This window comes from Diceros bicornis, unplaced genomic scaffold (genome assembly GCF_020826845.1).
Source record: "Diceros bicornis minor isolate mBicDic1 unplaced genomic scaffold, mDicBic1.mat.cur scaffold_122_ctg1, whole genome shotgun sequence".
NCBI classification, from domain to species: domain Eukaryota; kingdom Metazoa; phylum Chordata; class Mammalia; order Perissodactyla; family Rhinocerotidae; genus Diceros; species Diceros bicornis.
This window is the reverse complement of record NW_026691042.1, coordinates 988695-1109832: the sequence shown is the minus strand read 5'-3', so window position 1 is coordinate 1109832 and position 121138 is coordinate 988695. Positions and strand designations below refer to the sequence as shown.

General features: G+C 49.3%; 2 long non-coding RNA genes across 3 annotated transcripts; one reads left to right on the top strand and one right to left on the bottom strand.

Annotated features, from left to right (window-relative positions):
- Window positions 1-3023: 3023 nt before the first annotated feature.
- On the bottom strand, window positions 3024-80336 carry LOC131402517 (uncharacterized). 2 transcript variants are annotated; one of them, XR_009218737.1, is made up of 4 exons: window positions 80289-80336; window positions 15060-15174; window positions 14391-14564; window positions 3024-3682 (listed from the first exon to the last, which is right to left on the bottom strand). It is a non-coding gene; the product is annotated as an uncharacterized LOC131402517 (long non-coding RNA). The 2 variants fall into 2 exon arrangements; XR_009218736.1 differs by lacking the exon at window positions 80289-80336 and adding an exon at window positions 18049-18114.
- Window positions 80337-117066: 36730 nt separating this feature from the next.
- On the top strand, window positions 117067-118118 carry LOC131402521 (uncharacterized). Its single transcript, XR_009218742.1, has 3 exons — window positions 117067-117197; window positions 117471-117540; window positions 117962-118118. It is a non-coding gene; the product is annotated as an uncharacterized LOC131402521 (long non-coding RNA).
- Window positions 118119-121138: the final 3020 nt, after the last annotated feature.

The window sequence follows — 121138 nt, the reverse complement described above, 5'->3', positions numbered from 1 at the left end:
GGCCCCGCCCCTACCACACCTGACTGGGCTTTGGCCTTGCCCATGCCCCTCCTGCTCCCTAACTCACCTGAGCTGAGCAGCCCGGCCTGCCATCCAGGACAGATGATGATGAGGGTCTGGACACTCCTGCCTGCTCCCTCTCCCTCCAAGCACAGAGCCCCATCCTCAGTAGGGAAAGCACATCTAGGGCAGTGCAGTGAGTCACAGGGACCTCCTTGAACATGCTCCCTCCAGAAGGAGTTCTCAGTTGCAACAGCAGGACCCACTTGAGCTTGTGTGAGCAGAAGTGACTTTGACAAGACACAGTGGAGGTGTCATAGAAGGTGCCAGAAGGTCAGAGCACGGGGCTGGAGGCTTTGGAGAAGGTCATTGTGCACAAAGCACACCTCAGGGTCTTCCAGGAGTGATGGCTGCCTCAGGCACTGTGCCAGCCCCAGCCCACATATCCAGCACATTCAGCCTCTGCGATGGAGGGGCCCTGCTCAGTGGAGACGAGGGAGAGAGCCCTGGTGACCTCGGAGAGGCACTGCCATTGGATCCTCGGTTTCCTCACCTGTGAAGTGGGGTGGCAGCCGACCTTTCATGGTGGTGTCAGACAAGTTCGCTCAGGCTGCACCTGGAGTGCCCTGCACCTTCTCAGAGATCAACAGCTACTAGCTCTAATGAAGAGGAATCACGGGAGGAGAGATGGGGCTGGGTCCTGGATCCCCAACTGGCTGGCTGAATGCCGTGGGACAAGATGGAGGGGAGAAAGGCATTCCAGAGGAACAGTGGAGTCAGAGCGAGTAGGGCATGCCTGGTAGGAGATCAGAGTGGGCAGAGGCGAAGGGCCCCAGGGGGCTCTCAGTGGGGTGACATCAGCAGGAACAGCTCACTGTGATGAGCACTTACCGGGCCTCTGTTCTCCTCTTGAGCTATCTCCTTGAATCCTCCCCACAACTCCTTGGGGGAGGCGCAATTATTGTCTTCGTTTCACTGATGAGGAAACTGAGGCTCAAAGAGACTTGCCCCCTCTGTGCCCTGCAGAGTGGCAGAGCCGGGATTTGAACCCAGTGCCTCTTAGACCCCATGGGGCCTGCCTGAGAAGGGCTCCCCCATGCTGAGGGAGGGACCTCTTTTCCCTAAAGTTCTGAGAACTTTTGTTCCTGATGCCCAGAGAGACCTCACTCTGCGGGGGGTAGGCTGGTCCTTGGTACTGGGAGAGCCCACAGCGCCCACGGCTGGCCATTCCCCGGCCACCCTACCCAGCCCCAGGCAGACGGAGTGGCCCTGTCCCTTTAGTTCAGTGATGGCTGGAGGCCAGAAGGGTTCAGGCCCCCGGGAGGCCAGGACCCCTGAGCCCGAGGAGGCCGCAGTGCAGGACAGTGGTTTGGAATGATCCCAAGTCAGAGAAACAGGGGTCCTAGTCCCTACTCAGCCTCTTTCTAGCTGGTGACGCAGGTGAGGCTCTCAGCCTCAGTTTCCCCATCTGTACAATGAGGAAATAACTTGGCCTCCTGATGGGCTGTTGGGAGACTTCCCTGAGGAATGGATTGTGCATCTCTAGCCTGGTGCCTGGAGCGTGTTAAGAGCCCCCTGCCAGGCTGTCACAGTGGTCCTCCAGGGCGCAGGGTCTGGGAAGTCCCTCCTCAAGTTCCCTTCTTGCTGCCCTGCTCCCGGGAACATTCAGCATTGTTTGAGGAGGAGCTGAAGAAGATCCAGGACCACACTGTGTTGCAGGTGACGGAGGCTCAGTGCTGGAAGCAGAGCTGAACATGCTCCATGCCACCGTGCAGGGCTGTGCTGTGACCCCCTGTGAGCCCGCCACACTAAAGGCTCCTCCTGTGTGGATCAAGCTTGTGTGGTTTATTCACTTTTTCCTTCATTCACCCAGTCATTCCTTCACTCATTCCCTCACTCACTCACTCCTGCACTCATGTACTCATTCATGCATTCGTTCATTGTTTCACTCACTCATTCAGCCAATACACTCTGGTCCCTGCCATGGGCCGAGCACTGTAACCACACCAGTGAGTATGACACGACGTGGTCCCTGCCCACCTGGAGCTCACATCCACTGTGTGACCTGAAAGAGGGCTGTCCCTCATGTTAGCAGGGTTGATGAGCACCAGGAATCCACTTCTGAAAGTAGAGGCCACCCATGCAAAGAGAAGAGCGGAGAAAACCCATGCTTGGCACTTCATGGACAAAAAAATAATTAAAAGTTAAGAAAAATAAAGATATCCTATATTTAACAAAATGTGGGTTCTAATGACAATTGTGCACTCATTCCTACAACCAATGTGAAGTAATCCAGAGAGGACTGGGTATTTGTAACACATTTTTCTGGCCAATAATAGCATTTCAGTAAACATGTTCCAGGGCCTCACGATTTTTCTAAGGCCTCTGTGATCCTCCAACACTTAAATCTTTCTCCTTGGGAGCCTCTGTCCTGTCACCTTCCTTGTCAATGGCTCTTCCACTGTGCGGGGGCCTACCCTGCACGGCCACACTCGTCAATGAGTCTCCACGTTGTTTGGACAGGCTGCCCGCGTTCCTCCCTCAGCCTCAAGAGCTCCTGTTTCTTTGGCAAGGTTGGTGTTTTCACTGGGTGATCACCTGGCATCCTTCTTTGCAGTGGTTTGCATCTTCCCACGCTGTGTCTCCTCTGACATCTCCGGGAGGCAGGCCTTTTGTCCCCATCTTACAGGTGAGGAAGCTCAAGTCCAGAAGGCTGGACGACCTGCTCCAAGTCACAGCCAGCGTGGAGCCTCGGCAGGGTTTGGGCCAAAAGCAGACAAGGATGTAGGGCAAGTGGTTTGTTTGCAGGTGAGGGAGGAGGCCCGAGGAGGCCAAGGGGAAGGAAGCCTGGAGGAGGAGAGCCAGTGCGGGGCCTGAGGAGGGAGCACTGAGGTGAGCATCCCTCCTAGTCCTGTTGGGAGACGAGATCCCAACTGGACTGGCTCTGTCCCCGTGCGTGGAGGGTATACCCCGGGTCATGAAGGCTTCTGTGCTACAGGCTGGCACAGGCTTGCAGGAGAGGAAGCTCCCGGTGCAGGAGAGAGCCCTCAGGCAGAGAGTGGATGCAGGTGCTCCAGGGGGACACTGTGGGCCTGCTGGGGACTGGCTCCCAGGGACTGCGGGGACTCAAGTGGGCTGAGGGAACTGAAGGGCAGCAGCAGCAATGTCTGCAGCGGGGGTCTGCACACATGTCCCACACTTATGCCCCCAGAAAGGCTGCTCTGCATGGCATTTCTCCTCCCAGATGCGTAGTTGGCCCAAACCGCACCTCCACTCCACACGCCCAATTCCTTTCCACTCGTCTCAGGTTACTAGAAATTCAGAATATTTTATTTGGTGTTGGAGCCCAGAGACTTTTGTTTGTCCTGCCCATGTTCTAACATTGCTGGCTTTTTAAAGATCTCAGGGCTTTGACTCCAAAACAGCAAGATGCTGAGGATCCCAGAGAGCTTTCTGGAAGCAAGACTTTATGCTTTGCAATACTGCCATCCCACGAGCTCTTCTCAAAATCACTCCAGGACACAGACTCACAATCTTGGGTCCTCAGATTGCTGAAAGGATGCGCCTTCAGAAAGTGATTGGCGTGGGGCGGCAGGACACACCGAATGGTGGAGTGAGGCATTCAGCCAATCCTCTTCCCGGAAGCCACGATCACACCGGACGCGCTGTCAGAAAACAACCTCTGGGAAGAGACCAGAGACATACAACCAACTGAGGAGCATTTGAAGCTGAGGGAAGAACAGTAAGAGTTGTGGTGTTTTTCCCCAGGGCAGCTCCCATCCCCACCCCCTCAGTGTGACAGCCCTGTGAGCGGCACAAGCCTGAAGGGGGGTGGCTTCACTGTCAGAAGTTGCCCACTTGATGTCTCCATGGGTGGGCAAAGCCCAGCCCCTAAGCATTTCTGGAAACAGTAGCCATCTCAGTGGCAAGCTGACGTGAAAGGTCAACTTTGCAGCCGCCTGAGGTTGGATCTAGAACAGAGCAGCGAATCAGCCAGGAAGGTAAGACGGACAACCACACAATGAGACAGACACAGCGGCCTTGATGGGCTGCACATAACCCCAGGGGGTCTGAAAGGTTGTGTACTTGTGCAGGCCTGTTCCCAATCAGGAGAGACCAGGAAGATGGGCATTGTGGGGATGCTTAGAGACCTGCCACCAGCCTAGGCCCTGCCCCCAGGGGTTGCTGCCTCCCAGGAAGTCCAAGTTGACTGAGGGGACAATGCCCAGCCCTGTCGATCGTCCCCGTCCACTCTGGGGCTCCCATGGAGAGAGGCCTTTCCACCTGCAAACTTCTCCCTAGGTCCTCTTCAGACGCTGAAACGAGGTGCTCTCAGAGCAGAGAAGATGGTGAGCAGTGAGGAGAGGCTCCTGAGGAGTCGGCCCTCCTGGGGAAGGAAGCAAATGAGCTGGGAGGGTGGAGTGGTCCCTGCTTGCTCTGGCCTCAGCCCCCTCAGTGTACATCTCCCTCCTGGAGGGGACAGGAGCCCAGGGAACCCAGGAGAGCACCCCTGGTCCCCGAAGAGCAACACTCCCAAGGAGGAGGATCTGAGCTCAACATAGGATGAGCCCAGGTAGGAAGGGAGCCTTTCGCCACCAGGACAATCGAGTCAAGGTCAGCGTGCTCCTGCAGGGATGATCTCCCTGCCTGTTCTATATGTCCCTGTGGACCAATGACAGCTTAAGGATTGGCTCTGACCAGCAGACGAAGCACAAGTGACAGGACGACACTTCCCAGATTCTACCTCCGAGGCTATCATTCTCACTCACTCTCTTGTGTTCCCTCTACCCTCTCCCATTGCTCCCCTCTCTCAGTCTGTCTGACCCCTGGACCTTGGGACATACATGGATGTCCTGAGCTCCCCTATGCAGATGCCCACACAGAAGAAACCAAGGGAGTCCCCTGGCCAACAGACAGAAAGGAGCCGGGCTCTCAGTGAAGCTGATCCTGACCGAGCCCACAGGCGTTAGCTTGACAGCACATCTCATCCTGGTTCAGACTCAGTGGAGGCCACAGCCCCAACCTGGAAGAAGCGATGAGCAGAGGCTCCAGCTCAGTTGTGCAGGATTCCTCGTCCACAGAGATGGAGAGAGAGCGAATATTTGTGGTTTCATGATGCAGGGTGGGGAGCAGTGTTGTCAGAGAGGAGGAGACACCTCACACCATCTCCCAGTTCCCGGGTCTGGCCTGCCCCCTCCCTTCTCTCCCCTCCACGCTCTCTGCAGCCACAGTGCCCACCTCTCTAACCTCCTCTGGCCAAACTCACTTCTGCCTGGGTGTCTCCACACCAGCAGTGCCTTCTCCCTGGCACGCTGATCACAGGTGAGTGAAGCGCTGGGTCCTCATGTCATTCCGGTCACAGCAAATGTCACCTCTGTCAGGCCTTTCAGACCCTCCTACCCAGTGAGACCCCAGCCCTCCCTGCAGGACACTCTTTATTTTCATTCCAGTTCATGCTCTTCTCTTTCACGTGTCTCTGACTTTGTGCTTTTGTCCATCTGCCTCCAGACTGAGCTCCTGGTGGGCAGGGACCACTGGGTAGATTTCAGCACCACCCTTGGGCCCACCAGGGCTCCTGGCCCAGGGTGAGGGCTTGGCACGTAGCTGCTGAATGAACAAAATGGGGCATCTTGGATCCCTCCTTCCTGCTTTTGCTCCACTCAGATGGTGAAGAGGAACACTAGTAATAGGAAGTGCAAGTGGGTCCTGAGGCAGGCGGAGGGTCAGCATGACTTCTGCATGACTCCTCCTTTCTCCAATTGCTCCAGCAAAGCTCAGTGGGCACCACTGACACAGGAGGCTGCCACCTGATGGCCGTCACAGGAACTGCAGCCTCAGGCAGGGACAGCACAGCACCAGGCACCATATATTTCTTGTGGAGAAATGCCTATCCACATGCATTGCCCATTTTTCATTGTGCTATTTGTATTTTATTGTTGAGAGGGGAGAATGTATTATATGTTCTCAATAGTAGACCCTTATCAGATATGTAAAGATCTGTAAGCATATTCTCCCCTTTTGTGAGTCGTCTTTTCACTTTCTTGATCGTATCTTTCAACGCACTCAAGTTTTACTTTTGATGAAGTTGAATTGATCTGTTTTCCCTTTGGTTGCTTATGTGTTGGGTGCCATAATTACAAAAACATTGCCTAATCCAGGGCCATGTTTTCTTCCAAGAGTTTTATAGTTTTAGGTCTTACATTTACATCTTTGATGGTAAGAAGATGTAACATTTTTGTATATGGTGTTAGGTAGGGGTTCACCTTTATTATTTCACATGTGGATCTCCAGTTGTCCCAGCACTACTTGTTGAAAGATTATTCCTTCCTCATTGTCTTGGCATCTCAAATAATTCTAGAATCTGTGGTTGTTGCAGGTGGTGTGACTTACAGTGCCTTAGAATTTGTTCTTTACACGAAGGTTGCTTTTCTCTGGCCTTGTGGACTTTCACCCACTGCATATGTAGACTGATCATTAGCGAAATACTCATATCACGTATTTTGACTAGTCTTACTTTGTTTGTGGTGGGTATGTAAGTCCACTTCCTGTTACTCCCTGATGGCTGGTACACCACATTGCACCATTGTTCTGGCCTGGATAATCGCTGTATCCTTCTAACTGGTTTCTCTGTCTCTATATTTGACCCACAATCTATCCCCAATGCACCAATTGGAGTGACCCTTTAAAACCAGATGTCACACCCTGACATTGTGAAATCTCTCAAAGGGCTCTCCATTTCTCTCAGGGGGAAAGTTCAAGTCCTTATGATGGACCTCAAGCCCCATACAGTTGGTCCCTCACTCTCTCTGACATCATCTTTGGCCAGTAATCCCCTGTACCTCTGCCCTCCATTATGCTCCTGGTACATACCAGGCACTCTCCCACCTGTAGATTTGCACTCTATGTTCCTTCCACTTGGAATCCTCTTCCACATGATGACTTCATGCCTCATCTTCTTCACTATCTTTAATTCTGTGTTCAAATGTCATCTTGGTGAGGCTGTATTGACCATGTCATTTAAAATATAAACTATCCTCTTGTCCTGACACTCCCTATCCAACTTGTTCCCCTTTCATTTTTCCCCTTAGCACTAATACCCTATAAAATAATATATAACGATAAGAATCAGTGTTCAATCAGGACACGGAAACCAACCAATAGATTGAGCAGGGACAGTTTATATAATGAACAATTAACCATAAACCTTTAAAGGGAACTATAGAGAATAGCCCAGAATTACAGCAGAGTAGTTAAGAAAGAAACAAATTTGGGAGAGGACCCCCTCGCCAAGGCTGCCTTCAGGCCTTGATGGAGAAGGAATGATTGCAGCACAGGGATGGTGGAGAAGATTGTCATGTTTCCCAAGGCCAGTACCGGTCCCTGGTCAGGGCAGAGCTCAGCAGGTAGGGAACAGCAGGCTGAGACTGGCAAACAGGAAAGCCCTGTCTCCTCCCAGGGGCAGGTAGGCTGAGGCTGGGATGCCAACTGGATTCACTGGGATTCCACTTGCAGGGGTGCCACTCATTCTCCTTATTAAGCCATCCAAGGGGATCCACTGAATCCACTGTGGATCACCCAATGTGGTTGAGTCCCTGTAGACACCCCTGAATTGTGACACTGCTGGTTGTACTGCAGGAGAAAGAAAAAGAAAAGAATGGAAGCACCCTGGAATTAGGAAGGAAGGCCCTTTGTCCTAAACCTTCTCTGACAAAGCTTAACCCCTGCCAGGTGCAAAAGAGAAATGTCTACTGTGTGCAGCTCCATTATTGCAGAACAGACAATAGAGGCAAATACTCTGATGTTGTTACACAGGGGCAATCCATTGATAACTGGCACCATAATTCCCTTATTATTTTGTTTATCTATTCCATGCTTTTACTTCCAACTTGCCTCTATTGCTTTATTTGAAGTAAGATTTTGAAGACAGCATATGGTTGTATCAAGGTTTCTAAAAAAAGGTATTTTGACCCCCCAAAATGCCATTATTAGATCAAAACAACACAAGAATTAAAAGTACAAAGTAGCTATACTATCAGTATATGCCTTAAGTAAATAGTTTACTGTCAAATTCCTCTTATATAAGAAAGCACCATGCAGTTTCATTTTAATGATGTTAGCCTCAATAATCTAGTATAATAATAAACTCCTTTGTAATGAGTAACTATATACAATGAAGTTACAATAATTTACAATTTACGTCTGTGACATGACCCAACTACTCTCTACAAGCACCACTGAAATCTTGATTGATGCTTGGCTACCTTGTTCTACTAGAACTAACGGGAATATTTCACTGCCAACAAATTCTGTTTACCTGCTGTGTAGTTTATAAGGGTTGAATTCTTCTCTACTTGAAAATCACCATTTTCATATCTCCATATGGATACCTGTTTATCGGCAGATAGCTTTGCAGCCAGTATAGTTTTTTTCAGGAGAGTCTTATATAAGAAGTCATAAAAAATGAGTATAAATAACTTACACTTAGGCAATTTTTCTTTTTCTTTTTTTTTCCCTGCTTGGAAAGATTTGCCCTGAGCTAACATCTGTTGCCAATCTGCCTCTCTTCTTTCTCCCTTCCCAAAGCCCCAGTACATAGTTCTATATTCTACGTGTAAATCCTTCTAGTTCTTCTACATGAGCCACCGCCACAGCATAGTCAATGAGAGACGAGTGGTGTGGTTCATGCCTGGGAACTGAACCTGGGATGCCGAAGCGGAGGGTGCCAATCTTTAACCGCTGGGCCATCAGGGGTTGCTCCAGGAAATTTTTCCAGAAAAAAATTGGAATCAAGATGTATGCTTTATTTCTAAAAATTTCATAACATACTTTAAAACATGAAATGCTCAACATGTTTAAAAGCACTTTACCACTCAGTTTACCTTAACAAAGATATAGCAAACATTTTGAGAAATGTACTTTCAACAGGAAAGTCCAATTGTAGCTTTGTGCTTTTGTAGACCACTCCCAATAACGTGGCTTAAAAAATATAACTGTAAGATTCTCTCAAGAAAATGTATTTCATTTCTATAAAAATCGTTCTTTACAGTGTCTCAATGTTTGTTTCGTAGTGAGCTTCTCAATGTTCTTTAGGCTTAACAATATAGTAGAATCAAGCTCCTATAATCTAGCTTTTAATTCCACAATCCGGAAAGCTCTATCTCAAGGTCATCAATGACCTCTTAAGTCACCGAATAATATTATTCCCATTTCATAAGTGTGAATACTAGGTTTTAAAGAAGTCAAGTTCATGCCCAATATTGTTTAGCTAGTAAGAGGCAGAGCCTAGATATGACTGACTCCTGCTGTCTGATTCTAAAATACATAAGCATAACCTCTAGATATACAGCCAAACATAACACTCTGTATTCTTGCAACAGAATAAATGCATTTGCTTTTTCCTTAATGTCTGTAACACGGTTCTTAACTATTCCAATACATTGGTTTCTCCCTTTCTGTAAATGAGAGTGTTCTTCAAAGTACCTTCCTTCCTCTCTGCTCTTCTCTATACATTCCCTCCACTCCCAGTGCTTGAATTCATTTAACAAGCATTTATTTTATTGAGTCCATACAATTCCAGACCCCATGGAAAAACAATGAAAAAAACCCAGTCCCTGGCCTTGAAGGATTTACAGACTACTAGGGGAGAAAGCCCTATAAGCAAGTCCAATACTATTTTCCAAAAAAAAAAAAACAAGTTTGAATCTGCACAAACACAGAAGGCTATCTATGCCACACAGCACGGGTTTTCAAGCCTTTTCTGAGGAGGACTAAAGTTTTTTAAGAAATAGCGTTTAACATTTCCAAAAGAGCACGCAAGACCTAGAACTTCCCTGATCCACTGTCCCATTCCCACTACAAGCCATGTTTTTTCTAAGACTCTTAAGAACATCGTTTGAAAACCACTATATTCTAACATCTTAATAGTTTTGCCTTTCATGCCTAGGTCTTTAATCTACTTGGAATGGATTTTTGTGTACGGAGTAAAGTAGGGTTCCAATTTGAATTTTTTCCATACTGATATCTAATAGTCCCAGGACCACTTGAAGAAACGCCCCTCCTTTGCCCTCTGCTCTGTAAGAGCACTTCTATTAAAAGAAATCAAGTTTCTGGATACACGTGGAATTGGATTTGGGTTCTCTACTGTTTTCCACTGGTCTAACACTGTGCTAATACCAAAGTGCTTTAGTTACTATAGCTTTATATATAATACATCAGGATATCTCATAGATCAAGTCTTCTCACCTTGACCTGCTGCTTAAAAAATATCTTGGCTATTCTTAGTCCTTTGTATTTCCATATGTATTTTAGAAAACACACGTAATTTTGAGCTCTGTAATTTCCTGGCAAACTGGTAAAATACCCACAAAACAAATCTAGATCAGTGGTTCTCGACCGGGGCAATTTTAACACCCCCACCTCCCACCGCAGGGACATTCAGCAACGTCTGGAAACATTTTTGGTTGTCACAAAGAGGGGGGTAGGTACTACTGGCCTCTAGTGGGTTGAGGCCTGGGAGATGCTGCTAAGCATCCCACAGTGCACAAGACAGCTGCCACAACAAAGAATTATCCCATTCAAATTTTAATAGTGCCACTTTTGAGAAACCCTGACCCAAATAAATCAAGGGGCAAATTTGCATGGGCCCATTAAAGGCCAGGGAACGTCTACCAAAAACAATAATTTAGTTTTAGAAAAACCAAACTGCCCTGTGCCAAATGAGATTTACCCCAATTCATTAAAAAAAAAATCACATTATTTGCATATACCAAAAGGCTTATCTTCCTGTTCTCTATAGCAGGGACATTTGCAGGAAGCTTATTGGAGGGGTTAAGTCTTTAAAATACAAAGTTATAAAAAAACAAGACATAGCCAGAAGGTATTAAAAAAAAAACTCATAGAAATCAGTAAGAAACAACCCAATAGAAATATGGGCAATCTGAATAGACAATTCACTAAAAGGAATATTCAAATGACCAATAAACATATATAAAGATTCTCAACCTCATTAGTCACCAGAGAAATACCAATTCAAACTCATGAGTACACCATCCATGCACCAGAATGGCTAAAATTGTAGAAGACTGGACATATCAAGTGTTAACAAGAATGCTGAACAACGTAATTCCCATATACTACTGGATGTAGTGAAGGGGTTGCATAAACTGGTTCAACCACTTTGGAAAATGTTGGCAGTCTCTACTATAGCTGAACATATCCATACACTATGCCCAGCAATGCCATTCCTAGGGATATAGCCAACAGAAAATACTTACCTATTTGCAAAAGAATGAACAAGAATGTTCATAAAAGCATTAAAAGCCTAAAGGAGAAACCATCCAAATGTCTAATAACTGCAGAACGGATTAATAAACTGTGATATGTTCATAGAAGGAAATAATATACCACAACAAGAACTACTACTATATGCAACAACACAAATGAATCCCCAAATACAATGTTAAGCAAAAGTACGCAGACTCAAGAGTACAGATATCACTCCATTTCTATAAAGAGGCAAAACTCATCAATGATGACAGAAAGGAGGAGAGCAAATACCTGTGCAGAGAAAGGACAGTGACTAGAAAAGAGCATGAGAAGGGGCTGTAGGGTGTTGGGAATGTCCTATTTTTATCTAGGTGGTAGATACACGAGTGTGTTTACTTTTTGAAAATTCATCAAGCTATACACTTAGGATTTGTATGCTTTTCTGTATTTAGCTTATATCTTATTAAAGAATTCGCTTAAAAATATAAAGAATACAACCCTGATTTACCGCATCTGATGCTTCAAGAGACTATTCTAAACAGCCCTAACCCAAGATGATGTTAAAATGCAAGTTGTGTATATATTGACAACTGATTTTTTACCAAGGCACAAAGGCAATGCAGTGGATAAAGGATAGCCGTTTCAATAAATGGTGCTGAACAATGAGATATCCATAGGCAAAATAAATGAACTTGGATCCATACCTCACACAATATACCAAAAATAACTCGAAATGGATTTTAGACCTAACGGTAAAACCTAAAACTATATTTGATAGAAAAACACTTGTATTCAAAATATACAAAGAACTCTCAAAACTTAACAATAAGAAAAAAAAACAGGCAAAAGATTCGAACAGACATTTTATCAGAGAAGATATACAGATGGCTAATAAGCACACGAAAAGATGCTCAACATCATAAGTTATCAGGGAATGCTGATTAAAACCACAATGAGATACCACACTACATGCCTATTAGAATGGCTGACAAGACTGACCATACCAAGTGTAAACAAAGGTGTACAGAAATGGGAACTCTTGGACACTGCTGGTGGGAATGTAAAATGGTATAATGTATAAACACTTTGGGAAACAGTTTGGAAGTTTCTTAAAGAGTTAAACATAAGTGATCCACTCACTCCACTCTTAGGTATTTGCCCATAAAAAGGAAAGCACATGTCCATAACAAAGACTTACATACAAATGTTCATAGCAGCTTTATTCATAATAGCCCAAAACTAGAAACAACTCACATATACATCAACACGTGACTGGATAAACAATTTGTAGTATATCCACAGAACAGAACATTACTCCGCAACAGGAACAAACTGTTGATACACACAACATGGGTGAATTTCAAAAGAATTATGTTAAGTGACAGAAGCTAGACAAAATCAGTGTACAAATGTCTGATTCCATTTATATAAACTCTCGAAAATGCAAACTAATCTATAGTGATAGAAAGCAAATCAGTGGTTGTTTGGGAGAGTAAGTCACAGAGGGGTGGGAAGGAGGGATAACAAAGGTGCATGAGAAAACTTTGAAGGTAATGGATATGTTCACTATCTTGACACTGACTTAAAGTTTTCATGGAGGTACACCTTATGGTGGAGGTCATAACTTATCAAAGCATACCATTTAAATAAATGCAGTTTGTTTTCTGAAGTATATTTCAATAAATCTTTTCTAAAAATAATACAGGTTGTATATAAATATTGTAAACCAGAGTTCTTATAATTAGCTCAAAATCAACTCCATTCATTCACACAACAAATATTTACCTAGCACCTACTATATGCCAAGCACTCTGCTAGGTTCCAGGGTTACAATGGTAAGCAAACTGACATGGTTCCTGACCTCATGGAGAACACAGTCTGCTAGGGGAAGCAGAGATTATTAAAAGATGCACACAGACACATGGATAATAAAAACTTCACAGACAATTGCTGTGAAGGAGACAAACACAGTGAGATGACACAAAATAACAGGGAAACCAAATCTGATCTAACGGAAAGGTGAGTATGGCTCCCTCAAGGAAGCGACATTTAAGCGACACCTAATGGAAGAGGAGGATAACAAGTTGAAGATGTAACTTTCCTCAGAAGAGACACTAACACAAGCAAAGGCTCTGAGGAAGAAGAAAGCATGACCCTTTGAAGGAATGGAAAGAAAGTCAAAAGGGCTAAGGGTCAAAACAGTGTAGACAACACTATTGGTCACCTCTCCAGTAACTATTCCATCTCCTCTTCCTCACTCCTAACAGAATCACACTTGGGTTCCAGCAACCACCCTCCTCCACACATAGTCATGTGCTTTAGAGGAAGATGACTCCATCTTGATTTTAGGAAGTAGATAATGTTGAGACTTAAGTCAGTCATGGCCACCTCTTTTCTCCCTGTCAGTGATTAGTTAAAGAATGGCATGAGTGAAAGCAGGAAAAGAAGTTATTGCATGCTCTAAACAAGAGATGGTAGTTTGGACCAGGGAGTTGTCAATGGAGATAGAGATTTGCACGGAGAGATAAGGTAGAGCAACGTGTACAGGATGTCTCCTAGGTTTCTGGCTTAGGCAAATAACGATCAATCTTTTCCATATAGTCAAAGCCAGAGAAATATTTTTTAAAAATGAATAGTCTTATGTTATTCTTAATATATTTCTCTTAAATAAACCTAATTAGAACTACTCAAGGATCATACCTAAAACATATCTCATCCTCATGCAGGATACTGGCTTCAGAAGTTCATGCAAACTTATCAAGAATGAATGAGGCTAACTAGATTTTGTCTTACAATACAAATCAATGTTTTCTAAAATTCTAACCTATAATTAACAATCCTGCCTACAAATAACAGCAATTTCTGAATATCATTTATTTTGCCTTGCCTGCTTCAAAAAATGATTTAAGCTAGCAAAATGTCCAAATCAATTAAAAGCCAAGCCAAGAATAAAGTAGTCCAAGGATTTCTGACCACTCTTGTGTTATCTAAAAATAATTCTAGAGAAATTAGACGGAGGTATCTAATTAATTATGCTCATCCAATTTATCAAATTAGGTCTCATAACAACAGTAATGAAGGTTCCTATTACAGATACAACAGACCCAGGCAAAAATATAACCTACCTTGACAAGTTGATGAAGTGCCATTTCTTTCAGAAGGTGGTATACTTGGACTGTTGAAATGACGTGAAGTTCCTCGGTCCTCGCCATCGTTTGTAAAATTCTTTGAATGGCACGTACAACGACGTGACAATGGTACTTCAGCTTTTTTGCTTAAGCTTTCATCCGCTGGCTTCCCTAAAAGTGAAAGAACCTCTATTTATAATATTTCTAATTCAAAAAACATTAATCATCCTCTGCAGCTACAGTGAGCAACCACTCGAATTTGCCCTGGATTGGGAGGTTTCCCAGGCTGTAAGATTTTCAGTGCTAAACCTGGGAAAGTACCTGGCAAATCTGGACAAGTTGGTCTCACCCTATCTGTAGCATGAAATTAGGACAGGAGAGAAACACTTATGATGTCAGAGACATTTACAGAGAAATTATCATCAATTTGCATAATTTACAAAAAGATAATAGTCAAAGATTAATAATGTAATAAAGGCACAACCACTTGAGTATTCGTTTATATTGAGACATTAAAATATCAAGCAGGGAGGATTAAAAGAAAGACCAAAAGTATATTCTTAGTTACTGCTATTTCTTTAAATGAATCATTCTGGATGAAAAGTACTTTATTATATTTTTTTCAAGTCCCAATAATCAAGCTGAATATATCAACCAAATACTCACCACGAAGAAGAGACTGTTGCCACGCTAAAGCAGCACAAAGTAAGACTAAGCTGTTCCCACTTTCTGTAGGGCTCTCCAACAAACAATGCTGCTTACTTTTTAATCCTCGGACAATCTATTGACACAAAAACAATAAAAAAAAAATCAGTAAACAATTTACTTCATTAAGGTCTGTCTCCATCACAAGTACAAACACAACAAGTAAGGTTGTACTTGAGGGAACATAGCAATAGCAGAAGGGAGAATTAGTATTTAGTTCAATCTAGACCTTATTCCTTTATCTTTCTCCCTAAAATTATGTTGGACTTAAAAACATATGGGCATAAAAGAAATGAACAAAGCTATTTGTGCCTTAATGATGCAAGCACCGTCATTTCTGTAAAACTAGAGTACACTAATATCTTGGATGAAAATTTAATGGAGGATTCTGTTAGGGGGAGTGTAAATCACTACAACCACTTTGGACAGAAATTAACAATTTCTAGCAAAGTTGAAGATATCCAACACTAGGAAGTCCAGTCCTATGTATATATCCAAAACCTTTCCCACAGGAACATAAGGAAACATGCATAAGAAAGTTCAGAGCAACATTGTTTAGAATTGCAAAAGAATGTAAACAACTTAAATGTCTGTCGAAAGGAAAATGGATAAAAAATTCTGGTATATTCATACAATGGAATACTACACAGCAATTAAAATAGATTAACAATCAATAAGGCTACTTCTTAAAAATAATGTTAAGCAACTAAAAACACTTCTGAACAAATATAGGTACAGTATCATATCATTGCACAAAGTTTAAAAACAGGTAAAGTAATGCTCTATATTGTTTACGGATACATACATATGTAACAAAAGTATAACAACACGTCTAGGAAAGAAAAAGAATAAATTCAGCATAATAGCAATGTTACTTGCAAACAAGGTATAAAGTAAATATGGCAAAATATTAAGATTGAACAACTCTGGAAAGTTTGCTTACTCATTTGTCTATTAATTTTCTATATGATTGAAACATCTCAAAAGATATGGTGAGAAATATAGTATTCTGTGTAAAAGACAGTAAATACTTTGTAGAAGGTAGTAATTCCGTAAAGTAAATAGAAGTGCCAAATGAGCTGAGAATAGTTTTCAGAATATTCTCCTTTGCCTCCTAACCATATACAGTTTATAGTGATCAGGATTATTTTTCGAAAGGTGACATGTTCTTCCATGAACCCAGCAAATATTTTCAATCCATTTACTATCTGAGAAAATGAATGTAGTCACAGATTCAGTATACGTTATTAATTATCAGCATCTTTATCTTAATGAAGACTTAACTGCTGAAAGATACTTGCAGAATTCATTATAGCAAGCTATGATGGACAAGCTTTACAAGGAAAGTTCATCTTCACCCCACCAACTGTACATTCAGACCATATTGAAGAGTCACGCTTTCTTGTTTACTTAGATTCCTAACTGCAGCAGAAACGAAAATCAAGGCTGAAACAATGCCATTCAAAGAAAACCAGATACCCAACTAGACTAGGACAGAAGTCTAGAAATAAAAAGGGGATTCCTAAATGTATCAACAAAACAAATGCAAGTAAAAGAATTTCCTAGTCTTAACCATCACACTGGTTGAGAACATGTCTCGGAATCTGACAAATCCGGATCTGTATCCCTACTCTGCCAAAGCTGTGGACCAGGAGGTAGAAGTACGAGTTCTAGATCAGGTTCCCACAACTCAGATGTGTTTCCTTGATCATGTCTTCACTTCTCTAGACTAAGATCCTTATCTGTAATAATCCCTAATTGAAAAACTGTTGTAAGGGAGAAAATGCCTTGGCACACAGTAGGTGCTTGATAATTCTGATTTAAAGGTCAGAAGGGTATAATGAAAAGAAGATGGGCTTTGGAGTAAAGCAAGCCTAAGTGTGAGTCCCACTGTGTGAATCACTGAACCTCAGTCTGTTTCTTCATCTGTGCAATGGAGATGAGATTATCCACCTGATAGAGTTTTGACGAAAATTAGCCAGGCATTGAGTTAAGAATTAAGTAAGGTAATGGATAGAACTTGCCTAAACTCCAGTACTTGACACAGAGGAGGTGATCTACTTTAATCCCCACCTCTTCTAAACCACCTATGCTTAAACTAGGATCCAGAGACGCAAGTCTGAGACTGTGATCTCTTGCCATTGCGTGCAGAAGTCTTGGTACATGACTGCGTTTCTCTGAAGAGAAAGTCCATGGATTTCTCATTCCCAGAACTATATCCTAATAAAATAACTGAAAACAGAGGGGAGACTGATATGCACCGTTATTAACTGAGGACTTCCTTGCAATAGTGAAAAAAAACCGGCAAATTCGACCTGGGGATGGAGGGATGGTTAAAAGAGCAATTCAACAGCTTATGAAGGCAATTATACCCTGACCCCTAGCCTGTGTGTTCCAAAACAAGCTAAGAACCACTATTCTGAGGTATTTCCCAGTTCTAATATTCTGTGATTCTCTCTGTGCAACTCGAGAAGAGATTTGGTGGCCTCTAACCCCTTCACCGCAGCCAATAACGCAACGCCGGCTAGCTCCTCAGATACAGCCTAGAAATCCATCCTGCCCGCAGTCGCCGCAATCCCCCAGGGGATAAAGGACGAGCCTCGATCCGCCTCCCGCAGTCGCCCCCGCCGCCACGAGTCAGCGGGGACCGAGGGGGCCCGGGCCCTCTCACCGGGGGTCGGGACAGGCTCCCTCCGGCCTCCGCGTGCTCAGACCCCCGAGGCCCGGGACGCGGTCACCCCGACGGCCCGCACGGCGGCCAGGCGAGAGCAGAAGGCTCCCTTCGGGCAGGCTGCGCGCCGCCCCACGAGAGACAGGCTGGCCTGTTCTGAGGAAAACCGAGGCAGCGCTGCCTGGGCTCCGAGTCCCGGGAGAAAAGGAAATGGTATCCGCGAGCACACACGGCGGAGCCTGGCAGAGAGGAGAGGCCCCAAACCTCTCGCCTCCTCACCGGGCTGCCACTCCCGGGCCGAGCGCGGACTCCGGCGCCTCACCCGCTCCCTCCTCCGCTCTCTCCAGGCCGCGCGCCCGTGCGCTCCCGGACGAATTCCCGCCTCCCGCCCCCTCAACTCCCAGCACCCAATCACCCGCCAGAGCAGAAACCAAGCAACCAATCCCGGCGTGAGGTTAGGGGGCGGGAACCCTGGCCCCCGAGGGAAGCCTCCGCAATAAAAACCCGCGCAAAGTATTTCGTGGCCCGGAGGCGAAAGCTGGAAGAGCGAAGGATGCTCGCAGACCGCAGGGTTTAAAGGAAAAGTCTTCTCCGTTTTGAGATTTTGAAACCGGCGACTTAACCCGTGCATCCGTTCCCTTGGAAACTCGCAGTCTCATTCTTCAGGTCTGTAGACCAAGCGAAAGCAAACCCTTTGAAGCCTTGCCGGGTTCTTCCCAGAGCGCCCGTTAGCGCCGCTCAGCTCACGTTTCCGACCTTCACGGCGGCCTGGGTGTGGCACAGACGGAGGCGGGAACTGCCAGACGCCTGAGCCCGGCCAGGCGACAAGGCTGGTTGACGACTGGCCGCAGAACCTCAGGATGTTCCAGGCTTCCCCGGGTACCGAGTTCAACCAGAGCAACGCTCTAGAGCGCTCCCGCCCCGGTCACTTCTGCTCCATCAAGGCTCATCCGCCTTCTGTCCCTCCTAAAACCGGGTTGTTCTTCTTTGCCACGAAGAGCACTTCAGCTTCCTCGAAGGTAGGGAGTTAATCGTGATCTCTCCAAATTGTGATTTTGTCAATTTCTGAATAGCCTAAGCTTGGCTCCGATACTAGTGTCTCAAAAAAGTAAAACGTGAGACATTTTCTCAAGTTGGAGCAACTAGTGTGGGGAGAGGTTTGCTGCAGGGGGAGCAGCGGGAGGAGAGTGGATTTGTTTGCTTCCCTTTCAGTTTTACTGCATCTTCCCCAATTGCAAAATGTACAGTGCTAAAAATAAATTCTACCTTTTAATTTAGTAATCTCAGGCTCAAAAATTTACCCTAAAAGAGTAATCCAAAAGAAAGAAAAAGTAAAAATACCTAAATTGAGAACATTGCCTATTGTAATCCTGAAAAAAGTCATCAACCTCCCGGTCTAGTAATAGCACCCTATACGGTTATGATATATCAGTTTGATCATTATGAAGCCAATAAAATAATTATCAAAAGTAAACAACTTGCAAAAAAAATTTCATATAAAGTTAAATGAAAGAAAGCAGACTCCCTACTGGGTATTATGAATTCCACTATGTGAAAATATATGTGCATAAGCAAAGATGGAGGGAAAGTATAAAAAGTGTAACTTACTGTTAAAACAGTGGAATGAAGGATAATTTATCAATACTTAAAAATATCTTCAAATTTTTATTCTGCTTTTACAATTTTTTAAATATCAAATCGTTTATGTAACTGCTCCAGGGAAACTACTACGATTTTCCTCTGCTCAATTCCTAAGGCTCTCAACCGACTCTAGCCTTGTATGGCCATTTGACGTGTGTGGCGTTAACAGAAGTGGATACACGTAGGCTCTGGAGTCAGACAGTCCTGGATTCCAGTCCCTTGTACTGTTCCTTTCAGGTGAACAGTAGTGAAAGAAAACACAAAAAACTACAAGTTCATTTGATAAAGAATATGAATGTTTATAAACCAATATTCAAAATAGCTGCACACTTCTGTTTTCACTTGAATAAAAAGATCACATTATGACAAATGTTGTAACCTTAACTTAAAATACATGATTTCCTTCATTAAGTAGTAGATAATAACAACAATAAACAAACACATAGAGACAGAGATTGGATTGGTCGTTACCAGGGGGGAAGGGGCGAGGGAGGAGGGTGAAAGGGATAATTCGGTACATGTGTGTGGTGATGGGTTGTAATTAGTATTTTGGTGGTGAACATGATGTATTCTATGCGGAAATAGAAGTACAATGATGTACACCTGAAATTTTTACAATGTTCTAAACCAATGTTACTGCAATAAACAAAAAATTAAAAATAAAATAAAAAAATACATGAATATTAACATTTACTAATATAGTTACACATTTTGTTTACATCATCAACAAATGTGATGAAAACCAGCATGTTGTTATTTAAACACAGCAGGTTTTGACCAGCCTTTGAAAACTGATCCAAGAATGTGTGCTGCATTGAGTTAGAAACCATTTATTTCAACCTTTTCTGAACTCCTAGAGGTTTCCTACTCACATAAAATATTCCAAAGCCTCAGTTTAAAATAAAACAAAAGAACACAGGACCGCTGTATTTATTCTTAGAAGACTACAAAACTGCCTTTTTTAAAAATATGAAAATTCTTACAGTATTTTTTAAGTGTATGCTTTTATTTTTCACATCGAAATTACTTGATTGAACATTAAGCATCTGATATCTCAGGGAAGGCCAGCCCAGTATCCTGTTTTTCAGAGCTGACCGGGTGTTTCTGATGCAATCTATGGACCAGCAGAGACCCATTTGACTAAAGAAGAAATAATTAATCAAGTGTTCTCTAAACATTGCTGCATAATGGAATCAACTGGGGAATCTTAAAAAAAAATACTAATGCCTGACTCCCAACCGCAGACATTCTGATTTAATTGGCATGGGTTACAATTGGGGATCAAGAGTTTTAACAGCTCTCCAGGTGATTTTAATGTGCAGCAAAATTTGGAGCCACCACAATGATGCAAGACACAACAGTGATCTAAGTCACAATTAGCCACAAATGACAGATGCCTATACAGGAGAACTCACTTTTAAAGTTTCTCAAGTAGGAAATACTTTATAGTTTCTCTCTGTTTCTTAAGATCAAATTTATGCTTTTTCTGAAAGTTATAATGACTCTTTAATTAGTAGTCTTCAGAGGGGATTTATATTGTTAAACACTCAACAATTTTTTTCAACCATTAAGTTTAGGTTATTGTATATAATCACTGCTATACACTTATCTATTACGTGTAACAATACACTGAAATTACCTTCTAGGCATCACGGTATTAAGAACCATGCATAGTTTATTGACTGTTTGAAGCATTCTCCACAGAACCCCTGAATTCAATAGCTGGTTCATATTGGATGTTAATACTTCTGCATATGGTATAAGTTCACTGGCAGAGAGTAGAGTCAAGCGTTCTAGAATCTGTATCGTTTCCATATGTCTTACTGGGACAGCTGAAAATGCTAAAGGGGAAACTTAGCAGTCATAATCTAAATTCTATACAGCTTACCAAATAAGAAGTAACATTGCTCTCTCAGACTACAGGCCAAACAAATCAAGAAAATAATGTTGCTCTAAATGTAAAACTTTCAATCCTAGCCATAGTTTTGGCCATACTTAAAATAAGGACTTTAAGAAAAATTCATTTAGGTGTAGTTATTTCACAAAGAACAAAACCTATCTCATTTAAGAAATCACATTAGTGACCCAAAGACAAGGTTCATTTCCTTGGTGATTCAGAAAGATTTTAAAAATGGATTGAAATATGAAAATATACCCAAATATTGCCTTTGGTAGTCACATTCATTTGAAAGATTGGAATTTGTTGACCCTTTATAGGTTATAAGCACTCAGCAGATCGCTGTTATTCAATAATATCAATCCTGTGCTCTTCAATAGAACAGACACTAACCACATCTGGCTGTTGAGCACTTGAAATGTAGCTAGTCCAAAATGAGATGTGCAGTAAGTATAAAATATACACTGGATTCCTAAGAGTTAGTATGGAACAACAGTAAAATATCTCATTAATCGTTGTTTATATCGAGCACCTGATGAAATAATATATTAGATATATTGGGTTAAATAAAATAATTATTAAAATTAATTTTGCCTTTCTTTTTACTTGAATGTGGCTATAGAAAGTTTCAAATTATATGTTAAAATTATATGTGTGTCTTGCGTCTTATTTCTATTTGACAGTGGTGATCTAGAACACTATCCAGTAACCGCAAGTCCGTTGCTCTATTCCGTGGCACTTATTGCTGACTTCTTTCTATCGACCTTTCACACAACCTGTTCAGTGATATAACGTAGGACCTATGAGGTAACAGATACAAGCATATCAGAAATAAATGGTTAAAACTCCTTAAACTCAAAGAGAAATATTAAAATTATATTCACGAAAACGTTAGTATATCCCCAGGGAAATTCTGCATGATTTTAAGATTTCAATGAGCCTAACATCTCTTTGCACTACTAAAGGGGTAAAAGGAGTACCAATCTACTATACCTTCTTGGAGTTGTTTAGGAGAGTGGTTTTTGGCATTATTAGTCAGGAGCATTTCCCTTAACAGGGCGTGAGTCCCTGTGATGTTTTCTTCACAGATCCAATCTTTCACAATGCATAAATGCGAGTAGTTAGTTACAAGGAGACATAGTAAAGCAGAATGCGACCCTTAAAAATTTACAGAAAGTCAACTGGATTCTTCATTCTTAAACACAAAACTCATCTCTCTCCTCTCTCCCCCTCCCTTCTTCCTTTCACTATCAGCAATCCAAAGGAAGTTGCACTTCTTGTGCATGCATACTAGAGTTTGAGAACTTCTGTTAGGTAGTTCAGCCAGGGAATCTGCTTAGATAAAGATCCCCAAGTGATCTGATACAGGGAAGTTGGAAACTACTACTTTTATCAAAAGTTCTCAAGCTTTCTTCCACTCTATCCCAACATAAAAGTCTTTCATCAGGAAAAGTTGTTTGACATAGCCATAGTTCAAGAGTTGAGAGGGGGAGGAAAGAAAAAGATGAGAAAAGAATGTCCATTTGGGGGAGATCATATATGGTTTTAAAAAGGCCTCACTCAGAAATTCTGATGACTAGTGGTATAGTGATTTGCATGCTCTGCTGCAGTGGCCCCAGGTTTGCAGGTTCGGATCCCGGGCACAGACGCACACACCACTCATCAAGCCATGCTGTGGCAGCATTCCACATACAAAATAGAGGAAGATGGGCACAGAAGTTAGCTCAGGGCCAATTTTCCTCAAGCAAAAAAAAGAGAGGAAGGTTGGCAAAGGATGTTAGCTCATGGCCGGTCTTCCTCACCAAAACAATAAAAGAAATTCTGATAGGCTTCTATAGGAGAACATGTCATCTCCTCCAACCCAGTTGACAATCATTGCTATACATGGGTAAAATTCAAGTTGCTCACTTTAAATACCTAAAAGTTCTCAGGCACTTTATGCATATTTTCTCATTTCACCCTAACATTCCTACAAGGTAAGCAATATTGTCTCCATTCTACTGTACGGAAACAGGCTGAAAGACATTTATTAATATCCCAAAGTCACACAGCTAAGTATGTCAGCCAGTCGAAGCAGTACTGGTGATACCCACAAGAGGATGCAATTGTCTTCCTTCAAGAAGTGTTAAGGAAGCTCCAAAGGAATGGGAAAGCTTCCTTTTTGTAAATCAAATGCTTGTTTCTAACCTTTTGCTTATACCATGGTTTGACTATTCGTGACTATTACTGTGTAATATCAATAATGAGAAAGTAAATGATGATATTGTAAAAATGCCTATTTAGATATATGAGATACCACTATGCTAAGTGCTTGGCACATAAATACTTAATAAATATTTTTACTATATTACTAGTATCATTATCAGAGTTGTAAGTGTAGTAGTAATAACATTAGTAGCAACAATGGTACTTTAGATACAATCATCAACTTCTCATGCAACTTAAATCAAATCATACCAGTGCTTAGTCCCAGTAGGGATGGTATCTGCTTCCTTTCTCATAGAAACTGCTTAAAATTGATGTTTCTGTTTGAAAAGACACTGTAACAATCAAAAGTGGTATGATTTTAAAGTTCAAAAGTCTCAATGCACAAGTATGTGTACAGTGAAGACTATCCGAAGGCCGGTACCGCAGCATAGTGTTTAAGTGCGTGCGCTCTGCTGCTGGCGGCCTGGGTTCGGATCCCGGGTGCACATTGAGGCACCACTTCTCAGGCCGTGCTGTGGCGGCGTCCCACATAAAGTGGAGGAAGATGGGCATGGATGTTAGCTCAGGGCCAGTCTTCCTCAGCAAAAAGAGGAGGATTGGCATGAATGTTAGCTCACGGCTGATCATCCTCACAAAAAAACAAAACAAAACAAAAAAAATCCAAAAACAGTCATACAAGTGACTGCTTACAATAGTACAAATCAGTCTACATTTCATAATCTCTTCAATAAAACAGTTCCCAAATGCTGCCAAATACAACATAATTTCTTTGGAATTAGATTATGCAAAGATACGAGTAAATAAATGAAGACACCTGGCTGAAGATGACCAAAGAAGGTTCATGTTCCTCCTTGAAACCAACCACAACACAGAAAGAAAAAGAAAATTCCGACTTCAAGGAAACAAACAAAAAAACCCACACTCAAATGTTATTAAAAAAAAAGAAAATATTATAAAAAAATTAAATTTCAAAAATATCACTATTTCTATGGCAGTTTTACACTAAAACTATTATAGTAATTCTATGCTGTGGAATATTATAGAGCAATTAGAAACAATAAGGTAGATCCACATGTACTGACAAGAAAAGATTTCCAAGAAATATATTAAATCTCCAGACCAAAAGGAAAACGACAAGCACCCAGAAATCAACCCTGAAAGCACAGAAATGTATAACCTTAATGACAGAGAATTCAAAATAGCTATCACAAAAAAGCTCAATTAAATATAAGAAAACAGACAATTCAATGAAATCAGGATTTTTTTCACAAAAGAGATTGAAACTATAAAGAAAAATCCATCAGAAATCCTAGAGCAGTCAGTTAGTCTTCACGAAGTGCTTTCCGACATTTGATCAGTTTTAGAACAAGTAGCAGGGTTCTTCCTATCGCACACCCCCTCTTTTCCCAGAGTGTGTGTGGCATGAGGGTGGAGGCTGCACGTGCAAGCTGGTCATGGGAAATGTCACTTCAGCACTGGTTTCTGGGCAGAACTGCAAGATTTAGGGTGGAGTTATTTCCTTCTTTCCTCCTTGTCTTCTGGGGTGACTCCCTCCCCCCACAGTCCCCCAGGTGGGCTCAAGCACCCAGGATGGCAGCTATGGTGATGGGTGACCCGAGTTCACTTTTGGTTGGAGAGGCCTACAAAAGGCCAGCAGCAGCCTTTTGTAGCCACATTTCACAGGTGGCTCCTCAGAGAGTCTTTGGAACCGCAGCAGCACAGAACATCTGATTTCGCTTGTTTTAGTCTCAGAGAAACTGATGCATGTTGTTTTGCATGTAGGAGCATCAAAGGGAATTTGTCCTGCAGTTCTGAGTGTGCCCTGCCCTGCCTGGCTCTCGACTCTTCATTTTTCTTGCCACATCTGCGTCTGTGGGTGCCATCCACCTGTCTTTCTCAGCACCTGAAGCTCAACGAGAAGCGCACACTGGCCTTGCCTCCTTGGAGTCTTCAAGGGCGCCCTGCTCTATGATCACGTACTTTGGGGCATTAGCTCTAAGCAGCCTGTCCATGGTGGCTATCTGGCTGGTGGCTCACCCTGCCTGGATGCCAACCTGGTTTCCACCCTTCTCCTTGAGCGAGTAGTGGACACCCACCCCAGCCTGCAGCATCTCCTGCCTGGGCTCTGCCAGTGAGCCTGGGGACCACCACTGTGAGTTTTGCAGGAGAAAGAGAGGAAGAAGTCCAAGCTCATACCCAACTATGTCTGGCTGTTAGTCCCTTCCAACCTCTTCAGATACTTAACCTGGTCATTTACTGGGAAAGTAACAGGTTTAAAACATGATTCCAGGCCGATGCCCACACCAGGGAGCAGAAGAACAGAGTCTGTCCCCATTAGTCCTGTTACCAGAGGGGCAGGAGCTGGGCAGGGAGCAGGACAGAAGGAAAGACCAGTGCTGCTGCAGCTGCTGTACTTGTCCCTCATCCACGCGTACCAGGTTTCCAAATGAGCCTGTGGGGCCAGCACAGGCCACAGAGGAAAGGCTAGAGAGAAGCAAAATCCTTCTTGACTCTTCTTTTGGGTGCCCACTGGGCTCAGTGGAGGTCCAAATGCTTACCCCATTTCTAAGGAAGTGCTTTTGTGGGTCTTCAGCCCTCCCCCCAGCTGATGGTCTCTGTCCTCAAGCGCCGGACAGAGGTGATGGTGCTCTGAGCTGACAGCTTGTGACAGCCCTTCAGGCCTGGCCTCTGAGGTCCACTCTCATAGTAGGCAGAGGCCCCCTGAAGACAGCTCAGCCTGGGCCTCCTCCCAGCATTCACGCCTGGTGCTTGGGAAGCATGCACAGCCTCACACAGCTCCCTGTGGCCCTGAGGACCTGGGAGTTGGCCAGTCTCTGCCTTTAGAGCCTTGGGACAGGTGTCGGGTACCAGTCTCTGTGAACTTTGAGCCCCAGGGATGCTCCACATGCCTCAGCTCAACCTCGCCCGGGGAAGACAGAGGCAGAATGCAGAGACACTGACAACTCACTCAAAAGACAATCTCTCTTTTGGACTTCTGAACCCATAGGCAAGGTGGGACCCCACAGCAGAGGAAGCTCTCCTGGAAGGAGGAAACACACTACTATGGTCTGGTAGCTTGACAACACAAGAGTTATCTGGAGGGGAGAAAAACGTGGAAAGATCAGATGAGAGTGACTAAAAGTTGGTGTCTAATGCACAGCTCATACACGTTTACAAAATTAACATGTGAGAACAAAAATAGCCTTGGTTCTCACAGCTCCTCACCTCCTTCTGGGATTTACTTGCTGCTGTGGGATCCAGGTGACCATCCAGAGCCCAAACGCAGCCTTGCAGGCTGTAGACTTCAGACTGGAAAACCCTGCACCCTGGCATGGGAGGGCCACCGGGGGAAGATTTGGAGCCCCTGGAGCCATTTAAAATTTAGGAGAAACCAGCCATGAAGACTTGGACACCATCCTCAAGGGCAGTTCCTTGCCTTGGTCTGTGTGGATGCACGGTGAAGGAGGGTGCTCCTAGGCTCCAGTGGCTGTCAGAGTCCCTGGCCCACACCAGGTGTTGTCCAGCCCGTCCCCAACACCTCCACTCGGCCTGATGGAAGAGGAGACCAGCAACCAGTGGGGTGCTTACCTGCTCCCCAAACCTGCTGGTCCAAGTTGCACTGCAGGGATTCCAAAAGAACAGAGGATGTTTTGGGGGGGAAAATAACATCTTCCATCTGTCATTCATTGCTCCTGACTAGACACATTTCATCTTTACAACTGAGACCAAATGGATGGTGAAGGAGCCCTGAGAGGAGAGGGGATGTTGGAGATGCATGACAGCTATTGCTGGGTTAGCCGGTGTCAGCAACACCAGAGCACACTTCCTGTGACCCCATTCACTCCCATTCAGCTCTGGGCTCTCTGAAGTCCCAGGGAGCAGGGGCCAAGGCTGGGGCCTTAGGAGTCAGACGGGCCCGACCAGCTATGTGACCATGGGCCAAGTGCCTCCTGGATAGGGGGACTCAGGGAGACATAGTATGTGCCGATGCTCACTTATTATTATTCTTCTGATTGCTGTTGTCTTTCCCCACCCCAGACGAGACGCTGGGCTGGATTCAGTGCACCTGCATCTATAGAGTGTCTGCCTGTGGCAGGTGCCAGAGGGGCAATGATGAAAAGGATGCTAAGGAATACTTTAGACCCATCGCAGGCACCACTCAGGAGGCGTGGGAAAGTAGAGGGTGGAGTTCTCAGGAATGGATTGAGTCTTTAGAATATTTGTCCCCAAATGTCCTTAAATAAGACAGACTTTTGGTGCTAACGTGCCGCATTATTAAAACAAAATGACAAAATATCCCTGTAGGAATTGTGTTCACGGGTTTCCATATCTGAGGGTCTCATCTTTGCAGGGCCTTGATCGAGTGCCGGGCCTGAGAAATGCCAGTGGTTGAGGACCCAGATGGCAAGATGTGGGGCTCTGAGCCTGCTGGCTGGACAGGACACACTGCTAGCACGGGCTGTCTATGGGCATCCGATCCTTTCTTGACCTACTTGATGTCAATGCCCATAGTCTCTAGTTTTGGGGTGGGACTTTTTCTAGCAGTGACAACTTGGCCCTCAGCTTCAAAAAGTATGAACCAAAGCATATGCTTGCCTTTTGAAATGCTGGGGCCGAAGGCTCTGTGGCCGCCCCATTTGGCCGCACTCTTCATTCCCACACTGGAACATTCATGCTATGTCTGCAAGCACAAGCTACTCCCTACACATGCAATACAGCAAAGCCTTTTTTCCAGGAACACACATGACATCCAGAGAGCTCATCATGGAGACACTGGGACCCCAAGGGGTTTGACCATGTAGAGTTCATCTTTCCTGCAGGCACAACATTTCTATTTCTCCCTTTCTACTCCTGGCGCCTTTTTTTGGTTTCTTACTCAGTTGGGTCCTTTGGGAAGTGGCTGCTGAGCTGTGTAGGAGAGCGAGAGGGGTGTGGGGGCTGATGCCTGATATGAAGGAGAAGGAAGCCCAAAGAGGCAGGAGACCCTCCCAGGAGCCTCACTGGCCCAGCAGGGAGGTGGGAGCCATGGCTGCCCCTGGAGGAGCCTACAGAGTGGAAAGGCCAGCCCAGCGCCCTCCACCCCAAATCTCCCCATGTGCTCCCTCCTGGAGCACTGCCACTGGTGGCCTTCAGCCAGCTGCTGGTCTTGCAGCTCAGTGGCGAGCTCTCTTCTGAAGAGGCTCTGAGCGGTGCTCTGTGAGGACAACACAGCCCATCTGCCGTGTCATGTGTGCAGGTAAATGCCCCTGCTCACATTTGGGGAGCAGATTCTCCAGGTCCAGGAAATGTCCCTCCTGAGGGGACACTCAGAAGAGGGAGGTCAGTGGTCAAACCACGGCCCCGACCTGCTGCAGCTGGTCCTGGGGCCAGTCTGACTGTCACTGCCTCCACTCAGCTGTCCCTTCTCAATGCTACTCTCCCTGAGACCCCCTCATCTCAGTAGTTCCCCGGGTGGGTGAAGCGAGACTTCCTCCTGCTCACACGCTGGTCAAGAGGGCGGTGCATGTCCACTCATGATCACGATGCCTAGGAGCAACTGGTCTGCACATACGAGCTGCCTGCCCACTGAAGTCTAGTTACGAAAGTGTTGGGAAGAACCATCTGGAGCAGGAGTCACGCTGGTCTCCTCCCGGAGGAACTCAGTTTGAGTCTGCCCAGCACTTCAAAGGCCCTGCCATCCAACTCAGCAGAAGTAAATGACCCACAGCCAAGAAGCTGGCCCTGTGGGGGCTCACTGACCTCAACCCTAACCTTGCTGGGGTCAGCCTTGAGGGGTCCCAGCCATAGGTGGGGGTTGCAAAGGCCACTAGGCCAGCTAAGGTCGCTGATCACTGCACTTTTGCTCCACATCAAGTTCAGAAACTCCACTCAACTCCTCCACTCCCCTTCTGAGAGGCGCAGATCACCAGTTTCAACAGACCAGTGTTGTTTTTCTAATTCATGCAGCTTCCCTCTGGAGGCTCTGGGGAGGATCCATTTTCTCACCTTTTCCAGCCTCTAGAGGTCACTGCATCCCTTAGCTCCTGGGCTCTTCCTTCAATTTCAAGGCTGGCAGTGTCCAGCAGAGTCCTCCTCACATCACTTCACTCTGACTCTGCCTCCGTCCTCACGTCTTCTCTCCTCTGACCCTCCTGCCTCCCTCTTCCACTTGTAAGAAATATGATTACTCTGGGCCCACCTGTGCAGCTCCCTGCACTGGGTCCTGCCCCACCCTGTTCTCCCTCCTTCAGGCATTAAGAACCTCCCCAACTGCATGAACCCCAACAAGTCCAACATGGCCCTAACCCATGTCGCTTCCAGGGTGGAGACCCATCATCAACAGCTGGTTCATCCTGGAGAGGGACCATAGCATCGCTTACTTCCAAGACAAGATGAATAACCAGGACATGCAGATGATGAAGCTCTTCAGTGGGGGTCTCCACAGGGCAGGAGGAGCCTTAGAGGCAGTGGTGTGGCCACACAGAGTGGGCTGCCTACCTGGGCCAGCACATCTAGCAGCTGCACTGAGCCTGTGGGTCAAACTGCACCCTGTGCACTGATGGGGGAGTGTATGTCTGTGTGTTCACCTGTGTGTGCACTTCGAGGTGTGGGTGTAAGGCCGCACTGTCTGTCTCTCCACCACCACTGTGAATCGACCCTTTTGGTCACTCTGCGTCCACCCAGATGATCTTTCTGACATCCTGGACCCTTAGGCCCTGTCCTCCACCCACCTTCACTCAACCCCCACCACCCACTGCCCTGGCATCACTCTGCGCATTTAACCATCTCCACCATGACCGACACCCCCATTTATGGCCAGCCCACTCTAGCCAGTACCCACCAGTGTCTCTCCAGCCCACCCACTGGGGGTTCCCTCCCCTGATGAGTCCTCAGCCCACTGGGTCTCCGTCTGCCAACCTTGCTCCACGTTCGCTTTCCTTCCCCTATGTCACGTCCTTCCTTCCTCTGCACACACTGAGCTCCAGGACAGCCCCACGCTCCTGTCCTGCAACACTGTCCTGTTCCTTCCATGGTCCTGGCAAGGTAAAATCCATCCTGGGACCCATTCTGCACCTTCTCTGCACCTGCCCCAGCTGTGAGAGTGGCAGAGGCTGGTGCAGAGCGAGAGCTGGTCCCACCGTCACATCATGACGGCAGACCACAAGGCCCCTCGGTACTGCCCACACCCCTCCCAGTGTCCCCAGGTAACCTCACTCCTCCCTGCTCTAGGTGCATTTCACATGTCCATTCTCTCCTCACCATCCACCCCTGCTTCCCTGTGCAGGACAAACCTTTACCGCAAAGAAGGCTGAGTGCACGGATTGTGCACACTGCAGTGTGCACGGCTCGGTGGAGCAGGTTGTGGGTATGGTGTGCACACATGTTGCCAGCTGGGAGAGGGCTGAAGTGCAGCTTCTGAGACTCAGACTCCCCCAGGGAGAGGTCAGGCCCTGGTGGCTGGGAGGGGCAGACACCCTGGAAGGGACAAGGGCCACACCAAGGGACTGTCCCCTCTCCAGGATGAACATCTCAGGGGGCTTCAGGTTCTAATGGGCCAGGCTGGGAAGATGGGACTCCACTCAGGAGGGGCTGGGGGCTGATTCAGGTGAGGGGGAAGAGTGTGTAAGGTCACTGGCTCCTGGAGGCCGGGCACTGACAGCTTGAGCCCCCTCCTCTTGGTCTGGTCCCCCTGCAAGCCATCAATTGCAGGCATGTCCCTCATGGAGGGGCTTTAGCAGGGTGGACAGAGCACCCCTGAGCACAGGGAGTTCCACACCATCCCATCCACAGAGGGCAATTCTCTGCTCTCCGGGTCCAAGGGTACCCTTTCATGTGGAGTCTTCAGATAAGGGGACCACCCCAGGGGCCACAGCCACTAAGGCGGCTCCTTGGCTCAGGTGGCTCCTGTCCCAAATAGAAAAAAGTACAATGAAGAAAATAGGCAGGACCCATAATCCCACCACTATATCCACCTCCCCTAACTGCCAGGTCTGGTCCTTTGGGTTTGAGTGTGGATCAAACTGGGAAATTCGTTTTTGGCTTTTCATGGCATTTCCATCACGCTGCCGACTCTCCAATGTCCTCGCTGGAAGGACTAACCAGCTAGAGATCACCCGGTTAGTTAAACTCCTGTATTTATAGAGGGGCAGGAACTGAGATGGGGAAGGAAGCAGGAGCCCCAGGCCTTTGACCCTTCCTCCTGCACCTCAGCATCAGCTCTGCTCTGTCCCCACACCCTCACCTGGAGCATGTGTCTTGACTAGATCCCCATCCTGCTCCTCCCTCCACCACAGACCATTGTCCACCAGCTCCCCAGCCCAAAGAGTTAAGCATGGCAAGAACAACTACAAGAGCCATTATTTATGGAGTTCTTGCGCTGTGCCAGCAAGGAGTTAATTATCTCACTGAGTAAGAGAGAGGTTCCAAAAGTAACCCATTTTACAAATGAAGAAACTGAAGCCCCGAGAGTTAATCTCATGGCCCGGGTCTCTGAGGTAGGAAGAGGTTACATCCAGGATATGAATGTAGACCCATAAGTCTGGAGTCTCGCACTAACACGTATGCTTTGGGACTAATCAGTAAAAAAGTTTATAATCGTGAGATTGGATTTGCAAGTTGGAGCATAGCATACATACCAGCAAGTACAGAAATCATATTTGCATTGATCCGTGAATTATCCAAAGGAAACACAACTGCTAACCAGTACCCACAAAAGATAGAACATGACTAGCCCTCCAACGACCCTCTTATGTGCCCCTCCCAGGTCACTGACCTCTCTCCCCCAAGGGGAACCAATACTCTAACTTCTGAATTTGTTTTTCTTGTCTTTGAACTTTATTTAAATGGAATCATACAGAGTGTCTTCTTTGGTGTCTGGCTTCTTTCATTTTGCTTGTAAGATTCATCAATATTCTTGAATGTGGCTGTACTTAATTTTTATTTCTGTATAGTATTCCACGATAAAACATATAACCCATTTTATTTATCCATTCCACTACTGATGCGGGATGAGTTGTCTACAATTTGATGATATGCCAAAAAATGCTGCTCTGGACAACTTGTACATCTTTTGGTAAACATATGAACATATCTGTGTTGGGTATATACCTAAGCGTGGAATTGTTGGGTTATAGAGTATGTGTACGTCCACCTTTAGGAGATACTACCAAAGAGTTTCAAAGTGGATTAAACAGTTTGCACTCCCAGCTGTGTATAAAAGTTCCAGTTGCTCCGCATCTCCACCAACGCTTGGTGCCGTAAGAGGTTTGATTTGAACCGTGTTGGTGTATGTGTAGTGGTAGCTCATTGTGGTCTTAATTTGCATTTTCCTCCTGAGTAATAACGTGGAGCCCTTTTCCATTTCATTGTTCCCATTTGGTTATCGTTTTTTTGAAGTGTCTTGTAAAATCGGCCCTTTTTTTCTGGTGGATTGTCTGTAATATTTTTATAAATTTATGCGAGTTAGTTAAATATCCTAGATAAGAGTCTTGTGTCAGATAAATAAATGGCAAGTGTTTATCCCCTTTGTGCCTGCCCTTTTTCCTCTCTTAAAAGTTTCTTTTCACTGACAGTTCTCATTTTTAATAATTTCCTGTTTATCTTTTTGTTCCTTAGGTTTACTATTCTTTGTGTTCTGCGAAATCTTTGCATGCCCCAAGATCTTGAGACTGTTTTCCTAAGGTACCTACTAGAGAAGTTATTGTAAAAACCCCCATTTAGATTTAAAATACACCTGGAATTGATTTTTGTTGATACAGCCGGTATGGAAAACAGTGTTTGTCAAAGATTAAAGATCAGACTTTTCTCAGAAGATTACCAATGGAACTCTCATGTGATGCAGCAATCCCACTACTGGGTATAGTTCCGAAGGAAATGAAATCAGTATCTTCAAGTGATATCTGCCCTCCCATGTTCACTGCAGCACTTGTCACAATGTTACCAAACCAAAATGAGTTCCCTATTTGGTGAGTTGAAATCAAAGCCTTTACCAGAAGTAGTTCTCACACAAAGTACAATTCATTTGCCGCAAATAAGGGGACCACAGGGAATCACTTCCAAAGCTGTGGCTCTCTCAGCAAGGGAAAACAAGTGCCTTTTATTTTTGGTAGGGAATAAATATTCAAAAGGAAAGTTTCGTCATCACGTCTAGAGGTGGGTACAAGCTATCCCAGGCGTAGTTTGAAAACATGCTTTCCCGTATATTTCATGTTATGCTAATAAGGCTTAAGCTCCTCCTGGGGTGGAGATCTTAACATTAAAATGAAGCAAAAGTAACTTTGGAGACTTCTTGGCCCATCTGTGCAGGCGTTGCTTTTGCAGTGGGGTTTGGACTGGTTCAGGGTGGTTGGTGATTGCGTCTCTTAACGTAACTGAGAAACGACTTTGAGAAAGAGTTAAGGGGCCGGCCTGGTGGCATAGTGGTTGGGTTTGGGCACACCGCTTCAACAGCCTGGGGTTCGCAGGTTCAGATCCCTGGCGCCGACCTATGCAACACTCATCAAGGCATGCCGTGGCAGGCGTCCCACATATCAAACGGAGGAAGATGGGCACAGATGTTAGCTCTGGGCCAATCTTCCTCAGCATAAAGAGGAAGATTGGCAACAGATGCTAGGTCAGGGCTAATCTTCCTCACCAAAACAACAAAAAAGAAACAGTTAAGTGCTTTCGATACTGCCTTTGAATTACTCGGGGCAGTTAGTTGGTGACAACAATAGCCAAGATATGGACACAACCTAAGTGTCTGCTGATGGATCAATGGATTAAGAAACATTACATGTATCTACAATTAAATATTATCCAGCTTTAGATATGAGAGAAATACTGTCTTTTCTGGGAACACGGTTGAACTTGGAGGACATTATGCTAAGCGAAATAAGTCAGACACAGAAAGACAATCACTGCATGATCTCATTTACATGTGGAATCTAAAAACGTCAAACTCGTGGAAACAGAGAGTGGAATGTGGCTACCAGGGATGGAGGTTGGTGGGTGCGAGGGCAATGGGAGATGTTGTTCAAAGGATACAGACTTTCATTATATCATGAGGATGTTCTCAAGATCTAATATAGAATGTGGTGACCAGAGTTAATAATAATGCATTGTATACTCAAGAGAATTGATCTTAAGAGTTCTTAGCATTAAAAAAGGGGGATTATTACAAGAGGTGACGGAACTGTTTGTTAGCTTGATTGTGGTATTCATTTCACAATGTGCACATACATCAAATCATGACATTGTACACCTTCAATGTATACAACTTTTCTTTGTTAATCATACCTCAATGCAGCTGGAAAAATATTTGTGCTGACTTCAGAAAATGCTTACGAATTAATGTGAATGAGGAAAACAAGAAGTGAAAGCACGAATGCAGCAGGGCCTGGGAGAAAATTTGCCAAATGTTACCCATGGGTGACACTGGCCTGGAGCAAGTTGACTCGAGGGATGCCGTTTTGTAACTTAGAGTAACGTCTGACTAGCTCACTCAAGCTCTGTGTGTTTTACCTTGCACATAGCCTAGGAGATAAACAGCTCTCGGAAATAATCCTGGCTGACACACGTACCTCCCAAGAGTGATAGATGATAACTTTATTCTTTTGAGTTTCTTAGGAACATGACGTCCTCCTCAGGAAGAACATCTATGCCGGCATCCATCATCGATGACACCTGAAAGACCTGGTGTGATGTCTCCTGTCGCCGATGCCAGATGGTGAATATTCCTGAGCCCCCTCACAGCCCACTAGTCCCTATAGAACTGCCACAGATTATGTGCTTGTTTAAGATGGTCTCTGGGACATGAGTCCATCATCTTCCGATTTTGCTAACTAATCGAGTAAATTCCTTTCCTGACCACCGACTCATCTTGTGATTGGCTTCAAGGTTGCAGCAAGCAGAAGGAGCCTTTGCTCGGTTACACGGGCAGGGATTAGCAGCGATTATGAATTTCTTCTTTACACCTTTCTCAATTTCTCACGTTTTTTAAAAGCACATTCACTTCACCAGGAGAAAACCAGAAGCAATTGTGAGTCACAACAAAAGGTGGAGAGATGAGAGGGTGCACCCCTAGCCCTACTGGCCCCAGGAGGGCTGGAGGGAGAACAGTGGGCAGTGCAGGCAGCCCTGACCTTGCTTGGCCCAGGGTCTCCTTCCCCAGAGCCTTTCATGTGTCCACCAGGCCCCACCAGTGTGGCTGCGGAGCTCCTGCTGGAGGTGGCCCCCATCAGGGTGACGCCCAGCTGAGTGGTGGCCTCTGAGTGACCAGCAGGACCTGGTTTGTGATCTTGGTCACAGGTGGGCAGGACCGAGGAGGGTTGGTAGCTCAGTTGGAGAGGGGTGGTGGGAGGCTGGACTGGGGCTGGGGCAAAGTAGAGCAGGGGCCTGGGAGGGAGTCCCAGCAAAGGAACCAAGGGTTGGCCAAGGGGCACGGCTATGTCTGAGAGATGCTGAGGAGCACAGGGGGGGTCACTGGGGCTCAGGGAATCTGCCCAGGGCTGACCGTGACAAGAGTCTCCCTCAAGGTCACACAAGGCCCCTGACCCTGTGGCCTTCAACCCAGCTCCAAGGCCAAGGGGATCCTTTCTTAGAGAAGGTGAAAGGACCAGATCACTCTGGGGCTCTAAGTGTGTCAAAGTCTTTATTAATATGCTCCAAGTGCAGAGTGCCCATGCCCTCAGGGACCAGCCACCTGTGCTGATTAGGAGCACCTTCTTTATCCCCAGTGACCAAGCGAGGCCAGAGCTAGAATGTCCTTCCCCTGTCTTCCCAGGGGTTCTCACCTCAGAACCCTGGGTGTGGGTTGGGGGTGGCGACAATTCTTCAGTCTGTGGCATGTTCTGCCCCCTGAAATGACTGTGGTCTCCCCCATTCGCTGGCACAGCCCAAAGAGCCTCCACACATTTCCCAAAACCCAGGAGACACCACGCCGCCCAGGTGTCTTGACATGAGTACAGCCATGTTTGGCCGCTCCATTGACCTATAGCCACCAGCACACAAAGAAATACAAAGCTGCTTTCTGTGTGGTGGGAACTGGCCTTTTCCTGGGAACTGGCCTTTCTCCCACGGAGGGAGTTGCAAGTTGTAACAGTTCAAGGCTCTTGGAGCGTCGTAGCACGGGACGGACTGGCCATCTGTGCCGGGCTAAGACGATAACCAAAGAAAACAATGCACATACACAACTACTGGGCTGCGACAATAGCCAGGGGGCTCAGTGCACGTACGCCACTGATAACCATTTGTGCATGGAAACACTGGATGCTTGCTCTGTAAACTCTGTAACTGCTTATATAAACTGCTGGAGACTGAGACCCGGTGAGAGTTCCACCTGTGGAAGGGACACCTTGCCCAGGACGTGTGATCCTTGCCCAGCCGCGTCAATTGACAGGGCTCTCCCGGCAGTGGGGCGTGGATATTATGAGTAACTGATTTGATGTAAGTAATTGATTTACTGTGAAGTAACTGATTTGATGTGTTCTCTTTTCGGTCAACCTGGTGTTTCTCTTTCCGGTTGATTTGTGTCATTTCCCTTCAGTCGATCTGGTGTTTCCCTTTCCAATCGATCAGATGTTTTTCCCTCTTATTATATGACCTATTCGGCTCTACTGCTATCTCAGGCGATGTGGATGTTTTCCCTTTCCAGTCGAGCTGGTGTTTTTTCCCTCTTATTATTTGACCTATTCGGATCTGTTTGCAGACTATCGCCTTTACTACCCTCTATATAATAAAATATACCTTCAGTCCATTTGTTTGGAGTAAAAAGTGTCTTTTACATCTCGGATCAAATCCCCAAACCTCTCATAACACCAGGGCAGGGTGAGAACCTGGCCAAGCTCAGCAGGTAGAAACTCCAGGAACACTTTTCCTGACCCTCAGTTCCACACCAGGTGTACTTGCTAGCTGAAGGAGGGCGTTGGTGACACTTTTTGCACCTCCAATTCCCCATATGACATGGGGACAATGCTGCTCCCAGGGTGGGGATTCTGTGCCGTTGAATGAGATCAGTGCACGTGTAGCAGGCAGTGCAGCGGTAGTTGTCAAGGTGAGTAGAATCAACACAGGGAGGGCAGATATGGAGACACGACTGCACCTGCTCCTCCAACTCTCCTAAGGATAAAATGTGGTAAAATTCATGCCTTCCCACTCATCTAAAATACCAGCGCCCACCTTGAGCCCCTATCCTGTCCTCCCCACAGCCCTGTGAACTCTACTCTGGGCCATTCATGGGACCAGGGAGTTCTGGGACTCAGGGCCAAGGTTTTCCCGGAGATTTCTCATCTGGGTGGTGGTTAGGGAGGTCCCTGCTCCCTTCTGCTCTGTGCTTGGTGCAGGACACCTGGGACAGCCCTGAGCTGGACCATCAGTGATCTGAGGCTGTTCTCCTTCACTCTGCTGGGCTGACAAGGGGACCTGCATCTGGCAAGCTCAGCCATCTGTGCAGGGGTGGAAATCCACGTCAGCAAAATGCCAGGGCTGCCAGTGCCATTCTCTGCTTCATGCCTCAGCTCTCTGGGGCACCGCCATCTTGCATGACCTTTGCCCTCACTCCCCAGTGGAAGAGCCCATGGCCACGGTTCCTACTGGCTGAAGGCAAAGGCACTGAGGGCAGCCAATAGCTCAGGGAGGCCTGAGGAGTGAGTCCTGTTGGTGTTGAGCATCTCTGGGCCCTGGCTGGACAGACAGGTGCACGAGAGGGCAATGGTTTTCCTGGGCCAGGCCGCCCAGAGGCAGAGTGAGTCAGTGACTGGAGCCCCCACCTGGGCTGCCAGGTGTGTCTTTGCCTCTGTGCCTCTCCCTGGTGAGGAAAGCTCATACCCTCTGCACCACCCTCATACCTCGCCCCACCCTGCCCCATCCCTGTACATTCCAGAGTGGTGAGAGCTCAAGGAGGGGAGAGTGAGGGACGGGGGAGCCCTGAGCACCCCTTGTCCCTCACCCCCAATTAGAAACATGTGCTCTGGCTCAACCCTCTGCATGGCCTCCACTGGTTCCCAAGAAACCCCTTTCTCCCTCAGCCCCCAACCCTAATCCATCAGAGCGATGTGCAGTGCCACCTCTGCACCCCCTTCCTCCATGGGGGTCTCCAAAGCCCCCCAGCAGGTGCTGCCCATGCCACTGCCCTCAGCCCAGGGCACACATCTGAGCTGGAGAGGCATGCAGACCTCTCCTCCCCAAGATTCAGGGGGTCCAGAGGCCCCCAAGAATCAGCATTCTCCCCCTCCCATCAACTCCAGGCCACAGACCCCTTGTGGGGAAGGAGGGAGCCAGGTGACCCAGAGCTGCCCACTGTGGCCTCTCCCACCAGGCAGCATGGCCTAGGGGACAAGTGTAGTGTCCAGAAGAATATGAATGGTCTTGTGCGGCTTGTCCCCTCTGAGGGAACAGAGGAGGCCATGGAGGTCAGGAGAGAAGGTTCTGGGGAGATAGGAAAGGCCAGGCTCCCACCCCAAGCCAAGACACCATTTGCCTGATAATCAAAGATGAACCGGCCCACCCGCCTGGCAGCATTTCCCTGGAAGAACTTTAGGAGTCCCACGGCCACCCTGGGCCGCCTTTCTGAGCCTCTGGATCTGGATGTGGGGACAACTAGGGCCCTTGCCGGCCCCAGCTAAGAGAGGGGCCTTGGGGAGCACCCACATGAGAGCTGAGCACTCCAGCCCCGTGACTGAGGAATTTTTGATGACACTCTCTGAGTGGACACTGGGCAAGGGTAGGAAGAAAATACCCCCAATATATCTGTGCCTACTGTATGCCAGGGCAGGGAGCAGCCAGTCATTGCTGTCACATCCATGGAGAAATGAAGTTGGTGTCGCTTCGTGAGCGGAGCCTGGGGGAGGATGACGGAGTCTCACAGCAGCGGAAAGAAATGAGCTTTGGCCTTTCAGGTTCCTGGATACTGTGCTGAGGGAGGGGCAGCAGCCCTCCATTCACAGAGGCCTCCTGGGAGGGGAGAAACCAGTCTGGTGGACGGTGGTCGGCCTAGCAGAGGGCAGGCTTGGGAAGAGTGGCGGGGCTGTCCTGAGGGGAGTAGAGCCCTGCTGAAGGAGAGACCTTTGCCTACCTCTCAGACCTATCCAGCTCTTTTCTTTCTTTCATTTTCAAATTAGAGGCAGCAAAAGGACAAGCTTAACTGTCTCTCATCCCCTTTCCATACCTTCAGCTTTGATGTCCACCCCTCCTGTGACGCCTGCTCTCTCGGGAAGGTAAAGACAGGTACTGGTGGCTGAGGCAGCCTCTGGCCTTGGGGCTGGTGGCACCAGGAGCGACTGGAGTGGAGGTAGGAGCCGGCGGCCCGGCCCCTGGTGTCTGTGGGCAGCCTGGTGGTGAGGGAGTTTGTGGCTCTTGCTTCAAGGTGGTGGGAGGCTGTGAGAGTCAGGAGTGCAGGGTGGCCCCTGCCCTGGGGGCAGGACAGTGTTCAGTGGATGGCCACACGTGTGTTCATATACACACATGTATGTGTGAGCATGTACCATGTCATCCACATTAGTGTGTGTGCGAGCACACGTGTGTAGAGCCCAAATCCTAGCTGAGGGACTGACCCATCCAGTATTTTGAGGCCTCGGTAGCATTCTTACCCGGGGGCTACATGTGGAGTTGATGAGGGTGTGGCAGGTCTTGCATGCACGACTGCGGACTGCCCCAGCCCACTTGAATGTGTAATTCTGCTCTGTGGAGGGGGCAGAGGTGTCCCAAGTAGGGGCTCTGCTGTGCTCTGCGAGGCCTGGCAGTCCATGCAGCCCAAAGTTGCTAGACCTACTGAGCCAGCTCTTCAGAAGCATGCAGTCCTCAGGATACTGTTCATAGGGAGAGGTTTTGGGTGCTGGTGCCCCCTCGCCTACTGGGGCTCGTCCCTGAAGAGGGTCTAGCAAAGTTGGAGAAGGGGTGGGAAGGGGGTTTGAAAAAGAGGCCAAGTCGATGTCCCAAGTCACAGGCCAAGCCCAGTGCGTCTCCCTGTCCCCTGCCTCAGTTTACCTTTTCAGGAAATGGTCCAGGGAAGAACTGAGCAGGGTGGGCTCCATGCTGCAGTCGGGGAGTAAGAAACAAAATCCCACGCCCCCCTCTTGCTCTATGCCAAGATCACTTCCGTTATCCTGAGATGGGGTGAGTGGATGTTGGGGGTAGAGTGGGATTCTGGGGGGCCTTGCCCTACCCAGAAGCTCATCTTCGGGGGTCTGGCCCTCACCTGGCCTGCCCCAGGTCACCAGCTGTAGCAGTGGCACTTACATCTGTCCCCAGGTCTGTAGAGGGGAGAACTGGGCAGCCTTACATCCTGGTGGGGACCCTCACGCTTTCTTTCATTCTTGAAGAAACACGGAACCCTCAAGATTCATGTACTGTGTGATGGAGAGAAACAAATATCAAATGTTCCCCCAAAAAGACAATGTATTTTGTACTTTGTAAAGTGTTAATTAAAACAGAGAAAAATATCATGTTGGCTGAGGGCATCTGATTTTGTGCTGCTCCAGGGCCACATCTCATCTCTTTCCTTCTCCATTCCATGGTCGAGGAACATGGCCAGGGGCTGGGAGGAAGGCAGAACAACCTCCCCGTCCACACCCAGCGGCTGAGAGAGGACACATCCCCAGAGCGAGAGGGGCTGTATCAGTTACCTGATGCAGGGTAACGAGTTGCCCCAAACGCAATGGATTAAAATGATTGTTTATGTGTCACTGTTCCTGTAGGTTAGGAATTCGGGAGCAGTTTGAGCAGGCGCCTCAGGGTCCCTCAGGAGGCTGCGATCATCTCAAGTCCTGGCTGGGACTGGAGGATCTACTTCCCAGGTGGTTTACTCACAGGGCTGGCAAGTTGGGCTCAGCTGTTGGCAGGGAGCCTGTTCCTCTCCACAGTGGTCTCCCCATGGGGCTCCTTGAGTGACCTCACAACATGGTGCCCGGATTCCCCCAGGGCAAGGGATTCAAGGGCCAGTATAGGAGACAAAATGGTTTTTTGGCCCCGAGCCTCAGAATTCACATGCCTCTGCCTCCACCATACTCTGTGAGCATACCGCCCCGCTCTGATTTGACACAGGAGGAGAACACAAAACGGTGTGAAACCAAGAGGGCAAGATCACTGGGGCCATCTTGGAGACTGACTGCTATGCCCATCCATCCTCCCAAACATCTGGCTTAGGTGGGCCTGGGGGTCAAGGGGCCTGCGGAGCAGGACAGCGCCTTGCTGGTGGCAGGCAGAGGATCAGGGGCTGGATTCCGGGCCACAGGGCCTCTGGCCCAAGCCTGGAGCCCTACTGTGGATGTCACACCCCCAGGAATGTCCCTGTTGTTAGAAGCCCAGGAGGTGATGCCTCCCGACAAGATACCCTGGGGGCACGAGGGAGGGCTCCATGCCCAGCGTCCCTCCAACAAGGGCTCTGGCATTTGGTTCCTGCCCTTTTGTCAGGTAGGCACTGGGGATGCCAGGGCAGGACAGACGTCTTGGACATTGGACACCCTTCACTGTCCCTCTCTGACATTTTCCACGGAGGGCCGGTGTGACCAGGGCAGGGCTGAAGACCTGAGCCTGCACTGAACCCCACCAACATCCATCCCCACCCGCCTCACCCCCGCCCGCAGGACAAGCAGACCTGGTGTCTGAATGGAGTGACAATGGGGCTGAAGCTCTCTCACCACCCTGAGCCCAAGAAAGTTCTGGATGCTGTGAATGCTTTCCCTTCTGGGGTCCTCAGACTACGCCCCCCTCATTCATTCAGAGACCCCATTGGAGCTAGGGCATCCACAGGGACTCTTGATGTCCCCCAAACTCTCAAAAGTTACAAAGGCCTCCAGAGCCCGACCTCCCTTTCCCACCACTCACTCACAGTCACTGTCACTCGGGCGGTGCTGGACCTTGTGCCAAATGCTGGGGACCCTGAGGAACCTGCCGTGGCCCCTGCACCTGAGTCTCTCGAGGAGGTGAGAAGACAGGGAAAGGAGCTATTCCAGGGAGTGCAAGGCCAGGCTAGACCACAAGGGTGAGCTGTGCCCAGGGGTAGGGAATGACCACTGTCCAGCCGTAGGGGGCAGACCAAGAAGCCAGGACATTAGGGTTGAGCTTGGTAAGATGGGGACCCAGCAGAGGGAGGAGCAAAGGCGCAGAGGGCCAGAGGTAACCTTGGCTGGAATGGAGGAGTGTGGCGGGGGAGGGAGGAGTGGATGGGGCAGCTAGGGGTTGAGGCTGAAATGCAAGGTGGGTGCTCAGGTCCGCCAGGGGCCTCACCCTCCTACAGGCCATGGGGAGCCACTGAGGACTTCCACGCAGGGGACCAAACTTAGCATCTGTGTGGGGGTCTGCATTATGAAGAGGGCTGATAGGAGGAGGGAAAGGGTACTGCCAGCGTCCTGGCCTCAGTTCTCAGGAGGGGTCTCTGGCTGGTTCAATGTCTTCTGTGTGCTGAGTTGGGGTGGTGGGGGCAGTGGCGCATGCAGGGAACCAGCAGATGTCCAGCCAATCCCAGAACCATGCCTTTGTCCCCCCGCCCCCAACCAGGGCATAACTCCTCCTGGAGCATCTCTGGCTGCTTCTTGGCAGGTTCTCACCGCAGCTCACATTCGGATCCCCAGGGGGGTTACCCATGCCAGGACTCCACCCCCAAGAGTCTGACTCAGTCTCTCTTGGATAAAATAATGGTTTAAAGCTTCCCCCACCCTCTCTCAAAAGGCAGCATAAAGAACTCGGCCATAGGAGGAAAGAGCAGCTTCTGTGGTCACATGCCCCCCCTGGTTTTATCATGTGACATTCCACTGGGGGGGCGGGGGGGCTCATGATGGTGAAAACGAGCTCTCCAAAGGGAATGTGTGCGATGAGATCGTGGGGGAGGTTGCACCGCATAGACAATATGCTAAAACCACTGAATTGTACACTTTAAAATGGTCTTACGTCATGTGACTCACATGTCCATGTTTTAAAAACATCGATGTCGTAGAGAAAGCAACAGGAATGGACGCTGGGCTTGAAGCATGGCCAAGAAAGAATGTGAGTTATTCTGACACTTTTGAGGGTTAAAGGAAGTCCCTATCAACATGGCGGAGGCAACACAGAGAAGGAGGAGGAGGACGAAGGCAAGAACCCGGAGCTCCCATGTCACAAATGTTGATGGGGGAGCATCTCATTTGAGCTGTTTTTCCAGGAGCTCTGGACCTGAGCTGACCCAGCGGGAAGCTGTGCAGCATCAGCGAGACCCAGGCCCATCTGCCACCCTGATGAGCATGGGTCACTGGGAGGGTCCTGATGTCCAGGGAGAACCTCGGAGAAGCCGGCAGAGCCTCTGAGGAGCCTGTAGGGAACAGCCCGAGTTGTCTTCAGGGAAATCAGTACTCGGTGTCTTGGACTCAGGGTCACCGAGCGTGTCATGAATTACGTGGTAAAAGTGTCCTAACTTAAAAAATTAAATGAAGGCCCCAGTGATCCCACTCCTTAGGTATACACTCGAGAAAACTGAGAACACGTTCACACAGACACTTGTATGCGAATGATCCAAAAAATAAAACGCTGGGCCAATTTAAAACTCATACATGAAGTTCTCGCATTATTCATAATAGCCAAAATGTGGAACCAGCCAAATGTCTACCAAATGTTGAATACGGTACATCAAAACAATCAATCAGTAACCTCCCAGATGATTCTATCATACAGGCAAGGTTGAGAAGCTCAGGGTGAGGGGTTGAATCTGCCCAAAGGAATCCCCTCATGAACACGGCCTCCTTCGGCTGCTCTGGGGGCAGGCGGCCTCTTCTTGATTTCCTAGTTTGAGGCCAGACTCATGAGAGGCAGCCAGCCCCCAGATGCGCCAGCTGGAATGAATGCATGCTTCTCACCACCGCGTCCCCAGCACATGGCAGCTCCTGGCGTACAGTCGGTCAGGAACAGGGACTCAATCAGGACTTTGCTTCATCTTCAGGGTTCTCTCGCTGTAATGAAGGTGGATGACTGCAGCTGAGGAACAGCTTCGGGTCACAAGCCTGAGCCTGTTCAGTTTCCATCTCTGAGGGTGGACGCACACGTGGCATTTTTCTGATGGGCACAGATTCCTGTGCTCTTCTCTCACAACAGCTGGCACCACCCTACCAGAGCGACAGCAAGACCAAGTCTCTCCGCTCCTCATCGGCAGCTCCCCAACCAGCTACATTCTACCTATTTGCCTCCCTAGCAAGACAACGGACTCCTGGTTCGAGGAGGTGACCACACTCTCTGGATTATTCCTTTTAAACTTGACTGCTCAGCCTGCCCTCAGTGTGGCCCCTGAGAAAAGAACAGCAAGAGGGATTCCAAGCATTGTGTCCAGCTCAAGCTCAATCTGGGCTGTTCCGTGTGAAATATCAAGGTTGGTGTGGAAGAAAGGCTGGGTTTCTTGGTCGCCACAGCATGAGCGTCTGAGGGTAGCTGGGTGATGCACCCTGGGAGAGAGAAAGGCAAGTGTGGGGTCCTTTGGGGAGGGGATACATTCCTGGGGCTCAACCACGGGGCAGGGCATGCCCCAGGACAATGGCTACCTCACAGAGCCACCCCATTTGAGGCCGCCAAGGCCATCTGAAGTGGTCTGTGGGAACCTCAGGCTGCACGGTAGGCCGAGGCACCTGAGCAGCTCCCATGCAGCCCCTGCGGGGAGAACGACCCTCAGAAGGTGTGAGTAACTCTGCTGCTGGTCAGGAGGTGCTGGGACCTGAGCGTAATCTGCGAGAGAGCAGTGTGGATCTTCAGAAAAGCAGCCCGAGTGTCTAACCTGTGCCAGGTGCTCAACGAGACTGTCACCTGCTGTGCCAAGTCAGAGCACTCTTCCTGCAGCGTGGTTCTCAGCGTCTGACTGTCACATGAACACAGTGAGTGCACAGTAGGTGTTTCCTGACCTCCTGAAAATGTGAGCCAACCACACATTCAAGAAACAAGCGTGGTCAGGACATGACTCCCCTGTGTGAGTCAGGGGTGGACCTGACGAGAATGGCAGGCCAAGAGTCTTTTGTTCACTGATGTCAGGGTCTGTGTGCTAGCAAGAGCCACTTCTCCAGAAATCATCATGGAGTGTCAGCCTGCACGTCCGGCGGGGGTTCAGGGGACGGAAGACGGAGACCCAGGCCCCTGGGAACGACTGTCCACTGAGGGAGATGGTGGTGGCCACCGTGTGACAAGAGTCCCTCCACCTTCTCAGGCTGTGCCTGCCATTCGGGCTCTGCACTGGCCTCGCCTCTTCCCCAATATAGGTGGAATGACAGAGTCTGAGTGTAAGAAGACAGGACGGCCAGGCGACACGTCGGAGTGGCCCGTGGTCACTGCATTCAGGGTGTCCTCACACACTTGCTGAAGTGACAGGAGCCCGGAGCCTGCAAACACTGACTTTTCACAGAAAAAAAGGATAAATCACCCAACCAACGTACTGTAGAAGCTTTCTGTCCATGTGTGTCAAATGTTGGGAGTGTCAGAGGCCTTGTTGCGAATTTCTCTGAAGATGAAACGTATTTGTAAAACCATAGGAGTAAAATAATGACGATCTGGCAATGACAAAAGACTTAACATGAGAATGTAATTACAAGGAAATTTGGTTATTTTTATAAGCCACATTTTAAGATAACGACTAGAATTATACCAGGACATATCAGATTTTTAGGAATTTTATATAATTTTTAGAATACTGAAAACATGCTTATCTTCATCAAACCAACAAACTTAAATAAGCTTTCATTTACTAAAGATGATATCATGTTAACTTGAAAAACATTTGGGTTAGTTTCCACTACATTTAGAAACAATTTATATAAATGCTTACTTTAAGCCTACTAATGGAGCTCTTTTAGAAATTACATCATCCAGAGGTAGAAAAATATCACATATATATAACGCTTACACATAGACATACATAGATACACAGACAGACACAAGCAGAGACCTTAAACGGTTTTCGTTAAATGTTTCCTATGAATCAGGTAAAATACAAAACTCACTAATTTAAAAAAGAATAGTTGGCAGCTGGGAGAGAATATTTGCAAAACATACATCTGACAAGGGGTTGATCTCCATAATATATAAAGAACTCACACAACTGAACAACAAAAAAACAAACAACCCGATCAAAAAAAGGGCAGAGGAAATGAACAGACACTTCTCCAAGGAAGATATACAGATGGCCAATAGGCACATGAAAAGATGCTCAACATCACTAATCATCAGGGAAATGCAAATCAAAACAACACTAAGATACCACCTCACGCCCGTTAGAATGGCTATAATCACCAAGACAAAAAACAACAAATGTTGGAGAGGATGTGGAGAAACAGGAACCCTCATACACAGCTGGTGGGAATGCAAATTGGTGCAGCTTCTATGGAAAACGGTATGGAGATTCCTCAAAGCATTAAAAATAGAGATGCCCTATGATCCAGCCATCCCACTACTGGGAAGCTATCCAACGCACCTGAAATCAACAATCCAAAGAGGCTTATGCACCCCTATGTTCATTGCAGCATTATTCACCATAGCCAAGAAGTGGAAGCAACCTAAGTGTCCCTCGAGTGACGACTGGATTAAGAAAATGTGGTATATATACACAATGGAATACTACTCAGCCATAAAAAAAGACAAAATCGTCCCATTTGCAACAACATGGATGGGCCTGGAGCGTATTATGTTAAGTGAAATAAGCCAGAAAGAGAAAGACAAACATTGTATGATCTCACTCATAGGTGGAATATAAACCAACACATGGACAGAGAAAACTGGACTGTGGTTACCAGGGGCAGTGGGGGTGGGGGGTGGGCACAAGGGGTGAAGGGAGACATATATATGGTGATGGACAAACAAAAATGTACAACCCAAAATTTCACAATGTTAGAAACCATTAAAACATCAATAAAAAAAAAAAAAAGAATAGTTGGATCCAAACTGTGTTTCTGGCAGTATTAAACAACTCTATTAATTTTTAATTTAAGTTTCCCATTGACTGTTTAAGGAAATAACGTTAAGTTTCCCAGAAAATCTCTCATGATCTCATTAACTCTGAGAGGGGATCATACTGGGCCCCTCTTTGAAGGTCGATTATGGGGGTGTCTGTAAAGCCATAATTTAATAGACTTTTAGGTACATTTTATAACTTAATTTTTTATTAGCTTTTTGCAACCAAACTTTCAGTAGGGCTCTTTTGGAATTTTGAAGGCTTTGCTTTTAAGTGCACATCTTAAGCAATCTTATCTAATTAGATCATTCCTTCTAATGGCCAATGTAACACCCCTGAAGCTGGTGGCATTTTGGTAGGACCCTAGCCACAAATGGAGTTCAACCCATATTTCTGTCCAACCATACCTGACTGCAAACTGGGTGCAACCCGCAATTCTGTCTGACCATATTTTGGGGCGCCCAACCTGATGGTTACTAAGCCAAGCTCTCAGGACACAATACAAGCGTAGCAAGATTTTGCTGTTGTTTTAAATATTTACAACTTCTGGTACCTTTAGTTTTCAAGCAGGTGTGCTGGAAGGTGGCATGCTTAACTCTTTAGAGATTAAAGATTGCATTTAATCTGTCTGTTCCACGGTTCTCAAATCTAGTGCACAAAAAGACAAGTTTTGAAAGCTCAAAGGAGCCCCAAAGTGGCCAGTGTAATTTTAAATTATCCCAGGTTATCCTGATCCAAAGATTCAGCCATTTACAGCTATCCGCATTTGGTTAAGTACTTGCAAGTAAAGGCTCCATACATATTGTACACAGAGCCAGCCAGAATTGAAGTGGGTGGGTGCCCATCTGGCATTGTTGGCTTTGAAAGTGTGGTTTCTCATTTTCTTTTACTTTCATTTTAATATAAAGTCTGAACAATTTCTAAGGACAGTGTAGCGGGTCAAAACTGTGCTGCTTGTGAGTGTCACTTCCTAAAAGGTGATGAACGCTCTCTCACGTGTCTTAGCTTCTCCTGCGGGCAGTCTACAACTACCGTAGGGGTGCAGAGCACTGGATGAACAATCCTTGTGTGCGGGTCCCTCGACAAGCCATTAATTATTTAAAGTGAATGATGGTGACTGAGTTCCCTATGGGACTGCCGCATGTCATGGAGATTGTCCTCAGACACTTACACCAGGTTCTCAGTCACCTGAGAACAACTTGTGGCTGGAAAGAGCAAGTGCCCCTTTTCTTCAGAACAAAACAAATTCAGTTTCTCATTTTGCTGTCAGTTTTTTCAGACTTTATCAACATGTCTCTTTTTCAATTGAAAGCCAAATTAAAAAGGTCAGCTAACCCAGTTCACTCCAAACTTCCCCCTTGGTTCCCCTTACCTAGGAAATATCTCCCTCTTGGCTCCCCTTACCTAGGAAATGCCCCCCCCCAGGTTCCTCTTACCTAGGAAGAGTACCAACACACTCTTAAGATGTTGAAGTCTTCAGACCCAAAACAGCTGGAATAACAAGTCAGGACTGTCAACTTAAATAAGGAGGTCCAGATTTCGGGAGAACTCACCAGAGCACCTGAAGAGTGCAGTGAAGCCGGGGGGGGAGGAGGGGTGGTGGAGTGCAACGGTCCCCTGTGGTACCAGTGTTGGTTGAAAGTAGGCTCCACCTGGTCTCAGGTGGGCGTCTCAGAAGTCCCTTCGTGGTTGCCAGGAAAAGGTGCCGCAAATAATCAATACTCATTCTGTAGCACAAAGTTTTATTTGAGCCCAACTTCATTTGAGGACTCTAGCCCGGAGCACATCTTTGCAAGGGAAGAAAGCGCTGTGAAGAAGAGTGGTTTTCAGCAGAGTTACATCCCATTTCCAAAGACAGAGACACACATCAAGCATGACAGGTGCACATTCTCTCAAGGATTCAAGGAGATATTTTGCTATTGATGAGCACATAGACAGCAAGTCACCATGGCCTCGGTGCTGGGGGAAATGAGGCATTCAGTCTTATCTTGAAAGGGTGCTGACATCAAAGGAAGGGAGGGATGTTTTTTTATCTTCAAAGAGTACATTCTTTACTTTAGGGTAACGATTAAAGCAGACAGACAATGCATGTCTGACAAGCCGTGAGTCAGGTTTCTTTGGTTCAAATAAATTTCAGGCCAAATCACGTTCCAACCAGAATGGTTTCCACATATACTTGAAAACATAAAACATCTTATATCGCACCTGATGACATCCCGAGGGAGTAGACGCTAGACACCCCCACTGCACAGATGGGGACACTGGGGAGGACCTGAGAGGCACGTGGTTGTCCAGGGTAACATCACTGCCAAGAAGCAGGAGCGGGACTGCATTCAACTCTGTGTCCTCAAAGCTGGGGCCCTGGTTGCGTCCAGACCTCCCCAGAGGCTGTGGGGTGGACTGTGTTGGTGTGACTGTGTCTGGATGTGGTGTGGAGATGGAGAGTGAGCAGTCAGCAGCCCGGGGGGCCCTTAGGGAGGTCTTGTGTGAGGAGGAAGCTTAGGTAAGGGGACCCCAGGAAGTACCCTCATGGAGCCCAAGAGTACTTGGAACCCTGGTAACTAGGCACCCACATCCTAGAGACAGCCCCCAAGCCAGCTCACTTGTCTAGCACTTGTCTAGGAGCAGCAACGTGTTTAGTTGCTTCTTCTCGATGGTCAGGGGCCAGAGCCCCAGGAAAGCCCCCAAAGACCACCCGCGATGCAGATGCGGGTTCCTTTCTCATGGCTGACAATTGTGGCCGTTTAACCGGAGGGACAGAAACGTAACACAGGGAGTCCTATTGCAGGCCAATCCAGACCACACTAGCACTGTGGTCCCATCTGGGCAGCCCTACATCCCCTCCCCATGTGTGTGTGTGGAATGGCGGGTTCATGAGGGTGGACCACCATGAGCAGGAGCAGGTCGTTGAGGTGTTAGAAGCCTGGTGGGCTTCAAACACGACCCTGGTGGGTCATGTTCACAGCCCAGGTCAAGGCCGGCTGGGTGGGATGTGGAGTGCTGGAGTGGCACCCTTCTGCCCGAGGTGTATGTCTTTCATTCAGGGTGGAATTCTGTGCAGACACAGGTATGTGCCTGATCTGGGAGAATTAGGACCCGAGGGCAGAAGCAGCACAAGGACAGCTGGGCAGCTGGCAGGGATCGGATGCCTCTGGGTCGGCTGCCGGTCACTGCCGTTGCAGAGCTCCATACAGGAGATCAGCGTGGAGCTGGTAGAAGGGGACATCCAATCCCTCACCCCCAGGGATGAGCAGCTGTGACACAAGACCGCATCAGCAGCTGTGGGGAGAACGTCTGCACTGACTGTTGTACAAGCCTCAGAGCTACCTCAGTACCCATCATACATCCCGGACAACTATCATTACCACCAACTCCTGCAGGAGACCAGGAGGCAATTGAGGCCCCAGCCACCGTGCAGGGAGAGCCATCCCCTGCATGGGCTCCGGTAGGAGACCAGGAGGCAACTGAGGCCCCACCATGCAAGCAGGGAGACACATCCCCTGAAGAGGGTCCTGCAGGAGAAGAAGAGGCACCTGAAGCCAAACCATCTGGCCTGGGAGAGCTGGCTCTGCAATGTCTCTCATCAGCAGCTCCTGTACCACCCATTCAAACTGCTCCCTCACCAGAAATTTCCTTCCCTATCCTCATTAATGTGTTTGTTTCTTTCTTAGTTGTTCTTTTTGATTTTTCTTTATTGTTTAGTTCTTAATAATTATTTAAATTAAATGTTTCAATTTTTTTAAATTTATGTTTTCTCATTTTAAATTGTACACTTTATGAGCATTAAGGACATTCACAATGCTGTGCATCCATCACTGCTATCTGGGCTCAGACAATTTCACACTCCAAAAGGAAACCCTGTTCTAAAAGCACTCACTCCCCGTTTATCCCTCAGGCCCTGGCCAGCCCTAATCTGTTTTTTGTCACTGTTTTTTGCTTTTTTTAAAATCTATTCTGGATGTTTCCTATAAGTGGAATCATGCCATAACTGGCCATTTGTGTCTGCCTTCTTATTTTCACAGGGCCTGATAGGTTTTCCTTTTCTGTTTTTATTTGAAATAGAATTTCTCTAATTTGATAGGAAAATCCCAGGTGGATTCTAGATTTGATGTATCAAATAAAGCCCTTTTGGTAAATATGTGCATAATCTTGTGGTACAGACTGCTGTTCTAAGTGGGACACCAGAGCCAGAAGCCAGACGTGAAACGCCTGTGGCCAAAACAAAAACAAGAAAAGAGTAGAAAGCTGGAAAGACAAACCACAAACCGGAAAACATTCCTCATAACCCAAGGCCAGGGAAAGGCTACACATCCCTCTCGTCCAAAAAACGCTCGAAAGTCAGTGTTTTAAAAAGAGATAAAGAGCAAACACACTCAACGCCAACGAGGGGTGATACACAGGGGCAGCATGTGTCAGAGACGCTCGAGCTCCATGAGGGGGACACGCACACATGGAGACACTGTGGATAGGGCACTGGGCCCCATCAGATGGGCAGGGTTCCAGTGTGGTGACAACCAGCCCTGGTGACAATGTGAGGAAGCAGAGGCCCCAGCACACTCCTAGAGACAAGTGTGAAAGGACACTCCTCTCTGGAGACCAGCCTGCAGGACCCATCGCAGTGCCCAGGGGCACGCCTGTGCTGGCGGTGCTGATCCCAGGACTTCAACCCACAGAAAGTCTGTAAAGTGTGTGCACGTGTGTGCACATGTGTGCGTATGTGTGTGTGCACTTGTGGGTGTCAGGAACGGAGCGTTCCAGGGTTTGTGTTCTTCTAGAGCCTGATTTGTCCAGGCATGGCCACCGCCAGTCAATCCTCTTCCACTTGGTATTTTCTCTGTCCCAGCATCAGAATTTATGAAGACCCCCTGCTTGGGCCAGGGGCCATTTCCAGTTTTTCACTCTCTGAATCGTGCTGAGGGGAACACCTGTAACCACAAATCTCTATTTAGGACAGAATCCATGACGTGGAGTTTCTGGGTCAAAATGTATACTGTTTTTAATGAATTGGCCCCAGTTTCCAACACCAGAGGGCTCTTTGTCAGCTTTGAGCCTTCTTTGGGAAAGCAGGGCCACAGAGACCCCGGGGCTGGGACCTCATGGAGTGAGGGAGGACGAGGAGCTGGCAGTGGATGTGATCAAGGTACTTGGGAGTGAGCTGTCTGGCAGGAAATGTCCCACCCCTCAGCCCAACACCTGGCCCCACCCATCATGGTGATGTCATGGGCTAGTTCTCTCGCTGGTGCTAGAGCTGGTGCTGGAGCTGGCTTTAGCTCAAAAGATGGCTCTGACTCTAGAACTGGAGCTGAAGCTGGAGCTGGTTCAATCTCAGCAGCTCATGCGAGAGCCTGTGTTAGAGTTGCGCTATCTCTATAGCCGCCAGTATCTCTAGCTCTGGGGAAGGCACTGGAGCTGGAACTACCTGCAGCGATAATCTAGACCTGCTTCTGCAGTTTGATAAAGCTCTTGAGCTGGCTCCAACTCTTGCACAGGAGCTGTGTAGAGTAATTGTTGTAAGTGGCTCTAACTCTGGTTCTCATTCTAGACCTGGTTCTTGTGGCTCTGGTTCTATAACCAGTCCTAGCTCTAGCTCTGTAGCTGGTGCTAAAACTGGTGGTGGATTGGTTTGTAGCTCTGGCACCGGCTCCACCTCTGGAATTGGTGTTGGGGCAGATTCTGGTACCAGAGCAGCACAGGCTCTGGCTGGGGGGTTGGTGATAGAGCTGCCTCCATCTCTGAAATCGGTGGTAGAGCTGGTAGCACAGCATGATCTAGCTCTGATGTTGGTGCTAGAGCTGTTGTCAGAGCTGGTTCTTTCTCTTGAGCTGGCATTGGCTCTAAGTCTGCTACTGGTACCCAAGCCAGCTCTTGCTCCAGCACTTGTGGTGGATCTAGCTCTGCAGCTGGTACCAGATCTGTTGCTGGAGCAGGCTCTGCCTCTGAACTTGGTGCTGACCCTAGCTCTCGAGCTGGTGCCAGAAATGGCTCTAACTCTGGAGTCAGTGTTAGAGCTGATGCTGGAGCTGGCTCTTCCTTGGAACCTGGCACTGGCTGTAAACTAGCTTCAACCTGGTTCTCACTCTAAAGTGAGCACTAGAACCATCACTAGGATTGGCACAGGAGTTGGTGATAGAGCTGCCTCTATCTCCAGCATTGATGCTACAGCTAGTGTTCAAGCCAGCTTTAGCTCATGAGAGAACACCGGCCCTGACCCTGCAACTAGCACTGGAGCTGAAGGTGGAGCTTGCTCTATCTCAGGAGTTTGTGCAAGTGTGGGAGCGGGGGTTAGCTCTAGCTATGGAGCTGGCCCCAACTCTGGTGCTAGAGCTGTTGGTAGAGCTGGTGTTGGGGCTAGCTCTGGCTATAGACCCATCACTGGCTCTAGTTCTGGAGCTGGTAATAGAACTGGCTCGTGCAGTGGCTTGGGTGCTGAAGCTGGTCCTGAAAATGGCTCTGAGTCTGGAGCCTGGCTAGAGCTGGCTCCAGACAACACTCAAGCTCTTGAGCTGCTGCTGGAGCTGGTGTTGGAGCTGGCCCCAGCTTTTGACCGTTTTCTGGAGTTGGCACTAGCTCTGTGGCTGGTACTACATCTAGCTGTTGGGCATGGGCAAGAAATGGCTCGAACTTCAGATTTGGTACTAGAGCTGGTGTGATGTCTGACACTGAAGGCGGTGCTAGCTGTGGAGCTGGTGGTGGAGCTGGCACTGGAGCTGGCACTAGCTCTTACTTAGCTCTTACTTAGCTGGTACTAGCTCTGGAGCTTGTTTTAGAGCGGGCACTGGTGCTTCAAGAGGACAAATGTTCAGCAACATGACTGCCTTTCCACATGCCTTTCCAAAAACAGAAAACACCCCGCTGCCCTCCAGAGAAGCTCCAGCCCAAGGATGCAAGAAGCCTTCCAGGAAGCCTTCCCAGACTGTAGACAGTGTGCATGTATCAAATAAATTTTTTTCTTCTGTTCCTTATCTTCTTATCACAGAACATCATATGTAACTAGGTGTATCAATAACAGTTAATTTCACATGATAGTATTTAAGTCATAGGATATCATGGAAAGGAGTGAACATCACCCAAGAACTTTGCATCCTTCTTGGGGAGAGTATTTGTGTTTTGAGTTGTCCACAGGAGAGGGGTACCATGTTAGAGGGAAGAATGACTTTCTTCCTGTCCTTATTTGGAGATTAAATGCCGCTAAAGGAGATGTGAGTGGGCACCAAGTCGAGGGAGCGTGGGCTGTGATGGTTAGTCTTGTGAGTCAACCAGACCAGGCCATAGTATGCAGCTGTTTAATCAAACTGGATATTTAATCGCGTCTTGCTGCGAAGGTATTCTGTAGATGTGGTTAACACGTACAATTACTTGACTTCAAGTAAAAGAGATTACTGTCAATAATTTGGGTGGGCCTCATCAGCTGAGGGCCTTCAGAGCAAACACTGAGGTTTCCCAAAGAAGAAAATCTGCCTCGAGGCTCCAGCATCTAGACACCTGCCTGACTTTCTAGTCTGCAAGCCTGGTCTACAGATTTTGGACTTGCCAGCCCTCAGGAGCACATGAGCCGATATATTAAAATCAGTCTCTCTCTCTCTACGCATACATATACACACATCTGTGTGTGTGTGTGTGTGTGTGTGTGTATGTGTGCATGTGCATATGTATCCTGTTGGTTGTTTTCTGGAGAACTCTGACAAACACAATGCTGAAATGCCTTTGTCCTTCCTTTTTCCCCTTTAGAATCACTGTGCTTTAAGGGCTTCGGAAACTCAGTGCCATAGGAAGTTTGCAGACGAAGTGTCTGTCCAATCCAGACCTCGTACCGCATGTCGGGCTCTGCCGGCACCGCCTGGTAATTCTGAGAAAGCGTGGCTGACGCTTTCCTGCTGAAGACATGCAAATGACCCCAAAGGCCTCTTACCTGAAACCGAGCAAAATGTGGAACAGGAAGCTCACCCTCGTGAGGCCGGCCGACAACAGGGTCAGCACCCAGACTCCTGCAAGAGAAAAGTGATACACGAGGCCTCAGAAAATTAACCAGACACCGTATTTTCAGAACGTGGGCTTCCACGCCAGGAAGGTCTGTAGAGAATATGTCACATTTCCTTTAACACATTTCTTGAAGAGGTCAAGTTTTTTGCCTATTTATTGTTACCTTTCAGCACACACACTTGATATATGCTCTTTCCTGCACAATCCTCTCCCTTCATGCTAAATGTTTTCACTCTACAGTCAGTAAAGAGAAGAGAACACGACGGAGAACGCAATCCAGAGGGAGCCACCACCCTCGGAATCACCATGAGTATGTGAATTTCTGTCGTCACCTGTTTGGAGTGGGCCCACCCCCCAGTTACACAGCAGCCAGGGCAGGGATGACGGGATCAAGAGGTCTAGACTAGTCATTCGACTGGCTTTCAGCTAGTATTTAATATGTGGGTTCTGGTTTGCCTCCTGAGAGGTTTTGTGTGTTTGTGTGAGGGAGAAAGATGGAGGAAGAGGGAAGGGAAGATGATTTCATGGTTTAAAAGCTGCTGCAAAAGCTAATATCCACTAAGTGCAGAAAACCCATTTGACAAAATCCAACTCCCTTTCGTGATAGAAACACTCAAGAAACTAGAAACAGAAAGGAATATCTTGAGCCTCGTCCAGGGCATCTGTGAACAGTCCACAGCTCACCGACGTCATAGTCAGTGGGGAAAGACTGGAAAAGCCACCCCTGAGGTCAAGAACAAGACGAGCATTGGCCACTCTTGCCAATTCTATGCTAGATTTTACTGGAGGTTTTAGCCAGGTCAATTAGGCAAGAAAATGAAGTAAAAGGTATCTAGATTGGAGGGGATGAAGTAAAACTATCTCAATTCTCAAATGATGTGACCACATATACAGGAAATCACAGAGAATACATGGAAAAACTATTGGAACTAAGAAATGAGATTAGCAAAGCTGCCGGATACAAGATAAATTTAAAAAATCCATTGTATAGGAATATAAATTGGTGCAGCCACTATGAGAAAGAGTATGCAGATTCCTCAAAAAATTAAAAATAGAACTACCCTATGATCCAGCAATTCCACTTATGAATATTTATCCAAAGGAAATAAAAACACTAACACAAAAAGATATCTGCACCCCACTGTTCATTGCAGCATTTATTTACAATAGTGAAGACACGGTAAGCAACCTAAGTGTCCTTTGATGGATGAACGGGTAAAGAAGATGTGGTGTATGTATATATATATAACGGAATCTTATTCAGCCATAAAAAGGAAAGAAATCCTGCCACATGCAACAACATAGAGGGGCATTATGCTAAGTGAAATAAGTCAGACAGAGAAAGACAAATACCATATGATCTCACTTAAATGGCGAATCTAAAATTAAAAAAAAAAAACTGAGCTAACAGATACAGGGAACAGCTTGGTGGTCGCCAGAGGCAGGGGGTGGGGGTTGGGCAAATGAATGAAGGGGTCAAAAGGTATAAACTTCCACTTAGAAAATAAATGAGTCCTGGAAATGTAACAAAAAACATGGTGACTATAGTTAGCAATAGTGTATTGTACATCTGGGAGATGCTAAGAGAGCAGATTTTAAAAGTTCTGATAACAAGAAAAAATCTGTAATTATGTGAGTTGATGGATGTTAACCAGACTTATCGTGTTGATCTTTGGTAATATATACATATATAGAATCATTATGTTATATGCCTGAAACTAATATAATATCATATGTCAAGTTTTAAATTATCAATTTTATTTCTATATACTAGCAAAGGAAAATCTGACAATAAAAGTAAGAAAACATGTTAATTTACAATAGCATCCAAAACAATGAAATAATTAGAAATAAATTTACCATAAGAAGTACAAAAGTTGTACAATGAAAGATACAAAACATTATTGGAAGCAATTAATGAAGACCAAAATAAATGGAAAGACATTCCATCTTCATGTATCCAAAGACTTGATACTATTAAGGTGGCAATACTCCACAAATAGAACTAGAGATTCAGTGGAATTCCAAGCAAACTCCCAGCTGCCTGTTTTTGCAGAAACTGACAAGCCAAGGCTAAAATTCATATGGAAATGCAAGGGAGCCACAAGAGCCAAAACAATCTTGAGAAAGAAGATCAAAGATGGAGTATTCACACTTCCCAATTTCAAAAATTATTACAAAGCTGCCATAATGAATACAGCGTGGTACTGTCATAAAAAATAGACATACAGACCAATGGAATAGAATTGAGAGTCCAGAAATCAACCTACATATTTACAGTCAATTGATTTTTGATGAGTGAAAAGACAATTCAATGGGGAAAGAACAGTGTTGTCCACAAATGGTATTGAAACAACTGGATTTTCACACGCAAAGAAGTTGGACTCCTTGCTTACAGTACTTACAAAAATGAACTCAAAATAGATCCAACAGCTAAATATGAGGCAAAACTATACAACTCTTACAAGAAAACACATGGGAATAAAACTTTTTTTTTGTTTGTTTGTTTTTTTTGTGAGGAAGACCAGCCCTGAGCTAACATTCAATGCCAATCCTCCTCTTTATTGCTGAGGAAGACTGGCCCTGGGCTAACATCCATGCCCATCTTCCTCTACTTTATGTGGGACGCCGCCACAGCATGGCTTAACAAGCGGTGCGTCGGTGCCCGCCCAGAATCCGAACCAGCGAACCCCGGGCCGCCGCAGCAGAGCACGCGCACTTAACCGCTTGCGCCACCGGGCCGGCCCTAGGAATAAAACCTTTGACCTTGAGTTAGGTGATGATTTCTTAGATAGGGCACCAAAAACACACGAATAAAAAGTAAATAAATTGGACTTCATCAAAATTAAAAATTTGTGTGTATCTAAAGGCAGTATCAAGAAAGTGAGAAAACAGCCTGCTGAATGAGACACAATACCAGCTCACCATATATATAACAAGCTACTTGCAAATAGAAGATAGAGTGAATGCTTACAACTCAATAATAAAGAAACTAATAACCCAATTTAAAAATGGGGAAAGGAGCTGAGCAGACATTTCTCCAAAGAAGATATACAAGTGGCCAATAAAGACATGAAAAACGCTCAACACCATTATCTAGGAAGAAAATGCAATCAAAACCACAATCAATAAGTATCATTTCCCATCCACTAGGATGGTTGTAAATTAAAAATATAGATATTAAGACGTGTTGTCAAGGATAGGTAGAAACTGGGATCCTCATACATCGTTGGCAGGAATAAAGATGGAAAATAGTCTAGCAATTCTTCAAAATTTAGAGAGTTTTCATGTGACCCAGCAGTTCCACCCTAGGTGTGTACCCAACAGACATGAAAACATGAAAGCTTGTGCGTGAATGTTCATAGCATCATTATTATAACAGCCAAAAGGCGGAGACAACTCCAATGTCCCTCAACCGATGAATGGATCAATAAAATACAGTATATCTATGCAACGGAAAATCATTTGGCACAAAACAGAAAGAATTACCGATACACTACAAACAAGGATGAACCTCGAAAACATGACATATTAAAGGAGCCATCACAAAAGAACACACATTGTACTATTCTGTGTATATAAGAGGTTCAAAATAGACAGATCGAGAGAGAGAAAAAGTAGAGGCGTGGTTGTCTAGGGCTGTGGCGATGGGGGAAGGGGGAGTGACTGCTAATGGGTCCAGGGTTTCATTCTGAGGTGATGAAAATGTTCCACTGTTGTGGTGATGGTTGCCCAACTCTGTGACTATACTACAAGCCATTGATTTGTACACTTTAAATGGGTGGGTTAAATGGCATGTGAGCAATATCTCAATACAGCTGTTTTAAGAAAATACAGAGAAAGATAATTTGTTTCAACTTGGAGATGTGTCTTTGTCCCAGGAGCAGCCGGACTAGGCACTTGCTATAGCACCAAGCCCCACCCCATCCAAACTATATGGGTCACAGCCCCACAAAACCCACCCTCACAAAGCCCACCCTCAGAGAAATGGGGAAAGACGTCCTCAGAAGGAAAGGATGGGGGGGTGGCCCCTGAAGGAGGGGGTGCAGACTTGCTCCAGCCAGCAGCATGGGCGCGAGCAGCCCTAACCCTAACCTGCACACTGATGAAAATTTACCTTGAATTTACGCCTTGATCTTCCCAAGGTGAAGCACGTGCAGCTTAGAGTGTCTCTCTTGGCAGGAGGGTAGCTGGCAGAGGACAGAGTGGAAATTTTATCTTTTGACTTTCAAAGCAGCTATTCCATGTGGGAAATACATCAAAGGGGAGAAAACATGAGTGTACACGGGGATATCTTCACTACAATTCACTTGGACCAAGACACTGAGGTTTGCTTAGACAACTTGCCCAGAACAGGGCTGGAGACAGGATTTTAAAAAATAGGACTTGGAATTATTGAGTAATATTGGGAGTGATTCACTGGGTACGATATTCAGGAACTCATCAAGTTGAACAGAAATCCTCCCGAAAGACCAATGAAAGTGCCCAAGGTCAACGATGAACTCTGGCGATAGGTAAGGAGCAGGACCTGCCCGGGGAGCATGTAAAGGAGAACTTTCCATGACACACAAGGTGTGAAGGAGTTTCACTGGAATCATCCATCTGCGAGCTGGGCCCCTCTCATTTTTATATTTATTAGCTTATGATTGTTAAGGGGTAACAACACCATTTGTGACCCCTCCTTCATGGCTTCAGGATCATTTGGTAACTTAAGGCATCACTCTCAGACCTGCAAGAACTTCTGGAATCCACTTACGACCTCCACACTAGCCCTATTTTACAGATGAGGAAACTGACGCCCAGGGAGGGTTCAAGGACACACTAGGAGTGTCTCTGACTTCTGGTCCAGGGCTCTAGCTCATTGGGGAGCCACGAAGAACTCTCCTCTCTATGCCAGAAATGGGCTGATCCTTAGGACATTTTCAAAGAAAGCTGCCTTTTTAAAAATTTTTAAAAATTTTTCCGCCAAAGCCCCAGCAGATAGTTGTATGTCATAGCTGCACATCCCTCCAGTTGCTGTATGTGGGACGCGGCCTCAGCATGGCCGGAGAAGCGGTGCGTCGGGCCGCGCCCGGGATCCGAACCGACCCGCCAGTAGCAGAGCGCGCGCACTGAACCGCTATGCCACGGGGCCGGCCCTATAGGATCATTTTAGTTCTTTCCCTGACACAGAAACAAAACAGGCTACTGGACAAGAGAAAACTCTAGGGCAAGTTGCCATTTTCAGTTCATCCCCACAGAGATTGGAACAAAATGACTGGAGTCCTGACCCCTCCGTCCGCATACTCGACCCACAATAAATGTATCAGCTCGTCATGAATGAGCATCAATGAGCCGAAACACGTTTGTCTCCTCGGCCAAGTAGCATCAACCTTCGCGACAGGTGTGCTCCTGCCACCAGGTCCCGTCTCTCCCACCGGTGCCCAGACACCTGGCGGGCACAGTGGGCGGGACGGTGCTGCCTCTGGGGAGGGGGACCAGCTCTCTCACCTGCAGGCTGGCGGGGTCAGGGCCCGTCTCCCTCACCGAGGCGATGGAGGTCTCCGGCTGTCCCTGCACACACGAACAAGCAGGCCTCCGTGACAAAGGCCCGGGATACAGGGCAAAGGGTTCACCGTCCCCCCGCGTGCAGCCCGGAGGGGGCACCGAAGGCGGGTCTCTCCCGGGCTCCGCGGCCAGTCTCTCCGGGCGCCGCAGCCTCTTCTGAAACCTCTCCCCGGGCACCGGCTGCACCGACACGCGGGGCTGGGAGTTCTGGGGAGACAGGAGTCCCCACACGCTGTCCTCCACCCCACGGCGCCCACGACCCGGCCCCACACGGGATCCAGGGCCTCTTCCAACGCCCCACCCGATGTGGGGGTCACAGAGCAGTTGGCGGAGTGGGGACCCTCGGGACCAGCCCTGTGGCAGCTGTTGGTGTTGCGCGTGCGCGCGGCGGAGCGGGGTCACGTGCACGCGCTGTGCGTGGGCCCCGAGCGCGCGCCCGGCTGGGGACGTGAGGCCCGGCTGCCCCGCGCGGGTCCACCCGCGACCGCCCGTTGGAGGGAGGCCCCTGCGCCCCCACGCCGGGGACAGCCCGAGCCGCGTCCACACTGAGCTGGCTGATGCAGTTCCACGAGCAGGCTCTCAGGCGACAGTTGGGAAACTGAGGCCAGGAGAGACAGGGCCTGGCCCGGGCCCATGAGATGGGCAGAGTCCAGAGGAGAAGAAACAACGGCTCCTCCTGTTTGGATCACACCTGCTTCTGTGTTTTCATTCACTCACCCATTCACTCATTCTTTCGTTTACTCTCTCATTCCTTCAATCACTCACTCAGTCATTCTCTCATTCATTCCTACACTCATTCATTCGCTCATTACTCATTCATTCACTCATTCGTTCATTCACTGGTTCATTTATTCAATCATTCAGCCAACATCCTCCGGTGCCTGCTGTGTGCCAAGCACTGTAACTTCACCAGGGAGCACAACCTGATGTGGTCCCTGCTCACGTGGAGCTCACGTCCACTGTGTGACATAAAAGAGGGCCGTCCCTGGGGGTACCAGGGGTGATGAGCACCAGAAATCCACACCTGAAAATAGAGGCCAGTCATGCAGAGAAAAGTTCAGAGAAAAGCCATGCTGGGCACTGCCATCTTGCATGATCCTTGACCCCATGCCCCAGCAGAAGAGCCGGGGGCCATATTTCCCAATGGCTGAAGGCGAAGGTGGGCGCTGAGGGCAGCCAATGGCTCAGGGAGACCTGAGAATGATGCCCCGTGGGGGCTGAGAATCTCTGGGCACTGACTGGGGAGGCAGGTGGCGCAGGAGGGAAATGGGGCTCCTGGGCCAGACTGCCAAAGGCAGGGTGAGCGGGCACTCAGAGCCACCACCTGGGCTCCCGTGTGTGTCTTTGCCTCCGTGCCTCTCCCTGATGAGAAAAGCTCAAACCCTCTACACCACCCTCGCCCCTCCCTGCCCCATCCAGAGTGGTGAGAGCTCCAGGAGAGGAGAGTGAGGGGCAGGGGGAGCCCTGACCACCCCTTTCCCTCCCCCACCAAGTAGAAAAATCTGCTCTGGCTCAACATTTGGCATTGGTTCCCTTGGTTCCCAAGAAACATCTTTCTCCCTCAGACCTCAGTCCTGACCCAGGAGAGAGATGGGCAGTGCCAACTCTGCACCTCCTTCCTCCATGGGGGTCTCCAAAGCACCCAAGAGGTGTTACCCATGCCACTGCCCTCAGCCCAGGGCACTCATCCAAGATGGAGAGGTTTGCATTACTCTACTCCCGAAGATCCAGAGGGTCCAGAGCCCCCCAAGCACCAGCATTCTCCCCCTCCCACGAACCCCAGGCCACAGTCCCCTGGAGGGAAGAGAGGGAGCCAGGTGACCCAGAGCCACCCACTGTGACCTCCCCCCACCAGTCAGCATGGCCTCAGAGACCAGTGTGGTGTCCAGAATATGATGCACGCTCTGGTGGGGCCTGGCCCTTTGTGGTGACAGAGGAGGCTATGGAGGTCAGGAGAGAAGGCTCTGGGGAGATAGGAAGGGCCAGGCCCCCACCCCATGCCAAGGCACCATTTGCCTGATCATCGAATATGAACCTGTTCACTCACCACCAGCCCCTCCTGGCAGTATTTCCCAGGAAGACTTTTAGGAGTCTCACAGCTACCCTGGGCCACCTCTCTGAGCCTCTGGATCTGAAGGTGGGAACAACAAGGGCCCTTGCCGGCCCCGGCTAAGAGAGGGAACCTTGAGGAGCTCCCATATGAGAGCAGAGCACTCCAGCCCTGGGACTGAGGAATTTTTGATGCCACTCTCTGTGTGAACACTGGGCAGGGGTAGGAAGAAAATACCCCCAATATATGTGTGCCCACTGTAAGCCAGGGCAGGGAGCAGCCAGTCACTGCTGCCACATCCACAGAGAAATGGAGTTGGTGATTGGCTTAGTGAGAGGAACCTGGGGGAGGATGATGGAGTCTCCCAGCAGTGGAAAGACATGAACTTTGGCCTTTCAGGTTTCTGGATACTGTGCTGAGGGAGGGGCAGCAGCCCTCCATTCACAGAGGCCTCCTGGTAGGGGAGAAACCAGGGTGGTGGATTGTGGCCAGCCCAGCAGAGGGCAGGCTTGGGAAGAGTGGCGGGGCTGTCCTGAGGGGAGTGGAGCCCTGCTGTAGGAGAGACCTTTCCCTACCTCTCAGAGCTCATCTGGCTCTTTTCTTTCTTTCATTTTCAAATTAGAGGCAGCAAAAGGACAAGCTTACCTGTCTCTCATCCCCTTTCCATACCTTCAGCTTTGATGTCCACCCCTCCTATGACGCCTGCTCTCTTGGGAAGGTAAAGGCAGGAGCTGGTGGCTGAGGCAGCCTCTGGCCTTGAGGCTGGGAGGTAGGAGCCTGCGGCCCGGCCCCTGGCGTCTGTGGGCAGCCTGGTGGTGAGGGAGTTTGTGGCTCTTGCTTCAAGGAGGTGGGAGGCTGTGAGAGTCAGGAGTGCAAGGTGGCCCTTGCCCTGGGGGCAGGACAGTGTTCTGTGCACGGCAAACGTGTGTTCATACACACGCATGTAAGTGTGAGCATGTGCTGTGCCATCCACAATAGTGTGTGTGCCAGCACACGTGTGCAGAGCACAAATCCTAGCTGAGGGACTGGCTCATCCAGTATTTTGAGGCCTCGGTAGCATTCTTATCCGGGGGCCACATGTGGAGCAGATGGGGGTATGGCAGGACTGCCCCAGCCCACTTGACTGTGTAAACCTGCTCTGTGGAGGGGGCAGAGGTGTCTCCAGCAGGGGCTCTGCTGTGCACCGCGAGGCCTGGCAGTCCGTGCAGCCCTAAGGGGCAAGACCTGCTGAGGCGGCTCTTCAGAAGCATCCAGTCCTTGAGGACATTGTTCACAGGGAGAGGTTTTGGGTGCTGGTGCCCCCTTGCCTACTGGGGCTTGTCCCTGAAGAGGGTCCAGCAAGTTGGAGATGGGGCGGGAAGGGGGGATGAAAAATAGGCCAAATTCATGTCCCAAGTCACAGGCCAAGCCCAGTGAACTTCCCTGTTCCCTGCCTCAGTTTACCTATTCAGGAAATGTTCCAGAGTGCTGGGCAGGGTTGGCTCCAAAGCTGGGGTCAGGGGGTAACAAACAAAATCCCAAGCCAACCTCCTGCTCTATGCCACGATCATTTCCGTTACCCTGAGATGGGGTGAGTGGATGTTGGGGGTACAGTGGTATTCTGGGGGGCCTTTCCCTGCCCAGGACCTCATCTTCAGGGGTCTGGCCCTCACCCGGCCTGCCCAAGGTCACCAGCAGTAGCAGTGGCACTTACATCTGTCCCAAGGTCTGGAGAGGGGAGAACTGGGCAGCCTTACACCCTGGTAGGGACCCTCACGATTTCTTTCTTTCTTGAAGAAACACGGGACCCTCAAGATTCATGTACTGAGTGATGGAGAGAAACAAATACCAACTGTTCCCCCCAAAAGACTTTGTACTTTGTAAAGTGTTAATTAAAACGGAGAAAAATATCATGTTGGCTGAGGGCGTCTGATTTTGTGCTGCTCCAGGGCCACATCTCATCTCTTTCCTTCTCCATTCCATGGTCGAGGAACATGACCAGGGGCTGGGAGGAAGGCAGAACAACCTCCCCGTCCACACCCAGCGATGAGAGAGGCCACATCCCCAGAGCGAGAGGGGCTGTATTAGTTACCTGATGCAGCGTAACGAGTTTCCCCAAACGCAATGGATTAAAATGATTGTTTACGTGTCACGGTTTCTGTGGGTTAGGAATTGGGGAGCAGTTTGAGCAGTTGACTCAGGGTCCCTTGGGAGGCTACAATCATCTGAAGTCCTGGCTGGGACTGGAGGATCTACTTCCCAGGTGGTTTATTCACAGGGCTGGCAAGTTGGGCTCAGCTGTTGGCAGGGAGCCTGTTCCTCTCCACAGTGGTCTCCCCATGGGGCTGATTGAGTGTCCTCACAATACGGTGCCCGGATTCCCCCAGGGCAAGGGATTCAAGGGCCAGTGTAGGAACCAAAATGGTTTTTTGGCCCCGAGCCTCAGAATTCACATGCCTCTGCCTCCACCATACTGTGTCACCATACAGCCCCGCTCTGATTTGACACAGGAGGAGAACGCACAAGGGTGTGAAACCAAGAGGGCAAGGTCACTGAGGTCATCTTGGAGACCGGCTACTGTGCCCATCATTCCTCCCAAACCTCTGGCAGAGGCAGGCCTGGGGGTGAGGGGGCCTGCGGAGCAGGACAGGGCCTTGCTGTTGCATGGGGAGGATCTGGGGCTGGATTCCTGGCCACAGGGCCTCTGGCTCAAGCCTGGAGGCCTGCTGTGGATGTCAAACCACCAGGAAGGTCCTTGGTGCTAGAAGCCCAGGAGCTGATGCCTCCCGACAAGATACCCTGGGGGCACAAGGGAGGGCTCCGTACCCAGCGTCCCTCCCACAGGGCTCTTGGCATTTGGTTCCTGCCCTTTTGACAGGTAGGCACGGGGGATGCCCAGGCAGGACAGAGGTCTTGGACCTTGGACACCCTTCACTGCCCATCTGTGACGCTTTCCATGGAGGGCCGGTGTGACCAGGGCAGTGCTGAAGACCTGAGCCTGCACTGAACCCCACCAACCTCCATTCCCACCCGCCTCACCCCTGCTCGCAGGAAAAGCGGACCTGGGGATTGAAGGGAGTGACAATGGGGCTGAAGCTCTCTCACCACCCTGAGCCCAAGAAAGTTCTGGATGCTGTGAATGCTTTCCCTTCTGGGGTCTTCAGACTATGCCCCACACATTCCTTCAGAGACCCCATTGGAGCTGGGACATCCACGGGGACTCTTGATGTCCCCCAAAATCTCAAAAGTTACAAAGACCTCCAGGGCTCGATCTCCCTTTCCCACCACTCACTCACAGTCACTGTCACTCGGGCGGTGCTAGAACTTGTGCCAGGTGCTGGGGATCCCGAGCAACAGGTTGTGGCCCCTGGACCTGCGTCTCTCTAGGAGGTGAGAAGACAGGGAAAGGAGCTATTCCAAGGAGGCAAGGCCAGGCTAGACCACAAGGGTGTGCTGTGCCCAGGGGGAGGGAATGACCACTGTCCAGCCGTAGGGGGCAGACCAAGAGCCAGGACGTTAGGGTTGAGCTTGGTAAGATGGGGACCCAGCAGAGGGAGGAGCAAAGGCGCAGAGGGCCAGAGGGAGCCTTGGCTGAAATGGACGAGTGCGGCGGGTGAGGGAGGAGTGGATGTGGCAGGTAGGGGATGAGGCTGAAATGCAAGATGGGTGCTCAGGTCCGCCAGGGGCCTCACCCTCCTATAGGCCATGGGGAGCCACTGAGGACTTCCACGCAGGGGAGCAAACTTAGCATCTGAGTGGGAGTCTGGGTTCTGAAGAGGGCTGATAGGAGCAGGAAAGGGGGACTGCAAGGGTGCTGGCCTCAGTTCTCAGGAGGAGGCCCCTGGCTGGTCCTAGAGTCGTCCCTGTGCAGAGTTGGGGTGGTGGGGGCAGTGGAGTATCAGGGGACCAGCAGATGTCCAGCCAGCCCTCAGAACCATGACTGTGCCCCTCGCCCAACCAGGGCATATTTCGTGGAGCAGGTCTGGCTGCTCGTGGCAGGTTCTCACCACTGCTCACATTCAGATCCCCAGGGGGGTTACCCATGCCAGGACTCCACCCCCAAGAGTCTGATTCAGTTTCTCTTGGATAAAATATCGGTGTAAAACGTCCCCCACCCTCTCTCAAAAAGTAATGTAAAGAACTGGGCCACAGAAGAGCAGCTTCTGTGGTCACATGGCCCCCCTGGTTTATCATGTGACATTCCTCTGGGGGGCCAGGGGCCTCATGATGGTGAAAACGAGCTCTCCAAAGGGAATGTGCGGGATGAGATCGTGGGGGTGGTTGCACCACATAGACAATACGCTAAAACCACTGAATTGTACACTTTAAAATGGTCTTGCGTTATGTGACTCACATGTCAATGTTTTAAAAATATCGATGTGGTAGAAAAAGCAACAGGAATGGACGCTGGGCGTGAAGGATGGCCAAGAAAGAATGTGAGTTATTCTGACACTCTTGAGGGTTAAAGGAAGTCCCTATCAACATGGTGGAGGCAGCACAGAGAAGGAGGAGGAGGACGGAGGCAAGAACCCGGAGCTCCCACCTCGCATATGTTGGTGGCGGAGCATCTCATTTGAACTGTTTTTCCAGGAGCTCTGGACCTGAGCTGACCCAGCGGGAAGCTGTGCAGCATAAGCAAGTCCCAGGCCCATCTCCCACCCTGATGAGCATGGGGCACCAGGAGGGTCCTGTTGTCCAGGGAGAACCTCGGTGAAGCAGGCAGAGCCTCTGAGGAGCCTGTAGGGAACAGCCCGTGTTGTCTTCAGGGCAATTAATACTCGGTGTCTTGGACTCAAGATCACCGAGCGTGGCATGAAATACGTGGTAAAAGTGTCCAAACTTAAATAATTAAATGAAGACCCCAGTGATCCCACACCTTAGGTATACACTCGAGAAAACTGAAAACATGTTCACACAGACACTTGTATGCGAATGATCCAAAAAAATATAATGCTGGGCCAATGTAAAACTCGTACGTGAAGTTCTGGCATTATTCATAATAGCCAAAAAGCGGAACCACCCAAAATGACCACCAACTGTTGAATACGGTACATCAACACAATCAATCAGTAACCTCCCAGATGATTCTATCACACAGGCAAGGTTGTGAGGCCCAGGGTGAGGTGTAGAACCTGCCCAAAGGAACCCCCTCATGAACATGGCCTCCTTCGGATGCTCTGGGGGCAGGCGGCCTCATCTTGATTCCCTAGTTTGAGGCCAGATCATTAGAGGCAGCCTGTCGCCCGATGCGCCAGCTGGAATGAACGCGTCCTTATCACCACTGCATCCCCTGCACCTGGCAACTCCTGGCGTACAGTCAGACAGGAACAGGGACCCAATCAGGCCTTTGCTTCATCTTCAGGGTTCTCCCGCTGTAATGAGGGTGGATGACTTAGCTGAGGAACAGCTTCCAGTCATGAGCCTGAACCTGTTCAGCTTCAGTCTCTGAGGGTGGACTCACACGGGCCATTTTTCTGTTGGGCCCAGATTCCTGTGCTCTTCTCTGGCAACAGCTGGCACCACCCTACCAGAGCGACAGCAAGACCAAGTCTCTCCGCTCCTCATGGGCAGCCCCCACACCAGCTACATCCCACCTGTTTGCCTCCCTAGCAAGACAATGGACTCCTGGTTCGAGGAGGTGACCACACTCTTGGGATTTTTCCTTTTAAACTTGACTGCACAGCATGGCCTCAGTGTGGCCCCAAGAAAATCACAACGAGAGGGACTCCAAGCACTGTCTCCAGCTCAAGCTCAATCTGGGCTGTTCCGTGTGAAATATCAAGGTTTGTGTAGAAGAAAGGCTGGGTTTCTTGGTCGCCGCAGCATGAGCGCATGAGGGTAGCTGGGTGATGCACCCTGGGAGAGAGAAGGCAAGTGTGGTCTCCTGGAGGGAGGTGATACATTCCTGGGGCTCAATCACGTGGCAGGGCAGGCCCCAGGAGAATGGAGGCCTCACAGAGCCACCCCAGTCCTGGGGGCCACCCCCAAGGCCATCTGAAGTGGTCTCTGGGAAGGTCAGGCAGCATGGTTAGGCCGAGGCACCTGAGCAGCTCCCATGCAGCCCCTGCAGGGAGACTGGCCCTCAGAAGGTGTGAGTAAGTCTGCTGCTGGTCAGGAGGTGCTGGGACCTGAGTGTAATGTGAGAGAGAACAGTGTGAATCTTCAGCAATACAGCCCGAGTGTCTACCCTGTGCCAGGTGCTCATCGAGACTGTCACCTGCTGTGCCAAGTCAGAGCACTCTTCCTGCCGTGTGGTGCTCAGCGTCTGACTGTGTCACATGAACACAGTGAGTGCACAGTAGGTGTTTCCTAACCTCATGAAAATGTGAGACAACCACATATTCAAGAAACAAACGTGGTCAGGACAGGACTCTCCTGAGTGAGTCAGGGGCGGACCTGACGAGAATGGCAGGCCAAGTGTTTTGGATTCACTGATGTCAGGGTCTGCATGCCAGCAAGAGACCCCCGTCCCCGCCAGAAATCATCATGGAGTGGCAGCCTGTATGCTCGGCATGTGGTCAGGTAACAGAAGACCGAGACCTAGGCCCCTGGGAATGGCTATCCACTGAGGGAGACTGTGGTGGCCACAGTGTGACGAGAGTCCCTCCACCTTCTCAGGCCACACCTGCCACTCGTGCTCTGCACTGCCCTCCTCTACAGACCCGAATACATGCAGAAGTACAGAGCCTGAGTGTAAGACGTCATGACAGCCAGGGGACACGTCGGAGTGGCCCGTGGTCACTGCATTCAGGGTGTCATCACACACTCACTGAAGTGACAGGAGCCCGGAGCCTGCAGACAGACTTTTCGCAGGGAAAAAAAACGATAAATTATAGCAAACAAAGACAGTTTCTGTGTGTTTGGGCCTGCCGAGGTCACAGGGAACCAGGAGAGCCAGCGGCAGAGGGAAGGCCCGATGGAAACAGCCCCTGAAACAGCAAAGTGCCTCGAAACACTCTGCAGTGGGTTTTTGAAAGATAAATCCTTATTGTATTTAAATTATACATTCCTTTTGCATTTTTACAAGTGTTTTTTAAAAATGCTTTTCACAATTTCAAAAGACATTATTAAAATCCTGCCTGCAAAGGAAATACTTAGGTCTGTGTGTGCCCATGGTCGCGCGCGCGTGCACAGATGCTCTCTCCGCAGTCTTTCTCTGGAGGCAACATGAGAACCAGAACCGGTGGTGCCTCTGGGACAAGAGACGGGAGACTTGGTTTTCATAAGACACTTTGTACCAAGTACATATGTTCTGTGTCCAAAAATATCAATAGCTTTGTTTAGAAGAACTGACTTAGTAAACAGTAAGATAAACTACAATTTAAGAAAGAACCCTTTAACTCTGAAATGAGCCTTTTGGTCTAATTGCATCCTCCCCGGTATGAAAACCATTATATTTCACTTGGGTGGCTGTGGTAAGGCACTCTAAATATTAAATATCCTGCTTTCTTTTAAATGCATGTAAATCATTCCTCCAAACGGGCCTCTGCAAACAGCTCCTGGCACGCCAGCTTTGTCATTTCAAATCTTTCCCCCTTGGGAGCCCCTCTGGGCCTCGTGGAGCCTGGCCTGTAGCTTCTGCCTCTCTGAGGCCCCGGGGGGCCTCTGTTTCTCTGCTCCACGTGCCCGTGGACAGCCTCTGACAGGGCCTCTTCCAGGGCACAGGGGGACTGGAACCCTTGGTCAGGCTGCCCCCTGCTTGCACAGGCTGCTCACTCACAGCCCCAGGAAGGAGCGCAGCGCCAGGGAGCCTGCAGCCTGAGAAGCTGCTGCTGGGCGCTCGCTCTGGCTCCTCACCACTACGCGCTCTCTCCTGATGCCCTGGCAGAGGGTGCGCTGGGGCAGGAGGAGGCCAGCTGGGACCTGGGAGGGGAAGCAGTGCCCAGGGAACTGGTCCTGGCCCAGCCGCACACTGGACGCTGCTGCCACATCAGGTAGTCTGCTCTGTGGGCACGCACTCACGCCCGTCCAGTCCAGCCTTACGCTCCATGGCAAGTAACGGTCTTCCAGGCAACCGATTCCCAGGCACCCTCGGATGTTCTTGCCTCACACAAACAGCTCTCCTTTGTCTGCACAGAAAGGAAAAGGGTGGCTTGGCTGGGCTAGGCCAGAGGCAAGTCACCAAGAAGAGGAGGGTCATGAGAACCGGCTTTCTAGAACCAGGTACAAACAGAACCCCATGTTAAACTTCCATTTCTACCAGGCATTAACGCCTCCTCTTGAAGGGAAAGGTATACTATCCCCAAACCAAAGACATGTGCAAGCCCAGAATGACGGTGTGTCCGTCATATGGAGAAGAGCACACGCACGGAGCTGTAGGCCCAGGAGGCTCCTGGACACGGCCCCCTCTGCTCGCCCCTTATGCACGCCCCTCACCCACAGCCACATCCGACCACACCCTGCCCTCCACACCTCCCGAAGTCTGAGCACACTCCAGTCCTGGTCATGTCCTGATAGAGGGAGACCTCCATCTGTCATTCCTTGTCTGGGTTTCCACAACTCGGGAGCATTTGGTCAAGGGACACAGGGTGACTGGGCACCTCTTTGGGCCGGGTCGATGTCTGTGTGCTGAGAGCTGGGACAGGACAGTGAGTGAACACGTACGCTTCCTGTCCTCATGGGGCAGGAGCTAGTCAAACAGTTAGAAAGAAACAAACGATCAAACCAATATATACATGTTTACAAACTGTAAAAAGTGCCGGGAGGGACAAGAACAGACAAGAGTGCTCTAGAGGACAGTCCAGGAGAACAAATCTAGACTGAGCTCGGGAATGCCCACCTCCAGGATGGGACCCCAGACCTCGTGGGGCAGCCTCCCGCTACCCAGCCTTTAGATACCACTTCCGTCCACATCAGCTCTAGGCATTCCTTGGCACAGAGGCCCCATTTAACCACCTCCACCTGAGAAGCAGAAGAAGTAGACAAGACATGGAGAAGCCAGGACTAAAATAATCTGACTGATTAATAAGGAATCCCTTTGCTCCCATCTGTCAGAGGCCCTCTGGTCTAACCACCACCCTGGGGCCTCCACCCTCAGATTTTACATATTTAACAGAACAATTCAGTCTGGCCCCCAAAAGGTTAGCAGATCTCAGGGGAAACCAACCAAGTCCAACTCCCAGCTGACCACATGCAAATGCTGGGCACAGAAGGGGAGATACCCAGCTCTGATGCTCCCTCTACTGAGGACAGTCACGGCACTTGGAGGGTGGCTGTGGGGTCTTGGGGGAAATCTAGCAGGGGATTTCATTTCGGTGTGACCCAAAACGTCCACATGGCATGACAGCAAACAGAAAACAGTGTACTCTAATTGAATACTTGGCACATTTCATACGGATTTCCAAGGATGTGACTCTGCACAGTTTAAGCCATAGATCATTGATACCTCCAGACTGAGTCCATAATGACTCTCATTTTTTAAATCAAAATAGCTGTAGAAGAGTCTGGCACCCTCAATACATTAGCATATGGAAGTGCTGACTCCGAGTGACGGTGCTGAGGGACTACCCCGGTCATCACTGTGACCGAGGGTGCTGTGCACACAGTCACCCCCCCACAGTCCACGCCACAGCCCGTGTGTGTTACAGGCCTGAGATCTGAACCTCAGAAGACAACTGAAGGGCAGTCAGGACTCTGGGTCGGGGGGCACTTGGATAGTCCTCACAGGAGCGTGGGGCCAGAGAACACAAACGAGGATGACCCAACTCCTTGTCCCGGCCCAGACGCCTAAAGAGAGAACAATAACTCTCCAGAGATGAGTAATTGAGATTTACAAATTAACACTCTTAGGTGCAAGGAAATAGCGAATTTACGTGAGGATCCTCACAGAATGAAATTAATTTTCTTCAGTCTTACCAGTCAGGTCAACTAAAGAGCAGCAGACTGACCCGGCAGTTACTGTGCTGGAACGGGAGAGGCAATCAAGGAAAGCGCACAACCGAGGGCGGGAGGCACCTGGGTGTCTGACGTCTTTGTAACTGGGCAAAACTTCAAGAACAGCTCCATTCCAGCCTTGGCTTTGATCATTCTCTCCCAGCACTTTGGAGAAATGGGGCATATTTTCCTCCACAAAACCCCAGGGCATCTGACAAATCAGCGTCCTGCCGTCCCCCATTCCTGGGTCGGATCAGGGTTTGGGCTTGGCCAGGAGCGGGATGAGTCCCACACTTTCATTTCCCAATGGCTCTCCCGGGGATTCACCAAAACTCTGCTGGGTTCCCCAGCACCCCGACATCTCGAGGGTCCCCCTCCTACCACCGACTGGCGTCCTCTTGAGAAAATTCACTTTCACATGAGCCCAACCACAAACCAAAGAAACCAAAAACAAAACTCCAGGATGAAAAAAGACACACATTATACAACTTCAAGCCAAACAACGTCTGGATGAGCTGCTCTCTGTAATTATCCACGTGGGGCGCCCCTCCACTGGATGGATGGACACTGAAAGCTGCCCACGGCTTGGGGTGAACCTAAGAGAATGCAGTTCGGCCCGTCACTGGGGCCACACGGGCTTGGCCACTTACTGGTAAGAGGAGCAACGCGGCTGAGTCCACAGCAAATGCGGGAAACCTGGACTTCTGGGTTGAACTCCATCAAGCTGAAGAGAGTGGGTGGAATCACTTCCGGAAGAGCAGTTTCCACTAGGTTTGGTCCTTTGCCAAGAATTCCGTAGCCTCAGACAAAAACATGTCCTTCTACATGACAGTAAAAACAGCGGTCAGTAAGTCAAACCAAGTGCAGCCCTCTTCACCAGAAATTCAAACTGCACCGCCGGGATGCTTTAGATCCACAGGGATTGTTTTCTCCTCCTTGCTTGGCAAAAACACATTAATGACACTTGGAAAAGAATCAGTTTCTTTTCTCCTCTTTTAAATTCTTACTCTGGGCGTATGTCAAGCAAACTAACCAAGCTCAGAATACAAACTTCCCACACCTGGAGGGCAAGCTGGAGGGGCCTAGTCAACAAATCACCCAGAAACCCCATGTGAACACAGGAGAGCCTCAGAAGGGCAGTTGTCCCCCTACTAACAGCTCTAAGATTCACACTGACCAGGAGAGCAAGCCAAGTACAAAACAACTTAGGGCCAGATCCCGAAAAGTATCAGAAATGATGTTTTGCTTATAAAAAGTGGAATACCCATCAGTGGTGCCAGATGTTTCATGCCAGGGGCATGGACCTCAGCGTCGAAACCCTAAGGCTCTTCTCCCTCTGTCTCTGTTTCTTGGTGCAGCCTCTCTGGAGAAGGCAGGGCCAGAGTCTCTGGCCCAGGCGACGGGAGGGGGAGAAAGCAGTTCCTTCTCCACTCCAGAGGTTTACTACAGAATTACTAAGCTCTGGGCTGGCTATTTGTCTGCAGAGAAACCAGGGCTACTATCGTTCTGTCAGGAACGTCACCCTCACCCTCTATTAACTGTACTCACTCTAACTAGGTCTTCCCACAGCCACGTTCCCTCCCTCAGGCTGAGGTCTGTGCCTGTGAATCCAACAGACACCGACCCTTCACCATCGACCCCTCTAGAGCTTCCCAATGACCTGCCTGCAAGAGGCTCTCACCATTTCATACAGCACAGCCAGTGCCCCTACACGCCATGTGCTTAACGGTCCCCACAACTGAGAAGGGCAAGTACCGGGGGACGTTCACCCGAGTCACAGGAAGGGTCCATACTGTTAGGAAGACAAACCGGTGAGAACTTGGAAGGATTCTGGTGAACGGAAGGAGCAGATAAGTGCCAGGTCATTCATTCACTCCACAAATATGTCCCAAACAGCAAACATATGCTAAACATCTAACTGGTGATGGGAATATGAGGGGAAGGAAGAGACCCGGTCCCTTTCTCTGAGTTCAGTCTAGTGGAGGAGGCAGAGGTCAGCCAAAATTATCACCCAATTAATCTGTGCTGACTGCAAGGATGGCAGGACAGGGGCCTCCGTGAGGAAACTCAGGGATCCTGAAGTAGTTCATGGGCAGGAGCGTTTAGGAGGCTTCACTCTATCCACGCAGTCTGAGGGATGAGTAGGAGTGTGGAGGGGAGGGGAGAACACGGTATTCCACGTAGGGGAGACAGCACCTGCACAGGGAGGGAGGGGCCATGGCCCACTGAGGGAGTTTAAACAAGGGCCCAGTGGATGAAGTCAGGGGACGAGGGGGAATATTTGCAAGACGCCAGTGGGGAGCAGGGAGGGCAGATCATGCAGGATGCTGTAGACCACGGAAGGGTCTGGTCTTTATTCTCAGCACAATGCGTAGCCGGTAAGTGTTCTAAGTAAGGAGTGGACATGATTCCTAGAGGGGAACTTGAGTGGACGTGGCAAACAGTGGAGAAGGAGCAGGTGGGGGACGAGCAGGGGTTCACTTTTGGACCCACTGAACTCACAGTGCTTAGAGATGGCCAAGGGCAAACGTCAAGTGGCACTGAGAGATGTCTGCACCTCCCAAGAGCAGGCTGGGCCTCAGCTGCCAGCTGGAGAGTCCTGAGCACACAGACGGTGACTGCAGCCACGGTGAGGGTGAGACCTTCTGAAGGAGAAGGCAGAGGAAAGGAGGAGAGCACAGTCCTGCCATGGGGACCTCCGACATGGGAGGGCCTGGCCCAGGAGCACAGCCAGGAAATGAGCCCAGAAGGAACGAGAAAGGAAGAGAGCCCTCAGAGAGCCCAGTCACAGGGGCGAAAGGAAGACCGCTCTTCACCAAGATGCTCAGCACGTCACAGCCAATGTCAAACGCTGCTGAGAGATCAAGAAAGGGAAAAATTGGACAATGGTCTCCAGGTGCTTTATTCTTGTTTTCAGCAACATGGAGGTCACCGTAACCCTAGCAAGAGCCACTCAGCAAAATGATAAGGGTGGAAGCTGAGTGGAAAGGACAGAGGAATGAGAAGGAGACGAGGAAATGGGGACAGTAAGTCAATGCAGCTCCTGAGAAGTCTGGCCTAGAAGTGGAGACAGGAGGTGAAGCGAAGGGGTGAGACTTGGGGGAACGGGAGGATGTGGAGGGCTCCACACAGGGCCCCTTAACATGGAAGACACCTGAGTCATGTGTAAATGCTGATGGTGAGGGACGAGTAGAGAGGGAGAGGCTGAAGTTGTGGGGAAGAAGGCCCAGCAGATGGAGTGAGGCTTCTGAGGAACGGGGGGGAGATGGGATCCAGGACACAGAGAGAAGCATCAGCTTCAGCAGGATGAGACACGCTTCCCCCACCGCTATAAAGGGAAGGGACCCAGGGCGGGGAAAGGTAGAGACAAGTGTGCAGGAGTCCGAGTGGGAAACTGAGGGCTTTCTCAGCTGACGGCATCTGTTTCCTCTATGAAACAGGAGGCAGGTTCTTCTGCTGAGAGCGAGATGGGAGGGTCAGCGGTCTGGAGGATGAAGTGTGGCCAACTTAGCTTTCTAGCAGGATTTGATCTTGGTGCCTCTGCTGAGGGATAACTTTGGAAAGGCAGATTCTAAGTGCTTTGGAAAGACAGATTCTAAGTGCTTTGGTGAAGACAGCGGAACAACAACAGTCCCTAAGTTGACTCAAAGGAAAAGAGGGGTTTACTGACCCAGAAATTGTACACCTAGGTGAGCGAGGCTGGCAGAGCTGGGGCCTGGCCTCTGCTGCCTGGCTCGCAGAGAGCTTCTTTACCTAACTGTGCTCTGGCAAGGGCCACTGGAACGAAATCACTGTTGTCACTGACAGGGGGAGGCTCAGGCCACAGTCAAGATCATGGTTGTGGCGGGCTACTTCTAAAATGGCCCCTAGTGATCCCCGTCTCCTGCTGTTCACACCCACGTGTACTCCCCACCCTTGTGTGGGGGCTGGACCTAGTGGCTTGCTTCTCACAAGCAGAAGGCCAGCAAAAGTGAAGGGAGGTCACTGCCCAGATTAAAGGAGAGAACACTGGCTTCTGTCTCACTGGCACTCCGTCTTACCCTCTCATTTGGTCACTCTGACGGAGCCAGCTGCCATGTTGGGAGCTGCCACAGGGAGAAGCCTACATGGCAAGGAACGGAGGAAGGCTTGGCCAGCAACCATTTGCTGGACAACTACCAGCAAGGAATTGGGGGTCCCCTGTATCCTGCCAACAACCATCGGTGTGCTCCTGGAAGCAGAGCCTTCCCAGTGGAACCCTACGATGACTGCAGCCTTTGAGAGACTCAGAGCCAAAGACCCAGCTAAGCCCCCCCAGATGCCTCACCCACAAAATTCAAGTGGTACTTCTACCCGCTGCTGCCGGCAGTATCAACTGGTAAAACTTGTGGAAAGCAATTTAACAACACATTCTGACAACAATAAAAATATCCTACTCCTTTGACACTCCTGGGATTTATCCTAGAGCAATAATCCAAACGAAAGAAAAAGTCACGTATTCACACAAGATAAATGTCATGATATCTCCAACGGCCACTGCACTCCGCCTCCAAAGCAGTATGCCACCTGACAACAGGGAAATGCTTACGTAATTATTTAATAAAATGGTTAAATGAATAATTAATTATGATAAATTAAATTGATGCTATATCATACAAATATGAAAAACTGTAACTGTGAAAACATTACGACCATGGAAAAATGCTTTATGTAAGTATAAATGATAAAACAAGCATGTAAAACCACATCTATGGTGTGATTACTGTATACAAATGTGCACACATGGGGCCCATCCCGGTGGCGGAGCGGTTAAGTGTGCACGCTCCTCCGTTGCGGCGACCCGTGACTCCCAGGTACAGATCCCGGGCGTGCACCGAAGCACCACTTGTCAAGCCATGCTGTGGCAGCGTCCCATGTGGAGTAGAGGAAGATGGGCACAGAAGTTAGCCCAGGGGCAATCTTTGTTAGACAAAAGAGGAGGATTGGCATCGGATGGTATCTCAGGGCGAATCTTTCTCATCAAAAAAAAATAAAGAAAAGAAAAAAGGGGCCGGACCCGTGGCTTAGCGCTTAAGTGCCCACACTCCGCTGCTGGCGGCCCGGGTTCAGATCCTGGGCGCGCACCAACGCACCGCTTCTCCGGCCATGCTGAGGCCGTGTCCCACATACAGCAACTAGAAGGATGTGCACCTATGGCATACAACTATCTACTGGGGCTTTGGGGGAAAAGAAAAGTAGTGCACATCTGAACGAGGACTGGAAGAAAACACTAGACAATGAACAAAGACGATTTCATGTGCTGGTAGGATCACTGAGGATTTCTAAAAGATTTAGTCTTATATTTAATGGCCCTCCCTTCAGACCAATATCAGAAACAAAAAGGTTAAATATACAAGCTTGAGAATATTTCTCAATCATTCCTCCCTGCATCAATCACATTCTTCTCAAATCAGTGAACATCAAGCTCCTTTTAGGGGACACTTGTTTTCTCTTTGAAAGCCTCACACAGTTTCCTGTCTCTGCTGAGAGAAAGGCTCACAGCTCTTCTGCTGAGGGGTGGCTCTAATCCTCCACCCAATCCTTTATCGTTTCCTTTCCATGGGAGCCAGGGTGAGGGTACTGGGAAGGGACAAACAGAACAGTGGCCCCAGGAAGTGATAAGAGAGGTAAGAGTCAAATGAAGGCAGGTGGTTCTAGCCCATGAGAGCCCCACCGCTCACAGCTCCATACTGCACCATCCCAAGGGGGTGTAAGGTCCACTACCTCTTTGCCCAGCTGCGCCCTATCCACCAGAATAGAACTCTCCTTTATCCGTTAGGAACAGACTATAGTCCTGACCACTGGCGACCTATCAGACAAACAGAGGAAAGGCTGATGAGAAGAAATCCTTGGAAGCCCAGTGTCCTGCTCAAGGGACCCAAAGTACGGGAGCATTCCCTACTGCTCCTGAGCCCCGAGGGGGCTGGATCCAGGCAGGCTGCCCCACACAACCTTCACTTCTTATTCTTTCTCACTCCACTGCAGCCTGGTTTCTGCCTGCCTCTCCACTGATGTGGCTCTTGCTAAGGAAAGGACGAGATGTCCTAAGGAGAAGACCCAAGAGCTCCTCCATCCCAGTCCATCCCTGTGGAACCACTCCCTCCTCCACAAGCCTTTCTCTTCCCCATCCCTCTCTTCTGCCTCTCCAATAGCTTCCAATCTTGTTCCTTAGCTCAGCCTTACTCCTTACCCTTCAGTGTTGGAATCCTTCTCCAAGGTCTGTCTTCTGCCCTCTTCTCTCCTCCTCTTCACGCTCCCCTGGGAGGCTGCATCCATTTCCAAGGCTTTCTCTCTCACCTCTACCCTGTTATCTCCACTCTCAACAACTCTACTGAGTTCCAGACCTGCTTTTCTAACTGCCTAATGAAAAGCACTGTTTACTAAATGCTTATTATGCCAGGCACTGCGCTAAGTCAATAACCAAGAACACTTACGAAGAAACTGAATCTCAGAGAAGGTTGGTAACTTGCCCAAAGTCATCCAGTTAATATGTGGGGAAGCAGGGACTTGAATTCGCATCCATGGGACTTTCAAGTCTGTGCAAGAAGCACCACACTCTACTGCATACTAAAAGCAATTTCACTCTCTACCTCCTCCTCGCGTCTCCCTCCCACTCAACCCAAGCCTGCCCCTCCTCCAGGACTCCCCCATCTGAGTTGAGAACATCAGCAGCCACTCATTTGCCAGTGGAGTCAGGCTCCACTCCTTCTAGCTCACTCCCTGGACCTCTTATCAAGCCCCAAATCTGGTCAATCCTCCTTACATGTCTCTCCACATGTCCCTTCTCCCCACGCCTTCCCAAGTGGCCTTCATCACCTCCTCCCCCAACCCTAGAAAACCCTGCATCGCTCACTCTCCACCTGTCTTCCAGCCTATGCCACAGCACTCCCCTGTAAGCATGCCAAACTCCAGCCACCCAGCATGCTCTCAGCAGTTAAAGTCTCCACCTGCCCCCTCCCCTCTGCCATGAAACCCTCCCACCCTCCATCCCCGGCCTATCTGGTAGATTCCTCTGCCACCTCCTCCACGATGCCTTCTCTCCCTTCCATTCCACCCCACGGACTTAACAATTCCCCTTTTGGTACTCTTATAGCACTTTCTGTATGCATTCATTTATGTATTTAAGTATTGATTATAGATATCTACCATGTGCCAGGAACTGCCCCAGGCGTGGGAATAAATGGTGAACAAGATAAAGGCAGCCTGGAACACACACAGCGCCGGGACACACTCGGGTACAGCTAGTTTTTTCAATGGTCTCTCCCACTAGAGTGTTATCCCCCCCAAACCTTATTCAACTTGCTACCCCATGTTCCAGTACTGTACATCCTGGTCTACAGTAGTCAGGCAATCATTTGCATAAAATAATTTATTAACTCAGAAAATCCCCCTAACAAATTTGCCATCACCCTACCCAAGTTTCTCCCTTTCAAAAGTGCCCCAGGGGGCAGAATGATTGGCTCTCAGCCCACGCCTCTTACCCGGACCACCTGTCCATCGAAGGCCTGCGTTCTGTGGACTTTGTGACTTCCGCTAATGACTGAGGGCAAGCTGGGGAGAAGCAAGAGATATGGTCATGGTAAGCACTGCGGGGTTCTGGCCTCTCCTCTGTCATTCCTCACTGGTGGCCCCCCCACACACACATAGTAACTGTTAGGGAAACTCTCTAGGTCAAAAAGAAGGCAGAGTTAGACACAGGTGCGAAGGTAAAATAATACAAACTAAATCGCTTGGTGATTTTAATATGCTGCCCGAGCTGAGACTGGTGTTTAGACCCACCAGCATAATGCGAGGATCTAGAGAGAAACTTTTTTAAAGACAAACAGGAATAGAACTGAAACAGAGGAATTTTTGAAGTTAATCAATTTGGCTAAAAATAAAGAAGGAATCCAAAGAAGGTCCAGGCACCCCAATCAATGCTCATGCGCCCTCCCTCCCACCAGGCTGATGCACGGAGCTCCCCCTGAGATGGAACAACACCCTCCACAGCTCTCTGGGGAGCGCTCACTGCTCCTCTCAGGCATGAGGAACCTTGCTTGGTACTGCTCTGTGGCTCTATCACACAGTAATCACTCCGGAGTTGTTTAATGCTCAACACAACTTGGGGAGGGGTAGTCCTTGTGCGAACTCACCTGTAAAGTTCATTTTCCAACACCTTCCTTCCACATTGTCCGTAATAGCTGTTTGCCAGGCTGAAGACTAAAGAATACCACCACCAATGAAACCAGTTCTACAGGTGTGTGGAACCCAAGAATGTCAGGACTGGAAGGGGGTCTGGAAAGTGGTCCTAGTCCAACTGCTCACCCAACTGCCACTGGGTTTCCTTCTCCAATATTCCCAGCCAGTGCAAGCACACCTCTAGGCATGCTGGGGTGCAGACCTGCTGCAACAGACTGGGCCACCTGTACTTTCCCTCTGCTTCCCCTCTGGGCCCTCGTTCTGCCTCTCAGGAATTCCATGAGAGGCCAGCACCTCCTGTGAAAGGCCTCAGCACCCCCATGTCTTGACATGAGTACAGCCATGTTTGGCCGCTCCATTGACCTACAGCCAGCAGCACAAAAAGAAATATAAAAGCTGCTTTCTGCATGGTGGCAACTGGCCCTTCTCCCATGGACATAGTTGCAATGTGTAAAAATTTCAAGGCCCTTCGGGCGCCGTAGCCTGGGGTGACTGGCCATCTGTGCCGGGCTGGGACGAAACCACAAAAACAATGCACGTACACAACTACTGGGCTGTGACAATAGCCAGGGGCCTCAGTGCACATACACCACTGATAATCTTTTGTGCATGGAAACACTGAATGCTTGCTCTGTAAACTCTGTAACTGCTTATATAAACAGCTGGAAAGCGAGGCCTGGTGAGAGTTCTACCTGTGGAAGGGACGCCTTGCCCCGGACGTATGATTCCCAACAAGCCGAGTCGATTGACAGGACTCTCCCGGCGTGGGGCGTGGATGCTGTGAGTAATTGATTTATTGTGAAGTAATTGATCTGATGTGTTCTCTTTTCGGTCAACCTGGTGTTTCTCTTTCCAGTTGACTTGTGTCATTTCCCTTCAGTCGATCTGGTGTTTCACTTTCTGATCGAGCTGGTGTTTTTCCCTCTTATTATTTGACCTATTCAGATCTGTTGGAGGACTATCGCCTTTACTATCCTCTATATAATAAAATATACCTTCAGTCCATTTGTTTGGAGTGGAGTTTCTTTTACGTCTCTGATTGAATCCCCCGAACCACTCATAACACCCCATTCCTTGCACCTGTCACCAGGTTGCCCTCAAGGCCAAGGCCTCCTGGAAAGAGTTCCTAATAACCACCTTCGCCTTTTCCTACAAAGCACCCTAAGCCAGAAAATGAAATGTGATGAATTTCGTCAAGTTGGCCTTCCCGGGAATAACCGCTTTTTTGGAGACGGTCGGGGTTACCCAAGAGCCTGGACTCTGAAAGCCCCGCGTCTTGGAGGAAGTGTTAGCAAACAGGCTTCCCTCAGTACAGTAGAAAAGCCGTTTACACACATAGCCCAGCTCAGGGACTTCACAACAAAGGCAGGCGTTGATGAGGCTGCCTGGTGTACGCTGTCATGTTTATAAATACCTGAGATTTCCCAAGAACCACAGAGAGCAGAGAACAGAAAAGAGTCAGCCAAGTCTGCCCAACACAGTCTCTTGAGCCATGCTCCTGATTTGCTCGGGAAATTCCAAAGCTTCACAATCAGATGTGGCTCAATCAAAGGGGCCACTTCAGGCCCTATGGCAAGAAAGTGGTCCCCCCACGCTCCATCAATCTTGAACAGGTCAATTCACGTCCTTCACCGTCTTGTCAGGATGAGAGTGGACGCTGCCGCAGGAGACCTGTAGCACCTGTCTCCCCTGAGGTCTGTCCAGAGGCAGTGGGACGGGTGAGAGCTCCAAAACACACGCGTCTCCCCTCGCTGAAACAAACACAACCAGGGCCAGTGCACTGATGCAGAGTCAGAGCACGTCTAACATGAGAGATGACACTGCCCCACCCCCACATTGTTACACAGTGAGATCGGAACGACTTACTCAAGCCACATAAGTTAGTGGCACAGCAAGGACCAGAACCCTGGTCCCCAAGTCCAACCCACTGCACCACACTGCCTCCATGACACACGGGGTTACTGAAAAGCATCCTTAGTCTTATTAAAGAAAGCTCTTCACATGTCATTTCACACCATTTGAATTTTTCAGGAAAGTAAAAGCAATAGCCACTTTCTGCAACAGCCACTAGGATTTCTCAGTACGGTGAAGAACAGCACATATTATATGACACCACTTCTAATAAAAGGAAGCAAAAAGAATACATTTGTAGATGCATTTGCTTGCACATGCGTTACATCTCTCCAGAAGGATAAACTGGAAACTGTTAACGACAGGGAGAAAAATCATGATGCTGGGAGGACAGAGGTGGAAAGCAGACTCTTCATCATATGTTCTATGGCGCCATTACGATTCTGAATTATGCGAATATGTTATGTATTCAAAACAGAAAATTTTAATTTTTAAATAAGCAAGAAAGAGGGAATGTTGTCTAGAAGTCACTCTAAAGAAGAAACTTAGGGCCGCCCCTTGGCGCAAGCGGTTAAGTGGGCGTGCTGCGCTTCGGATTCGCTGGCTTGGATCCCGGGCACGCGCCGACGCCCCACTTGTCAGGCCATGCTGTGGTGGCGTCCCATATAAAGTAGAGGAAGATGGGCATCAGATGTTAGCTCAGGGCTGATCTTCCTCACAATAAATAAATAAATGATTTAAAGAAGAAACTTAGCATTCTTTATAATCCTACTGGAGAGGCCAGATTGGTCTACGTAGGGAATTCCTCTGACAGGTCTTAAACAATGAAATTTTGACTATTTACAGTGGAGGCTGGAGTTGAGGAGAAGGTCTGTGAACGCACTGGTTCTCAACATACTCCTCACTAATGACCCTCTATCTTCTCCTATGATCCCCATCTTTAAAAACATCTCATCTACCAAATAAATGGCATTATGACTGTTATAATAATCCACTTGCCCATCCATATTCATCAGTGACTGATATAATTTGCAGACAGAGCTTTTGATCTGCATGAAATAACTGGTTTATCACAATGAGATGATGTGATTCTAGGCAAAATCAAAGAAAATGGACAATGATGTTAGCTCATATTAGTAGCTGAAAATATGAAGTACTTTAAAATACTGACAAGTGATTCACATCCCCCATTACTATCTGCATAGACCCCTAAGGGCCTGGGAAATGTTACTATATAACACTGAAAGGTAAACTGGCTCTAGCTCCAACTACCAATTGACAGGCAATACAGAGGACAGAGGATCATGTCAAACAGCACCACAGGGATGCACTCAACAAACTGCAGACTGGAAAATTCTATAGAATAAACAATGTCATTTCTTCGTTAAATACATTTCAAGGAAAAAAGAGTCAAACAGACTTAAAAAACTATAAAAGTCTTCTCAACCACTTGCAATGTCTAGACCTTATCCGGCTTTGGATTCAAATAAATTTTTAAATTAAGATAAAAATCTATTGACACTTATGAGACAACTGTCAGTTTGAACACTGACCAAGTATTTGATATTAAGGGATTACACTGTTAATTATTTTTAGGTGTGATGCTATACTTACCACTCTTTTCAGTCCTTGTTTTTGTAGATATGTACTGAAATATTTATGAATGAAATCAATTTTCTTATGATTTGCTCCAAATTTCCTGAGGGAGCACAAGGGGGAAATGAGTAAAACAAGATCGTCATGAGCTGATGATGGCGGAAGCTGGTGACGGTCCATGGGGTGCATTATCCTATTCCATCCACTCTGCGTATGTCTACAATCATTCGAAACAAAAGGTAAAAAGAAATGTCATTTGGCATCGTACAGCCAATAAAGACTTCAATACTAAGGGTAAAAGGATTCTGATATGAAATTCAGTGAAAAAAGGCAGAAAACAAAATATACACTGTGATCAAAATTCTATAAACAGACATTTGCATACAAATGAGGGAAGAGGGAAAAAAATGAAAAGAAAGATTTGTCCAGTATGTATTTCTGGGTAATTCCCCTTTATTTTAAAAAATGTTTCATATTGTCCTCATAATATTGATTGACTAGTGTCTACTTTTGAAAATATCATAAATCATTTCTAACATTTTATAATCCAATTTCAAATATCTGGAATAAAGCCTCCATCTTAAGGCTTTCATTGAATTTTTTGCCCAGACCACATTCTAGTCACTGTAGAGTGTCTCAGGATATCTCAAGCTAGGAAACAAAGGTCAGCACTCTGGGGCCAAAAAATAACATCCCTACTTATCAGCAAAGGACCTTTACCAAACAGGCTGAAAATAATCTAGTCCAGATAGTTCCAAACAATGTGCCTTTCAAGTCTCCATCTATGTTGTTGTTACGGTTTGCTTTATGTCATCAGATTCTTGAAAATCAGAGGGAGCTTCCTCAGCGAATCACAGCAGAAAAAGCCAAGGGGAGAGCCTCAATTTTCTCTTTTTGACTCCTGTGAAATCCAACTGAGAATATCTGTTGAGTTCCATCCCCCAAACTTTCGTCCCATCCTTACTTTTAGAGGACAGCAGTGTGAATCCATGGCCACAGGTGGCAGGTGAAATCTGAAAAAGAGTTCCCATAAAGCATTCACTGATCTGGGACGTCCAGTTTTTCCAGCAATAAATGGCAGCTTGTTTACCCATTCCAAGAACACACACTATTAACACAGCAACCAACACTTATGGAATGTTTGCTACATGCTAAGTGTTTGAGATGCACTATCTCATTTCATCTTCACACTCACCCAAGGATCTAGTTATCAGATCCTCCCCGTTCACCAAGACACAGTCTCGCAAAGCAGTAAAGTTGAACATAACCTTCGTTTTAATCTTCGCAACACCAGAGGGTCTACAGCTGGTAGACCCTGACCAGTTGTGTGACGTGACACAGACTGCTTGACCTCCCTGTGACTGTTTCCCTCTATGTGAACTGGAGTTCAGAATAATATCTCTCTTATTGGGTTGCTGTCAGGACCAAATGAGTTAATAGAGCTAAAGCCCCTACAGTGAATAGAACCTGACTTCATGTGTAAGAGCGACGGCACGTACTCACTATCATTACTGGTGGTAGTAAGAGGAGTAGTCGATAGAGGAGAAAATCGAGGCTCCTAGAGATTAAGTAACTTGCCTAACACAGTCATGCGGCTAAGAAGTGGAGGCTGTCTGGTTCCAGAATGCACCCTCTTCACCCTGACGCTGCACTGTGACATTCTCAAAGCCCTGCCATGAAGAAGCATTCATCCCACAGCCACAGCGAAAGTGACACATTCACAGCCCAGTGACTCTGTTGGGTGTTTCACCCAAACGCGATGTGATGTTATCAATGCTCAGTTTCACGGGCCGCGTGAGGAAACTGAGGATTAGGTGGGGCTGAAGCCAAGGGCAGCCTGGCTTCAGAATCGGCTCCTTTCCCATAAAACCCAGAGTGAGCACCTTCCCGGGTGGCCTGGGATAGTCCTAGCTTACACCTGATGTCCCAACGTTCACTCTCGAACAAACTGGACGATAAATTCTATGGTCACCCAAATGACGCCCCACTGTCTCTTGGCTGTTTACAGTTCATCACAGGCCTCTGTAGTCAGTCTCAGAGACTATATATAAACCTAATCCTTAGGAAAAGCCAGCTGACCAATAAAGAACAAATGTGAAGAATTTTCTTGGCGAGGATGCCGGCCCTGTGGACTAGTTCCCAGTGGGTGAGTTCGGCGCGCTCTGCTAGGGCGGCCTGGGTTCGGTTCCAGGGTGCAAACGTATACCACTTGTCAGTGGCCAGGCTGGGGCTGCGACCCACATACAAAATAGAGGATGATTGGCACGTGTGTTAGCTCAGGGTGACTCTTCCTCAGCAAAAAAAAAAAAAAAAAAAAGATTATTTTTTTAATTGCAGCATGGCCTGAAGAAAGCTAGCTAAATATTTCCTTTAAACTTGACTTGTTGGTGAATTGTTTAATCACGTCATCCCAAAGTGACATATCCCTCCTTTTGCCCTGTGATATTTTCTCTCCTCACATTCACAGGGAACATATACACATGCACCCCTGTGTGAGTCAAAAAGCTCAGTTCCCTGGCCTTTGGGAACTGCTTGGGTCCACAGAAACGACCCACTGGGGAGGCAGGAGCCAGCCCCTGACCACACGGCAGGAAACATAGAAAAGAAGCGAGTCCACAGAGGATGCCCAGCACTCTATGCTTTCTCTCATTGCTTGTGGTAGCTGTTGATTCAACACTCAACAAATACTTGGTGAGCACCTACTGTGTTATTAAATCTGCTGGTATGGGAAAAGGCTTCGAACAACACCTGACACAGAGTCAGCATTCAGTAATGTGTGTTATAATAATGTGCCAGCAGAGCACTTCCAACTATGGTGGAGTGAAGTGGTTAGTGAAGCTCTCACCAAAAAAGAACTACAAAAATGGACAAAATTATTTAAAAAACACCACTTCACGGCCTGGGAAATCAATAAAAGGCAAATAAACTGAGGAATCATTCACAGAAGACTGCGAGAACTACAGGTAAGAACAGCTGCAGTCTCCAGACTTGCTGTCTTGTGCTGTTCGTCCACCCCAGCTCAGTTAGCACAGGAGTTGGAACAGGGCAGGGCTGGCCACGAAAACCTTCAGCTTTGTTGCCAGAAAGGACAGACTTAAATTGGGTGCTGAAACTGGAGGATGCAAACTCAGGCCCAGCAGCAAACTAGTAGGAAACAAACAGGGAAAATGCGCAACTCGAGGAGCCTGACTGCAATCCTGATTGGGGGCAAGAGGAGAGGCAGACCAGCCAGAAATTTCATGGGAAGATGCTAGAAAGGAGAGAGCCACAGAAGGCTCTGCTCACACCCACGCCACCTGGGCAACAGCACGGATGGACAGAGGAGACCCGAGCACCAGTGGAAAGTAAAGATGAGGAGACTGGAGAACAGGCTGAACTTTGTTGTGGTTCCAACCTACACACAATCAAAGGTAGAGGGTAGAAACCTTAGAAGCTCAAGGTGTTTGAGCACAACTTCGGCCCAAATCATTGGCTGACCACAAGGGATGCAGACTGGGGGCAACCCTCAGGAAGTCAGGCTAAAAAAATAAGAGGGAGGGGGACAAAACAGAAACCGAGCAAAGACATCAGTGGCCACGCACAGCCCAGGAGGCTGAGGCTATAGATCAAGTCCATAAAAATATGAAAAATATCAGAATCCAAAGTTGTTATTATATATCATGAAAAACTCCAATTTTTAACAAAAAAAATACAATAATTAAGAAAGTGTGACATATACCAGGGGGAAAAAAGCAGCCAACAGAAACTGACACACAGTTGACCCAGATGTTAGATTTATCAAAGATTTCAATGAACTGTTGTTCAAAGACTATTTTAAGACCATGTTAAAAAACCATATGAATACATGATGACAATGACTTGACAAATACGGATGCTGAATACAGAAATACAAACACAAAAATCCTAAATAGAAATTCTAAAGTTGTAAAGCAAAATAACAAAATAAAGAATTCACTATATAGGCTCAACAACAGATTTGAGATGGCAGAAGAAAGAATCAGTGAACTTGAAGAAATACCAATAGAAAGTATTCATTCTGAAAAATAGAAAAAAAAAGACTGAAAAAGAAAACGAATGGTGCTGCAGAGACCTGTGGCACAACATCAAGTGTATTAACATTCAGGAAATGGGAGTCTCAGAAGGGCAAGAGAGAAAGAAAGTAGAACAAAACACTTATAGAAAGAACGGCAGAAAACCTACCAAATTTTATGAAAAACAGAAATCTACAGATCACAGGTGCTCAACAAAACACAGTTAACCTGTTAACAAACAAACTCTGGAAAGCATCCAAAGAAAATGGACTCATCAGGTACAAGGCAACAGCAATCAGATTCACGGCTCACTTCTCATCAGAAACTATGGAGACCAGAAATGAATAGAATGACATATTCAAAGTCTGAAAGACAAAAACTGTCAACCAAGCATTAATTCTATACCCAGCAAAATTACACTTAAAAAAAAATTGAAGCTGGAATAAAGACATGACCAAAGAAAGACTGTCAGAATTCACTGAGAGCAGACGCGTCTAAACAAGAACTAAAGAAGTCCTTCACGCTGACAGGAAATGACAGCAGATGGTCAGTAACAATCACAAGAAGAAATGAAGAACATCAGTCAAAGTAATTATAAAGGTAAATATAAAACACTGAACAAATATATTTTGTCTATCTTCATCCCTTAAGAGATTTAAAGGACAATCGCACAAAATCATAATTATAAATTGCTTTGCTGGGCTTCAAATGTATAAAGATGTGGTATATATCACAACAACCACACAAACGAGAGAGGAGGAAATGGAGCAATGTTGGAACAAAGTTGCCTTAGTTTCCTCAGGATTAGGTCACTAAAAACCGGAAGTAGATTGTGATGAATTAAGACACATATTTTAATCCCAAGAGCAACTACTAAAAAAAAAAACAAAATATAGTAAAACACCCAACAAAGGAATTTAAAAGGTCCGCTAGAAAAATACCTATTAACCACAAAAGAGGGCCTCAAGGGAAGAGCAGAGAGATAAAAACGACATAAAGAAACAAACAGCAAAACGGCAGATGTGATCCAGAAACTCATTCTGTGAGGCCAGGAATATCTTCATACCAAAACCAGTCAAGACATCACAACAAAGAAATCCTCAATAAGATGTTAGCAAAACCAACCCAGTGGAAAAAGGATTATTGTCCAAGAACAAGAGGAATTTCTCCCAGAAATGCAAGCTGGTTTAGCATCCAACAATCAACTAACGTAATATATCCTAGTCACAGAATAAAGGACAAACATCACATGATCACCTCAACAGATATACAAAAAGCATTTGACAGAATCTAGTCCCTCTTCAGGATTTTAAAAATGAAAAGAAACTCCGCAAAAGGTAGGACAAGAAGGGAACTTCCTCAACTTGAGGAAAGGCATCTGTGAAAACCTTACAGCTGGCATCACCCGCAATGGTCAAAGACTGAAGGTTGTCTCCCTAAGATCAGGAACAGAACACAGACAGCACTTCAATTCAACACTGTACTGAAGGCTCTACCCAGTGCAATTAGGCAAGAGAAAGAAACAAGGGCATCCAAATTGGAAATGAAGACGTGAAACTGTCTTGATTCACAGACAATCAGACAACACCATCCTGTATGTAGATAACCCTAAGGAATACACAACAACATATAGAACTACTATACAAATTCAGCAAAGTCAAAAGACAGAAGGTCAATATACAAAAACCAAAGGTATTTCTATACACTAGCAAGGAACGTTACAAGAATTAAGTTGAGAATACAATTCTATTCAAAATACCATCAAAAAGAATAAAATGCTTAGGAATAACTGAAACAAAAGAAATGCAAGACTTGTATACTGAAAACCACAAAACATACTTGTGAGAAATTAAAGACCTACTTAAATGAGACATTCCACTTTCATGATTTGGAAAACTCAAGAATTTCTAGAGGGCATTTGTGCCCAAATCAATCTACAAATTCAACATAATCCCTACCAAAATCCCAGCAAGTACTTCTGCAAAAACTGACAAGCTAATCTTAACATTTATGTGGAAAATCAAAAGACTCAGAATAGACAAAGCAATTTTTAAACCAAGAACAAGCTGGAGGACTTACATTTCCCAATTTCAAAATTTATTATAAAGCTACAGTAACCAAAAGAGCATAACTTTAGCATATGGTTAGACACATAGATCAACGGAACAGAACTGACAGTTCAGAAATAAGCCCTTACTCTTTACAGGTAACTGATTTTGACAAAGGTGCCAAAACAATTTAATAAGGAAAGGATAGTGTTTCAACTAATGATCCTAGGACAATGGGATATCCACATGCAAAAAGACCCCTACCCCACACCATACACAAATACCAGCTCAAATGGCTGGACCATAGACCTAAACAGAACTAAAACTATGAAGCTCCAAAAAGAACACATAGGAAAATTATTTTTGTGATCTTGGGTTAGGAAAAGACTTTTTAGACATACCAAAAACACAATCCGCAGCAGAAAAAGTGATCAACTGAATTTCATTGAAATCTAAACATTTAAAAAAAAAGACACTTAAGAAAATCAAAAGCAAAGCCGTGGAATGGCAGAAAATATGTGCACATACCATGTATATGAAAAAGGACTCTATCCAGCACACATAAATAACTGTTACAAGTCAATATTAAGGAAAAAACAACGCAACTTGTCGTTCCTCTGCAGCTTCAATGCCCCGTTTCTCTTGATCTCCCCTTTTCAGTTTAACATCACTTGGTACCCTTGACACACAAGTCAGAAGCCAAACTGGTCCAATCTGCTGCTGTTTCACCCCGCATGGAGATTCCCACAAGCATCCCCAACAAGAACCTATCCCAACCACCTCGTTTTGCTCTTCTGACTGTTGGCTCCAAGAGAAGCCGCCCCAGGTCGCCCTCTGCTGCCATCTTTTCAAAGCTGAGTCAAGGCAGACGCCGCCTGTGCAAACGGCCTAGTGTGTGCGGACCTCCGCTCCTCCTCGCTCCTCCCTGTACCTGCCCCAGTTAAGGCTTCCTTTCCCACTGGTCCACCGACTCCAGCCGGCCCGCAAGGTCCCGGAGCTTTTGCAGCCGGCTGTCCTAACATCAGAACTTCCGGGGCCGACCGCCCGAGTGCGGGTCCCACTGTCCCTCCCCCTACCAGCTGTGGGGCCTGGGGCCTGTCCCTTGACCTGTCTGAGCCTCCCTCTGCTCCCTGATCTGCGGGGACAACCCCGACCCCCTGGGGAGGTGCGGCTACCGCGGGCCGCCACAACCCCGCCATTTCTGCACCTCCATCAAGGCGGGCAGCGCCCCTGTCGCCTCCCCCACCTGTGCCTGCGGCCGCTCGAGGGGCGCCCTCCCGGAGTCTCACCGTCCAGCGCGGCAGCTTCTCCAAGAGGCCGAGGGCCCGGGGAGCGCCTCGGCCAGGAGCTGGGCAGCACGAAGGGGGGCCGCCGTGTGCCCCGACAAGCTGCAGACCCCACGAGGATGCGGTCAGCGTGGGCCGCGCGCTCGCCCACCTACCGGCCCAAGGGCGCGCCCCCGGCCTCTGCCGCCTCCTGCCGGCTCCGCGAGCACACGGCCGCCGTCCACAGCCCTCGTCCCTGCCCTGGGCTGCCCAGCCGGCGACCCAGACGGGGCCTCGCCGCCGGCGCCATCGCCCCTTCATGCCTCCAGGCCACCCGGTGAGGCCAGCTTGTGTGACCCTTGACCCCATGCCCCGGCGAATGCGCCTGCCACCAGGTTTCCGATTGGCTGAAGGCAGAGGCGCTGAGGGCCCCCAATGGCGCAGCCAGGGGGAGTGGCTGGGCTGGGCGAAGTCGGGGACCTGGGATCCTCAGGGTGGTGGATGGGGCCCTGGTCCTGGCCCGGCCACCTGGTGCGCGACCTTCCTCTGAGCTCCAGCTCCGCCTGAGCGCCGTCCCCTCCCCGCGCAGCGCACGTTTCCAGAGCATCTGCCCGGCTCCGGCAGCCGCAGGGCGCTTTCCTGTCCTGAGGCCCTTTGCTTCTTTGCATCAGCCTGGGAAACGCTGGAGGGGTGGCGCCCTCCGCGCATCTCCAGGTAAGTCCTTCCCCTGCCCTGTGTACTCCCTTTGCCACTGTCCGTCGTCATCTCTTCCCTGGCCTTGTTGTGGGCGTCCCCCGCCCCCATCAGCTACTAGGCCACTCACTCCCTGCTCCAGCCACAGTGAGCTAGAGGGTAGCTCTTCCTATTGGCATTGGCTGCCAAAACCCCCCGCAGGTATTCCCCGCTGTCTTCCACAGTGCGTCCTCCTCCCCGGCTCACCTCGCTCCTCAGCGCTTCATCCACTTGAGCAGAGGGCTCCACTTGTGCCTTCTGATCCCCGCACTGTTTCAGGCCTCCCTACTTTGCACACACTGCCTCCAATGCCCTTCAGATGTCTGGCAAACCCCTAGTCGTCTTCTAAGTTCCAGCTCAAGCACCTCCTTTGAACTTCTGTGAAGGCAAGAACTTCAGTTCCTTCAGGTTGTCCTCACCAATGTTGTCCTCCTACAGGTTGGCAGGCGGCAAGGAACGAGGGGTGCCCTCCTGAATGAATGACCAGGAGTCTGGGGCCCTGGGTTCTAGTCCTGGTTCTGCTACTGACTAGTTGTCTCCCTTTTCTGGATCTCCCGTCTGAATAGAGGGGACGGGTTAAAACAAAAGTCAATACATGAAATGCATTTTTGTAAATGAATGAGGTGTTTTGACTTTATGACTTGTAGGATGTCTTGCAGCCGGTTATGGTCCCTGATGGTCATTCCCAAATACTAGCCCCAAATGCTGAGGGCCAACGCCCTCTGACTTCCCTCACTTGCTTGCTTCTCTATCTTTCTCTTGATATTGCTTGATCCCTGGAAGTAATCCAGTTTTAATCTACTCCCAACATCAGTTTAGATTACTTTGTTGTTCCGGAGTGTGCCTTGAATCCAGTCTGAAATGTGCTTTTACTGCGACGATTGTCTTTTTGCAAACGACAATGTGTACGGAATACATATATTAACGTCAAGACAGTAGTTACGTCTGGGCAGGAAAGAGAGAGGAAGGAGAATGGTGTCTTCCACTCTGTAATATTTCTTAAAAAATGACATCAATAAGGTGTGCTCTGTTAAATCTCAGCAAAGAGTAAATGGTTTCTGTTATCCTAGTCTCCTTCTAAGTATATTTAAAATAAATATGTAACTGGAACTAAGATGAAATAACACTAATCTAATAGATCCTATTTGCTGGAGTGCTCCCACCATCTCATGGACAGCTCATGATGGGTTGGTGATGTCACGGACCCCATCTAAAGGTTGTTTACCAGCTGTGGAGCTAGTGAAGGCTCGGTCACCAGCAGCAGAGCCAGAGTTACCTCAACTTACAAAGTTAGAGCCACATAGCACCAGATCCTGCTCCAGCTGTGGACTAGTGACAGGTCTGGCGCCAGCTCTAGAGCTCAGTTGCAGCCAGCTCCAAAACTAGAGCTCCCTCCAGCTCCCACACTTGACCAGCTCCAGAGCAGCAGCCATTTCCATCACTAGCTCCCGCACCAACTCTGTCAACAATGCAGAGCTAGAGTCAGTCTCAGGACCGGAGCCAATTCTAGAAGCAGGTCAGGCACCATCGCCTGAGACAGAACGAGCTCCAGCCCCACATCAGGTCCAGCTCCTGGGCCAGTTGCACAGCCAGAGCTGGTGGGATCTCCAGCCACAGCAGTGGCTCCAGCGTAGAGCAGCTGCAGCACCGCCCTCATCGCCAGTAAGTAAGGCCCGGCCGGATCCAGCTCCACCCTAGAGCTGTCCTTCACCTTGCCTGTGAGGGCAGGATGTCTTTTCCCTTTTCTATGTTTTATGATTTTTTATGTTTTATGTGTTCAAATGTAGATTCAATAAAGTTTAATGTTTTCATCACTTAAAGTTGTACAATTCAGGGCCGGCCATTAACTACATCTTCTATGCTGTGTACCGTCACCATTATCTAGTTCCAGATCATTGCTTCACCCCACCAGAACCCCTGTACCCATGAAGCAGCCATGGCCCCATATCCACTCCCACACCCCCTGACAAGCACTGATCTGCTTCCTGTCTCTGTGCATTTCCCTGTGCTTGGTATGGCTGTCCTGAGCACAGCCAACCTTCCCTTGGCCGCTCCCCCCCATGCTGAAGACCCCTGAGGATGCCAATGTGTTCAGTGCCATGATTCCGAAGCCTAGTATGACTTTGACTTGAAGAAGCCCACCGTCACCAAGGGGGTGAGATCAGGCATGGAGCCAGCTCAACCCGGTCTCACGCGAAGAGGAGGGACTCTATATTGCCAAGGGCCCCTTCTCCTCAGTCCCTAGTGCTGTTCAGCCACAGGGCCACCCTCCCCAGGGTCTGGCTAGCTGGGGAGACGAGCACGTACAGACTAGAGTGACAAAAACCAGGTGGCCATCTTTTCTGTCCAACCCGCTGGCCCAGGCTACCCAGGAGCAGTTTCACCCTGAACCTCTCGTGCTGCAGGCCTGATGCCTGCCAGTCAGCAGGCTGTCCTGGCCTGCCGTGGACCCCGGCAGCCTTAGGTGCCTTCTGCCCTCTAGGGTCCAAAGGACTAGCTGACCTTTGCCAAGGAGTGCTGCCCATGGGCATGAAGCCCTGCCTGCCACTGAGGCACTGCCCTCTGTGCACCTCCCTCACACCTTCCCAGGTGCGGGTCACTTGCATCTATGACTTCAGGTGTCCCAGAGTCCCCACTCACCCAGGGGGCGTGACCTCTGCAAATGCAGCCCTTCCATCCAGCCTCCAAGCCTCCAGGCCCCAACATAGGCTTCAGGACCAGGGACAGCTCCCACACCAAGCGCTTGGACACCTCAGATGGGGCCAGGACCTCAGTGGCAGGGACATTGTCCAATGCTCAGCAGCACTTGGCTGGTTCCTCCAGGTCCAAGGTGAGGAGAGTAACATGAGTTTTGACCCAGAGTCCCCTGATTTCAAGGAAAAGAAGGTGACTGACCTACCCATTCTCCCTGACAGCCCATTCCCAGTCCCTTTTTGCCTGGGACCAGTGTTTCACATCCACACCCACAAAAGGGCCAAGAAGCCCAGGAGCTGGATGCCGGCCTGGGGTATCCTGCCGGGTCCAGAAAATCTGCTGATCATGCCATCCCCCACAGTTATGGAAATCAACCGCACCCTGGTCCCCGATGGTCTCTGGTTTCATCTTGGCGTCCAGCAGCACCTCTTCCTCCTCAGCCTCCACTACAGCCGTGGCAGCTTTGGTCACACACAAGCGTTGTGTCTCAGGCTCTTCAACCATAGCTCCTCGCTGGCCCTCTCCATGCACCCGGTGGGCGATGCTGCATCATCCCAGTCCACCTGGAATAAACAACAGCAACGTGGACAGGAGCGTCTTGTTTAGCCCACTGGTGGGACATGCCCTTGGTCCCATCACTCAGAGCTCTCTGAGCACAGACCTGTCCTGAATGGCTACTTTGACAAGAAGCCCTCTCTGGGCCCTCCAGGCAGCATGCCCAGCCCTGGGAGGAGGTAGGCGACCGCCACAGTGCCCACTGTACATGGGAGGAAATGCATGCAGCCTTCTCATCCTGTTGGTTCTCGGGGATCTGGGCTTGAGTGGAGGTGGATAAGGTGCCCACACCAAGCTCCCTCCAAATCTAGGATCTAACCGCCAGAGGCTCTGATGAGACTGCTCGTTCACGTCCAACCAACCTGTAGTGAGGCCCGACTCCTTGCCTGAGTCACAGCCCTGTGTGATCTGGTCCAGACACCGTCCCCAGAGTGCACCCCTCACCGCACCCCACCCTCCCTAGAGCCTTCCTCCCCAAGGACCCTGCCAAGCCCCTGCCCCATTCAGAGCTCCTGGCCTGCAGTGCCCCTCCCCCGAGCCCCCTTCCAGGATGCACTCACCTCTGTGCTGGACTCACAGGCCACCTCCTCAGGCTCGTGTGCTAGCAGAGCCTTTAGGGTCAGATTGACCTGGGGTCAAACCCACAGCTGCGTCACCTCACAGCCCTGTGACAGGCAAGGTCATGTGGTGTCTTCTCAGAGCCTCAGTTTCCTCCATGAAAAATGGGGTCAGTGACTCTGACCTCAGGAGGGTGTGTTGGGATTCAAGCAGGGAGAAGAAGGTGCCCAAAGTGCTTGGACTCAGGAGGTCGCCTGGCTGGGGGAGCCCCAACGCAGGACAAGGCCTCGATGGTCAATGCTGGGCTCAATGCTGGTGAAAATCAAGGATTTCTAGTCCCCCGTTCACGTCTGGACTTGGTCACTTAGAGCAGAGTGACCTTGAATGATGGGACCACTCGTCATCTGTAAAATGGAGTGTAATCACTCAGCACCCAGGGGGCTCCCTAATAACAGTGACACCCTCCACTAGTTGCCCAGCTGGGCTCCCTTCAGCTCCTCCTACACCCGCCAGCGCTGCATGCAGGGACTGGCTGGACCTCATGTGGCAGGGAGGGGGTGTAGAGGAGGAGGGAAAAGGGCGGCCTGGCCTTCTCCCTGCCCAGGGTCTGTGTCCACCACTGTCTTCGTGTCCGCAGGAACAGCCATGCATGGAGCTTGACCCTGGGATGCAGTCTGTGGACCAGGACAGTGAGGTCGGTGTATATTCAGTGACCCTCATGTCCCCAGATGTTCAACCTACCCAACTGCGCACCGTGTGGCCCACCTGGCTTGTGTGGCGTTTCCCGGGACCTAGGGGATGTGAGGGTCACCGAGCAGTTGGCTGGAGGAGGGGAGAGATGAAAGCAGCCATGTCAGGGGACCGTTGTGTTACACGTGTGTGCTGCGGGCTGTGTCACCCGGAAGTGCTGTCTGCAGGGCACCTCTGTGTGCCTGACCGTGGACAGGAGGCCTGGTTACCCCACAGGAGAGAGGCCTGCGAGACCGTGAGGGTATCCCTGCCACACTCATGCGGGCAGAGATCCCGGGCCATGTCCATGCTCATCGGGGCTGATGTTGCTCCGTGTCCAACCCTCACAGGACAGTTGGGAAACTGAGGCAAGGAGAAGCAGGGACAGGCCCTGGGCCCACGAGGTGGGCAGAGTCCAGAGGAGAAGAGAGCATTCCAAGCTCTTAGGCCAGCCTCAACACTTCCAAGGGGTTTGCTTTGGGAATGAGAGCCCCTAAGATCCTGGCGGACCCCTGCCAACATCCCCCATGTAGGGCCCTTTCCTCTACGCATCCCCACGTGGACACACTCACACACACAAGCATACACACACACTCTGACTGCCCAGCCCTGTGTCAGAAGGGAAGTACACACTGTGGAGGTGACAGGAGGAAGGAAGAAAGAGGTTGGAGGCAGGTCTGCCATGGGGCAGGGGCATCCGGTCCCCTAGCAACATGCGCAGGCACATAGCATGAAGGGTAGAGATGCCAGTCTGGTGGGCAGGGGGTCCCCAAGGTGCACAGGGGGATGCAGGGGTTGGGGCCATCCCTGGAACAGCCTGCAGAGCACCAGGTCCGGCATCCTGTGTCCACCACTCTGGGCAACGGGAACTAGGATGTAATCCCCTAGAGGGGAGGAACTACAAGATAAGGCCTGATGTTAGGCCTCTGTAAATTGGGGAGCATAGATGGGGTGACTCTAAGGGTCCCACAGGCTTGTAGAAGAGTCTATTGACCTTCGTTTTCCATCCATGACCCACTGTTCTCTGAGTCCTTGTAAAATGCATTCCATTCCCTCGAGGTCTTTCTGAAGAGAGGGAAGCCTGAGTGCTTGGGGACTGGGGCCCCGGGCAGTGCAGAACATGGCAGTACACTGGTCGACTTGTCTGGGGACCAGGGACAAGGCCATCCGTGTCGGAGCCTCGGGGGCCTCCTTTGGAAGTGAGGTGGAGTCATTGCCCTGGCTGGGGTGAGGAGGCCTTGTGAGTCAACGGGACATGCCAGGGCCAGTGTAAGGAAAGTGGGGAGCAAGAGAGGCTTCTGAGGTCCCTCACGTCCATCCTGGAGCCCACAGGTCCTGCTCCTTTGCGTCCTCGGCCCTGGCAGCACCATTACCTTGAGGACCCGAAACAAAGAAAGGTGTGTGTTTTGCTTTCTGCTTTCCTGCCTGGGGCTGCAAGGCTGGGGCTGACCACCAGGGGTGTCCTGTGTCCACTCGTGCTCAATGAAGCAAGTGGAGCAGGGAAGGGACGCCCAAGGCTCGTTCTGGGTGTTCCCCTGTCCAAAGCAACAGGCACCTTTGATTACTGGCATCCACGTCCACAATGGGAGCTGCTCAGAGGCGGGAGGGGACTCTGAGATCCTCCCATGATTCTGTCAGCTACTGTCGCCCCAGCACTCACCCTGAGCAGGGCCCATGTTAGTCCTGAGGGCAGTGCTGAAAGCACCCACATGGTCCCTGTGCTCCAGGAGCTCACAGCCTAGAGGTGGAAGGGACAAAATCATGAACAAATCCATACGAAAAAGAAGAGCAGGTGCTACAGGGCAATGAAGCAGGGTGCTGGAGGAGGGAGGGCCTGGAGCCCCTAGGTGGGTGTAACGGCCCCCCTGGGGACAATTGTGCCCTGAGCAGAAGGACAAGAGGAACCAGCCCTGCATCTGTCTGCAAACAGCATGCTGGGGGGAAGCTCAAAGGCACAGAGACTTGGAGGCAGAAGAGAATTTGACGAGAGAGGAGGTGAGAAAAGAGCCAGTGTGGCGAGAGTGAGCTGGGGAGGAGAGAAGTGAGGGAGAGAGGATGGCAGGACCAGACCCAGGCCTGGAAGGAGGTACTAGCTGTCGATGCTGGGTGACATCATTAGCCTCACTTAGCACTTACGGGACCTATCATTGAGCATCTGACAGTGTCTCTACCAGGGTCCAGGCTCAGGTCAGCTGGGAGGCTCCCCGTCAAGGTCTAGCAGGAGGCTTGTGCTGTGTTCTCAACTGAAGCTCGATAGAGGCAGGAGCCATCTCGGAGATCATTCACAAGTATCGTGGCAGTGGTAGGATTCAGTTTGGATGGGGTGTTTCAGACCATTTCTGTCTGTGGGCCGGGACCCTCTGCCAGTTCTTTGCATTAGGGGGTGCCATAGGGAAGGAAGCTCATAATATCTGATCTGGCTTCTCCTGAATAGTGGATCAGAGAGACGGAAGAGAGAGAGAAAGAGAGACAGAGACACACAGAGATAGAAAGATGGGTAGGAGAGACAAAGAGAGGAGACACAGACAGAGACAGGGAGACAGAGAGGAGAGACAAAGAGAGAGACAGAGAGACAGGGAGAGACCAAGAGAGATACAGACAGCCAGAGACACAGAGACAGGGAGACAGAGACAGAGAGAGACAGAGACAGAGAGAGAGAATGAACACAGGAGAGAAAGAAGCAGGCAGAAGTCACAGACTTTTCGTTAAGCCGACCGTGGAAGTGACATCCCATCACTTGGCCCTATTCTATTGGTTAGAAGCCAGCCGCAAATTCCATTCTCACTGAGGAGCGGGGATTCCATAGGATGTGTGCCTAGGAAGCGGGAACTCTGGGAGCCATTATGGGGGCTGCCCACCACATAGGCTGAGATGACCGCCACTCGGTCACTTGGACCTGAGTCTAAACATAACAGGAGGCCCTGGAGGGTTGCGAGCCAGAAGGAGATGATGTCTGAACGTCATTTCATTTCAACCCTCCATGGGACACTGGGAAACTGGCAAGAGGGGAAGTGCCTCTCCCAGACGCCCAGGAGACCCAAGCCTCTTTGCGTTGTATTCTCTGCCACAGCCAGCCCTTTCTGTAATCCTGTCACTGCCAAGTCTGTGCAGTAGATACGTGTGGGAGCATCCCACGGGATTCACAGACTCTGAAGGGATCTCTAGGTCTATACACCTGATGACATCCCTAGGAAGTAGATGCTAGAATGACCCCCACTACACAGAGAGGGACAGGAACACAGGAGAGACCCTGAGAGGGGAGGCCCTGAGAGGTGCAACGTTGTCCAGGGTGACATCACTGGCAAGAAGCAGGAGCGGGACTGAATTCAACTCTGTGTCCTCAAAGCTGGGGCCCCGGTTGCATCCAGACCTCCCCAGAGGCTGTGGCGTGGACTGTGTTGGTGTGACTGTGTCTGGACAGGGTATGGAGATGGAGAGTGAGCAGTCAGCAGCCCGGGGGGGGCCTTAGGAAAGTCTTGTGTGAGGAGGAAGCTTAGGTAAGTAGATCCCAGGAAGTGACCTCATAAAGCCCAACAGAACTTGGAACCCTGGTAACGAGGCACTCACATCCTAAACGCAGCCCCAAGCGAGCTCACTTGTCTAGCACTTGTCTAGAAGGAGCAACATGTTTAGTTGCTGCTTCCCAATGACCAGGGGGCGGAGACCCAGGAAAGCCCCCAAAGACCGATGCAGATGCTGGTGCCCCTCTCACGGCCGACGGCTCTGGCCCTTTACCCGGAGGGACGGAAAGGTAACACCGGGAGGCCCAGGGAAGGCCATTCCAAACCAGGCTACCACTGTGGTCCCATCTGGGCAGTCCTACATCCCCTCCCCATGTGTGCCTGGAAGGGTGGGTTCATGTGGGTGGACCACCATGAGCAGGAGCTGTCGGTGAGGTGTCAAAAGCCTGGGGCGGTCGGTCAGGTTCAAAGCTCAGGTCAAGGCCGGCTGAGTGTGATGTGGATTACGGGGGTGGCGCCCTTCTGCCTGAGGTTTATCCCAAGCCCCTGAGGTGTAGGTCTTTCCTCAGGGGTGGAATACTGTGCAGACACAGGTGTGTGCCTGATCTGGGAGAATTAGGTCCAGAGGGCAGAAGCAGCAGTAAGGACAGCGGGGCAGGGCTCTGATGCCTCTGGGACGGAGCCAGTCACTGTCTTTGCAGAGCTCCAGACAGATCAGCGTGGAGCTGGTGGAAGGGGATATTCCATCCATCTCCCCGATGGAGGTGCCTGTGTCCCACAGGACTGGATCAGCAGCTACCGGGAGAGGGTCTGCAGTGACAGTGATAAAACCCTCAGAGCCACCAGAGGACGCAGCCTCAATCCCGGGAGAACAATCATATCTACCATGTCCTGCAGCAGACCAGGAGGCAGCTGAAGCCCAAGCCTCCATGCAGGGAGTGCCATCCCATGCACAGGCTCCTGTAGGATACCAGGAGGCAGAAGAGGCGCAAACCTCTGTGCAGGGAGAGCCATCCCCTGCACAGCCTCCTGCAGGAGATGAGGAGGCAGCTGAGGGCCCAGCCTCCGCGCAGGGAGAGCCATCCCCTGCACAGGCTCCTGCAGGAGAACAGGAGGCAGCTGAGGGCCCAGCCTCAGTGCAGGGAGAGCCATCCCTTGCACAGGCGCCTGTAGGAGACAGGGAGGCAGCTGAGGCCAATCTCTGCGGCCTGGGAGAGCTGGCTCTAGACCCTCCCTCATTAGCACCTCCAGTCCCATCTATTCCACCTACTACCTTACCACAAATTTCCTTCCCCACCCTCCTAATTGTGTTTCTCTATTTCTTGGTTTCTTACATTGATTTTCTTTTATTGTTTATATCTTGATCATTTAAAATAAATTTCACTTTCGTCTTTTAACTCTTTAATGTTTTTCATTTTAAATTGTACACTTCATGAGCATTAAGTACATTCACAATGCTGTGCAGACATCACCGCTGTATGGGTTTAGAATATTTCATTCTCCAAAAGAACACCCTGTTCTAAAAGCACTCACTCCCACTTTCTCCCTCAGGCCCTGGCAACTCCTAATCTGTTTTCGGTCACTGGTTTTTTGTTTTTTTTTAAATCTGTTCAGGATGTTTCCTATAAGTGAAATCATGCCGTAGGTGGCCATGTGTGTCTTCCCATTTATTTTCACACAGCCTGATAGGTTTTCCTTTTCTGTTTTTATTTGAAATAGAATTTCTCTAATTTGATAGGAAAATCCCAGAGTGAGTCTAGATTTGATGTATCAAAGAAAGCCCTTTTGGTAAATATGTGCATAATCTTGGGGTACAGACTGCTGTTCTAAGTGGGACACCAGAGCCAGAAGCCACACACGAAACGCGTTGCTCTTTCTGAGGCCAAAACAAAAACCAGAATGGGTAGAAAGCTGGAAAGACAAACCACAAACCGGAAAGTATTCCTCATAACACAAGGCCAGGGAAAGGTAACGCATCCTTGGGGTCCAAAAAAATGCTCGAAAGTCAGAGTTTTAAAAAGAGATAAAGAGCAAACACATTGAACGCCAACGAGACGTGATACACAGGGGCAGCATGTGTCAGAGATGCTCGAGCACCCCGAGGAGGAGACGCGCACATGGAGACACTGTGGCGAGGGCACTGGACCCCATCATACGGGCTGGGTTCCAGTGTGGTGACGACTGGTGACAATGTGAGCAAGCAGAGGCCCCAGTAGACCCCTAGTGACAAGTGTTAAAGGACACTGCTCTTTGGAGACCACCCTGCAGGACACATCGCAGTCCCCAGGGGCACGCCTGTGTTGGCGGTGCTGATCCCAGGACTTCATCCCACAGACATGACTGCCCAACTTTTCAAAGATGTATTTTCCAGAGTATTCATCACAGCACTGTTTGCAATAGCAAGCAATTGTAAGGAACGCTACTGTCCATGGTGAGGCGATGGGATCCATCCGTCGCATCTGTAAGACCATGTATATGTGATATCAGCCGGGAGACACGCATCTACGAAAATGAATCTGTGTGTGAGAGAGAGACAGAGACGGACAGACAGAAAGAGAGAGACAGAGCCAGAGAGATACGCACCAAATTGTCCATGGGGTTCACCTCTGGGGAGGGGAACTGCCACTCGCTTCTCTTCACCTTTAGGGGCCTGCGTGATGTTTCAACTTGATAGAATGTGCCTCTATTCCTCTCCTAATACTAACAAGATTAAAATCACATGGTTAATGTTATCCATTTGTCACTCATCTTTGGACTGAAGTACATTATTTCGTTTTTCTTTGTAAAGGTTATTATTACAAAGATAATGAACTTTTATTATAGTAAAAGAATGAATTCTAAGGGAATTAAGAATTAAGTGGAAACTCAGGAGTGCCCTTAACAGGCAGTGTTCACCGTTTCAGTCCTTTGCCCTTGTATGCACGTGTGTGTGCATGTGAGTGCATGTGCCCATTCAGCTGTGTGCATCTGTATGCACATGGGTATGTCTATGTGCAAGTGTGTGTGGGTGTGCACTTGCGGCTATCGTGTGGGAAGGACTGCAGGGAGTGTGCTCTTCTGGAACCTGATTTCCCCAGGGCTGGACCCCGGCCAGTCAATCCTCTTCCTCCTCTGCGTCAGCCTCAGAATTTCCAAAGAGCCTCTGTTGGGCAACACGGATCATTTCTGATTTTTCACCCCTGTCATCGTGCTGAAAGGACCACCTGCATCCATAAATCTCTACTTCTTTAGGGCCGATACCTAGAGGTGGCGATTCTGGCTCATAATGTAAACGTGATGTTAAGGTGTTGGTCACAGTCTCTGACACCCAAGGTCTCCTTCTACGCTGTGATCTTGTTTGGGAACAGGGAGTCCAGAGACCCTGAAGCAGAGACCTGAGGGAGTGAGGGAGAAGGAGGAGCAGCTAGGATGCAGGGGATGAAGGTACCTGGGGTGACCTGCCCAGCTGGAAGGCCCCGCTCCTGTTGCTTCTGTCCCTGCCACTCCCCTCACCCCCGGCCCCGCCCCACCACACCTGACTGCGCTTTGGCCTTGCCCATGCCCCTCCTGCTCCCTAACTCACCTGAGCTGAGCAGCCCGGCCTGCCATCCAGGACAGATGATGATGAGGGTCTGGACACTGCTGCCTGCTCCCTCTCCCTCCAAGCACAGAGCCCCATCCTCAGTAGGGAAAGCACATCTAGGGCAGTGCAGTGAGTCACAGGGACCTCTTTGAACATGCTCCCTCCAGGGGGAGTTCTCAGTTGCAAGAGCAGGACCCACTTGAGCTTGTGTGAGCAGAAGTGACTTTGACAAGACACAGTGGAGGTGTCATAGAAGGTGCCGAAGGTCAGAGCACGGGGCTGGAGGCTTTGGAGAAGGTCATTGTGCACAAAGCACATCTCAGGGTCTTCCATGAGTGCTGGCTGCCTCAGCACTGTGCCAGCCCCATCCCACATATCCAGCACATTCAGCCTCTGCGATGGAGGGGCCCTGCTCAGTGGAGATGAGGGAGAGAGCCCTGGTGACCTCGGAGAGGCACTGCCATTGGAGCCTCGGTTTCCTCACCTGTGAAGTGGGGTGGCAGCCGACCTTTCATGGTGGTGTCAGACAAGTTCGCTGAGGCTGCACCTGGAGTGCCCTGCACCTTCTCAGATCTCAACAGCTACTAGCTCTAATGAAGAGGAATCACGGGAGGAGAGATGGGGCTGGGTCCTGGATCCCCACCTGGCTGGCTGACTGCCGTGGGACGAGATGGGGTGGAGAAAGGCATTCCAGAGGAACAGCGGAGTCAGAGCGAGTTGGGCATGCCTGGTAGGAGATCAGAGTGGGCAAAGGCGAAGGGCCCCAGGGGGCTCTCAGTGGGGTGACATCAGCAGGAACAGCTCACTGTGATGAGCACTTACCGGGGCCTCTGTTCTCCTCTTGAGCTATCTCCTTGAATCCTCCCCACAACTCCTTGGGGGAGGAGCAATTATTGTTTTCATTTCACTGATGAGGAAACTGAGGCTCAAAGAGACTTGCCCCCTCTGTGCCCTGCAGAGTGGCAGAGCCGGGGTTTGAACCCAGTGCCTCTTAGACCCCATGGGGCCTGCCTGAGAAGGGCTCCCACATGCTCAGGGAGGGACCTCTTTTCCTTAAAGTTCTGAGAACTGTTGGTCCTGATGCCCAGAGAGACCTCACTCTGTGCGGGGATAGGCTGGTCCTTGGTACTGGGAGAGCCCACAGCACCCACGGCTGGCCATTCCCCGGCCACCATACCCAGCCCCAAGCAGATGGAGTGACCCTGTGCCTTTAGTTCAGTGATGGCTGGAGGCCAGAAGGGTGCAGGCCCCAGGGAGGCCAGGACCCCTGAGCCTGAGGAGGCCGCAGCACAGGACAGTGGATTGGAATGATCCCAAGTCAGAGAAACAGGGGTCCTAGTCCCTACTCAGCCTCTTTCTAGCTGGTGATGCAGGTGAGGCTCTCAGCCTCAGTTTCCCCATCTGTACAATGAGGAAATAACTTGGCCTACTGATGGGCTGTTGGGAGACTTCCCTGAGGAATGGCTTGAGCATCTCTAGCCTGGTGCCTGGAGCGAGTTAAGAGCCCCCTGCCAGACTGTCACAGTGGTCCTCCAGGGCGCAGGGTCTGGGAAGTCCCTCCTCAGGTTCCCTTCCTGCTGCCCTGCTCCCGGGAACATTCAGCATTGTTTGAGGAGGAGCTGAAGAAGATCCAGGACCACGCTGTTTTGCAGGTGATGGAGGCTCAGCGCTGGAAGGACAGCTGGACATGCTCCATGCCACCGTCCAGGGCTTGTGCTGTGATGCCCTGTGAGCCCGCCACAGATAAAGTCTCCTCCTTTGTGGATCCAGCTTCTGTGGTTTATTTACTTATTGCTTCATTCACCCAGTCATTCCTTCACTCATTAGCTCACTCACTCACTCCTGCACTCATGTACTCATTCATGCATTCGTTCATTGTTTCACTCACTCATTCAGCCAATATGCGCTGGTCCCTGCCATGGGCCGAGCACTGTAACTTCACCAGTGAGTATGACCCGACGTGGTCACTGCCCACCTGGAGCTCACATCCACTCTGTGACCTGAAAGAGGGCTGTCCCTCGGGTTAGCAGGGGTGATGAGCACCAGGAATCCACTTCTGAAAGTAGAGGCCACCCATGCATAGAGAAGAATGGAGAAAACCCATGCTTGGCACTTCATGGACAAAAAAAAATAATTAAAAGTTAAGAAAAATAAAGATATCCTATATTTAACAAAATGTGGGTTCTAATCACAAGTGTGCACTCATTCCTACAACCAATGAGAAGTAATCCAGAGTGGACTGAGTATTTGTAACACATTTTTCTGGCCAATAATAGCATTTCAGTAAACATTTTCCAGGGCCTCACGATTTTCCTAAGGCCTCTGTGATCCTCCAACACTTAAATATTTCTCCTTGGAAGCCTCTGTCCTGTCACCCTCCTTGTCGAATGGCTCTTCCACTGTTCGGGGGCCTACCCTGCATGGCCACACTCGTCAGTGACTCTCCACGTTGTTTGGACAGGCTGCCCCCATTCCTCCCTCAGCCTCATGAGCTCTTGTTTCTTTGGCAAGGTTGGTGTTTTCACTGGGTGATCACCTGGCATCCTTCTTTGCAGCGGTTTGCATCTTCCCACGCTGTGTCTCCTCTGATGACTCCGGGAGGCAGGCCTTTTGTCTCCATCTTACAGGTGAGGAAGCTCAAGTCCAGAAGGCTAGATGACCTGCTGCAAGTCACAGCCAGCGTGGAGTCTCGGCAGGGCTTGGGCCCCCAAAGCAGACAAGGATGTAGGGCAAGTGGTTTGTTTGCAGGTGATGGATGAGGCCCGAGGGAGGCCATGGGGAAGGGATCCTGGAGGAGGAGAGCCAGTGCGGGGCCTGACGAGGGAGCACTGAGGTGACCATCCATCCTAGTCTTGTTGGGAGACGAGATTCCACCTGGACTGTCTCTGTCCCCGTGGGTGGAGGGTTTACCCCGAGTCATGAAGGCTTCTGTGCTACAGGCTGGCACAGGCTTGCAGGAGAGGAAGCTCCCAGTGCAAGAGAGAGCCCTCAGGCAGAGAGTGGATGCAGGTGCTCCAGGGGGACACTGTGTGCCTGCTGGGGACTGGCTCCCAGGGACTGCAGGGACTCAAGTGGGCTGAGGGAGCTGAGGGGCAGCAGCAGCAATGTGTGCAGCAGGGGTCTGCACACATGTCTCACCCTTATGCCCACAGAAAGGCTGCTCTGCATGGCATTTCTCCTCCCAGATGCGTGGTTGGACCAAACCGCCCCTCCACTCCACACTCCCAATTCCTTTCCTCTCATCTCAGGTTACTAGAAATTCAGAATATTTTTATTTGGTTTTGGAGCCAAGAGACTTTTGTTTGTCCTCCCATGTTCTAACATTGCTGGCTTTTTAAAGGTCTCAGGGCTTTGACTCCAAAACAGCAAGATGCTGAGGATCCCAGAGAGCTTTCTGGAAGCAAGACTTTATGCTTTGCAATACTGCCATCCCACCAGCTCTTCTCAAAATCCCTCCAGGACACAGACTCACAATCTTGGGTCCTCAGATTGCTGAAAGGACGCACCTTCAGAACGTGATTGGGGTGGGGCGGCAGGACACACCAAATGGTGGAGTGAGTAATTCAGCCAATCCTCTTCCCAGAAAGCAATGATCACACTGGACACGCTGTCAGAACACAACCAGGTCAGGCCACTGGGAAGAGACCAAATAAATACAACCAACTGAGGAGCATTTGAAGCTGAGGGAAGGACAGTGAGAGTTGTGGTGTTTTTGCCCAGGGCAGGTCCCGTCCTCCTATCCTCAGTGTGACGGCCCTGTGAGCGGGGCAAGCCTGAAGGGGGATGGCTTCACCGTCAGAGTTTGCCCACTTGATTTCGCCATGGTTGGGCAATGCCCAGCCCCTAAGCATTTCTGGAAACAGTAGCCATCTCAGTGGCAAGCTGACGTGGAAGGTCAACTTTGTAGCCGCCTGAGGTTGGATCTAGAACAGAGCAATGAATCAGCCAGCAAGGTGAGATGGACAACCACACAATGAGATAGACACAGCGACCTTGATGGGCTGCACGTAACCCCAGGGGTATGAAAGTTTGTGTGCTTGTGCAGGCCTGTGCCCAATCAGGAGAGACCAGGCAGATGGGGATTGTGGGGACGCTTAGAGACCTGCCACCAGCCTAGGCCCTGCCCCCAGGGGTTGCTGCCTCCAAGGAAGTCCAAGTTGACTGAGGGGACAATGCCCAGCCCTGTCGAAGGTCCCTGTCCACTCTGGGGCTCCCATGGAGAGAGGCCTTCCCACCTGGAAACTCCTCCCTAGGTCCTCTTCAGAGGCTGAAACGAGGTGCTCTCAGAGCAGAGAAGATGGTGAGCAGTGAGGAGAGGCTCCTGAGGAGTCGGCCCTCCTGGGGAAGGAAGCAAATGAGCTGGGAGGGTGGAGTGGTCCCTGCTTGCTCTGGCCTCAGCCCCCTCAGTGTACATCTCCCTCCTGGAGGCGACAGGAGCCCAGGGAACCCGGGAGAGCACACCCGGGCCGCGATGAGCAACACTCCCAAGGAGCAGGATCTGAGCTCAACGCAGGATCAGCCCAGGTAGGAAGGGAGCCTTTCACCACCAGGACCCTCGAGTCAAGGTCAGCGTGCTCCTGCAGGGATGATCTCCCTGCCTGTTCTATACGTTCCTGTGGACCACTGACTGCTTAGGGACTGGCTTCTGACCAGAAGACCCAGCACAAGTGACAGGACGACCCTTCCCAGATTCCATCACCGAGGCTGTCATTCTCTCTCACTCGCTCTCTTGTGTTCCCTCTTCCCTCTCCTCTTGTTTCCCTGTCTCAGTCTGTCTTACCCTGGACCTGGGGACACACATGGACGTGCTGAGCTCCCTTATGCAGAGGCCCACACAGGAGACAACCGAGGGAGAGCCCTGGCCAACAGACAGAAAGGAGCCAGGCTCTCAGTCCAGCTGATCCTGACCACGCCCATGGTAGTTAGCTTGACAGCACATCTCACCCTGGTCCAGCCTCAGTGGAGGCCACAGCCCCAACCTGGATGACGCCATGAGCAGAGGCTCCAGCTCAATTGTGCAGGATTCCTGGTCCACAGAGATGGAGAGAGAGTGAATATTTGCGGTTTACAGATGCAGGGTGGGGAGCAGTGTTGTCAGAGAGGAGGAGACACCTCACACCATCTCCCAGCTCCCGGGTCTGGCCTGCCCCCTCCCTCCTCTCCCCTCCAGGCTCTCTGCAGCCACAGTGCCCACCTCTCTAACCTCCTCTGGCCAAACTCATTTCTGCCTGGGTGTCTCCACACCAGCAGTGCCTTCTCCCTGGCACGCTGATCACAGGTGAGTGCAGCGCTGGGTCCTCCTGTCATTCTGGTCACAGCAAATGTCACCTCTGTCAGGCCTTTCAGACCCTCCTACCCAGTGAGACCCCAGCCCTCCCTGCAGGACTCTCTTTATTTTCATTCCAGTCCATGCTCTTCTCTTTCACGTGTCTCTGATTTTGTGTTTTCGTCCATCTCTCTGCAGACTGAGCTCCTGGTGGGCAGGTACTGCTGGGTAGATTTCAGCACTACCCTTGGGCCCACCAGGGCTCCTGGCTCAGGGTGAGGGCTTGGCACATAGCTGCTGAATGAACAAAAAGGGGTATCTTGGATCCCTCCTTCCTGCTTTTGACCTGCTCCGATTGTGGAGATGAACGCTAGTAATAGGAGGTGCAAGTGGGTCCTGAGGTAGGGGAGGGTTGGCATGACTTCTGCATGACTCCTCCTTTCTCCAGTTGCTCCAGCAAAGCTCAGTGGGCACCACAGACACAGGAGGCTGCCACCTGATGGCCAGCACAGGAACTGCAGCCTCAGGCCAGGACACCACAACACCAGACAGGCATCTATTTCCTGTGGAGAAATGCCTATCCAAATGCATTGCCCATTTTTCATTGGGCCATGTGTATTTTTATTGTTGAGAAGTAAGACTATATTATATATTCTCAATAGTAGATCCTTATCAGACATGTAACGATTTGCAAATACATTCTCCCCTTTCGTGATCTGTCTTTTCACATTCTTGATAGCATCTTTCGACGCACTCAAGTACTCCTTTTGGTGAAGTTTAAGTGATCTGTTTTCTCTTTGGTTCCCTACACTTTGGGTGCTACACCTAAGAAACGATTGCCTAATCCAGGGCCATGTTTCCTTCTAAGAGCTTTATAGTTTTAGGTCTTCCATTTACATCTTTGATTGTAAGAAGATGTAACATTTTTGTATGTGGTGTGAGGTAGGGGTTCACCTTTATTATTTCACATGTGGATCTCCAGTTGTCCCAGCACTACTTGTTGAAAGATTATTCCCTCCTCATTGTCTTGGCATCTAAACTAATTCTAGAATCTGTGATTGTTGGGGGTAGTTTAACTTTCAATTGCTTAAAAGTTTTCTTTACACGAAGGCTGTGTTTTTCTGCCCTTGTGGACTTTCACCCACTGCATATGTACACTGGTCATTAGTGAAACAATCATATCATGTATTTTGACCAGCTTTTTCTTTGTTTGTGTTGGAATGTAAGTCCATAGTCTGTTACTCCCTGATGGCTGGGTACACCACATTGTGTCATTGTTCTGGCCTGGATTATTGCAGTAGCCGTCTAACTTTTCTCTGCCTCTATATTGGCCTCCCCCAATCTATCCTCATGGCAGCAATTGGAGTGACCCTTTAAAACCAATAATCACACGCTGACATTGTAAAATCTCTCCAGGGGTTCTCCATTTCTCTCAGGGTCAAAGTTGAAGTCCTTATGATGGACTACAAGCCGAACACAATCGGTCCCACCCTCTCTCTGACATCATCTTTGGCCAGTCGTCTCCTGTATCATTTGCTCCAGTCCCTCTGCCCTCCACTGTGCTCCTGGTACATGCCAGGCACTCTCCCACCTGAAGACTTGCACTGTTTGCTCCTTCCACTTGGAGTCCTCCTCCACATGATGATTTCATGCCTCATTTTCTACACTATCTTTAATTCTGTGTTCAAATGTCATCTTGGTGACGCTGTATCGACCATGTCATTTAAAATACAAACTACCCCCTTGCCCTGATGCTCCCTATCCAACTTGTTCGCCTTTGATTTTTCCCCTTAGCGCTAAAACCCTATAAAATAACGTATAATTATGAGAATCAGTGTTCAATCAGGACAAGGAAACCAATCAATAGATTGAGCAGGGATAGTTTATATAATGAACAATTAACTATAAATGTTCAAAGAGAACTATAGAGAATAGCCCAGAATTACAGCAAAGTAGTTAAGAAAGAAACAAATTTGGGAGGAGACCCCCTCGCCAAGGCTGTGTTCAGGCAGCACAGGGATGGGGCAGAAGACTGTCATGCTTCCCAAGGCCAGTACTGGTCCCTGGTCAGGGCAGAGCTCGGCAGGTAGGGAACAGCAGGCTGAGACTGGCAAATAGGAAAGCCTGTGCCCTCCCAGGGGCAGGTGGGCTGAGGCTGGGATGCTATAGGATTCACTGGGATTCCACTTGTGGAGGTGCTGTTGAATCTCCCTAGGAAGCCATCCAAGGGGATCCACTGAACCCAACATGGATCACCCACTGTGGATGAGTCCCTGTGGACATCCCTGAATTGTGCCACGGCTGCTTGTACTGCAGGAGAAAGAAAAAGGAAAAAATGGAAGCACCCCAGAATTAGGAAGGAAGGCCCTTTGTCCTAAACCTTCTCTAACAAAGCTTAAGCCCTGCCAGGTGCAAAAGAGACATGCCTATTGGGTCCAGCTCCATTATTGCAGAACAGACAATGGAGGGCAACACACTGATGTTGTTACACAGAGGCAATCCATTGATAACTGGCACCATAATTCCCTTATTATTTTGTTTATTTTCTGTATTCTATGCTTTTACTTCTAACTTGCCTCTATCAAAGTAAGATTTTGAAGACAGCATATGGTTGTATCAAGGTTTCTAGTCTACTCTGCCAATCCCTGTTTTCTAATTTTTCTATTTAGTCCATTTCTATTTGATATAATCATTAATATGTTAGGGCTTGTATGAGTTTCCTTGGGCTGCTGTACCTAAGTGCCACAAACCAGCTGACTAAAACACAGACTTTCATTCTCCCAGAGTCCTAGAAGCAGAAGTCTGTGATCAAGTGAGATGGGGAAGGCAGAATATCCAATAAAGAGTATGTTAATGAGAAGGTCACCATCAGGGCAACTCAGACTCAGTCTTCCTGAAGACCCTCCATTAAAGAGGGTGGAACCATCTCAGACTGCCCTATGGAGAACAAAAAACTTAGGACATTTAGCCCATCACTTACCATCTCCAGTGACGTGGTGTGTGAATTCACCTGCACATATGGTTTCACCACGTGTGTAAGGGGAAGCAGAGAAGAACAGAGGGTGCGGGCACTGAGGTGGGAAGCTGGGAACCTGTCACTGTGCAGGAACTGCAGCTGCGGTTGGGCTGAGGGGGTGGGTCATCAGCTCTGTCAACCACAGTCCACCCCTCGCACTGCACTGATGCACTCGTGCTCCAAATCCAAGCCGTTCTGGCAAATTCTGGAACTGAGGCTTCAGAGTGGGAGCTTACCATGATCTCTAAAATAATGAAAATAGACGGTTAGTGGAACAAGCTACAGTCCCCATTTTCCAGTTGGTCTTGCGGCCTTAATCGGTATTCACGTTGACTCCTCTCCTACCCCTTCCACATGGCCCTCAGTCCCAGCCAGCATGCCCTCTAGACTTGGTGTTTGTTTGGTGGGGCCATCAAGACCATCTTGCCCCCAAATGCCAAGGAAAGCCCAGACTTTGTCCCCTTTAGTGAGGCACCTGAGAAGTAGCAGCACTGAGAAGCTGAGACCACTCTGAGATTCAAAGGACAAGTTGCGAGAAGTGTCAGCACAAGTGGTGAGAGCTAGAGCTGTGGAGTAGGGGCAGTCCTCATGGTGTGGCTGGTGTGAGGGTCTCCCATCAGAAAGGGATGCAGCCATCCAAAGAAATGCCTCAGGGCATGGGGTTCGGGGGCATGGATAGCTCACTCCTCCTGCCCCGGTGTCTCCCAGTGGTGTCTACCACCAGTTGAACACATCCAGTATCCAAAGGGAACACCGTTGGAGAACTCTGTAGAGTTCACCTGCTGGGGCACAGGGCAAGATGGTGGATGATGGGCAGCCCCTGGAGAGTTCCAATCGCACCAAGTATAGGGTTCACGGGGTCGCCTGGACTCTCAATGATCTCTGCATGTCTTCCACCATCTTTTTCGAGGAACGAACTACATTTGTCAATGTCACAAGATGCTTCTTTCAGTGACTCCATATAATAAGGGAAATACCAGGTCTCTGTGGTACAGTCAACAAGAACAGGGACAGGAAGAGCTCTCACACTGATACAGAGACTCCAGCACGTTTACTAACCTCTGGTCCTAAAGTACACTGGCCTCGCCCTGTCCCTCTCCCAGGAGGGCAGGCTCTCTGCTCAGCAGCACCATCTGAGCTGGGAGTTAATCACTGGGTCATGCCCGCACCCTCAGTGCAATCCCCCAGGGCTTATTAGGGAGCGCTCATGATGATTATTCAGGGAGTACTTGGGGATGAGCGACATACGGTGGTGTCCAATCCCGGGCCAGAGAGGCACAAAGGTGCCCTTGTGTGGCCCAGCCCCTGCGTACAGGCTCTGGGTCAGCTGTGGCTCTCAGGGAAGATGATTCAAGCCCAGGAACTACAGGGTCAGGGAGGGAGAAGGCCAAGTTCTCGCTCAGGAGGCAGCGGGGCTGAGGCCAGCAGAGCCGGATGCCCAGAGATGCTCAGCCATCAGCCATGAACTCTGAGCACAGCCCTGCACGTGGCCTCTTTGTGCCTCACTCGGCACATTTATCCAAAGGGAATGAGATTTGAGGCCTGTCTTGAGGGACACGGGGGGGGGTCAAGGCTGAGGAGGGAGGTGAAAGTGCTCTGGAGAGCCGGGGTTCTGCAAGAATGGAAATTAAGGCAGTTGCACAAGTGTGGGCTTGGACAGGCTCTGATGGAACCTGGTCCATGGCAGACGGAGGGGAGGAGCCCTCGTTCACGGAGCCTTGTACCTGCCAAGGGAGCGGGCTTCACACGTCGTCCCAGCAGAGCCTCACGGAGATCAAAGCGATAGAAGTTGTGGGTCCCCTGTCGGAGAGGAATGCTCTGAGGCTCCGAGAGACTCAGTAACTGGTTTACTCCTGAGGGAACAGAGGTCTGAGAGCACCGAGCATGTGGGAGGAGCTCCCCATACAGTGGCATCGCCCTTGTGAGACAGGAATCAAGCCTCTACCTTTGGGGAACTTAAATTCTAACAGGGGAGGCGGGCGGTGAACACACGTGTGAAGAAATGAGCAGCCAATTCAGAGAGTAACGAGTGCTTCCTGGGAAACACAGCCCGGCCACGGGGTCCAGAATGAAGGGGTAGGGTAGACGAAGCGCTCCCTCCTGTGGCCTGGGGAGGCCCCTCTGAGGAGGCGATATTTCAACTCATCCCGAGTCCTAAAAGAGTGCCCCCACCCCAGGAAGATCTGGGTGAGCATCCCAGTCCCTGGAGGAGCAAATGCAGGGGCCCCAGGGTGGTGAGAGCCTGGGCTCTGGGGAGCCTGTGGGACTCGGCTGATCACATGCCGTGTCTCTTTGGTTCTAAAGCTCAGTCCCTCTCCCTTCAGCAGCTGGCGGGGGCCCGTGTCCAGAGAACTTGCTGAGGGTCCAGTCCTGGGCTCCTGGGAGGAGCAGGGGTGGGAGGGAGGGAAGCAAGCCCTTGGCCTTCCCTCTGTGACCGTAGTGCAGACACGCACACCTGCCCATTCTGATAACATCCTCCTCCAGATGGCTCACCTGGAGTGAGCGCCCTTGGAGGTGCAAACGGGATGGCAGGATCAGTCTTATTATGTGGTTGGCACTTAACTTGTCAGGTTAAGTCAGGTTCCAACAATCATGACAGTCCACCTTCCCTGATGCAGGACTGTCCAGGATGCTGGGTGGGAGGGGTGTGGTCTGTGCCAAGTGTTCACGGGCAGGAGCCGAGCTGGGTATAAGGGGCAGCCCTGTGAGGGGCCCGCACAGCCTCCTCCAGACGCCCAGTGACCTGCTGGCGGCTGTGAGCGCAAAGCCCTGGAGATGAAGGTTCTGTTCTTGCCCACCACCCTCAGCCTGATCACGGCCCTGCAGACCCAGGACCCCCTGTTCTTCCCCTTGGTGAGACAGGGTGTGAGCCTGGGGAGGGGCGGGGAGGATGGGTGTAGGCGAAAGATGGTGACTGGCTGTGAGTGCGCAGTGACCAGGGGCCCTGTCCTAGGAGGTGTCATTCAGGGTCAAAGTTCTGACCCTGTGCTCCCTGCAGACAGTGGTCAGAGGGGGCAGGAGGGCTCTGTTCTTGTGTTTTCAGATAGGGCAGCTCCTTGGGCCCAGAGGCTGAAGCAGGGGAGCAGGTTCAGCTCAAGGACTGTTGAACTGACCTCCTGGGGACCCCAAAGGCACTGAGGGTCCTGTGAAGTGTGGACTCATAGGGAGCTGTGGCCTGGTCCCAGCAAAGAGATTCGTGGGGTCTCAGACAGCCCTGCCTCTCTTTAGGGCTGGGAGCCCTGAGTGCTGGGCTTGTTCTGACCGAGCCCTGGGGTGCAGATGTGTGGAACCAAGCCGGCCTGTGGAGGACTGCAGCCGGGGTGCTGGGGACGTCTGGGGATGGCTGCAGCCTGTGCACCGGGGAGGCAGGCAGGGGGGTGAGGAGGAGAATCTGGGCCGTGCCCTTGCTGGGCTCACGGCCCCCACCCTGCTCAGATCACAGGGACATGGTATGTGAAGGCCATGGTGGTTGACAAGGACCTACCTAAGGAGAAGAGGCCCAGGAAGGTGTCCCCTTTGATGGTTACTGTCCTGGATGGTGGAGACGTGGAGGCCATTTTCACCTTCATGTGAGTGTCCCTCCTCCTAGGGTCCAGCTCTCTCCTCCCTCTCCCTCTCCCCCTCCCCAGGCTGTGGGGTGGCCCAGAGCAGCCCCTCCTGGTGCCTCTTCCCATCCCAGTTTGGCATGTGGGTAAAATGAATGTCCCCTGACCTTGAAGGGACAGAGTCCCAGGCTGTGGGGGGTGACAGTGGAATTTGTGGGGACACCAGGGCAGAAGCCCACGTGCCAGGTGAGCTCAGGTTGGCTCAAGCATGTTTCTCAAGTGCAGATTCTCCTGCCTCCTGTTTTCCAGGAAGGGGGACCAGTGCCACGAGGGTGGAACTGAGAGGCACCAAATGTTCCCTAATGTGGTCTCAAATATTTTCTCCAGGAATGAAGACACTCAAGACCCATTTTCTCTCCGTCTGTCTACAGATGGGGGCAAGAGGCATATGGACACCCGGGAGCTGTCAGTGAAGGACCACCACATCTTTTACTGCGAGGGCCAGCTTCAAGGGAAACTGATTTGCATGGGAAAACTCATGAGTAACAGGCTGCTGTCCGGGTCCTCTGAGATCTGCCTCTCCTGACCCAGCCCCACAGTCTCCGCTTCCAGAAACCAGTAGAACTGGTTTCAGCCCTGGATCTGGGAAATATGAACTCCCTGTGGCTGTCTTTCTGGGCCTGGCATGGTTTGCTGTCCTGGGACGGCCAGTCCATGCTCCCTCGGTGACCTGACTACTCACAAGGGGGATGGGGCCACAGCTATAAAGTGCGACTTCCTGGGGCCTGGTGGTGGGGCCAGGTCGGCGTGGGGGAGTGTGCTGTTGCTGAGAGAGGCCTTCTCGGGGCAGTGACCCTCCAGGGTTGGGGGAAGTCCAAGATTTCTCTGGCCAGAGGGTAGCACGGTTCCTTCAGGTCACGAGGTTCTTCCAGGTCAGGGGTGTGACCCTGCAGGTTGGCTTTGGGAGTGGGCCCGGGACCCCAGGGGCTTTCAGTGGCTCTGGGTATCCCCATGGCTATCCCCCTTCCTGGCGACCTGTCGGCTGGGTGGTCGCTTGTCTACTCTGTGCCTGTTTTGCACCCACCTTCAGGCTGAGCCCTCCACTCCCGGCCTCTGCTGCTCCAGGACAAAGCCCCCAAAGTGCTGGGAGGGGTCATCTCCTCCAAGAGTCTGATTCCTGACAGCCCGGGCTAACCTGGTCACCTCACCTGCAGGCAGAAATCCCGACTTGAACCTGGAAGCCCTGAAGAAATTCCTGCCACACAGGGATTGCCACAGAACAGCTTCATGCCTGTCCAGTTGGGTAAGAGGACAATTCTGCCCATGTTCCCTGGGTCCACTCTGCATTCCCCTCTGTCCCCAGCGTGCCTCCCTGTGTTTCCTCCAGGTTCCTCACGTCACACTGGGTCTCTCGTGTCCCTCCTTGTCCCCCATGACCCTCCCGCCTCCTCGCCCATCCCCTCCACGGGGGAGACATCAGCACTGTGACATGGCACAGGGATGTCAGGGCCCCACTCTGGGTATTCACTGTCGGTGTCTGAGCTGCGGCAGCGATGAGGTCTGTGTCCTTGTCCAGGGCATCTTCTCACTCCTGAATTCTCCTTGGTTTCTACAGAAAGCTGCATTCCTGAAGGTGATTAGGGTAAGTGACCCTTAAAGCAAACAAGAGTCCTGGATTCAGTGGGATGTCAAGAGCACCGGGGTCCCCCAAGCTGCCGACAGGAGGGATCTCTGTCTGATTTGTCTGTTCTGAGATCCCCTCTGGGACTGGATCCTCACTTGGGATGTCTGTCCCCGAGCATCATTCCCCGGGCATTTAGGGACTCCCTTCTTTTGTCTAAATGTCTGTGTAACTCAGGAACAACGGGCTAGGGCCTGTCCCCTACCATACCGATGCACCTGGTGGTAGTGGGATCCTGCCCCCACGCAGCACCCCTGAGAGCTTTGCACCTGACTCCCTTGGCAACCTGACATCTGCCCCCACCCTGCAGCCCTGAGAGCCCCATGTCTGTCCCTCCCACCTCCCCCTGTCCTGGACTCACCCACCCTCCCTCCTTTCTAGGGCAGGGGGCACCAGAGCTCCACAGCAGCCCCAGGGCGGCACCACCAGAACCCTCTTTCCTGCAGGACATGGACAGAGCTCCTGCCTCTGGGGCCTGGGCTGCTCTCCCCTCCTGCCACCCCCACTGCCCTTCCTCTCCCAGCCCTGGATCGACTTTCCTGGTTCCACATAAAGAGCTTCGGCAATTCCTGGTGACTCTGCCTGTCTGTGGGGTACCACGGGTGGGCTAGGGATGAGGAGGACGTGGGCAAGCCAGTGCAGGCAGGATGGGTGGACCCAACAATGCCCTGATTCTCCTTGGTGGGTGGCGCAGTCCAACAGGCATGAGGGTGTGGGTGGAGGAGAGCGGGCTGCAGCTCCAGCTGAGGGTCCTCTGGGGGGCTTTCTGCAGGTCTCACAGCCAGGAAGCTCAGGTTCTGGGTGGTCGCATGGTTGGGGAGAGATGGTGTGAAGCTAACAGGGTCAGCTCCAGCCCCAAGGTGGGGACACGTGTGCAGGTGAGGATCACCTGGCCCCTGGTTCCCGACTGGCTGGAGGTGGTGGAAGGAGTGAGGGGGAGGCTTTCTTCGAGGGCACAGGCAGGAGGCCATGCTTCCCCAGGTCACCAGGATGGAGACAGAATCCCAATGACATTCTTCACGGAAATAGAACATAGAATCCTAAAATATAAGGAACAACAAAAGACCCCAAATAGCCAAAGCAATCCTGAGAAAAAAAAGAACAAAAGAACAAAGCTGGAGGTATCACAATCCCTCACTTCAAAATATACTGCAAAGTTTCAGTAATCAAAACAGCAGAAAAACAGACACACAAATCAATGGAACAAAATTGAAAGCACAGATAAAAAACCACACATCTATGGACCTCTAACCTTTCACAAAGGAGCCAACAACATATAATAGAGAAAATAAAGTCTCTTCAATAAAAGGTGTTCCGGGCCGGCCCGGTGGCACAGCGGTTAAGTGCGCGTGCTCCACTGCGGTGGCCCGGGGTTCGGATCCCAGGCACGCACCAACGCACTGCTTGTCAAGCCATGCTGTGGTGGCGTCCCATATAAAGTAGAGGAAGATGGGCACAGATGTTAGCCCAGAGGTGATATTCCTCAGCAAAAAGAGGAAGATTGGCATCAGATATTAGCTCAGGGCTGGTCTGACTCACAAAAACAAACAAACAAATAAACAAACAAATAAATAAAAGGTGCTGGGAAAACTGGGCAGCCATGTGCAAAGGAATGAAAGCAGACCATTATCTCGCACTACACACAAAAATTAACTCAAAATGGATTAAAGCCTTGAATGTAAGAGCTGAAACCATAAAACTCTTAGAAGAAAATACACGCAGTACACTCTCTGACATCAGTCTTAGCAGTATCTTTTTGAATACCATGTCTACTCAGGCAAGGGAAACAAAAGAAAAAATAAACAAATGGGACTACATCCAACTAAAAAGCTTCTGCAAGGCAAAGGGAACCATGAACAAAATGAAAAGACAGCCCACCAATGAGGAGAAAATATCTGCAAATCATGTATCAGACAGGGAATCAATTTCTAAAATATATAAAGAACTCATATAACGCAACAACAAAAAACCAAGCCACCCGATTAAAAAATGGGCAGAGGATATGAACAGACATTTTTCCAAAGAAGATATACAGAGGGCCAACAGGCACATGAAAAGATGTTCAACACCACTAATTATTAGGGAAATGCAAATCAAAACTACAATGAGATATCACCTCACACCCGTCAGAATGGCTATAAATAACAAGACAAGAAATAACAAATGTTGGAGAGGATGTGGAGAAGAGGGAACCCTCGTACACTGCTGGTGGGAATGCAAACCGGTGCAGCCACTACAGAAAACAGTATGGAGATTTCTCAAAAAATTAAAAATAGAAATACCATATGATCCAGCTATCCCACTACTGGGTATTTATCCAAAGAACAGGAAATCAACAATTCAAACAGATTTATGCATCCCTATGTTCGTCATAGCATTATTCACAATAACCAAGATGTGGAAGCAACCCAAGTGCCCATCAATGGATGAATGGATAAAGAAGATGTGCTATATATATATAGATAATGCAATACTACTCAGCCATATAAAAGAGAAAATTGTGCCATTTGTGACAACATGGATGGGCCCTGAGGCTATTATGCTAAGCGAAATAAGCCAGACAGAGAAAGACAAACTCTGTATGATTTCACTCATGTGTGGAAGATGAATACATGGAGAAGGAGAACAGACCAGTGGTTGCCAGAGAGGAAGGGGGTGCGGAGAGGGCAAAAGGGGGAAAGGTGCACCAATGTATGGCAACAGATAAAAACTAGACTATTGGTGGTGAACATGATGCAGCGGATATAGAAACTGAGATGTAATAAAATATGCCTGAAATTTATACCATGTTATAACCCAATATGACCTCAATAAAATAATTGAGAGAAGAAAAAAACTGACATAGTAATGAAATTAGCACACTGAAATTGCCAATACTCATTGCTAGTGGGGATATGATTCAAGCTGTACTTCTATCCATTGCTGCTGGCAGTATAAACGGGTAAAACTTCTGGAAAGAAATTTAACAATATATTCCGACAACAATAAAAATATCCTAATCCTTTGACACACTTTTTGGATTTATCCTAGAGCAATAATCCAAATGAAAGAAAAAGTTACGTATGCACACGAGACAAATGTCATAATATCTCCAATGGCCACTGCACCCAGCCCCCCAAAGAAGTATGCCAGCTGACAACAGGGTAACGCTTAAGTAATTATTTAATAAAATAACTAAAAGAGTAATTAATTATGGTAAATTAAATTGATGCTCTGTCATACAAATTTTAAAAACTGTAACTGTGATAGTTGTACCAACATGGAAAAAAGTTTCGTGGAAATGGAAATGATAAAACAAGCATATAAAACGACACTTACGCTGTGATTACAGTATAAATGATGTGCACATCTGAAGGAGGACTGGAAGAAAACACTAGACAATGAACAAAGATGATGTCATGTGCTGGTAGGATTACTGAGGATTTACACAAGATCCAATCTTATTTTGAATGGCCCTCCCTTCAGACAAATATCAGACACAAAAAGGTTAAATATACAAGCTTGAGAAAGTTTCTCAATCATTCCTCCCTGCACTAATCACATTCTTCTCAAATCAGTGAAAA